The sequence below is a fragment of the Sarcophilus harrisii genome, chromosome 1 (assembly GCF_902635505.1).
Source record: "Sarcophilus harrisii chromosome 1, mSarHar1.11, whole genome shotgun sequence".
In the NCBI taxonomy this organism is placed as follows: Eukaryota; Metazoa; Chordata; class Mammalia; order Dasyuromorphia; family Dasyuridae; genus Sarcophilus; species Sarcophilus harrisii.
This window is the reverse complement of record NC_045426.1, coordinates 646,625,951-646,733,490: the sequence shown is the minus strand read 5'-3', so window position 1 is coordinate 646,733,490 and position 107,540 is coordinate 646,625,951. Positions and strand designations below refer to the sequence as shown.

At 43.4% G+C, this 107,540-nt stretch overlaps 3 protein-coding genes across 3 annotated transcripts; 1 reads left to right on the top strand and 2 right to left on the bottom strand.

Moving 5' to 3' along the window:
• Positions 1-7,488: 7,488 nt before the first annotated feature.
• On the bottom strand, positions 7,489-31,403 carry LOC100913655 (venom factor-like). Its single transcript, XM_031947490.1, has 41 exons — positions 31,290-31,403; positions 30,690-30,897; positions 29,650-29,812; positions 29,315-29,385; positions 29,092-29,180; positions 28,804-28,886; positions 28,537-28,624; positions 28,165-28,267; positions 27,962-28,079; positions 27,573-27,688; positions 27,132-27,272; positions 26,773-26,985; positions 26,406-26,606; positions 25,825-25,986; positions 25,607-25,736; positions 25,068-25,151; positions 24,654-24,851; positions 24,454-24,577; positions 24,050-24,135; positions 23,768-23,907; positions 22,488-22,694; positions 20,738-20,789; positions 19,966-20,052; positions 19,641-19,844; positions 18,167-18,242; positions 17,388-17,556; positions 16,250-16,345; positions 15,769-15,922; positions 14,963-15,132; positions 14,729-14,887; positions 14,531-14,590; positions 13,982-14,066; positions 13,697-13,739; positions 13,274-13,361; positions 12,391-12,477; positions 11,324-11,429; positions 10,676-10,765; positions 9,635-9,721; positions 9,370-9,453; positions 8,021-8,156; positions 7,489-7,730 (listed from the first exon to the last, which is right to left on the bottom strand). The coding sequence occupies exons 1-41, from the start codon at positions 31,364-31,366 to the stop codon at positions 7,598-7,600; spliced, it is 4,968 nt and encodes a 1,655-aa protein (XP_031803350.1). The 5' UTR covers positions 31,367-31,403; the 3' UTR covers positions 7,489-7,597.
• Positions 31,404-38,558: 7,155 nt separating this feature from the next.
• Positions 38,559-43,998, bottom strand: RDH8 (retinol dehydrogenase 8). The gene is made up of 6 exons (XM_003760469.4): positions 43,537-43,998; positions 41,948-42,109; positions 40,616-40,795; positions 40,193-40,286; positions 39,533-39,716; positions 38,559-39,273 (listed from the first exon to the last, which is right to left on the bottom strand). The coding sequence occupies exons 1-6, from the start codon at positions 43,643-43,645 to the stop codon at positions 39,049-39,051; spliced, it is 954 nt and encodes a 317-aa protein (XP_003760517.1). The 5' UTR covers positions 43,646-43,998; the 3' UTR covers positions 38,559-39,048.
• A 1,363-nt stretch (positions 43,999-45,361) lies between these two features.
• COL5A3 (collagen type V alpha 3 chain) lies at positions 45,362-80,899 on the top strand. The gene is made up of 67 exons (XM_023496595.2): positions 45,362-45,709; positions 49,623-49,784; positions 49,881-50,076; positions 50,188-50,350; positions 52,099-52,338; positions 52,838-52,987; positions 53,874-54,008; positions 54,160-54,309; positions 54,842-54,889; positions 55,010-55,051; positions 56,172-56,234; positions 56,611-56,685; positions 58,058-58,141; positions 58,549-58,605; positions 58,885-58,938; positions 59,156-59,209; positions 59,515-59,568; positions 59,655-59,708; positions 59,793-59,846; positions 60,184-60,228; positions 60,518-60,571; positions 60,681-60,725; positions 60,866-60,919; positions 61,088-61,132; positions 61,953-62,006; positions 62,218-62,262; positions 62,446-62,499; positions 63,202-63,246; positions 63,369-63,422; positions 63,520-63,627; positions 63,804-63,857; positions 65,609-65,662; positions 65,846-65,890; positions 66,393-66,446; positions 66,656-66,700; positions 66,869-66,922; positions 67,034-67,087; positions 67,880-67,933; positions 68,176-68,283; positions 68,469-68,558; positions 69,114-69,167; positions 69,268-69,375; positions 69,647-69,754; positions 69,862-69,915; positions 70,118-70,171; positions 70,335-70,442; positions 70,551-70,604; positions 70,793-70,846; positions 71,022-71,075; positions 71,330-71,383; positions 71,690-71,797; positions 72,478-72,531; positions 72,779-72,832; positions 74,240-74,293; positions 74,703-74,756; positions 75,001-75,108; positions 75,435-75,488; positions 75,792-75,845; positions 76,185-76,292; positions 76,615-76,668; positions 76,772-76,807; positions 77,030-77,083; positions 77,574-77,799; positions 77,966-78,078; positions 78,874-78,942; positions 79,194-79,430; positions 79,843-80,899. The coding sequence occupies exons 1-67, from the start codon at positions 45,607-45,609 to the stop codon at positions 79,987-79,989; spliced, it is 5,439 nt and encodes a 1,812-aa protein (XP_023352363.2). The 5' UTR covers positions 45,362-45,606; the 3' UTR covers positions 79,990-80,899.
• The last annotated feature ends 26,641 nt before the right edge of the window (positions 80,900-107,540 follow it).

The window sequence follows — 107,540 nt, the reverse complement described above, 5'->3', positions numbered from 1 at the left end:
GAACAGTAGATAGAGTGTTGGAAACAGAAGAATCCTTAAATGGGCTTGGATCTGCCCATGGCACTTACTACTGTGTAACAATGGACAAATAACTTAAATTAATTTTTCTCTTGGGGTAGCCAGATGGTGCTGCAGTGGAGAAACTGCCAAGTATGCAATTAGGAATTCTCATTGTCTTGAGTTCAAATGCAACCTCAGACATTTACTGTCTATGTGTTCCTGTTCTTATATATTTGTCAAGAAAACCCCAAATGGAATCATGAAAAGTCAGACATAACTGAAATGACTGAATAATTTTCCTTATGGCAAAATGAAACTAATGATATCTGTTATACTCATCTCACAGAGTTCAGAGAATCATAGGATAATGGATTTAGAGCTGGAAGGAATCTTGGAGACTGTCTATCCTGACCTCATTTTATAAAGAAGGAAGCCAAGACCAAAGGCATTAATTGACTTTGCCCAAAGTCAGTAAGAATACAGACAATAAGAACTAGAAATAGGATTAAAACCCAGGTCTTCTGGCTCCCAATCTAATACACGGTCCCTATTCCATGTTATTTTATGAGACTCAAATGAAATAATGTATATAAAGTTTTTTTCCAAAACTTCAAGTTAATAGTCATTATTGATGTTAATAATTTTATCATTATCTTATAGGTGAGATAAAATAAAACCACTTAAAAAAATTTGTCAATATATCTAACCAAGAAAGGGTATTCTAAGGGTAGACAAGAATGAAAATGGAAGAAAGATGATAGAGAAGAGACAAATGGAAAACATTTCTGAAAGTTACTTTAACAGACTGTTTTCTCCATCAAAGACAGTAGAACTATCTTATAGAGATCTTAATCTAGCATAAAATTCTAGGTATACTTACGGAGTTAGAAATAACATTAAACAGAACAAAGAGGGGAAAAGCAGCTAGATTAGAGTAATTGTATAGAAAAGAGACCTCTGTTATAGGTGATATAGTTGGGAAATTATTGAAGGACTGACTTACAAGGGATCTGGATGAAAGGAAGAGATAAAATGTGTAAAAAAATTCAATCTTATTAACACCTAAAAAAGGAAACAGAGAGAACGTTAATAACTACCCCTGTGAGCTTTCTCTCCCATCTAATACAAAATATTCAAGAAAGTCATCTCTACATGAATTGAGGACATTCTCAAAATGGGTAATTAGGAAGCAACAAGCAGTCTTTTTTATATGAGAATTGTATATGCCAGTGAAATCACAGGGCTAGTTCCCATTTCTATCTTTATCATTATTATTATTATTATTATTATTATTATACTTTGGGTAATAGACATTCTTATTCCATTTGGCTTTTCCATCATGGATAATTAGCCTGAACTCTTTTGAGTCCTTATGGATCTTGCTTAGGAGGCTATGCATTGCTCTAAAACTTGATACAAGTTGCACGATCTCATCTGCATATAGGACTACATGGAAAACATAATTATGTAACTGCAATCACTTTTTCATTTGTAATCTATACTGATCATATTGATCATACTCCATGGCGGTGGCAAACACCTTTGATAAGCCTAGAAGGTCATGGAACAAAATTATCTCTTTAGTTTTATCTTTCAAAGACTCTTATGTAATGTTGAGATATGCATATAAAAAAATTCATAATGGCTTGCTTGCAAGGACTCTGGATAATGGACGAGGCTCTTGCACTTTTCTAATCACCCATGGAATGAAGCAGGGCTGTGTGCTTGCTCCTATACTTTTTAAAAAAGAAATATGTTTTCAGCAATATTATCTGACCCTCAACAAGGATGAAAATGGCATCAAAGTCAACTATTGCACTGATGGTAATTATTTAATTCGAAAAAGCTACGAGGCAGGACTAAAGTGGAGGTGTACAAATTTTTTGCTCACAGATAATTGTGCACTCCTTTTGAGGCCGAGATACAGTAAAATATTGATAGGTTCTCTGTTGCTTGTGCTAATTTTGGTGTGACAACACCAAGAAAACAGGTTTTTTACCAGCTGGTACCATGCCATCCATATGTGGAATCATTGATTATAGCAAATAGAGGAATTTTGAATGCTGTGAGTAAGTTCATTTACGTTGGCAACATGTTTTCTGGGGATGTACACATAGCTGATGAGTTAACTCAGTACTTGGGAGGCCCCGAAGGAATATGTGGGAGAAAAAAGGTATCAGGCTGCCTACCACAGTGAAAGTCTACAGAACCATTGTACTTACTTCATTGCCGTACGCCTGTGAAACTCGGACCATAGAGCAGTGCGATGTCAGGAAATGGAATTGTTTTCATTTAAATTGTCTTAGGGAGATTCTTAAGATCTCCTGGTAAGATAAGATATTAGACAGTGAAGTCCTTTCTTGGACTAAACTATCAAGCCTTTCAAATCCTGTGCAGAGAATACAATTCCAAAAGACTAGTCACATTGTTTGAATGCCAAATGTACATTTGCCTAAAAGGCTGAACAAAATAAAATGGCAGTAGCTCAGAAAAAAATGAAATGCCCAAATTTAGAAACACCTTCCTTGCAAACGGTCCTATGGACTATTTCTCTCCAAACATGTGAAAGAGCCCTCCAAGTTGGTATTGATGTGATTAGCCATATCACACACAATGTACATCATGATGTCATTGTGATCCCCTTTGAGCATGAAGGACAAACAACAACAATAAATTGACAAGTTGGTGGTCTGACTATTCAGACATTTAATTCTGAACTTGTAGCTTATTAATCATTTCCTGTCTTTTAAAATATACTTATATGGGTAACTAGATGGTGCAGAGGATAAAGCATCAGCTTGAAGACAGAAGGACCTGAATTCAAATTCTACCTCAGATACTTAACACTTCCTGGCTGTGTGACCCTGGGCAAGTCACTTAACCCCAATTGCATCACCAAAAATATTTTAAAAATAAAATAAAGTTATGATTTTTTTTGAGACAGTGATGGTTTGGTTTGTGTTACTTCCTTTAAACACACAAGGAGACAACTGTTACATGACTTAAGATCCAACTAAGATTTTGTAATAATAATTCTGTGTTCAACCTCTGAGTCAGCTACTAGGTGGAACTTAGTCTTCATGATCTGGTCCTCCCTCCATCCAACTTTCTGGTTTTCTTACACCTAATTTGCACTTCCTTACTCTCCTTACCCACCCCTATCATGTCTGCTTCAGTCCAGTAACTAGCCTCCTGAGGGTTCCTTGAAATAAGACATTCTATTTCTTGACTCCAGGGATTTACTCTGACTGTCTCTCATATTTGGAACTCTCTCTCTCCTCATCTTCATCTTCATTTTCATCTCCCATCTTTCAAGTCCCAACTAAAACTTCACCTTCTACAGATAACCTTTCCAATCTCGCTTAATTAAGTGCCTTGTCTCTGTTGATCATTTCCAATTTATCCTATATTTAGCTTGTTTATATAAAAGTATTGGTGTATTATCTAGAGTTACTTAAAGATAAGATCTGTTTTTGCCTTTTTTGGGGGAGTTCCTCAGTGGTTAGCACAGTGTCTGGCCCACAGTTGGCATTTAATGAGACTTCCAACCTTACAGGAGGTTGCAGTAACATTTATGTCCATGAGAGGGTGCTCAGAGCCTGAGTTGTTCCCTTTTAATGGCTGCCTGCTTTTTCCCTTTCATTTTCAGTAATTAAAAAAGGCTTTTCATCTTTGTATGAGCTTCTGTTTCTTTAGTTCTAAAATAAGAGAGATGAAGATATATTTTTTAAAATGTTAAAACAGCAAATACTACAGTTATTCTCTTTTTGACATTCTCCAATTTGCTAATAAGATGTGCAAAAACATTTCCTCTCCTCACTCCACCTTCTTTCCAAAATATCATCCCTTGAAATTAGATGAATAATAATTTTAAAAACATAAGAAAGCATATGGCATGGGTATAGGTAATACAAGGACATGAAAGACTAAGACTGTATTCATTGTCCCCATTATGTAAAAGCATAGTAGGAGGAATGGGCAGAGTATAATTTAGTTGTGTTGTCACCCTGCAACCCACTCTTTACCCCCACCCCACTATATTATTCTGGGATGTGCAACTGGACTGTTCCAATAGGGAGGTACTCTAGGGCCAGCTTTTAGTGACCCACCCATCCTTCTCGCTCTTCCCCTCTCTGCATAGACTGCCTTGACCTCAGGGGAAGGTATAGGACTTTCAAACAAATGGATTGTATTATCCAGCATGTGGCTAGGCCTATTGACCCATAACTTAATTAATAAGCATTTTAATGCACTATGTGCCAAACACTGGGGAGAGAGCAAAATAAATCATATGGGTTGTAATAAATATTAAAAGGCATTTAAGTGGTAAAGTAGATAGAGTGTCTGGGCTCAAGTCTGGAAGGCTCATCTGAGTTCTCAGACAATTACTAGCTGGCCAAGTGAACGTGGGCAAGTCACTTAACCCTATTTGCCTCAGTTTCCTCATCTATAAAATGAGCTGGAGTAGGAAAGGCAAACCATTCCTTTATCTCTGCCAAGAAAACCCCAAATGGGGTCTTAGAGAGTTGGAAATAACTGAACAATAGCAAGAAATATTCTATATTTGATACAATACATTGTATCAATTGTAATATTGATACAATAAATCTCTCAAGAAGCAATGGCTGGGGAATGGCAGGGGCCTAAGAGCATATATTAGTGTATATGTAATAAACACAAAGAGTGTAACTATAAGAGCTGGATTAAAAAGAGAAAAAACTATGATAACCCCACCTGAAGGTCCAGGTTTCTATAGAGGTAAGCTATATATTAACTTTTCTCATCCTTAATGAAATGACATCCAATTAGCCATCAACTCCATCTCAAATAAATCTCATCAGACCACCAAAGCTATAAATGTTTTTGTATATATAGTTTCTTTTTCTCCTTCTTTGATAATCTTGGGCATATTCTCCCCCCACCCCTTCCTTCCCCCCCCCCCTCTGTCTCTCTCTGTCTATCTGTCTGTCTCGCTCTCTCTCTGTCTCTCTGTCTCGGTCTCTCTTTCTCTCCTTTTTTCCCTTCCTCCCTCCTTCTTTCCTACCTTCCCTCCCTCCCTGCTTTCATATCTCTCTCTCTCTCTCTCTCTCTCTCTCTCTCTCTCTCTCCTGTTCTTACCCTCTCTGTGGGAACCACATAGAAATCCCTATGTCTAGAGGTATCTGGAGCTTCTTGCTAAATTCACCCTAAGCCTTTGTCTATGATATACCTGTCCTTTATTTGAGAGTCAACCTGTCAACCTGTTTCAAACTTTTTTTCCAAAGACCACTGATAGTGGTGGTGGAGATGGTAGAATCCGTATTCCCCACTGCCCTTCCATCATGACCAGTCACCTTAAATCACTGGGAAGTCAAGGTAGAGGACGTGTGTAGGTAGATGCTTGGACGTGGATGACTCCATGTAGGAGCCCTTCTTCACTTTCATTTTTGCTATATTTAATAGCTTTCAAGATTATAATATGTGCTTACCTGTTTCCTATGAATTGTGGTGGAAAGGTAATGACTGATAGTGAAGATACCAGATGTAAGATAAGGACTTCTGAGTCATATATTCTAAATTTTGATCCTTTAGCCAATATCATCTCTTGGCTAAAATTTGAAATTAGTCAGTGTGGTTTTTTAACTCCTCAGGCATATACAATCAAGGTAGAAGGTAAGGGCAGTCTATACGTTTGTAGGGTGACCCTGCGGAGCCTAAAGTGGATAGACATTCACACACATGTGCCAGAGAGGCTCTGAAGAGACTCTTGAGTGATCAGTTGAGAAGAGTACTCCCCATTTATCAACTCAGATATTACGTTCCTCCTCTGAATCAGCAACATAATGATGTCCAGAAAGCTTAATAGAGGCCAAAACACAAGTTGATTTGGATTACTTGTACTGCTTTCTTGTTAATGCAGTGCCTCAAGGGTCATATGTTATATACACAATGTTACAGAAGAAATCTATGTGGTCATTTCCTGTATTTCTATACTACTATATATGAACCTGTAACTAGGGTCTCTGCCCAGGGCTGATCTTCCTGCTCCCTAAAGGTGTGCTCTGTTTTCAGGGGCCCTGCCAGGTCCTTTAGTCCTGCTTCTGCCATGCCAGGATTTATTTTATTTTATTTTTTTTTTGAAATTAACAAGTACCAAGTAAAATAAGTATTTCCATGAAATATCATTATAAAAAGAGAATTGTAGACAGAGCTGTGATTTTTCTATTATCTGCATCTTGCTTTTCTTTTTAAAATATATAACAAATTCAACATGTACCTTTCAAAGCTTGTCCTGTTTGTGTTTCCCTATGTTCTCTTCTGTGCATTAAAAAAAAAGCTTCAATGACCTATTTTCCTTTCTTTCCTTTCTCTTTTTTTGGCAACCCTATCACTATACTTTTATTTCCTCCCCCCAAACAAAAATCGAAAAAAGGAAAAGAATAAAAATCCCTTGCAACAAATATGCATATTCAAGCAAAACGAATTCCTACATGCCTGTGTCCAAAAATGAACCTTATTCTCTATATTGATTGCATTACCTCTCTCAGGAAATGGATTATTGCTTCATCACTGGCCCTTTGGAACTGAGGCCAGTCATTACATTGTTTAGAGTTCTTAAGTCTTTCAAAATCGTTTTTCCTTACAATTCTCTTTTTATTGTGTAAATCATTCTCTTATTTCTGTTTACTTTATCAGTTCATATAAGTCTTCCCAGGTATTTTTGAAATCATCCCTTTTGTTTTTTTTATAGTATAATAATATTCTCTTAATTCATACGCTATCATTTGTCCACCCATTCCCCAAGTAAAAGGTAGCTCCTTAGTTTGCAGTTCTTTGCCACCATAAAAAGAAATGCTATAAATGTTTTTGTATATATAGTTCCTTTTTCTCTTTCTTTGATAATCTTGGGCATATTCTCCCCCACTTCCTTCCCTCCTTCTCTCTCTCTCTCTCTCTCTCTCTCTCTCTCTCTCTCTCTCTCTCTCTCTCTCTGTTTCTCTTTGTCTCTCTGTCTCTCTCTCTGTCTTTGTCTCTGTCTCTGTGTATCCCTCCCTCCCTCTCTCTCTGTCTCTGTCTCTCTGTCTCTCTCTCCCTCCCTCCCTCCCTCCCTCCTGTTCTTACCTTCTCTGTGGGAACCACACAGCAGCCCCTATATCTAGAGGTATCTGGAGCCTCTTGCTAAATTCACCTTAAGCCTTTGTCTATGACATACTTGTCCTTTATTTGGGACTTAACCTGTTCCAAACCTCTGAAAATGCTGATACCAAAGTACCTGGGTCAGATATTCATAATCCTTAGGTTACTAAAAATGATGGTTCTTTTGGCTAGAGCCCCTGGATCATTAGGAAGGAATAGCCTGGATACCACTTGTATTTTAAATCCTCAAATTTTTATTGATGCTTTTTCTCTTTTTAAAAATATCATCATTTTCCAATGAGTCCCTGTTCCCAAATAGAACAAATATAAAAAATGAGATCAAGAAAAACAAATTAATACAATAGCTACGTCTGAAATTGTATGTCGCATTCTGTGCCTCTACCAGCTCTCTGCTGAGTGATAGGAGGCATTCATATTCTTTATTATCACTCCTCTGAGGGCACAGCTGGATGCTGACCAGCTAATTTTCACAGCCATGATTAGTTAGAAATTCTGAAAACTTTTCTAGTTCATTTCGAAATTCCAAAAAATCAACATCAGATATTTCTGGCCACTTGATGATGAAGGTATCTGTGCTTAAAGCATAGCTGTAGCTGTTAAAACAAGAAGAAAGAGGAAAAGAGGAGATTAAGTTTCTTCATCTTGTCCGATGGGAGAGACTAGTGCATTGCAGAGCTGAAGTTTAACTTGTTGGCTAGAGAGGCTTGGAGGTTGAGACTTGTGTTCTAAAACCTGCCTTAATGCCAGCTCTGTCTCACATCCTTAGTCCCACTGTTCTTTACATAGAGAGTTCTGTTATTAGAGGTAGGACAGGATCCTTGCCATGGGCTAAGGAACTCTCCAAACCCCACACCCAACAAGCAAGACCACCCTTGCAACTTACTTATCTCTCATCTTCCACAGATCTGATGACTGGCCCATGATTAAATATGTCTCATTGGCCTTCAGCCCAAGGGCATGGAAACACATTATGTGGGAGATAAATTTTTTGTTTTTGTTGAGAACTCCAATGTCTGTACCTGTAGGGCAGAGAAATGAGGAAGGTTCCTTAGCTTCTATAAGGAAGTTTAAGAATGTCAGAATTAGAGTCAGGTTAAGAGCTGAAGAAGTGGATGAACCTTCTTCTGAGAAGGGAACTTGCAACTAGAGGAACTGAGGCTGAGGAAGGAGAATCTACCCAACTACAACCCCTCTCAAGTACTTTGGAATTAGACACCATACAGGCTATCAAGACTGGGAGGAGGAGGAGGAAGGAAAATCATCAGATTTTGGAGGCAGAAAAGCTGGATCTTTTACTTAACATCACTGAGACAACTCTAAAGTTTCTGACTCTTTTTCTTTGACTGTAAAATTCAATAAACTTCAATGGCCCCCTAGTGTATGAAGAATAAAATAGAGAATCTTCTACTAGCTTTTCAAATTCATCCTAACCTGTCTCCACATCATTTTGGTTTTCTTATACCTTTTCCCTGTCCATAGAATCTGCTCCAGAATCTGCCTCTTGGTTGTTCCTTTTCCAAGACATCCCATCTTCCAAATTTGAGCTTGGCAGTAGCTGTTCCCCATGCCTGGAACTCTCTTCCTCTACATCTCTATCCTTTGGTATTCCTGATTTCCTTCAAGTCTTTTTTTGTTGTTGTTATTAAGGCAATTGGGGTTAAGTGACTTTCTCAGGGTCACACAATTATAAAGTGTTAAGTGTCTGAGGTCCAATTTGAACCCAAGTCCTCCCCGCTTCTACAAGAAGTCTTGTCTAGTCCTTCTTACTCTTAATGCTTTCCCTCCACAATCACCCCCAATTTAAACCACTTATAGCTAGTTTGGAAATGTTTGTTTGTGTGTCTCCCCCACCCCCTTCCATGAGAGTAGGGAATGTTTATTTCCTTTTTTTGTCTTCCCAGAATTTAGCACAGTACTTGGCACATAGAAGGTGCTTAATAAATGTTTGTTGACTAAGTAAAATGAAGGGATTGGGCTAGGTAATCTGTAAGGTCTCTCCAGCTATACATTCCATGATTCTAAAATGAAGAGGGGTTAATGGCACTTTGGATGTGGGTGATATAAAAGTCTCATGGATGTGATTCTTCTGCCTGTTGCAGATAAACAGTTCCCTTTCTAATTGGACCAGTTTCACCATTGTTTCTGAACATGCAGTAAGCCCAGACTGTTTCCCTCTAAACTGTTATTCCTCTGCCCTCCCCAGACCTGTGCAATTGGATATAGTGCACTCACCACTTTTGATGACTTCCAGGATTTTCATAGTGTAGTAGACATAGGTGTCAATCTGCTCCAGTTCTGTCAAGTGGGCCTTATAAACTGATTGGAAAATGAGGTCATCTAGCTCCGATGTGTAGGAACCCACTCCCAGCTCTCGCCCACCCTTAACCCATATGGGTTCATGGATTCATTTGAGCCCTATTTATCAAAGGTGTCCGTCTCTGAGGACATAAGAACCTTGGACCCCATTGTAAACTATGGGAGGGACTTTGGCACTCACCGAAATCAACACTTGGCTGACAAGCTGTGATCTGGAGTTCCTTCTGGTTGATATTATTGTAGCTACTGGTTAGGGATGGACACTTTTCTGGTTTCATTAGAGAGAATGGAGCCCAAAGAAAGAAAAACAGATAGATAGATGGAAGGACAGAGAATTGAGCACATGGATGGAGAGGCAGCTTCAATCAAAAGCTTCTAGACTCTTCACTCCTTTGCTCCAGACTATTCTTTAGTCCCCCCGCCCATAAAAAAATAAAAATTGAAACCCTCCAGCTTTGTCATTCTCTGTCTTCCCTGACTTCTTCAGTAATAATAGCTTTCATATAGCATTTTAAAGTTTGAAAAACACTTTAAAATGTCTCATTTTGTTCAAAGTAATAATGGGAGGTAGGTGTTATTATTGTTTGACTTTTATAGATGAGGACCCTGAGGCAGACAGAAAGGGGGAAAGGGGAGGGAAGGGAATGGAAGGGAAGAGAAGGGAAAGAAAAGGAAGGGAAAAGAAGGAAAAAAAGGGAAAGGGAGATAAAAAAAAAAGGAAAGGGAAGGGAAGGGAAGAAAATGAAGGGAAAAGAAGGAAAGAAAAGGGAAAGGGAGATTTTAAAAAAGGGAAGGGAAGGGAAGAAAATGAAGGGAAAGGGAAGGAAGGAATGGAAAGGGAAGGGAAGCTACCAAGTGTCTGAGGCTTGAGATTTGAACTCAGGTCTTTCTGCCTGCATGTTCAATCATCTAACTATCAGTGCCTCCAAATTATTGTCTCCCAGATTCCTTCCCAGCATTATGGTTTCTAGAGCCCTTTAAAGGTTGCAAAATTGGTCTGTCTCTGATTCCATGTATCCTTGCAATAAATTGTGCCTAGGAGAGAGCATTTCCCAAAGTTAATTCTTATGCTCTTTAAAAAAATTTTCCCCCTAAAATTAATTCTTTTATCTCTAGAGGCCCCTGTGGGCCTCTTATATTGACCAGGGTAGAAACAGCTCTTCCTGCCTATCCAGCTCTTCTCCATGCCCCATGCCCCAGATGGGCCAGAGCCCCAGCTCACCTTCAGCACACCGGCACACGTCTTTATGGCAGATCCTTCTCATTAGTGCAGCATCTCCCGGCACATTGTAGAAGACCCTGCATCTCTCCTCTGACATTCCCCCATGGGTTAGCAAAGAAACAAGGGGCTTAAAACCAAGGAACCTTCAGGGTCCTGCAGCTTTCCTAGTATCAAAGACCTCTACTGGCCTGAATTGATTTGAGTGATAGCAGGCAGAATGATGGAGCAGATCATTTGTGGTGCTTTGCACCATAATCCAAACCCCCTGAGTCTCCTGCACCAGTTTCTGGTGTCCAGAAAATATCTAAGTTCTTCAGTTTCTCCCCCTTTACAGTGTGCATTCCTAACCTTCTCATTCCAAAGGTGATTACTTGATCTCCATTCTGTAGCCTGTGACATTCCTGTTCCTCATGTCTCAGGGATAGAGACTGTAGCTCTGTCCTGAGCTCCTAGAATTCCCAGTTCCTACTTAAATACTATCTGAAGGACCAGGGGGTGTTCTGTTCTTCCTTTGGCTTTTCCCCTTCCGGATGGTTTCTCCTTAGCTCTCCTCTGTATACTTTTATAGCCTTCTAGATATGGCTCATCTCCTTTTCCCTTACTCTTGAAGTTATAGCCACAATTCCATTCACTCTGATCCCTACTCACCAGGCTCATAGTAGTTGATGATGGTGACAGGAGCAGCTTGCAAGAGTTCTGTATTAAGTAGCCGATGAATTCGGAAGCTAAGCACAGTGTTCATTTGGTTGGAGAGCTGAGAGAGAGGGCAGACAGGGTCCTGTCTAGGTACTGACTATGGCAGACATTCCCCCATGGGAAGTGCTGACCGTGGGACATAATGACCGTGAAGAACTCTGATTGCAGGGATGTTACTTTGAGGTACACTGACTATAGAGATGCTAACCAGGGAAGCACTAATCAAGGAACATTGAACACTGAAATTATTTGTGGGAAGGGACCAGTAGGCCCAGAGATGTTAATCATGAAGCATTTGGGGAAGAAGACCTGCCTGGGAAGGGGTGGACTCCATAAATCTGTGTCTAGGACCAAAAGGGGTGCCTAATGCTCTAGCTAGAGAAATAACCATTGCCCTCACATATTCTAATATGTCAGTGGGCACAGGTTACAGAAAGATATATATCTCTGTGCCAATTCACTGTGTGCTAATGGGTATGGGACAGAGGTAGTTGCAAGTGTCAGCTCCCCATACACCAATGGGGAAGCTAGAGAAGAGGGATATTTGGGGTGTCTGTTCCTGAGCGTCTTCCCTCTGAGATTACTCCTAATTTATCATTTACATATCTTGTTTGTACATAGGTGTGTTTTTTTATATGTTACCTCCCCCATTATATTGTGAGCTCCTTGAAAGCAATAACTGTTGTTATCCTCCTGTCCCCAGCACTTTTGACTTAATATTGTGCCAAGGATACATTTAATGAATGCTGCTTGACTGATTTCACTTTTTAATGGTCACGAACCAGAGGGAACTATGTATTAATGGACATAAGTCTGAGAAAATTGGGTAACTGAGTATTTGTTTCCTGTATGTACTAATGAGTCATATATTGGGGCAGTTCCTGAACATCTTAATGAATGTGGTCCAAAGAGTATTGTATTTTGAGGGTCAACTCCTTGATGTGCCTTCAGAATGCCAGGAAGTACATCCTTATGTTTGGGGCTGATTTCCCAGGTGACCTGGACAGTTCTGGTCTCACCTTTTCCAGATAGAGAATGACAGAGCTGTTACTGGAGCTGGTCTTGGTCTCATACTGGAAAGCATACATCTCAATGTTGCTTGTGAGCTGAAATAGAGGGATGGGGACATCCAAGACTTGTAATATCTAGACTCAGGAACATTGGGCACTAAGATGACAGGCCTCTTGGATATCACAAATAAGAGACTTGGGAATTTAGAGCATATCAGAAGTTTAGAATGTTGGTGATTTGGAAACAATGGCTGATTTGGCAGGACAGGGATATTTAGTACTAGAAACTTAGGAGTGTCAGGAGCTCGGGGCCTCTGAGACATTAGGAATTTGAGAAATTGGAAATTCAGGGAGTAGGAGATATAGGAGATATTGAGGGTGTCAAGGATTTAGATGCTGGGAACTCAAAAACTTGAGGGACTCAGGAAAGTTGGGGTTCTAAGCCCTAAAGGAAATGGCATTAATGCTCATCAAGATTGAGGAGAAGTACCTATTCACTTGTAAAACTTGGGAAACTTGAGGCCAAATTTCTTACATCTGAACAGAGAAACCCTCTTTGGAAGTGTTATTGTTCAGTGGGAATGGGTCCAGGAGAGATAAGTCAGGAGCCCTGGGGCCCAGGCTTGGTCCTGCCACCAAGTTGCTATGTGACATTGGGCGAATGATACTCATTCTCTTAGATTTCTTTTTCTGTAGAATTGGGGCTATGTACTACTTGGTTTGTTGTTTCCCTCTTTGGCAACTACTAGGAGATACCAGGAGAACAAAGCTTTAGGCACAAACCTTTCTGGAGGGTGTAAAGAAATAATGGAGACAATTTCTGATTAGTCACCAACTGTAGCTATCATTCCAAATACAACTAAGGACCCCTCCTCTCCTTTCTCTGAATCACCTGCTTTAAGTCACCCTCATCAGGATAGAAACCAGTCAACAGCGACACTTCCAGGATGGTCATTGTGGCATCTTGGGGACCCAAGTACCTGAAGGTAGAGTGCTATTTCAGTGAAGCAGGGGGCTCAGGCAGGTTGGGAGTATCCAGGAGGGTGGGGATTTGATGTCTGAAGGGATTCCTGCCAAGTCTGTGGACCTGATATTGTGGAACAACCATCCACAGACAAGCCACGCGGCATCACAGGGTGTGATAGTTCCTAGCACAGAATGTAATGGTTAAGTCCAGCTTACATAGTCTATAAGATTCGGAGCTACAGGGCCTCCAGTGCCAAGGGACTTGAGCACTATGGTGGGGCAGGATAGATCATGTCCTGAGGGACAGGAAATCAGGGTACCTCATAGAAGTAGATAGAAATGGGAGTACCTTGCCTCAATCCTCAAATGATAGGTCTCTTCTTCTCTTCTCTCTGTGGAAATACCCATAAGAGAAAGCCTGCGGAGGAGCTGAGACTCCAGGGGTTTTTCTGTGCTCACCCTTAGAACCAGTGAGGGAGACTTTCAGACAAGTTGCTACTTTTCACAAGAAAAGGTTGGAAGTCTGCTGCTCCCCTCAGGGGTGGGGTGGGGGGAGAATATCAGGCTTATCAAGGACATAGGGATGGCTCCCTTCTTCAGGAAGGCCCCGGAAGTGTTAGTGAAGGGGACTCACCATCAGGATGCAGGGTTACGTTCAGATGATAAGGGTGGCAAGAGCTCTTTTGGCTGTCTGGAAGCTTGTGGTAAATGGTCAAGACCTGGACCAAGAGAAGATGAAAGAGGGGAGAATAAGAGGGGTCAGAGCATCCGGTTCAATAGTCAATTTTCCTATTGCATTCCTATTGGGTTTCTCCAGGGCAGGGCAATGATAGTAGGGGGAAGAATATATTTCTACTTTCCATTTCGAGGATTGCAGTGGAGATCTCCCTATGAAAATGACTGGCCCCACCTATCTACCCATGTGCTAATTGGCAAGAGAAGGGAGCTCCTGAGAACAGAGAAAGACTCTAATTGAAAGAGAAAGAAAATCAGAAGGGTCTCAGGCATGCAAGTGAGTGGGAGAAAAATCCTCCTTAGGTTTTTCCTGGCTGAGGCTAGGTGACAGATTTCTTGGGACTCAGGCCAGGAGGGATGGGGGACTCCTGAGGAGCAGGAACATCCTAGCTTGTCTTCCCATACAACATCTTGACCTAGAGCCCAGAGGAAGAAAATTCAGACTCACAGAGAGGGTACCTTTCCCAGTACCACTAGCTTTGATGATGAGGTCATCCTGTGCCGAGAACTGAGGGCAAAATAATAGAGCGCCAGAGTTATGGAGGAACCTTAGACGTTCCCTTAGGGCAGACCTCGCTAGTTCTGGATCCAGGCTGCAGGGACAGGGAGGACCTGGCAGCCTGAGCTGGTTTCACATGGGCCATACCTTGTGAGAGCGGAGCTGGTAGGTACTAGTCTGGTCAAGGGTCCACTTCACAGTGAACTCCCGTGTGGGGACGGCGATCTGGACCTGGATGGCCGAGTTCCCGCCAGCGGGGATGGCCTGTCGGTACCGGGTCAGGGCCTCAAGTGCCACCACTGTGGTCTGTGCAGGAAAGAAAGGCGTGATAGTTTCCTATGGCCCGGCCAGCTGCGTCTGTGGGGCCCCCGCCTTAGTCACCTGGGTGCTCTGGAAGCCACCGCCAAGCTCCCTCCGCTCAATGAGCCACTTGCTGATGGCGTGTGTGTCTCCAGGTCGACCGAGCTGCAGCTTCTGCAGGAGAGCGTACGCCGTGGCCTCCACCGTGGAGAGCGACTTCTTGTCATTTTTTACCCGCCAGTGACTCTTATCTAAGAAAGAGGCTTAATTTGTTACTCCCCAGCCTCTGTGGTCTCTGGGCCAGCTCAAGAATCAGGGAGTCGGAGGCTCAGGCGAGGGATTTGAATCCTCTGTAACGTTTACTGTCTGGACAAGAGAGCTGACTTCTGCTGTCTACTGTTCCTATTAAGTCGTAGTCCAGGGCAGAATCTTAGTGAGAATGTCATCCTCTAAGAGATGGAGGAAGTAACCAAGGAAACTGTTCCTATAGATTGGATTCCGACCAACATGAAGAAAGTTGTTGCTGAATAGAAAAAATAGGAGCCTGGCTTGGGGGAGGGCAGAGAAGGGAGAGACAGGTGGCTGACAGGTGATAGACAGAAGAAAGGAAGCAAGACCTGTACCTGGATTATTTGTAGAGTAGATTCTAAAGGGTTCAGAGAAAGAATATTGGTTTAATCCAGTTGGCTTAATATTTTGCAGGAGAAATTAGCCCAAGAGGCATGAGAAGATCTCAGAATGAAATTCTCAAAATATATGTAAATATAAGGAGGAAAAAGGGAAGCTGGCCAAAGAGATCAACTCAATAATAGCTTGGAGGCTCACATTATCTTGATACAAGTAGATGCTAACATACAGCCATTATCCCATAGGATGTCCAGACTCACCCGGTGATGCGAAATCATCCAGACGGTCATCAGCCCGGGGGCTGTCTGCAAGGGCCAGGGCATAAGAGGCAACGGCCACACTGAATACTGTTTTCAGACTTGGTAGCTGCTGCTCAAGGAAGGCGGCAGCCTTCTGGATGCTGGCACTCACATTCTATGAGGCATGGTGGTCAGAAGGGCCTGTCATTTGTCCTGGTAAGCCAGCACTGCTCCCAGCCCTGCTACCTCCCAGTGGGCCAGCCCCAGTGCCTCCCAAAAGGGCCAGTCCCAGTGCCTGCCAACGGGGCCAGCCCTGCTACCTCCCAATGGGCCAGCCCCAGTACCTCCCAGTGGGCCAGCCCCAGTGCCTCTCAACAGGGCCAACCCCAGTGCTTCCCATCAGAGCTGGGACCCCATGACCACAGGCACAGAAAAGACCACAGACTTCTGTGTCTCCCCAGACTCCCCTGTGTTTCCCTGTGTCAGTGACAGTGCTTCCTACCAGGTCCTCAGAGGTACATAGAATCTTGCCTTCCTCCAGGGAAATCAGCACCAGAGCAGTCAGAGAAACTTTGGCCTCTGAACCCCAATATCCGCCCTGGAGATGTGGGAGGTACCACAAAGCTGGAGATCGTTGGGCTCAGTTTGGGACCCGTCCTTTTCTAGGAAGGCTTCCCAAATTGTTGGTATGATCTCCTAAGTCAAGTTGGGCAATGGGAAGAAAAGGAAAAAACCCAGACCACGCTCTCTTAGAAGGTTAGGGTCTGATTGGAGACATGGCGTTGGGTTCCTAAATTTCATATTCAGAGTCACAGAATAGTTAAGGGCTCTGGTGCAATGTTCTCATTTTACATGCGGGGAAACTGAGTCCCAAAGAAGAGAAAGGACTTGCTCATTATCATACAGCAAATTGGTCGCTAGACTCTAAGCCAGGATTCCCAGTTCTCAGCCTAAGGCTCTCTCCACTGACTTAGGCTGCCTTCTCTCAGGTGTTATTCTTTGTCCCATTTCTGAGTCCTAAGAGTGCCAAATTTCAAGTGAGAGGATTCAAGTTTGAATCTTGGCTCCTTAATTTTTGGCCCGTGGGTCCTTGAGCAAGTCACTTCATCTTGGTGCCATTATATGAGAAATAAGGGAGTTGGACTCGATAATCCCTAAGTCTTGTCAGTTATACCACCAAATCTCCTGGGATCCCTGATGACCACAAGCGCCAAGGGCCCAAGGACCTTTTCCAGCTCACAGTAGAGGGCTTCCCATCTCTTCCCTGACCCCAGCTTTGCTTAGGGCTTGCCCTGTTTTCCTGTGTATAACTTGATTTGTATTTTCTCACATATTGATTCCTCCCATTGGACTACAAGCTCCTCAAGGGCAGGGATTCTTTATGTCTTAACATCAGTAGCACTTGGTACAGTGCCTGGCACATAGTAGGCCCTTAATAAATATTTATTGGATTGGATTGAATTGAATTGAACTGTACCATTGTCCAAAACTGACTTTCAAGACTCTGGGGCAGGGGGCCTGGCTAAGTTTAGGAGGAAAGGAGGATGCCTTAATGGGCAGTGGGCCCAGAGAAGCCATTATCTCTCCATCCCCTTTTAACTACTCTCTTGCTCCTTTGTAAGAAGAAGGCAAGTGCTTACCTGCATGGACTTTACAATCACTGGGGCTTTTTCCTGGAAGCTCCCATCCTCTTCTTGTCTCTGGGTAATGAGCCATTTGGCACTGCTGCACAGAATATCTAGCTCTATTTTACTCTTGGTCATTGACTTGAAGGCCATAGCAAAAACCCTGAATGCATAGCTGGTGAGCCTGCAGAATAGAGGAAGTGTGCACAGATGTTAGATGGCCATAGAGTACACAGGAAATATGGCACAGGGGTTTTATCCCTTTAGCTTTCCTCTGAGGTTAGGGTCTACTTCTCTTCCCCCACCCCCCAAAGTGAATGAGCTCCAGCAGTATGTTAATTAATATTTCTAATTGTCATATTCAATCACACTTTGAGCTTTCCAAAAAAGATATTATTGTCTTCATTTTACAGATGGGCAAACTGAGGCTTCATACAATGAGTTAACCCAACAAAGTTGGCAGTGGAACCCGTATCTCCTGATTCCCAGACTTGGACTCTTCTGCTAGTTGTGGGGGCAGCAACATCCACACCTGGATCTCATCTATAATACACCAAGCTTTTGCACTTTGGGGATGAGAAAAGGGGATTCCTGCCCTGTCTCCAGAAAAATGTGCTTTTCCGGTTCCCTGACCACAGCACCCAGCCTGTGGTTAGATGGCCTGGATTCAGCACTGGGGGCAATTCTAGGACCCGGCAGGGTAAGATAAGGATATTGCAGTACTTCAAGAATGAGGTGTATGTGAAATGATGGAGGAGAGCCTTGGCCCAGGGCAGTGACAACAGCTTCCTCACCATGTGCTCCCAGGGCTTTCCTGGTGGATGTGGTAGGTACCCTCTGAATTCCGGTGAGCCAGCATCCGAGCATAACCTGTCAGGAAGATGGCAGAGGATCAGCCCAGGTATTGGACCCCAGGGAAACCTCAGGGGGTATCAGTGTCCAAGTGCAACAGAACCGGGAGGCTCAGTGTCTCTGACTGTAACTGAACCCTGTGGCCAGGGATGGAGCTTCAATACCTGCAGCCTGATAGAACATGGAGGAAAGGTGTCCGAGACTGATTGTAACTTAGGACAGTATCGATGTTTAAGTGAATCTCAGAGGTTCACCACACCCAAAGGAAACATGGGGAAGGTGTCAGTGTCTGAATGTAACTTCCCATTGTAGTGTAATTTGGGGCATGTTCCATCCTAGCAGGACTAGGGTGTCACACCTAACAAAAGGCATATTACAAGGTAGATATGGAAGAGTTTCATTGTCTGAGTATCAATTGATTATTCTGGTTTCTTTTTGAGTGGTAATTGGGGTTAAGTAACTTGCTCAGGGTCACACAGCTAGGAAATGGTAAGTGTCTGGGGCCACCTATGAACTCAGGTTCTCCTGACTCCAAGACCTGTGCTCTGTCCATTGCATGCACCATTTAGCTGCCCTGTCTGGCTGTAAATTGGGAAGAATAGTCATCGATATGTAATTTGTGATTGGGAGTCAGTGTCCCTTTTTTGCTGGATGTATCTTGCACATACAACCAGGAGAACATTGTGCAAGTGACAGTATCATTGTATGATGATCAGCAAAGATTGATTTAGCTCTTCTCAGCAATTTGGTGATCCAGGATAATCCCCAAAGACTCATGATGGAAAATGTTATCCACATCCAGGATTATAGAATTTGAATTCAGATCAAAGCAAACTGTTTTCACTTTGGGGGGAGTAGCTTTCCCCTTTTGTTCTGTTTTTTTTTTACAACATGATTAATGTGGAATTATGTTTAATATGATTGCACATGTATAACCTATATTAGATTGCTTGCTATCTTGGGGGAGAGGAAGAAGAAGAGAGAAAATTTGGAACTTAAAATCTTACAAAAATATTTTTACATGTAATTGGTGAAAAAGTAAAATACTACTTAAAGAAATGAATATAGGCTCCTTGAGAGCATGGCTTTAGCACTTTAATCCTTGTCAACTGACAAAAAAATTCAGTCAGATGATGTGTGTGTGTGTGTGTGTGTGTGTGTGGGCACAAGTGGCTGTGTGTGAATGTTCAATTTTAACTTGGGGAAATGGTCAGTGTCTGGGTGCAGAGGGAGGAGGACCGTCAGTATGTAAGTGAGGAAATGCCAATCCTGGGAATACTTGTGCAAGGCAGGGATTCTGATATAACTTGGGCACTTTGGAGTTGATGTTTGTGGGTTAGAGTGGAATGACCAGGGGAAACATGTACCCACATTGGGAAGAGCTAACAGCCTCCTCCACTTCACACAGACACTTACCAGAAACAATGTTGTCCATCACCTGGTTTCTTCGCTCCACTCCAACTTGACCCCACTGCCCTGTGGCATCCAAGTATTGGGTCAGGATGACCAAAGGGGCCAAAGAGCTCAGGGTCTGCTCAGGGCAGCCTGTTGGCACTGTTAGCAGCTTGTGCAATTCAGATGGTGTCAGGGCTCCAAGGATGGGCTCACCAAGAATATCTCCTGGAAAGAAAGAGATGAGAGGCCATCATTCTGAGAGTAACCCTCCTCGGGCTAAGGAAAGGATGGGTCCCCCCTGCAGCCCAGCAGTCTCACTTCTATGGGGATGACTTGCTCTCATTACCTTGTACACTGACAAACACTTCTGCATTTGTGCCAGGCACCATGTTTTCAAAGGCACTTCTCTGCACAATTTCTTGCTGGGTAAGACCTAGGTAGAAATGAATTTCCCATAGTTTCCTAGTTCCAGGAACCCTTCAAGATGTTCCTGGAGAGTGAAGTCAAGGGATGCAAAAAGATTGACCTGCCAATTCCAATGGACTTGTGATGGAAAGAGCCATCCCCAAACAGAGAGAAGTCTATGGAGATTGAATGTGAATCACAGCATAGCATTTTCACCTTTTTGTTGTTGTGTGCTTGGTTTTTTTATATTGTTTTTTCCCCCTTTTGATCTAATTTTTCTTGCACAGTATGGTATATGTGGAAATATGTTTAGATGAATTGTACATGTGTAACCTATATTGGATTACTTGCTGTCTAGAGGGGGTGAGAAAGGAGGGAAAAAAATTTGGAACACAAGATTTTGCAAGGATGGATGTTGAAAATGATTTTTGTATATATTTGTATAAATTATGCACTGTATATTTGCATATATTATGTATTGTATATATTTGAAAAATAAAAAAAACTATTATTATTTTTAAAAAGACTAAACTGTGACAGAGGCAACTGGAGCTGGTGGAATTTAGCCTCATGGACTAGCTAGATTATTTTAGGAGCAAGGCTTCTGAGTTTCTCCCCAGTGCTCCAACTTGGTGGCTTTCATACCTCCAGGAATACCCCCACACCTGTGCCATGTGCTTTCCCATTCCTCCTAGACCAGTGTTCTCACAAACCTTTGGGGTCCAACAGCACGCTATAAGAGAGTCTCTCTATCTGTCCTTCTGCCTGTAGTCAAAAGAATTTCAAAACGGAAGACGGAACTTAGAGATCATGATCATGTAGTTCAATCCCTCCGCCCATTTTAGAATTGGGAGAGGTTAAGACCAAACAGGTAAAGGGACCTAACACGGTATAATGGTTATTTGTTGGCTATAGAATTGGATGAACTGAATTCAAATCCCTGGTGCTACCATTTACTACTTGTGTGATTTCAAGCAAGTCATTTACTTCTTTTTGGTCTCATTTTCCTGATGATAATGTTAATAATAATAATATTTACATTGCTCTTGCAACATGCTTTATATATATATTATTGCATTTGATCTGTCTATACAGATCCTGAGAGGGAGGTGCTCTGATAATCTTCATATTATAGATAAGGGAATTGAGGTTAAGAAATATTAAGTGATGCTCCCAGAGTCACACAACCAGCTAGTAAGTTTCAAGGTACAATTTGAATTCAGATCTTCCTGACTCTTGTCCAATACTCTCTTGACTATGTCATGTTTCCTCCTATCTATAAACCAAGATTCCTTCCATGTTGAAAGCTATGATGCTATTATTGTTGATGTTGTTCATCCTTTGCTCTCAAAGAGGACCAATGACCCCAGGAGGATGATGTCTGGACTTGCAGGAAAATCGAATTTGAGGGAGGAAGAGATGTGCAAAATCATCAGCTTCACTCTCTCCTTCACTGGTGTCCATTAGCAAGACAAAGATCAGGATGACTGGTGTTGATCTCCTATGATGCTACAATTTATCCAAGTTCACACAGTTAAAAAATAATGCAGCTGGCTTTTCAGAGGAGGCCTTTTAGCTCCAAGCCTAATGATTTCTCCACCGCACCATACCTTGTGGGGAAAAATTTTATCATTTGAAAAGATAAAACTACTTCTTGAAATGTGAAGTCAAAGGGGCTTTAATAATAATGAACAGAGAAAAAAAAAGTATTTTGCTATGGCTTAACTTCCTTATGTCCTTTCTTCCTGTATGTGAGCACTCCCCTTTGGGGAGGCCTGTTCTGCCCCCAGCTGTGTCCACTCAACTTTGGCCAGCACCCCTGGTCTGGTCATTCTGGTGAGCTGACCCAGAGCAGGAGTGGCCTGAGAAGAAAATTCCGATTCAAAAGCCCTGAGTTCAAATTCTAGTCAAATGCTCTAGTTTATTATAGGACAGAGACTTATCTATTCTGATAAATTCTTTGCTTCCTCAGTATAAACAACTTAGCCTGACAATTTGTCCTCCAATCTTTCCCGCCAGGAAAAAATGTGTCCATCAAAGGCACAGGATCAACTCTGGTTTCTGGTGACAAACACCCCCTCCACTTCCATTAGGTATTCTCTGTAAATTTGTGGTCTAGTAGAAAGGACGTGGGCTTTGGGGGATCAAGTCCTGGCTCCCCTACTTATACAGGGAGCGATTTGTAAAATGGAGATTATTTTATTTATTTTCCCCTTCTGGGGATATTGTGAGCAAAGCGGGGAAATAGGAGTATTCTGAGGGGATACATCTTATGAGGGCCAAAGATCAGCTCTAAAACCTCCCTATGAAGATTATCAAAGTGATCCAAGCAAAAAAAGACTTTGGGATGTTTAAGACAACATCTATGGTGATATGAGGGACCAACAGCCACACTACAATATCTCTGTCTATCCCCAACACCCCATCTTCCTATCTGGTCTCAACTTTAAGAGATTTAGTTACCTGAACAAAGAGTGTTTTCTTCACTTGGTCCCAGACACCAAATCCCTCAACTTTGACTTCCACATCAACTTTGCCCTGCTCTACAGGAAGCACAATGAAGTACACCACCCTGGAGGAGGCAGGAGGCACAGATACTCTCTGGAAGAAGGACTGGGTCTTGCTGGCCTTACTACACAGCGCCTTCTTGTAGGGAAATTCTACACGAACCTGGGTTGGAAAGGAATAAGAACAGACACTATCATCACAACCAAGAGGACCCTGATAGCTGTTCATGGGGAGCCACTAATAATTTTATTTCCTCAACAGGAGAAGGAGGGAAAACCTAGAATTTGCCCTCACAACTCAGCCTAATAGGGACTGGAAAGAGAGAGAGGGACAGCCCACGTAAAAGCAACATAGTAAGCAGGTCCTAGATTCATAGAATATTAGCAATGGAGGGCACATGGGGACTTTCAAACTACTCATTTTACACATGTAAATATATACAAAATATCAGCGAAGTAAATACGAAGGGATTGGAAAGAGGAGGAAGGGAGGCATTGTCAGTTAGGAGGATCAGGAAATGATTTGTGTAGGAGATGGCAACCGAATTAAGAAATTAGAAATTAGAAAGAAATTAGAGATTCTCAGAGGCAGAGGAGGAGAAGCAGGAGAGATTCTCAGAGGCAGAGGAGGGGAAGCAGTGGATTCTAGACTTAGAGGACATCCTGGGTAAAGGACAGTTTGTCTGTACCAGAGTCCATGGAAGGGAGTAATTTGAAATAAGTCCACAAAGGTAAGTTGAGGCCAGATCATTAAGAGACTTAAATGATATAGAGAGGAGTTTGTAGTTTATTTATCTTTTGAAATCAGATCTTCCAGATTCTAAGCCTAGCACTCTACCCAATGAGACACTTAGCTGTGATTTTATTGATAGAGAGAACTGGAAATCTATGGTGTGACCTAGTTTTCTGCTATCCTGGTTGTTAATTGTCTTCCATGAACCCAGAGAACTGAGTGCTTTCTCAGCATTCCCCTGTACTTTGGGGACCAAGCCAAGTACATCCCATGGGGTTGATCTAGAAATGTCTGGTTGATTGATGGTCAATGCATGGGAATGCAGGCCCATTGTAAAGAGCGGTCACGACGCTATCCAGCTGACTCATGGCCTGTTCACTGCTCACGGATCCCACAGAGCTCACTCATGTCCCTCACATATGCATCCCTCATGGTCCCTTTAGAACTTGCTCCTGTCTCACTCAGGATTCCCTTATGGCTCAAAGCTCCCACTGATTCCTCACCCGGGCAGTTCTTTTCAGGTAGCTATGCAGCACGGCTTGGATTTGGACCTGCTCATTCCTGACCACAGAGAAAGGCAGCTTCAGGTCCATGAAGAAAGCCTTCTTGACCACCAGCTCTAGAGGCTCTGAGATGCAAACACCTGACACAAGGAAAGACAGAGGAAGGGTAGAAGTTTATGCAAAGGGAGATTTGGGACTGTTGGAACAAGTAGGTCTGGCAGTGCTTACCTGCCCGGCAGGACAATCACTGGGACTTTAGTATGTGGGGCAGGGAAGACTCACCTTTGCCCTTCCGGAGGCTCACAGCCATGATTTGCCAAGTGGTGATGGAATCAGGCAGGGTCACAGGGATGGTCATAGATGCAAGTCTAGGGGGTGAGGCGGGGGTGGGGACATTTCCATTTTAACCAGTCACCACTGCATTAAGGCAGTCAATTGTTCAAGGACTGTTGTTACTGTCTTGGGATTAAAGTCTGGCACAATCCCTATTGTGGGGTTATGGTCACTCTCCCACAACCAAACCCCATAGTTTTTACCTTTGTATTTCAGTTTTAATATCATTTTTTTTTTGCTTCTCAGACCCAGCCACTGTTTTGTATTAATAGTTGTTATTGCTGAGGTCACACTCTCTCTGGTTTTGGTCCTAAGACATTGGGGGAAGGAACCCTAGGGAGTCTCGGTCTTACCTCAAACCCCGGGCAGGGTCCTTTGGCAAAGTGACCTTTCTCCAGAGCCAAGTCTCAGGGAAGACTGTGCGTACTGGCAAGTTCTCTTCCAGGATCCAAAAGTCTGGGTCCTCATCTTCACCAGCTGCAGGACATGTGTGTGGGGTGCCTGCCCCCTGGTTTGCCCTCTCCTGCCTCCTCCTCCTTGTCCCCATCCTTACCAGTCCCCAGCAACAGCCTCTCCGCCTCGGCCTCTTGATCCAGCATTGCCCCATGGTGACAGCACTGTAGAAAGGCAGCCTTGCAAGCGGGGCCGTGGCGTACCCAGGGCACCCGGTCCTCGCATGAGAGTCCGACAGGCCCCTCCCGAAAGCCCGCCTCACAACAGCGTCGCTCCAGCTGGACCCTGAATTCATTCACTGCATAAGGAGGGAATTGAGGGGAAGGTCCTCAGCTCACATGGACCAAGAACACAGAAGCTCTTCTTTTCTATCCCCTAGTCTTTGCCTTCCCCCTTTCTCAAATAGTTCTTCAAAGTTGAGGGGTTCAGGGTTTGGAAATGAGAGATTTTGGGGGTACTAAGATTTGGGATTCATGGATTTAAGGAGCAGCCACCACAAAGGTATGATACTAACCTTTTTGTCTTTTTTTTTCCAGAATCTTCAGGGACCTGCTTTTGCGTGAGGAGGAGGAGGAGGAACTCCGTGGGCATTGCCAGTCTAGAAGGCGAGGAAGACCCTCTGAGTTGTGCACCAGGACATCTGGTCATTTCAAATTGTACTTTCTATCCCCAAGAATGAGTGCAGCTCACTGGCTGGGGATGGGTAGCTAGATTTTTTTTGCCCCTAATCTACGTCCCTACCCCCATTATGGCCAAAGACCCTGTTGGTGGTAAAACTCCCTTTCCAACTCCTTCACCTAGCTCCCTCCATGTTGTCTCCTTCACAGCCACCTTCCTGATCACCTTGAATCAGAAGAATTTTAGCAACTACCTAGCACCACTCTATTTTACAGCTGGGAAAACTGAGCCTCAGACTGGAGAAAGGGACTTTTCCAAGTTGACTGTGGCAGATTTAAGATCCTGCTTTTCTATATCTAGTGTTCTTTATACTATATCACTCAACTCCCTGGCAGGCCCCTCTCCCCTTGGCATCCCAAGGTCTCTCTCCCTCACCTTCACTAGCCACTGTGTTTATCCCAGCACTGGTTGTGAGGTCCAGACCAGCATCCGTAAAAACACCCAGGTTGTCTCTCCCACTTCCTGCAGTGCAGCCAATGTCTCGAGTCTCCACCACATCCCAAACCTGTGGACCATCAAGGAAGAACTTAAGCCGGGTTGTCCCAAGCTAAGCCCAGTAGCAACTGGATCTGGAGTTCCTTGGATGACCTCACCTTCTTCTGGGAAATCTTGTGCTTGCTGTTTAGGGCGTAGACGGCTTTGTCCACGGCAACTAGACCCACCAGGGCATGAGGGTCACCAGTCAGCAGTAGGTTCACAAGGATACTGGGTTCATATACTCCATCATCAGTTGAATCCTTCAGGCCTACCTGAAGCTGAATGGGCATGGGTAGGTAAAGCTAAGTTGAGGCACAGAAAGGTGTGGGAATGGGGTTCCCCAGCTTCTTCCCTGGGTCTGTGTGGGATTTAGCTGTTCCTACCTGTCTTCCCCAGCCTTCTCAGCCCAGTTTCCTTACCAGCACCCAGTGCTCCCCCTGAGAACTTGCTCTTAAAGACTCATGACTGCATAATCTATCTCACTGCTCTCTGCCCCTCTGATCCTACTATCTTCAGTCTCATCTTCTCCCAGAAGCCTTTTTCAATCATTCCAATCCAGATTGAGCTTTTCTATCTCTGACCTCGGGGGTTTTATGGCTTGGACCCTACATTAGCATCCTAGGAAGAACAGAGAAGGCACTGGAGACAGGGACATTGGGGGACAGGTATGGAGGAAGGAAGGCAGCTCATGGCTCACCGTGCCCATGCATGTGTCCTTCACATCAATCCAGATGGAGTCGGCCACAAGCTCTGGACTGGAGCCTGGGAGGATGTAATAGGCCAGGATACGGAAGGATGGCAGTAGTTCTGGCCTCACAAGGACCATGGAAGATGTTACAATACCCCCGACTCTCCTGGGCTCGATCTGGACATGTGTGATCTGCCCTTTGCTCAGTAACTTAGCAAAGGGGAGAAAAGGAAGGGGAAGCACAATGATGAACAATTCTGGAAGGGCTGGCAGACCTGAAAGTCAGGTACTACATTCCTCTCTAAGGTCCCCCTTCTCGTCCTTGGGTAGTAACTACTGAGCATATGCCAGAGTGCTTGGGACCCCCTCTCCTCACCAAGATGGTGAAGTGTGTGATTCTTTCTTTGATGTCCTGATTCTTGTGCCTTGTATTGAGGCTTAATTGAAGGCTTTTTCCAACCTCAGTCTCCAAAGTGTTGACCTCAATGTGTAGGAAGTTTCCAGAGTCTTCCTGAGTCTTATAGGCCTGGATTGTCAACTCAGCAGAGGCCTGTTCCTGGGGCTGAAGAAACTCATCCTTTGTTTCTACCTAGGGAGAGGTGGGGATTAAATCTGGGAATGAAGTCACCCCTTTCAGCAACAGCCCTTTCCCAGGTTCTGTATTCCTTCTGGGTTTCCTTATTCTTTCCACTCCATCTTTAATTAACTCCAGGGGATTGGGTTTTGTGTCCTTACTCGAATGGACAGTTTCTCCAAATTGGTTGCAGTGTTAAGGGTCAAGGAACCAAGCCCTTCAGCTGAAGTCTGGACCCTGTTGCCTTCACATTGCACAGGAACCTCAGATGCTGGAGACCCATCATGATAGGTGACTGAGACCTGTGAATAGGGTTGGTGGGGGAAGGATATATACTGTTGTTTAGTCCAAATATCAGGTAGCATCTGGGGTCATTTCTGTCTAGGAAGTGGGGAGAGTCTCATGTCTTTGTGCTGGTGGACAGTCTGTTTTGGGAGGAAATGAGTATCCTAGAAAAGAGAGGGGTTTCTATCCTAGGAGTGGGGGGGAAGGGTCTGGAATGTGGGGGGAGTATCTTTGTCCTTGGGGAAGGAGTCTCTATCTTGGGGGGTGGAGAAGAAAGTAAAGGATGGGCACATCTGCACCCTTTGGTGACTTCTCACCCCAAAGTGGAAGGGCATTCCAGGCTTGAAATAATGAGGTGTTCTGGTGAATTTGATATTATAGGGACTCTGGACTATCTTCACCCCTGAGTGCTCAGCCTGAACCATTTCACTCGCTGTGTAAATAAAGAAGCCTTTGAGGAGAGCAGGCCTCAGGAGACTAGGTAACTTCTGATCTCCCCCCGCCCCCCCAATCCATGGAGAGGATTTTAAGCCTTTTGACCCATTTTACAGATGAGAAAAGTGAGATTCTAAAAAAAAAAAGAATTATTTGTTATGCCCAAATAAGTCCCCTCCTCATTCCCTTCCTCCCATTTTTTCTTCCAACCCAGTTTAGGAGAACAACAAGAAGAGGTACAGTAGTGTAGAAAGGTAAGAGGGTCACCCACCAGAGGAGAATACAGTAACATTGACAAAAATTGAAACCCCCAGGAGATCGTTGAGATCCTGGAACTGTGTGGTCAGGGTGTCCTTGCTGAGGGAAGCATGTCCCTTGCCTTCAGAAATCTGGCTCAGGAAAAAAGAGAAGAAAAACTGAGAAGAGTAAGGGGAACCTCAGAAGATGGTGGGATTAGAGAGGATCAGCGCTAACCTTTACTCTCTGCAGTGAGTCCTGGATGGCGATCCAACTAGAGTCCAGTTTTATCCCAAAAATGGCCACGGCATGTCCATCGACAGGCTTGTTGAAAACATATCTAGAGACCCAGAGAAAATTGTCTTGCTGGTTCTGAAGTACCTTCACACAACCTCACAGAGCTCCTAGGACCCCAGTTCTCACTTTCCCCAAATGCTTCAGAAGCCAAATATCTGCGATTTCTCCCAGTTTTCATTACAGAAGAGGCTGGGGAATACTTGGTCCCAGACCCAAGTGCCTCTCTATCTCCCTTTCTGACCCTTTATACTTCCTTAATCCATGTAAGGCATTTCTCTCCTCTGTCTGAATATGAGGGATGGCAGTGCTCACCTGGCCTCGATATCAATCCCCAAAGTCATGTCATTAAGGTAGAAGAAGGTCTTATTGGGAACCAACTGGACCTCAAAGGATGGGAGCACTAAGCAGGGAGAAAGTTTGGAGATGATGAAGGGGTGAGCTTCAAAGGAGAGGAGAACTTGGAGTCTAGAGTCCAGAGCCCCAGGCCAGAAACCCAGAATCCCAGTTCTCCAAATCCAGCAGCTAGAACTCCAGAATCCTAGACCACATGTCCAACGTTGTAGTCCCAAGGTTGCTTACCATATTCTTTCACTTCAAAGGACACGCTGTATGGATTCTGGGGCCCACTCTGATAATGAGCCTCAATAGTCCAGGTTCCAAAACTGAAGCAGGAAGGTCACAGTCTAGAACCAATGGTTAGTCAACCCCCTCCTCCAGACTTCCCTCCCTCTGGCCCCACTTTGGGAAGGCCTGGTGTAAATGGGAGAAGGAGGAGGAAGGAAGGGAGGAAGAGAAGCAGGAGGAAGGGGAGGAAGGAGAGGTATCAGAGGGAGGAGATTTGGGGGTAGGGAGCAGAGAAGGGAATACCTGACCAATTCAGGGAGATGGAAGGAACCCACAAAGAAACCACTCTCCTCCCCTCGGTTCTGTCTGATGACCGAGATGCCTTGAGGATTCTGGGGGGAGGGGGAAGAAGAGGAGAGTCAGGAGATACTGAAGCCCACCCCCACTCCTAGTTTACATTTCCCAGGGTCTCCCTAGTTCTGTTGAGTTGCCTAGGACCCAGTTCTCAAGACCCATAAGAAACAACCTTTATGTTGATGGTGAATGGTCTCAGCACTGGGTCTAATCCATGGTTCACTGTGAACACCCTGTATTGAACTGGGAGGGAAACAAAGGTATGTTGTTATCCAGAGCCCAGATATTTTGACCCTAGAAGTCAGAGCGGAGAAATCCTAGACAGTGAAGAAAACTAGAGCCTGAAAATTCTGGTCATTAATTAAGAGCCCCAGCCCTTAAGCAGTCTGGGAAACCTGGAGCCCAGAGATTTTGGATGATGGAGAGAGAAAGGGGAGCCTTCTGGGTAATGCCAAAAGCTACGAGTCAGCCTTCCCTCCTCTTTCCCTCCCAGGCATTGGGACCCACTCCATTGCTCAGGGGTATAGATGGTCTTGTCCGTCTGGATGAAGATGTAGCCAGCATGTGGAGCAACCAGGATGGTTTTCATCAGAGAGAAGTTCTTAGAGGAGGCTTTGAGGACCACGTACTGCTTCCCCGGACGTGGAGGGAAGACTACGCTTTCAGGGATCTGGGAAGAACATGCCTCCAAGTCAGTACCTTTCCTTCAAACCTGCTCCTCCCACTGACTTCCTTGGTTCTGTCTGGGGCATCTCCATTTAGCCAACATCCCATGTTCTTAACTTCGAGCTTATCTTTTGCTTCTTCCCTTTCTTTCTCTCAACTCTAAGATCCAATCAGTTATCAAGTCCTGCTCTTCCCATTCTGTTAACATCATTCACAAATGTTTCTGCTTCTCCCATTTTTGTCACCCTGCACATTAGAAAATGTGAGTGATATAAAAACAAATGTTAATTGGGTTTTCTTAAATGAAGGGGTTGGAAGATGACCTTTCTTTAAGGTTCCTTTGTGGTCCTTTCAGATTCTAGCTCTGATTGGATCCATATGGAGCACATTTGCAGAGAGCAACTGTATTAGGAAATGTCTAATTTTTCTTTCAGACTTCAATCTCTTTGGTTTATACATTCCTTGTTAAAATTTACTATTTTATATTTTTATAAATAACTACATACATATCTGTGCTTCTTATGCACGAAGGTAGTCATGGCAATCCCCTGCTTAAAAAATTTCCCTGTTGTCTTTCAAATAAAGTTCCAACTCTTCTGCCTGACAGCTCCTCCTGGACTCCTGGACAGTCTTGGAAAGTCAGAAGTCATAGAGTCCAGTCCCTTGCCTCTGGACTTTAAGGCTTCCAAGAACCATGGACTAGAGTCCATGATTCAAACCTCACTCTTAGGAAGTTCCTTTTAGGGTCTGACCAAACCAACATTAATCCCGAGACCAGGTATTCCAGAGTTGCCTCGAAGTGAAGAGGCATTGGAGGATCTGTCATGGAGTCTCTACCAAACCCAACCTCACAACATGGCACGCCAAACTACACCACATACCGTCACAGGAGCCAAGGCCATATAGTTGTTTTCTAGGTTGAGTGTGAGTGATAGGTTATACAACAACTTCCTCTCTAGGGGAAAGTCCCAAATGGTGAGAAGCACTTCAAGAGTCTCGACCAGAGGTTTCTCAGGGTCCGAATGCACCTGAAGCATAATGTTCTCTGGGCTCCCCACCCATAGAACTCGAGGGGTCACCAGGAGGTACCTGTACCAGGAGATACACAAAGGATAACAAGCTGAGGGGAGCCCAGGCCAAAAGGCTGTCCAGGGACACACAGTGTGAAAAAGGCCAAGAATATCACATGGAGTTATGCAGGGGGAAAAACGCCAGGGATTATACTAAAATATGCCAAGGAGACCCCTTCCAGGAGCTAGACCAGAAGAAAACCCTCTAAGAAAACGTAATAGAAGTCGTAGGATCTCAGAGCTGGAAGAGTGATTAACTGGGAGGTATACAGAGGGAAAGAAACACAATGATGGGAATACACCAACATGTAGAAGGAATCGATCACAAGAAGAGACACTTGGAGACGTGTTAATAGAAAAAGAGACAGATGTGGCCAGAGGAAGATACATCCCGTCCCCTCCCCTACTCACAGAGGGTCTCCATAGGCAAGAGGGAGACCCAGAAGGAGAAGCAGTTGTGACAGACCCAGGATCTTGGGGGCCTCCATGGCAGAGGCTAGCAAGGTAATAGTGGAAGAAGTGGGCTGATATATCTGGGGCAGCTGCTCTCTGGTTATTTGTTTTGGCTTTACCTTCAGACCAAGTTAATTACCAACTGAACTGAGAAGGCTTCCCATAAATCCCATGGGATAGTGGGCTGCTTCTTTCAGTCCCAGTCCCAGTAGCAGCTCTGTTCCCAGGTTCTCCCCTATCAGCTGATTGTTGCTCCCAAGATGATTTTCTTGGGTCTGGAAAGGGCTAGATTGTGACTCCCTTCCCCCTAAGAGGAATTCCCCCTGTCCCATTGAAGGGGAAGGGCCTTTCTAGTGGTCAAGACCTCAAAGGTCAATGTGCAATGTCCAGCTCAGGCAACTGTCCCTTCTCTGTCCTGTGTAAAATAACAGAAACTTCCTGGAACCATGAGATAAAGAGTTAGAATTATCCTTAGACATTATTTAATGAACTGCTTCATTTTATAGGTGGGAAAATTTGAGACCTAAAGGGAAGATCTCTTACACTAGATAATACAGATAGAGGACTGTAAGAATTAAAGTTATATAAGGGGCCTCAAAGAACATATGATCCAACCTCCTGAAAGTTCTAAAAGACATGAAATTCATTTGCCCACAGTTACATAGGAAGAAACGGGAAGAGATGAGAGATAAAATCAACTACTTCCTGGTTACCAGTTCAGTAATTACAATATACCCCATGCAAAAAAAAAAAAACAACAAAAAAAAAACCCTACAGATTTTCTGGGGGTGCTTCTATATAAAGACTTTATAGTCCCTTCAGTCCCACCTCCCAGACCTAGCAGAAACACCTTTCCTAATCATACAGGAATGTCTTTCTCTCCTTTCCTCTTTATTATTATTATTCTGCTCTCTTTGTCTTCTGCCTCTTTCTCTGAGCTCTCTTGATCCTGGAAAATTATAGTCCTCTCTGTCTTCTTGCTGCTTCCTGTATTTTTATAAAACCATATGAGATTAAATAGAACAAGTAAAGAGAAGCTTGGCTTTAGTCACGAAAACTTGACTTTGTCTGTTCTCAGATATTAACTATGTGATCTTGCATGAGTCCCTTATCCTTTCTATATCTCTGTTTCTTCATCCATACAATGAGAGTGTTAGAGGTCCCTCAACCCCACCTTCTAATTTCTATTTTAGTTTTTAGCCACTCTACCTAAAGTTACCGTCATCATCACATCTTTTCCTATCTTTGAAACCTAGGGTCTTTCTTTTTTTTTTTAATTATTTTTAAAAATTCTAAAATAAAACATTTTAAAATAAAACAAATAAAATAAAAACATTTTAAAATAAATTTAAAGCAATTTAAAATAAAATAATTTTAAAAACAATTAAAATAATAAAAAAACATTAAAAATAAAATGTGCATTTCCATAAACAAAGAAGAGAAAGAGGTTTGTGCATGGAACTGTGAGTTCCCATACCACTTATTTTTCCTTTTAAATATATAATAAATCCAATGTTAACTTTCAAAAACTGTCCTACTTGTCTTTGTTTCCTTCTGTTCTGTTCTGTACTTGAAAAAACCTTCAAAATGCCTTTTTTCCCTTTTCTGTTCTTTTTGACAACTGTCTATTTTTATCAACATCCTTTTCCCTGTTAATTGTCATTGATGTTTTTCATTCATTTCTGTCGTGTCCAACTCTTCATGACTCCTTTTTGGAGTTCTCTTGACAAAGATATTGGAGTACTTTGCCATTTCTTTCTCTAGCCCAATTTATAGATGAGGAACTGAGGTAAACAGCATTAAGTGATTTGCTCAGAATCACATAACTAATAAATTTCTGAGGCCAGATTTGAACTCAGGAAGAGGAGCCTTCCTGACTCCAGGCTTGGTATTGTATCTACTGCACCATTTAGCTGCCCCATAGCTAACAATTCTGTCTTCCATTAGAAAAAAGAAAAAATCCTTGTAACAAGAATGAGTCATTAAGCTAAACAAATTGCCACATGGGCTATGTCTGAAAACATATGTTTCTGAAAAACATATGAACATAAATGTCTGAAGACATACATCTCATTCCTGACTTGGGTCCCTCACCTCTCTGGCAGGGGAAACACTTTTCTAATATCTTTCCCCAATAGCAACATCTACCTGCACAGCCCCGACACACTCCTGAGAGAACCCAATGCCCTCATCCTCAAAGCCTTTTCTCCTTTTCTGAGCTATAGCTTATTCACACTTCTCACCAGCCAGATGAACAACTCATACATCTCACTGGCTTCTGCCAAATCCTTGTCAGCCAATCTCCTTGTCTCACACCAAGAGCCTATGTAAGAAAGAACTAGACAAGTGGTATTTGTAGAAGGGCAAATAGATGCTGGGGTAGGGAAATAGGTATAGCTGTGATGGAATGTGGACAGTGTAGACTTCTTAACTCTGAGGGAGACCTAGATATGGTCAAGGTCCTCCTGCAGGGGACATGCTATATGTCATCTGAAGAAATCAGGATTTAGAATCAGAAGGGACTTTAAAGATATTATAAGCCAACCCATTTATTGAGGGCTTTCTAAGTGGTGCAGTGGATAGAGCACTGGGCTTAGAATCTAGAAGACTCATCTTCATGAGTTCAAATCCAACCAGATACTTACTAGCTATGAGACCCTGGGCAAGTCACTTAATCCTGTTTACCTCAGTTCCTCATCTGAAAAAAATGAGAAGGAAATACATAACTTCTCTAGTATCTTTGCCAAGAAAACCCCCAACCAAAAATGATGAAGTCCAAAAAGTTATGATGAGGTACAACACATCATGAAGGTGGGAATGAATTCACAGAGTCAAACCATCTCCAAGTCAAGGGGCAAAGCTTTATTATAATGCTTAGCAAGTGGGCAAAATTCCTAATGAACTCACAATTAACAAGGGAGAAAGTGGGATCTTTTACGGGAAAAGATCCTAAATAAGGTGTGCTACCTATGCTAATGGTGTACATCAGTAAATCAACTGATGGTCATACTATTTATACAAGATAGCCTGGGGAGTTGATGTCTATAGCTTAATTCCAAATTGCATAAGGTAATGGGGTGTCAGTAAAGAATAGTTCCATCTGTATAAGATAATGTCAGTGCAAAATAATTCTACAGGGTCAGTTTGCTCCTCACTGGGACCCACTTAGACAACAGATTGCCACCAGGGACATGGGCTTTCCTGGAGACCATTCACCCCATCAGTGACCAATTTAGAAATTAAATTCTCTTCTGGGACAATTACTGTAGGCTTAAGGAAAGTAGTATGAAAGGGGCTTTGGGCTACAATTCTGCAGTATCCCCACTTGTCACATATGTCTCCCAGATATACATAAACACTAATTGTGGGTATTCTCCACACACACTTTGCTTCTTTTCTCTTTTATTTCACTTGGTGATCTTATCACCTTTTCTCTGTCTATGCTATTTTACTTGGTGATCTTATTAGCTCCTATGGGTTTAATTCTTATCTCTATGCAGAGGATTATCAGACATAGCCCTCCTGAGTTCTGCAACCACATTACCAACTGCCTTTTGACAACATATCAAACTGGATGTTCCATCAAACTCAACATGGATGAAGCAGAACTCATTAGCTTTCTCTCCCCCTCCCCCCAGCTCTCTTTTCTTCTCAACTTCCATTTTGCTTTAGAGGATACCATCATTCTCTCAGGCACCAGGTCCCCAACCTCAGTTTCATTCTTCCTCAATCTATCCAGTCCATTGATAAACCCTTGGCATTTGCCCATCTACCACCTATAGTTTGAAGGATCTAAGTTTAAATCCAGCCTCAAGCACTTACTAGCTATTGAACCCTGGCTCAGTTTGCTCATCTATAAAATGGGTATAATAATGGCACTTATATTCCAGGATTGTTTTGAGGATCCAATGAGATAATAATTGTTAAGCACTAAGCTCAGGATCTGATGCATAATAAGGCCTATATAAATGATAACTAATAACTGTTACTATTATTGACTAACTGCCTGAAGGACATATATTCTTCCTTATTCCTTTATTTCTGCAACTGAGAGTGAATCTGGTCACAGGCATGAAAGGCAACTGATTGATACAGCAAACACCTCAGCAGTGATCCTGGCTGTTACTCTCCCTGAGGAATGGGAGCTGAGGATTGTGGTAGCTGGTATGCTCATCACTGACTCTGTCCCCTGAGATGCTCCTTGACCCTAGAAATTCAAGCCTTTTCTGGAAGAGAATAGCCCTGATCCTGAGCCCAGACCTATGGGATGTCCTAGTCAAGAACCCATAGGGGTGAGGTGCCCCCTTTTGTGCTTTTGGAAGGAAGTGGGGAGCCTTTGCTTACTCCCACATCCAAGGATGGGGAAATGGAGAGGGGAGAGGAATCTGCCTTGGCCAGGGTTAGGAGAAGGGTGGGATGGCACTAAACTGGCAAGAGGGAGGAAGAGAAAGTTAAACTTGGATTAGAGGAGACAACATTAGACTGAGTCTTGTTGAGGGAGAGTGGCCAGGAAGAGAGGAAGCTCAGTCAAGGTGTGTATTTGGGAGACCAAGAAACAGATATAGATTTTTCTAGTGATGGAAAAAGGCTATATAGGGAGACTTATGGTCCAGGAACCTCTGAAGATATACAATAATCATAATCATAATCATAAAGCATTTATATAAGGCTATGAGATTTGCAAACTATTTCCCATGTTACTTTATTTGAGGCTTACAAAAACCCTGGGAGGTAGGTGCTATTAAAAATTATTCCTCTTTGATAAATAAGGAAACCCAGACCAAGAAAAATAAAGTGACTTTCTCAGTGTCTAATGGCTAGTTAGGCCGGGTTCAAATTCAGGACTTCTGTGACTCCAAGTCCAGAGCTCCAGCCACTATCGCTCTTGGCTGTATACCTAAACCAAAACAGATTGGACTCAATTGACTCTACTGTATTCCCTTTATTCTTATACAGTCACCCCAGGGGGTTTTTGCACCTGTAACAAATACTACCAACTGTATTGGGATCAATGGAGTGAAGCCATTTCTCAAATGAGCTAGGCAGTGCAGCTTCCTGACCTAGAGTGGAGTGATAAAGATGCTAGGATACCAGATGGAGTCTGATGATGAGAAAATCACTATGTAGGGGTGTGTGTGTGTGTATGTGTGTGTGTGTATGAAATTATGAAATTTCTGGGAAAACCCATCAGAAGATGCAATATAAATAGGCAGTGAGATTGCAGTGTGAATTTCTAGGGATCCAAGCAATAATGGAATATCTTGAACACTTTAGAGGGACCCCCATGGTGACTATCAGACCTCAGGTTTCACCTGATAATTGACTAGGAAATAAGCACTGCCCTTGTAGGCATTGGGGTAGAACTCACCATCTAGCACATGGGAAGACTGGTTTATTTTAGTCTCTTAGATAGTAGAGTTGCTTGACATTCAGCCTCTAGGAGCATATGTACCCCTGGAGAGGCAAAGCTAAGAGTCAGATCTTTTTTAATTTAAATTTTCAATAGCATTTTATTTTCCATGTAAAGATAGTTTGCAATATTAATTTTTGTAAGACTGTTCCAAACTTTTCTCCCTCTCTTCCTTATCTTCCCCCTCTCCAAAACATCAAGCAATCTGATATGTTAAATATGTGCAATTAAGAACTCATATCTTAAGAGAAGTAATCCAGCTCACTAGGAAATTGAGAATACAGACCCAGATAGAAGCAACGTGTTGCCAGTCATTCCAATACAATTATACTTTAAAAAATTAATTAAATTAAAATTTTAATTCCATTTAATAAATGCTTTACTTTATGATGGGAAGGTGACCTTTCAGGGCACTTAAATTGGGAAGGAGATAAGGAACCTGAGGAGATGGGGGTTAAGACATTTTGATAAACTTCTGAATTACCTCTGATAATTTTCAAACATTCTGTTCTAGCTGCTAAGAAATACCAATTCAGAAGCTGGGATTCAAGGAGAACCCAGCTCATTCTGTTATTATTTGTGCAGAGAACGAGGCAGGCAGACTGAAAATCTTTATTCACTGATATACTTGTATGTTTGACAGGGGTTGGGAAACTCAAGCTCAGTTTTGGTGGCATATACATAGCTTTCAAACTCTCAGATGAGGATTCCTGCCCCTCTGTCTATTTCTCTACTCTTCTACTCACATAGAATAGCTCTACCTTAAAGCTGATAATGTTAGAATTTCAGATCTGGCATCAAAAGAACAAGGCAGCTTACTAGACCTTTCACATGAATTCTTCAAAATAAATCTTCCCACAAAAGCATCTGGATCGTTTATTTTGTGAAAGCACAACTGTTTGAGTAAGTTGTAAAGTCCTGAAGTCTTTTCCCACTATGTATCTGAGGATTTTTTTCCACCTGCTGTGTTGAAATCTAAACACAGAAATAAGCTTGAAAACTCAGTGTTCTAAGGTTGAAATCTTCCCCTAACTCTGTCAGACTTTCAATTTCTAAAGCTGCAAAAAGAAATCTCAGTCGTCTCATTGATTTACTCAGTATGACAGATGAGCAGACATGTCCTATAAACAGAATAACTAATTTGTCTCCTACATATATGGATTAATATGTGTTCTATTGTGTGTAGATGCTGGCACAATCAATAAGCTACAAATTCAGGCTATAATTTGACCCAGCAATATGACTTATTAGGTTTGTCTCCCAATAACTCATTTGTCTCCTACATATATGTATTAATATGTGTTCTTGTGTGTAGATGCTGGCATAATCAATAGAATAAAAATTCAGACTATAATTTGACTCAGCAACATCACTTTTAGGTCTGTATCCCAAAGAGATGAAAAATGAAAAGGAAAAAGATCAACATATACACAAATATTTTTTGTACATGTACAACAATTTTAGTGTGGCAAAGAATAAGAAATTGAGGGGATGCGTATCAATTTGGGGAATGGCTGAATAAGTTCTGATTGTGATGGAAATGATAAGCAGAATGCTCTCAGAAAAATCTGAAGAGACTTATATGAACTGATGCAAAATGAAATGAGCAGAAACAGGAGAATATTGTATATAGTAACAGCAATATGTATAACTGTGAATGACTTAGCTACTGTCAGCAATATAATGATCCAAGAAAATTTTGAAGAACTCATGATGAAAAATACTCTCCATTTCCAGAGAAAGAACTGATAGACTGAATACAGATTAAAATATATTTTTTAAAACTTTATTTTATTTTTTCTATTTTTCTTTACCACATGACTAAAATAGAAATGTACTTTGCATAACCTATATAAAATTGCTTGCTTTATTAATGAGGGGAGAACAGGAAGGAGGAACTTGGAACTCAAAAAAATGTTTTAATGAATGTTTTAAATGAATGTTGCTTTTACAGGTAATTGAGAAAAAATAAAATATTAAATTAAAAGTGCCAATAAAATAAAATACAGATTCACTTGCAAAGTGTTACTAAATTCACAGTGAAGTGTGTAGATGAGGGTGGGAGGGAGAAGGCTGAAGTACAAGACTGGTACTTAGGCCAGAGTCCAGGAATAAACTCCCACCAATGGAAGGGATTATAAATTTAGGATTTCGAGCATCATTTCTTGAAAAGACTGAAAAGAGAGCCTCTGACTGATATTCATTCCTATCTCTGACTACACATGACTTCTTTACATGGACATGAACTTCCTCATACATACTGTCCCTTTCACATGGCTCTGAGCCCCCAACAGGTGTGAGATCCCCTCACATGGGTGTGATTCTGGGCCGGAGGCAGTTCCCTGTAAGGCATCGCAGGCAACAGAGACTGAATCGGAAAAAGGGCTGGCAGCGGAAGAGGAGACGGTAGAAAGTGCGGACGGAGAGGTCTCCGGAAGGGTCAGCATACTTCAGGGCAGTCAGGGGCGTATACAGAGCATTGGTCTGATAACGAAGGGATGGACGTGTTGAGCCAATCACCTGGACGATGGCCTGGAAAGAGTAGGCTCCTGACTCTTAGGCTCACATTTCCCGAGCCTCCAAAGAGACAATAATAATGGAAACAGAAGCCCAAGGGAGGCAAGAAAGGAGGGAAGTGGAGGTCAGGAGTCTAGTTAGGGTCAGAGGAAGTCATGGAAGGTATGGGCAGTCCCATCCCAAGAGATGCCCTGCTCCATGGCTTTGCTGGTGAAATGGGGGAGGAAGAGAGAGTTGGGAGGAATAAAGATTTCCATCCCCTATACCCCCTTACCTGGACAACATCGTCGGGGCTCTGGCCCAGTGTCTGGAAAATCTCCTTTGATGCCGGGAGGTAAATATTGAGAAAGTAGCTCAAGGTGTCAGGGTCAGTGCCAGGGAAATTATCCTTGGAAATCTGGGCCATTAACTTGGCTTCAAACTCTGTGTTCACCGGCCCTGGTTCCACTAAGGACACACTAGGGAGAGATGAAAGCCTAAGACTTCTTTGGACTCCCATAAAGTCTTTCTCCAATGACTGACTATCCTCACAATGCATTTTGGGAGTTATCAATTCAGTGAAGTGGAATTCCCCAGGAAGGCACTACAATCAAGGACACCCTCCAACAGCAAAATCCTTTCAGGGACTCTTCTCACCTCAGACCCCAGCCCCTTAGAATCTAGGCTTTCTCCCACTCAGCATCTAGGACCCACTCCTCCCTCAGGACACCCTCTCAGACCTTAGGTCTCTTTCTCTTCTATCAATCCCTGGCTTCTAAGGCTCAGACCTTCCTATCCCCTCATACCCTTTAAGACCCCTTCCCTCACTGGCCCTTTTCAGGGCCTACCTCCTCTCCTCCTCAGGGTACAGATCTTCCCTCTCTCTCTCCTCAGCTCTTCCACTCAGAGTTCAGATCCCCAAAATATTCCACCCCGAGTTCCATCCCCATCTCACAAGATATTGAACTGCAGAAGCTGCACAGCCAGACTCTCACAGAATCCCTCTATTGCAAACTTAGAGGCCGAGTAGATGTCATTGAATATGATACCTAGAAAGACAATTTTCCAGGATAGGAATGTATTCAGGTTCAGTGGATGCCCAGGGGAGCCCATACGCCAATTCTGCCTCCTATTCTAGGAATATCTAAGTGGACCTCAATTTCTTCCTTCAGAAGTTGGGACCATTAGGTAGACAAGGTTCCTGGGTGGGATTGGGATGGAGATGAAGCAGGGGAGGAGGGTGTCCTGAGTAAGGCCATATCTTCCCTTTCAGTAAGGAAGCCCATATATCAAGTGAATGGATCTGAGTGGGGTTATCTTCTTATTCAGAAATAGGACTCAATATGGAAGATCCCAGGGATTGGGAAAGGAGTCTTACCCTGCATTCCCATGACACTGCTGATCACCACGATGTGGCCCCTACGTCTCTGCTTCATGCTAGGCAGCACAGCCTTGATCAGTTGGACTACCCCAAAGAAGTTGGTTTCAAAGACCTTCTTGATGTCTGTCATATTGAGGCTCTCCAGGGGCCCAACAAGTCCCAAACCTGCGTTGTTCACTGGAGGGAGTAGGAAAAAGATCTCTGAAGATGGGCCCTGGCCACTCCCTATCCCTAGACAGATCTATTTCCTGCCCCCATACCTACCACTCCATCCCCATCTGGAACTGAAGAAGAGAGCCAGATTATTTTAGTCTAAGTGGGAAGGATTGAGCTCCAATCTGGGAAAGGAGTTCTTGCTGCTGGGGAGTGGCAGTCAGGGTCATAGAGGAGCCATAGGAAAGAGCTGAGATCAACTAAGCCAGGACAGGAAAATGAGACCAAGAGAAGGAAAGTTACTCGCCCAAGATCATACAACTTGTCAGTGGCTAGAACACAGCCTTCTGTCTCCTTGACTATGGCTCTAAGAAGATGGTAGGATAGCATAAACTTGCAACTAGAAACCTCATTGTCCGTTTTGATCAGAGTTTCGTCCCTTTTTTTTGATGTCACAGAACCCTTAAGCAATTAGTTTGATGAAACCCAAGAATCATGGGTTTTCAGAATCATGATTTTTAAATACATAGGATTACCAAAAAAAAAAAAAAAACCCAAAACCCAAAACCCAAAACCCAACAACTATTATATTGAAAAAAGATGTCATTTTTTTTTCCTGATCCAAGTTCCTGGACCCTCAGAAATCTGTCCACAGACCTCTTGGATCCCAAGTTAAGATCCCTCAATCTACAACATAATGCTATTAAACAGTTCCAGAGGATTCATGGCAAAACATACTATTTCTAAATAGAAAGGTGATGGATTTGGAGTAAAGATTGAAGTATGCATATTTTTATATGAATAATGTGGGAATTTGTTTTGCTTGACTATACACATTTGTAAAGGGTTTTGTTTTTCTTGCTTTCCCAATGGGCAGAAAAGTGGAAGGGAGAAAATTCAGAACTAAAAATAAAATATAATTGAATTTTAAAAAAAGAACCCTTGATCTAATTTAACATCCTCATTTTATAGATAGAGGAACAAGCCAAAAGAGAGATGGCTTGCCCCAGATCTCACATGTGGTGAATAATAGCCAGACATGCCAAGAGCTCAGGCTCAAATCCAACCATCTTTCCACTGTAGAGGGTGAGGGAAAGAATCTCCCACCCTTTGTTTGGGCTGGAGGTGGACTCGCTGACTCCTTAGAAGGATCAGGCTGAAGAAGGTCTGCCTCACCTAGCACATCCAGAGACCCTCCCTTAATGGAGCTTAGGCAGGCAGACACGGAGTCCTCACTGCAGACATCCATTTGTGCCACGGTCAACGTCCGCCCTAGAGACTCTCCAGCTGCAGCCTCCAGTTTCTCTTTCTTCCCCAGGTCCCGCATGGTGGCGATCACTACAGTGACCAAGAACATTGTATTGTTGTAAGGGAGCAGCACAATCTCCCGGGGCCCCACCTCCTCCAGCTCCTATGAGACAATTGCCTCTGGTTCCTATGGTTTAGTGTGTGTATATCCATGAATCAGTATGTACATAATTGGAGCTTAATCATGGTTGAATCACACACATGTTGCATGGACTGCAGATCTATGAACACATAGAAGTAGGATCAGAGAATGGAAGATACATACATGAAAGGAAAACAGATTTTAGCTCAGATAAGGAAAATCTTATAGTTAGAGCTATTCAAAAAAGAAATGGGGTGTCTTGGGAGGTGGTGAGTTTTCATTAATAACTGTCTTCAAAGTTAAGACCAGGTAGACACTTTCTGGGTCTGTTTTGGAGGAGATTACATTTCACATGGGGATTAGACTTATAGACATATCTTTTTGACTATCATGCCAGTGCCCTATCCACTACATTAATCTGCCTCTAGTCTGAGTGTCTGTGTGTCTGCTGCATAAGGGTAACTGGCACAGGAGGAGAGGGAAGGAGGCTCTATCCAGTTTGACAGAAATCCAACTGGGTCCTCAAGTTCTAGCCTCCCCCCACTCACCCAAAGTCCTAGTGTCTCCCCCTCCCTCCCCCCTGACACATTCACTACTTCGCTTGAGTAATAGCTCTTTTGCTCATAACAACATTGATCCCTCTGGGTCCTAATGATTTGTGTGTAGGGAGGAAGAAGGTGACCAGTCTGGGGAGCCAGGGATTATTGTATTATTTATGGGATCACCTGATCTAATGGAAGTAATGAGAGGACTACCTAGAAAGGGGGATGCAAGGGCCTCCCAAATCCTCCCTCTGTACACATGTGAAGGACGTACATATGTCCAAGATTACACTTATGTAAGAGGCTTAGTCCTGAAGGTGTAATCCTATAAGGAAGGAGGAAGATGGGAAAGCAGGAAAGAAGACAACTGAAAATGGGGTAAGGAATAGAGAAAGGGGTATCTTCAAGCCTGGGGTGAGGAAAGGTCCCCATGATGCATTCTTCCTCAATCCTTGGAAAATTTAGACGAAACGGATGGGAAAGAAGTAATGGCAAAGGAGGACAGAGGGGCTGTGCATATGGTTTTGTCAATGTGTCTATCTTGTGTGAATGAATCTCTGTCAAAATGTTTACAATTGTATCACTAAAAGTTGAATTGAATTGCATTCCTATACCTACATGGCTGCTTTTGTGGTTATGCCTATTTCTGTATGTCTGCCTCTTTGTTAACATTTGTATATACATATGGAAACATATGTATATATGTAACATGTTAATATGTAACACACACACATATATATCTGTCTCAGTCTTCCACCCCTATTAAAACTGGGGCCGCCCATTTTCCAGTGAAAGGGGTCCCAGATCCATCCCCATCCTTTTTCCCTGCTCACCATGGTATCTCTGTTGAGGGTCTTGAGCCAATTTTACAGCCAGATGCAGACCAATCCCTGAAGAGCAGCCGGTAATCAGGACAGTCCTGGGGTCCTCAGCTCTTGCCATTTCTGACCCCTCTGAGTCATGTGGTCATCCTTGCTTATATGATCAGGCCTGGAAATCTCCCCTCCCCTTTCCTTCCAAGATCACCTGATCCCTGTGCAGTTGTATAACGTAGGGATAATGAACCAATGGCTTAAGAGTAAATAAGAAAGAGGTCAGGAAGGGAGATAGAGAAGATAGGAAGGGGAATAACTAACCATACTTCCTCCAACCACTAAACACAAGGAGCTCTTTCACCTAATGGAGAAATTAGGGAACAATTTGAAGTATACATTAGCATCAGAAGGCTCTGCTGTTTGCTATGAGTGTGATCATGGGCAGATCTTTTAATATTTCTGGACCTCAGTTTCTCCTGTTTGTAAAATTAAATGGTAAGATCAGATGGCTCCTAATGTCAGTTTTCTATCTTAATGCTCTTTACATCTCCTTTTAGGCTACTATCTCAAGAACTGAGAGCTTTGGGAACCATTCCCACCCCATTTTCTTTACATCATAGATTTTAGGGAGTCAAACAGAAATCTGTGTTTTTAGGACCCCTGATCCACTGGAAAGAGTGACACAAGACTTTGGGCTGGGAAAGGCTGAAGTACAGGGATTGGGCATGACAGAGAGAAAGAGAGTCACATAGAAACAGATACTGAGATAGAGAGACAAAGAGAGAGAGATAGGGAGAGAAAGGGGGTTGGGAGAGAGAAGAACTGAGATGATAAGCCCACTTATGGGGAGATACAAGAAGTTATAGACTTGGTATGATTTCCTAAGGGCAGCTGGGTGGCCAAGTGGATAGAATGCTGGGATTGAAGTAAGGAAGAGTTCAAATCTGGCTTCAGACACTAGCTGTGTGACTTTGGACAAGTCATTCAACTGTATTGGCCTAAGTTTCCTCAACCATAAAATGAGCTGGAGAAGGAAGTGGCAAACTACTCCCAGTAACTTTGCCAAGAAACCCCTAACAGGATCAGGATTCTGGAAACATTTTTTCCTACACACTCAGAAGCTACCTAGAGGTCTCATCAGTATTATTACTGGTGGTGAGTAGTGATGAGCAGGAGTAGGGATATTTGAGTCCCACCATCCTCTACACCCCGATTTCAGGCCAGACTCAGTCTTCCACTCTGCTCACAAAAATGCTTTGTTTTTGAAGAGAGGGCCAATAAGAATGGGGTCAAGCCCTTCTTCAAGGTCGGGGCTTCTTTTGCCTCTGGAGACAGAGCAGGGATTCCCCACTCCAGCAGTCTCTTTCCTCTAGGTGTCTGTCCTCCTCCCCTCCCAGGTCTTTTCGTTCCTCCCCAGAAAAACTTATATATGGGCTTAAGTTCAGAGCATAACCAGATTCAGGGAATCCCCCAAACCCAGACTCAAGAATTCTGGAGCCACTTAAAAGCACGGATGTGCACGCAAGCACGCACGTGTACAGAGAAACAGACATAGACACAGACACACATGTGCTGAGACCTGCCTTAGGTTGGGATAGGGCCGCAGAAGGCTCAAATTACTCTGGAGTCCCCCATCATAAACTCTTAAGCCTGGAGGGGGAGACTGGATTGGAATAATTTTGCCCCGGCTCCCAGCCCTCAGTGAGAGTCTGTGAGAGACGCTCCATAGAATCGGCCAATTAGGTCTCTGGACAAAATTTTCCCAACTCCGGCTTCCCTCCAGGGAGAGTTCCAAGTGAGCACGCCCCCGCCCCGCCTCGCCCGGCCCCGCCCTGCCCGGCCCGGCCCAGGCTGGGCCGGAGCGCCCGGGTGGGGTAGGGACGGGACAGAACCAGAGGGGGCGGGGGCTCCGACAAGTTTCTGCTCAGAAGTCTGGAGAAGTTGCTTTAAGTTTGAAGTGGGAGCCCAGTTGAGAGGATCCCCTCCCCCCACCTCTCCCACCTGTAGCAAAGAGGCTTCCCCTGTGCCCTTCAGCGGGTGATCGCGGCACACTGCTGCGACCCGGGCCGGGGCCGGCTGGAAGTGAGGATGAGGGATGGGACCGGTAGCCGAGAACGGGGCTGGTCCAGATCCTGGGCAGATTTTTTCCTGTTCCTCACTTCCCTGATGCAACTGCCCCAAGGGGGAATTGGTAAGTGGGGATCGGGGGTGTCTGGATTTCCCAAGTAAAAATACCGTCCCCCCCCCCCACCCCAGTCCTGAAGAGTGAAAGGAAGGGGAATCCCAGAATTTTTCTCGGTGCTTTGGGTGGGGCTGGGGGGAATGAGGGTGTGATTGCGTGAGACACAATAAATTGTAGTGTGTCGTTCCGTGCCTATAGTCTGCAATTATGTGTTAAGTCATCGCGATTATCAGTTTGAGTGATTTGCATGTGATTGTGACTGTGTTTGAAGTGGAATAGGGACTGGGTGATCGTGTCAGTGTATATGTGTGACTATCACTGCGTTATGGTACTAGTTGTGATTTGTCGGTCTGTATTGCATGTAAGGTAGTGATAGAATCGTGTGATTCTGGTCGTGGATCCTTGTACTATTGTGTCTGTGGTTGTGATTGTCACACACAGCACCGTGTGCATTGTAGCATTGTGTAGCCTTGGGGGAATGCTCAAGTATCTGTGAGCATGATTGCATGTTTATGTGTATTGTCTGAATAGTCGGTGTAAATTATTCTGTGTGCGCTCTGGCAGTTGAACGCTAGTATGTCTCAGAGAATGATTTAATGTTTATGAGTGTGATAAAAGTATGTTTGTGTGTTTTGTTTGAGTAGTGAGTGTGAATTATTCTGTGGGCGCTCTGACAATTGAAAGCTAGTTGTCTCAGCGAATGATTTAAATGATTATGAGTGTGATAACAGGATGTCTGTATCGGGACACTAAGTGTATTGGGAGTCTGTGAGACATAACGGTTGTGCAGCAGTGGCTGTATTAGCTAATTAAAACCTGTGTTCAAATCTGACCTCACACACCAGCTGTGTGATCCTAGACAAGTCACTGAACCTTGTTTGCTTCAGTTTCCTCATCTCTAAAGTGAGCTGGAAAAGGAATTAACAAGTCACTCCAGTATCTTTGCCAAGATGGGGTCACATAAAATCAAATTGGACTGAAACAATTGGGGAACAATAATATTCATATGAGTGACATTGTGTATTTCTCGATTTGTCATGCGAAATTATGCTTAATTGTGTTGCATAAATCTGTTATTTTATTGTATCATTGTGTGCCATGATAGTGATGATATGAGAATAATATTTGTGGGAATTTATCCGAGAGAATATTTATCTCATTAACTTCTGCCCATCCCTTAGCTTTGGGGGAGGAAAGCAAAATCGGGAGGTGATGGCGCCCCCTGGAGGTCTGAACTGCCTCCCAGGTCATCCTTCCTACCCGCGAGTGATTTTGCCCATATCTCCCTCTTTTTCTCCAAACTCCAATCCCATTTACTTCATTTGACTATGGATATGCTGCAGGCTAACGGGAGTCCCTATCTTGGGCAGCCTCCTCCTGCTTCCTACGGCACAAGAGCCCTGGGCGGTCCCTAAGGCCGCTCGGCTCAGCACCATGGACAGGGCCCAGGGAGAAGGGGAGGGGCAGGGCTGGGTTCAGGGGCTGGGTTGAAGGGGGCAAATATCCTCTCCTCCCCCACCAGCTGCGACCCAGTTTAATAGTGTTTTTCCTCTGTAATTTCTCACCATCCCCCGGGGTGGCCCTAGGCCTGGGCTGAGTGAGTCATCAGTCACTGTGACGCATACCCAGCTGTGCATATTTGGCAGAGGGGGGGTCTCACCATCCCCTGGGGAAGGACCCCCATTCCCTCCCCTAGAAGAGGCATTCCTCAGAGGGAGGTGACTCTGAAGTACTCTGTCCCGATTGCTTCTGGGAAGGCTACAACCCTTCTCCCACATCTGGGATTGGACGTCCCTTTGCTCCCCACAGCTAACCCATATTAATGTTTCAATGTCCTTAAAGAAGACCTTGAGCTCTGTAATTGCCCCAGACCCTTTCATTCTTTCCTTAGCTTGGCAGAGAGTTAGAATGGGGGAGAAGGGAAAGGTTGCTCGTGCCAACTCCGCCCCCATCCTCTAGGACTAAAGGCCTCTTGTCTTTGGTCACTCTGGCCTGGGGAAAAGGCAAGGAATGAGCTAACTCCAACACTAGAGAGAGAACCAGATCCGGCTGTAAGTTTTAGAAAAGTCATCTGAGGAAGAAAGGGGAAGAATCTGAAATGGAAGCAGGGAGGATTTAGGTTAGAATTTACAAATGCCAGGAATTGTAAGAATGAGCAATTCAGAAGTATTTGCTCCCTTCACACTCCCACCCCAAAGATTGGAGGGGGAGTCTTAGATAGAATGATTGTGGGAAGGCTGGTGGGGGAGAGTGGCCAGATCATCACTTATATATCTTCCCTTAGGATGGGGCAGTATTGTCGTCGTTGTTGTTTGTCCTTGGCTTTCTTGGAGAGGACCATGACATCAGGGAGATGATGCTATGACATGCAAATGAGTTGTATTTAAGTGAGGGTGGGCTGTTATCAAGTGGCCAGCCTCACTTTTTCTTTCAGAGCCATCTGGGGCCAGTAGCAAGATATAAATCAGGATGACTGGAGGTGACCCTCTATGGGCTAGTGACTACCCATGTGATATCTTGTGATCAGCAGGGAGCCGGAGTCCTAGTCCCTGCCTCAACCCTTACTCCCTAAGGGAGTCCTGATGTTAAGCCTTCCCCCCTTTCTCTCCAAATCCTTCTCACATGTACTCAAGGGGAAGAATCAGGACAGGAGTCAGGACTGCCCTTTTAGTCCAGTTATATGCCAGCCTATGAAATTTAGAATCAGCTAAAAAAAAAGAAAAAGGCAGAAGTAAAAACAAACACACAGAGAAAATTGATGAGACAAGTTTATGAATCCCAAGAAGGGGGAAGAGAAGATTGTCCTATGTGGAACCTTACCAAAGAAAGATCTATAATGGGAGGGGGAACTCTGAAGGTCCAAGGGAAACCCCTCCTTCACTTAATCTTCCCCCTTCCTGGGGGGGGAGGAGTAGAATCTGCCTCCCCTTTTATGAAGTCAGCAGGACTGGGAGATTAGAGTGAGATCATGGCAGATTCTGTGGAAATCTTGATCCTGCCAAGAATCTGAGGTCAGAAGGTCAGTAGGACAGGAGGTTGGGTGGGTGGGGGCCCAGGGGAAGCCCCCTACTCCCCCTCAGTTCTGCTCTGCAGCAAAGGGAGGGGCCCATCTGGATTCACTTAGTCTGCGCTTGGACTACTTTAGTTTTTCCCAGGGTGGGGGCTGCTTTACATACGGCTCCCATAATTGTATCTCCCCCTTACCTGTCCCCTGCCCTCCCTCCTGTTCTTGGGTAGCTGGGGAGGAGTACTCATTAAACACCCTCAATATATACTCCCTAATGGGGGGTGGTTTTGTGGACATTGAGTGAGGGGATCATTTGCTTCACATCTGGTCTCTTCCTGCTGCCAGTTTGCCTCTGTGTGTATATGTAGGGGGGACACTTCAATGAGAACAAACCTTCTAGAACGTACATTCTCTGAATATGTGTTTTCCCTTTTGTCCCCTTGCCCTTGTTTCTCAGGAAAAGATCAGGAGTCAGAGGGAGGAAGAGGGGTAAGGATCCCAGGGAGAGAGGAGAGGGAAGAGCTGAAGTTTCAGCCTGACTAGGAACAGGGGTGAGAGCTGTAAGGGCCCAGGGGCCCTGGGCTGGGACTAGGGGAGTAAAGAGAAAGTCAGGCACTGGGGCTCAGGCCAGGAACTTTTGATTCATCCTAAAAGTAGGTCAGATTTTTTCTCACTAAAGACCAAGTAAAAAAGATTGAAGCCAAAGGCCTAACAAAATGGAACAGCTGGGTGTGGGGGTGGTAAGAGCAGAGAAGAGGGTGTCCCAGGCCCAGGTCCTGCCTCCCAAATTCCTAATCTTGGCTTCTCCCTTCCCAAGCATCAGCTCCCCAACACAAGACCAATATGTGGGCAGAGTTAGGCGTCTCAGCCCCTGTCCCACCTTAGCACCCACAACTTTATGGTTTGGTCCTTCAGCTGATCCTGTAGATGTGCTTCAAGAATTGGGAATCAAGGAAGGCAAAGCCCAGGTCCCCGAAGTGCCTGGCTTCTGCCCTCAGAGGTTCCCAGAAGGAGATCGAGCATTCTGGGTGGGGAACTCCAGCCAACTCAGTGTTCCTGTGGCGAAGCTTTGGCCAGGTAAGACCTGAAAGGGGAAACTGGGAGGATGTTGGGGGAGGTAGTCCAGGCCGCTGGGGAGGTCCCATTCTCAGTTGTCTTCTCCCATTGTCCCAGCTGGTCACTTTCCAGAGAACTTTTCACTGCTGATCACCCTGAGGGGCTATTCTTCCGCTCAGGCAGTCCTCCTGTCCATTTATGATGAAAGGGGAGTGAGGCAACTGGGACTAGGAGTGGGGCGGCCAACCCAGCTCCTGTCTGACCCACCCAGCCCCAGCCTGCTTCCTTCAGCAGTTGACCTCATGGATGGCAGGTGAGTGTCTCTGACCAGTTAACCTCAGGTTGATAGACTGGGGATTTGAGAAAAGAGGGAGCAGCAGCATTTTCCACCCCCGCGTCAAGATTGAATTCCTTCTCCCTCCAGGTGGCACCGTGTGGCGGTCAGTGTGGACAGCTGGACAGTGACTCTGGTGGTTGACTGTGAGCCACAGCCCCCAGTGAGCTGGGGCCGGCAGAGATTGACCCCTATCAGCATAGCTGGGTTCATTATGCTGGGGACACAGGACTCTGGAGAAGAGACCTTTCAGGTAGGAGGCAGAACCTTTGGAGGGAAGAAGACCCAGGGAGCAGTGATGGTCTGTAAATGGAGAAGACTGGAAGGGGAAGGATGTTCAGGGTGCAGACAGACTAAGGGAGATCCTGACCCCCTGAACCCCAAATCCACCCAATGTTAGAGCAAAACAGAAAACCAGGCTGGAGAACCGAAGGCACCCTTCTTCTACAGGAAAGCTTGGGGCTCCTTTCTTCTTGGCTTCTCCCAGATCTCAGCCCCACCTCTCCATCCCCACCCCCATCCTTGCTCCAGGCCTCCAAACTGGGGAACTAAACGTTCAGATTAAAGAAATGGGTGGGGTTGTGCAGCTCAGGCCTGCTGTGAGCCGAGAATGGTGTGAGATTGTATTGGGGTGTGTTTAACACTATTAATGGGGAGGGGGTCAGGGTGGATTCCAGATTGTGAGGCTTTGAAAGTGACCCCCCTCCCTGTGGTGTTTGTAATCTCTCCACTAGCTCCCCCTCCCTCTCTCCTTTGATTCTGGGATCTTAGGGCTACTAAGGAATACTCTGGAAACTCTCTAGAAAAGTCTTAAATGAGAGTCTCCAGAAAAAGTCTAATAAGAATCTTTTTTTGGGGGGGGGAAGGGGAAGGCAATCAGGGTTAAGTGACTCGCCTAGGGTCATACAACCAATAGGTATCTGGTTTGAACTCAGATTTATGACTCCAGGGTAGTCCTTAGCTGCCCCTCTAGTGAGAATCTAGATTTTTTTTTCCTGGAAAAACACTGATGGAACTCTGAGTGAATCTCCGATCATTCAGAGGATTCTGGGGATTTCCTAGAGGGTTTTTAAGGGATTTCTGGAGGGGATGGGGAATCCCTGGAGGGATCTAAAGGAATAATTTTGGTTTGGGTGGGGTCTTTGTGTAAGGGTAAGGAAATGACCTGAGCAGGGGTTAGTTTATGAAGCTTGGGAAGGGAGGGGTGGAAATCTCTAGAGAATATTGTAGAGGATTGTGGGTTTTTAAAGTACTTGGTCTGAAAGAGTTTCTTGAAGGAAGGTCTCTGGGAAGAAGAACTTCTCCGAAGTTTCAGAGGCGTGGAACTGGAGAATATTTCATTCTAAGGTCCCATGGGGGAACCTTGAATTCCTAAGAATGTTGGGGACTACATATCTCTGAAGGCCTGATGTAGATGATGGGCACAGCCCTTGTGTTGGAACAGAAATATCAGTGAAACCCCTTTACCCCTGAAAACACTTGGTGAAGATGGAAAGAGGGTGTTGGAAGAGAGGCATCTAGAGCCTGGGAGAAGTATGAGCTTTTCCTTAAGGCTGGGTCCAAATTGAATATATGGAGGGAGAAGGGAGCAAGGACTGTGCCCTTCCACAGGGGCCCCCAGTTCCCACAACTTCATGGAATGGGATGAGATGGGTCAGATTACTCATCTTATTCCTACTCTCCCTGCCCCAATCTTCTTCCCCTACCCCCAGCACACACTCTCAGCCTGAGGGGGCCTGGGAGTAGTAGATAGAGTCTTAGTCAGTCCCAGCTGTTCTAGAGTTGTTTCCAGGAGCTTACACCCCCACTCCTTTCTACTTTAGGACAGGAGACCTGATATTACCTTTTCTAAGCCTTTTCCTACATGAGCTAGAATCAGGAATAGTCCTGAGGTGAAGGTAGCAGGTGCTATCAAAGGGCTGGGGGAGAGCAAGGATGATCCCAGTTCCTGATTCCTCAGACTCTCTCCTCACTCCCCTCTCTTGCCTTTTCTCTCTGCAGGGGGATGTCCAGGACCTTATGATCCTGCAAGATGCTCAGGCTGCCTTCAGGGCCTGTGAAAACTTGCTGCCAGGGTGTGATACGCCCACTACCTCAGCTACCCCATCTACCCCAGCCATCCCAGCTACCCCAGCTACCTCAGCTACCCCAGCTGTCCCGTCTATCCCAGCTACCCCAGCTACCTCAGCTACTCCAGCCACTGCAGCTATCCCAGCCATTCTGGCTACCCCAGCCATGGAGGTAAGCAAAACTTTGCATTTGTCACAAAAATTACTTAGAGGCCACTAGATGGCAGTGTGGATAGAATGCTGGACTTGGAATCAGAAGGACCTGAGTTTGAATCCTACCTGAGATACTAACCACCTCAACAATTAAGCTCTTTAAGGACAAATGACTTAATTTCTCTTGGCTTCAGTTTTCTCCCTTGCAAAATAAAAGGGTTGGACTTGACTTATAAAGTTCCTTCCAACTTTAAAATCTATGAACCTATAGCTCTATATGCCCCGGTACGGGGTAAATAATTCTCCTCGTATGGAGTAGGTGACTCCTGACTTGTTAGCATGGGATGGCTCCTGCCCTTGGGCAAGTGACATTAGATCACTCACCTTGGGACAGGTGATCCTTAATAACTAGCTCACAGTCCAGGATCCTATGGACCTAGAATGCCTGGGTTCCCAAAGCAGAGGGATGCTTGCTGGGGGCATCTTCTGGGGCCCTGAGCAGAATGCCTTCTATTCAGGTTGAGCCAGATACCTCTCCTCCCCAAAGGAAAGGGAAGGGGAGAGGGAAGGGAAAGGGCCGGAAAGGCCGAAAGGGCAAGGGCAAGAAGAAGAAGAAAAACAAGGAGTCTGAGAAACCAGAAGTGCCTCCAATTTCACCAGAGGGCCAGGTAAGGTCTCCCCTCCATCCCTTCTACCTTCCCCAAGAAGACCAGCCACACCCATCTTTAATTTTCATTAATGATGACTAGTGGTCATTTAAAAGAAATCAGGGGTGGGTGAGAGATACAGCTAGTCACTGTCACATGCCCCCAGGATGTAGGAATAACAAGTCTTTCTTGGACCTTCCCAGACTCCTTCAGTTCTCCTCCCTACCCTCCTTAGTTCTGACCTTTTTGCCTAGGAACTGTCTTCTTATCTCTCCCCCTTTCCTTTCCCTTGACCCAATTCTTCCCACAGCTGCCCTGGCCCCCAGGGAATTGTGGGGAAATAAGTCTGATCCTGGTCCCCCACCTCCACCCCCTTGTTCTAGCCAGGCTGAGCAGGATTGACCATTGAGTGTTATTCTAAGGCCAGGGGAAATATACTGCTTCGAGCTTCCAGACACCTGGCCCTTAGGGCTGATACTGACGCTATTGTTGACCAGTCTCACTGTCCTCAGGACTACCATCTAAAACTCTTAATCTGGCACCTACATTTTCCAGTATGATCCTAATACCTCCCAAAGCTTCCCTCCTATTCCTTCGGACTAACTTTCCTTTGTTCATGTTGTTGCCTATTTTATGATTCTTTATCTTCCCCCCCCTTATATAAATACATCACTCCCCCAATCTATGACCCAGATTTCACTGAAGTCCATCTTTCCCCATAAGCACAGCCCACTAGGCTCACTCTGAGCTCCTGTACATCCGAGCTCCACACCTTCCCCTCCCTGTGTCTAATTGTGCTCAATTATTTCCTGGCCTGTGTTATATCATATGTGGATCTGGCTGCCCTCTGCCCAGATCCTGCAACTTCAGGTCTCCCAGAGATGCTGATCTGTTTTCTCTTTCTCAGACCATCACTCACATTGCTGAGAGAGAGACTCTAACTCTCCTCCCTGAGTCAGAGCCTGTGGCCCCAACTGTCCCCTCAAATGTCACAGTCATCGCATCCACAGTGGCCATCGATCTCAATGTCACCACTTATAAGGTAAGATCAGGGTCTGGGGAGGGAGATTTGGGGGGCTGATAGGAATTGTGGGGCAGGAGTGGAGAGAGGAAGAGGAGTAGAAGGTGATTATTTGGGCTCAGCAGGATGAATGATGTGCCTGCTTCTCCTAACCCTTGTGGCTTCTTCCCAGGACCCTGGAATTGAGTCAGTGTCTTTTGAAGATACACAGGAGCTCCCTGAGCCAAGGGAGGGAAGAGATGAAGAGAGGGGAAACTACACTATGAACTCCATCTATGGACCGGCTGAGCGTGGACCAGAGTCCCAGATCTATATATTTCCTGTGAGTTTGGGGAAGTCTGTGGGCAATAAGGGACTTGGGGAAGATACAGGGCTCTAGGAAAATAGGCTCTGAGGGATAGGAGACTCGGGGGTGGGGGATGATAGATGCTGGGAGATAGCCTCTGAGTAGCATAAGAGGTCTGAGGAGATGATATTTCTGAAGGATGAAATGCCTCCTGAGGAATCGGAAACTATGGAAGAATTGGGAATTTGGGGGAAATGAAGGGCTCTAGGAGTATTTGGAACTCTGGGGAGGTTTTCCAAAAATGGAAAACTTTAGAGGACTGAAAAATTCTAAGTGATGAGTCTTTGGGGGACATCTAGTGTCTGGAGGAGAGGCAATTCTATAGGAACAATTTCCCAAGATGCTCTGGAAAGGTTGAGGGCCTAGGATACAGGATCCCTAACTGGAGAGCAGTGTGATAGTACCACAGGGTTGATACTTTATTTAAAGTGGAAGAAGGGCTGATTGAGATTTGGAAGGGATTCTGATTTTCTGTATTACCTTCTCTTTCCTTTCCACTGCATCCTAGAATGCTGGTGAAAAAGGTCAGAAAGGAGAGCCAGCAGTGATTGAAGTGGTGAGTGGAGGATAATAAACACCAAATGTGTTTGGAGTGTTGGATGAGCCCTTCCCTGTAGGGATGTGCGGGAGGGATGCTGTGACTAGCTGGGGGGTCACATTTGTGTTTCTCTGGCAGGGCCAGCAGTTTGAAGGGTACCCAGGACTTCCAGGGCCTTTGGTGAGCATTAATAACCCAACTTTTTCCTCTCTCCCTTTCCTTTTGGTTATCCCATCTTCCCAGAATGCGCTTTAGTAAACCCCCTCACATTGATTTTTCATTCCTCTCAACAGAACCACATAGCCACAGAGGAGGCTAGAGACGAAGTGTGTGTGTGTGTGTGGGGGGGGGGTGTGTCTTTGAATTGGAAGCCAGTAGAGTTGAGTGGGGAGAATGATAGAAGACTGTAGGAAATCATTGAAGTTCAGTGGGGGGCAGGACTTGAAAGGGAGACATTGATCATTGTAGAAATAGCTGGTGAAGAGTTACTGAAGGGGGACAGTTATGGGGCTCAAATAAGGGGAGGAAGTAGGGAAGGGTCTAAAAGGGTTCAGAAGAAAAAAGATTTTGTCTGACTTAAATATGTGCGATGGGTTTCTTATTTTTTTTCCTTTTCAATGATAGGGGAAGGTATGTCAGAAGGGAGAGAATGTCAAAAATAGAAATATTTTTAAAAATTAATCAATTTATTTATTATTAAAGCTTTTTATTCTCAAAACACATGGATAGATAATTTTCAACATTCACTCTTGCAAAACCTTGTGTTCCAAAATTTTTTCTCTTCCTTCCTCCTACCCCTTTCCCTAGATGGCAAGTAATCCAATATAGGTTAAACATGCAATTCTTCTATACATATTTCCACAAATATCATGCTGCCCAAGGAAAATCAAATCAAAAAGGAAAAAATGAGAAAGAAAACAAAAAACAAGCAACCAAAAATTTAAAAAGTGAAAATACTATGTTGTGATCCATACTGAGTCCCCACAGTCCTCTCTCTGGACTGTGCAGGTGGCTCTCTCTATCACAAGACCATTGGAACTGGCCTGAATCACCTCATTGTTGAAAAGAGTCACGTCTATCAGAATTGATCATCATATAATCTTGCGGTTGCTGTGTACTATGTTCTCCTGGCTCTACTCACTTCACTTAGCATAGATAGAAATATATATATTTAAAAAGGGGTCAGTGATGAAAGTCAGTGAGGGATATCAGTGTAAGGAGGTCATTATAGAAACCACTGGAATCAGTCCCAACCCCAAACATCTCTTCCATTTTGACTCCTGCTTTTCTTTTCCCACAGGGAATAGTTGGTCCTTCAGGTCCTCCTGGTCCACCTGGCTTCCCTGGAGACCCAGGGGAAAGGGTAAGGAGTCCAAGAATGGAGGGAAAGATGAAGTTTGGGGGGATTGGGGGAGATTGGGGGAGGTGGAAATTTGGAATCCTCACATCAAAGGGGAATGAATCTGGGAAGAAGTCCTGACTCAGGGAATTAGAAGGCTTCAATCTGTGTGATCTTGGACAAGTCATTTGTTTATTAAACCCCATTTTTCTCATCTTTAAAATGAAGAGGCTGAACTAGGTGATCTCTAAGCTCTCTTCAGTGTTATTCTTAGTTTCTGTTTGATCCTTTTCTCTTTTTATGGTCCCCAACCCATTCTATCTGGAGCTCCCTGTATGTCCCTGACTCTGTGTGAATCTTTTTGAACAGACATGGCTTTTCATCTCCTCTCCTTTGCCAGGGTCCTGCTGGTCGTCCTGGTCTCCCTGGAGTGGATGGTATCCGAGGCCTCCCAGGGACTGTAATAATGATGCCTGTGAGTTTGGAAGGGGAATGGGATAAGAAGGGGCTCTGATAGTAGAGGGGGTGTCTTTTGAAAATACACAGGAGCTCCCTAATATATGTGGGTGTGGAAAGGAATCTCAAGCTATAGAGGAGAAGTTGTGCAATTCTTCCTTTCTCCCTACTGGATGTGTGGGCTCTGATCTATTTTAGGTGAGGAATATTCCTCCATGGTTCTACTTAGCTTTCTCCCATTCTGTGCCTGGAGGACCTTAGCCTTCCATAGCCCCTCTATTCCTTTCTTCTGAAATGTATGTACAGAAGAAGAGAATCCTGATCTTTGATAGATTGTCTCTCCACCCGCCAGTTTCACTCTATTCTCTCTTTTTAAAATCATAGATTTTTATTTTCAAAATACATTCAAAGATAGTTTTTAACATTCAACCTAGCAAAACCTTGTGTTCCAAATTTTTCTCATGCCCTTCCCTGGACAGCAAGTAATCCAATTCTTCTAAACATAGCTCTACATTTATTATGCTGCACAAGAAAAATCAGATCAAAAAGGAAAAAATTGAGACAGAAAAAAGTAAGAAAACAACAACAAAAAAGTGAAAATATATTGTGATCCACATTCAGTCCCTACACTGGATGCAGATGGCTCTCTCTATCACAAGTCTTTGGAATTGGCCTGAATAACCTCACTATTGAAAAGAGTCGAGTCCATTGCAGCTGATCATCACATATCTTGCACAATGTTTTCTGGTTTCTACTTGCTTCACTTAGCAGCACTTCATGCAAGTCTCTCCAGGCCTTCCTGAAACCGTCCTGCTGATTGTTTCTGATAGAACAATAATATTCCATTATATTCATATAGCATAACTTATCTAGCCATTCCCCAGTTAATGGGCATCCACTCAGTTTCCATTCCTTGCCAAAAGTCCAAAAAGGGCTGCTATAAACATTTTTGTACATGTGGGTACTTTTCCCTTTTTTTTAATGATCTCTTTGGGATACAGATCCAGTAAAGACACTGCTGGATCAAAAGGAATGAACAGTTTTATAACCCTTTGGGCATACTTCCAAATTGCTCTTCAGAATGGTTGGATCAATTCACAACTCCACCAACAATATATTAATGTCCTAGTTTTCCTACATCCCCTCCAATATTTCTCTTTATCTTTTCCCATCATCTTAGCCAGTCTGAGAGATGTGTTTCACTCTTTTCTCAAACACTGATATATGGTCATGAGGAGATCTATGAGTAGGTTGTCCTTCCTTGGGCTTCCTTATTTCCTCTCCCCTTATCCCCTCCATATATGTGTTTATAAGTGGGCTTTAACCTATGGATTTGGAGGACAGCTGTCTCTTTTTGGTCCCTTTCTTACTCACCATTTCTATCTCCCCAGTTCCACTTTGGGGGTGAGTCCCTCAAGGGTCCCCCAAGCTCCTTCCAACAGGCACAGGCACAGGCAGTGCTACAGCAAACCCAGGTGAGAGCCTACATGGGTAATGAGACTTATGGGAGGAATAAGGACTCAAGAGCTTCCATAAGAGATTAAATGAATTAAATGAGTAGCCTTAAAATTGAATTAACTAATTTAGTTTAATTGAGTGGCAAGGGGAAGTTATAGGTAAATAATTAGGCATTCATAGGAGTTATAGGTAGGATGTGACTGGAGAAAGTGGTGGGATGACATGGTGATGGAAAGGCTATTGGGTCTATCATGGTCTAATGGAGATATGTCTCTTCTGTATCTCCTTCTGTCCTTGGGTGGGAAGGCTCAGGAGGGATTTTGGATGGTATTTCTCTCTACTCTCTGGGGAAGAGTGACCTGATGTCTGAAGGATCATGAAAAGAATCTTGGGAATGTATTAATAGCTCTCTCCAATTTTCCAGCTCTCCATGCAAGGCCCTCCTGGCCCTATCGGGCTTACAGGTCGAGCTGGACCCTTGGTGAGTTGGAGGCAGTACCTGTAATTCGGGATGGGGAGAGGTATTGAGGGTGTGGAGGAGGGTTACAGAGGAGAGAAGGAAATGAATGAGGAGGATTAGTTCCTGGGTCACTCTTAGGTGTGTCAGTTCTTTTTGTTCAATGACATTATTATTATTATTATTATTATAGCTTTTTATTTACAAGTTATATGCATGGGTAATTTTACAGCATTGACAATTGCCAAATCTTTTGTTCCAATTTTTTGTTCAATGATTCTTTTAACTTTTCTACCTGTCCAGGGTCTCCCTGGGTATCCAGGTCTGAAAGGAGAACCAGGGATAGCAGGACCACAGGTGAGTTTTTGTGGGGTGTTGGTATCTGATCAATGATGATCAGGTTGAGAGGGATTTTTTCCATGGGTCAGGACACAGGACTGAGATAATTTGGAGGAAGGACTGAAGGAAGTGACTCTGTTTATGAACCTCCTTCTTCATTCTTCCAGGGATTAGGGTCAAAGCTGAGACACCATAGGATTTTCTTACTTTTATTTTCATTCTGTTATTCCCACAGGGTCCTAGAGGTCTACAGGGTTTACCTGGGCCCTCTGGAAAAGAAGGAAAACAGGTAAATGACTTAGAACTTCCATTGACCTTCTAATGAGATTGCCATTCTTTTGTGGAAATGTAATATGACAAAAAGAAAGATCGGGGACCTGCAGTTCTGCACTCCAAGAATCTCCTGCTTCATCTTTATCTGGTCATAGCAGTGAGATGGAAGCAGAGCAGTTCTGGTTGAGAAGCAGTCCTCTGCAGCCATTCCTCCCTCTTGCTCCACAAATTCCCCAGTGTGACAGGAAGGTAGCTAAGGGTATGAGGAGGAGAACCATGTCTTCTCACCTTTCTGTCCCCTCTCTCCATCCTGGACTATAGGGTCGCTCTGGAGCAGATGGACCAAGGGGTCTCCCAGGGGATACTGGACCTAAGGTGGGTGATGGGAATTTGGCAGCCAAAGAGACATGGCAGTGTGGAGTGTCCCAGAGTTCAAAGCTCAATTCATATCTCTCTGACAGGGTGACCGGGGTTTCGATGGCCTGCCCGGGCTGCCAGGAGAGAAAGGCCAAAGGGTGAGTGTCTCCAAACTCCTTTCCCCTGGAAAATTATTTTCCTTTCGATATGCTTCCTATACTCACTCTCTCTTCCTTCTCCAGGGAGATGTTGGCCATGTTGGGCAGCCAGGGCCCCCTGGCGAGGATGGTAAGAAGGTAAGATGGGGGAGAGAGGTTGGGAGCTACATATGTGGGGTGCATCCAGGTGAGATGGCTTGATTGAGGGCAGGATGGAAGGGATGATTTATTGTTAGTCAGACAAGACTCATGACTTGGAGTTATAACCTGTGTGCGAGGAGTGGGATTCTATATATATAGAAGGGAAAGTTTTCCTCCAGATACCACTTCCCATCTTCATAGGTTTATTTATTATTTATTTATGCATTCATTCATCTATTCATCCTTCCATTCATTTTACTTGCTATTTACCTTCTTATTTGCTTATTTATTCATTTATTCATCTATTTATTGATTTTTACAAAATTACTTCTAGGGCTCAGAGGGGCCTCCAGGGCCCAGGGGCCAAGCTGGGGAACCAGTAAGTATACTGTACCCTGAAACATATTGCCCCATACCCATTGTACTGGGACTGAATAATTGCTAAGGTCTTTTCAGGCTCCAAAACCGTGACTCTATGATCTTAGCTTTCTAGAGCAATGTCAGGATTCTCAATCCCCACCTCAATCTCTCTCTGCTGTCTTCTGCCATTGACTGCCGTGTGTGTGTGTGTGTGTGTGTGTGTGTGTGTGTGTGTTGCACTTGATCTAAGTGGAGATGATCATAACTGAGCTAACAGGAATGGTGAGAGCACCTTCTGTCTCTTCCAGGGACCCCGGGGGCTTATTGGCGCAAGAGGCTCCCCAGGTGCCCCAGGACAACCAGTAAGAAGTCTCCCTGTCTTTTTTTTTTTTTTTACTCTCTCTGAAATTCTGTATCTCTGTCTTTGTGTGACTATATCTGTGTCTCACTTTTCCATCCCTTTCTCCTCAGGGTGTGGTGGGGATAGATGGACCTCCGGGTGCCAAAGGAAATGTGGTAAGAATTTATTTCTCCCTCAGAGCCTCCCCAGACCTTCTCACTGACCCTCATCCTCTCTGACCTCCAACCTCACTGACCCTACTCATTTTAATGATTCCATCATCTTCTTTAGTCTTCTCCTGCCCCTTTCTCCCCAGGGCATCCCAGGAGAGCCAGGTCCTCCAGGTCAGCAAGGAAACCCAGGGTCCCAGGTATGTGGCGGGATTGAGATGGGATGGAGAGAAGGAATAGGTTGTTACCCAAACTCTCCAGAGTCTTTGCTCTGCCAGAGTCCGCCAGGTTCCAAGCTTATGAATTTTCCTCTGGCTCTTTTCCTCTTCCTTCTCCCTCTTCTCACACTTTCTACCTGTCTCTTTCAGGGTCTCCCTGGACCACAGGGACCAATTGGGGAACCAGGGGACAAGGTGAGTAAACTATTCTCTCTTCTTCCTATGCTCGGGATTGGGGCAGCACACCCTGGTTAAACGCTTTCTTCCCATCCTCAGACCTCCCTTGCATCTTCCTTATGGCAGGACAGGCCTGTTTGAGAGTAGCACCTGGCTCTACACCAGTGGTGTATGGTATACAAAGAGTATACCATCAGATGCCAGATGTTGTTATTGCAGACAAAAGAATATTTATAAATAATTTTCTTTTGGATAAATCTCATTCCTCTGGCACACAAGCTATAGGAAGCATTTGTGAATGAAACAAAACTTGTCAGTTACCTATACATACTCCCATCAGCTCCCTTGAAATCACAAAGCACTCAAATAGCTGTTCATATGGAAGGGAAAATGTCTGGGTACAAGTGCAGATCCCAGAGTCGCTAAATGAGATACTCAGTGTGTCTCAATTCTTCATGGCCACAAATATTGTGCCATGAGCAAAAAGAGTGTGAAAAATCAGGAAAGGGTTAAAAACATGGCCTTAGATACTTACTAGCAGTGTGACCTTAGGCAAGGCTTTTCACTCTCTGTTTTCCTCAGTTTCTTCATCTGTAAAATGGGTATAATAATAACACCTACCTCTGGGTTGTGAGGAACAAAGATCATATTTGTAAAGCGCTTAGCTCAATGGCTGACACACAGTGGACACTTAATAAATGTTCATTCGTACCTCTGAACCTCAGTAAATGTGGATTGCCATTCATGTACTATTCTTCCAAGAGCAGTGTTACTGGGCTGGGAAATTCCCCAGATTTCAAACTCTGTGATTTCTCCTCTCCTCATCCTCTCCCTCTAGGGGCCCCCAGGAAAGCCAGGAATTCCAGGTCTTCCAGGAGCTGAAGGCCCACCGGTGAGCACTATAGTCATGGGGAAGGGGAATGTATATAGGAATGAGAGAGTGCTCCAGTGATGGGGAAGGGGTGGTACTATGGGATTACTAGAAAGACCTCTGGTGTTTGGGAATAAGGGTTAAAATTTGGGATTGGGAAGGAATCTGGGGAACTTCTAGGCTTTGGATAGCTGGCTGACTCCTGACCTTCCCAGGTGTGTGCCCCCCACAGGGTCACCCCGGCCATGAGGGCCCCACAGGCGAGAAAGGGGCCCAGGTGAGTATGCTGAGAAGGGGGGTTAACCTCTAGGATTGGGGAGGCTTGGGACTAGGGAGTCATGGATTGGGGAGTTGGGGGTGGTAGGCCCGGAAGACCATTGAGCAGAGAAACTTGGAGGTCTGGGGGTTTGGGGAGGTACAGAAGGATTAATTTGAATGCTGACCTTGGTCCAATCCCCAGGGTCCAGAAGGGTCCATAGGCCCAACAGGGTATCCCGGGCAGCGAGGAGTAAAGGTATGTAATACACAAGATCTGCAGGCAAAGTGGGCAGGACCCTTATGTGGGAAATCCATAGAAACTGTGTTCTCGGGACGCCCAACGACAGAACGATTCCGTGTGGACCCTTGGTGTTCGGGGAGAAGGTCAAGGCCTGGCTGGTCAGGGTGTGGACTGCAAGCTGGGGCACAAAGTCATATTGTAGCCCAGCACAGAGTCACATTGTGGCCAGAGTACAGAGTCACATATTGTGTGACCCAAGAATGTTCCAGGGGCTTCCTAAGGGAGACAAAGGGCTGGCATGGAATGTTAGGCTCCCGGGAGGGAGGGAGGAACTGAGCCTTTCTCCAAAAGGGCAGAAGGGGCCTAGAGGCAGACTGTCTGAGTACCACCAGTCAACTGCCCCCTGCCCCACAAACCCACGTGGCTCTAGGGCCCAGACTTAGCCATTCAGAGCCAAAAAGGCTCTCAGTCCCACAGTCCCCTTCCGGGTTGCCTCTATCTAGTATTGGTTTTAATCTGCATTTTACTACCTATGGATGGGCACAGGGATTAAGTAGGAAGGGATATCTATTAATACTCGTTAGGGACTAACAATCTGGTTAAGATCCCAGTGGGTAGTGGAGCTTTCTCCAAAGCAAAGATAGAATAGATTGTGAGACCCCCAGCCCATGTATTTGTCCTAAGGAGGGTATCTAAGCACAGGCTTTATCTCTACAGGGCACATCTGGAAACCGAGGCCTAAAGGGGGAGAAAGGCGAGAAGGTAAGAGAGAAAATAGGGTACCAACGTTTTTCCCTCAGTCAGCTGAGGCCCTTTCTGTGCCTATCCCCCAAATCTTTTTCTTAACTTTTTTTTTAAAACTTTTGTGCTCTCCCTCAATCTAGGGAGAAGATGGCTTCCCAGGCTTTAAGGGTGACGCAGGTCTAAAAGGAGATCGAGTAAGACTAAGGGGTGAGGGGCAAATAGAGAAGGGTGGTGAGAGTGAGGAAAAGGAAGCAAAAAGAACTGAGTTAACAAGGGGATTCTCTGTTCCAGGGTGACCCTGGACCTCTGGGCCCAAGGGGAGAGGATGGGCCCGAGGGGCTGAAGGGTCAGGCAGGATTGCTGGGTGAAGAGGGACCCCCAGGTCCAGCTGGGGAGAAGGTATGAAAAGACAGTGCCCTCTCCAAGTTCCTCCTTAGCATTGCTTTGTCCTTTTGTATGTCTGTGGTATTGATCCCCAGCCCTCTCACCCCTGACCATACCTAGCTGCTGCCTGACCTCTGGCCTGGTCTCTAAAGGCTGATTTCTCTAACCTTTGCTATCTTTTCTCTCGGCAGGGCAAGCTTGGTATCCCAGGCCTCCCAGGTTATCCAGGCCGTCAGGGTCCTAAGGTAAGGGGATGGAGGAGGGCAGGAGGCCCAAGAATCCTATTATTATAAATAAATGAGTTTATTTAGTTTCTTTGGAGACTAAATACCAAGGGCTGCTGAGAGTGCTAAGCTTCCTGGCGATATAAGGGTTAGACATTCTGTGCCCTCAAAGATATTAGTGAGCCAGAGGACAGCCAAGATAAGCCAAGATGATAAAGGTTTGACCTGGGGGAAAAAAGACTTGGGAGAATCCAAGCATTCTCTTCAAGTATTTAGAGGAGTTAACTAGATTCAGCTTGACCGCAGAGCTACCCACCGGGAGCAGGAGGTGGAAGCTGCAGAGAGCTCAGCTTAATGTAAGGAAAAGCTTCTTGACAATTAGAACTATTCTGAAGTGTGATGGGCTGCGTGGGGTAATTGATGGGAAATTGGGGACTGGGAATAGGTAGTGATCTGCCTATCACTGAAGGTAATCATATGGAAACTGGTTGGAGGTTATTTTTGAATGTCTTCTTTTTTGATTTTTAAAAAAAGGCTTCTTGACAATTAGAACTATTCTGAAATGTGATGGGCTACCTGGGGTAGTTGATGGAGAATTAGGGACTGGGAGTAGGTAGTGATCTGCCTATCACTGAAAGTAATCATATGGAAGCTGGTTGAAGGTATTTTTAGTCTTCTTTTTTGATTGAAAAATTATTAGTTTTTGACATTTACTTTTATAAGATTTTGATTTGTTTTTTCTCCCTTCCTCCTCTCACCTCTCCCCAAGATGACATTTTAGAAAAATTTTCAATAGTATTTTATTTTACAGATACATGTAGTTTTTTTCCCTCTCTCCTTTAGCCCCTCCCCAAAATAGCAAACAATCTAAGTTAAATAAGTACAATTCTTTTAAACATATTTTATATTTGTCATGTTGTGCAAGAAAAATCAGACCACCAAAAAGGGGGGAGGCACAAGAAAAAAAGCAAACAAAAAAAGGAAAATACTAAGCTTTGATCCACATTCAGTCTTTCTAGTTCTCTCTTTGAATTCAGATGACATTTTCCTTCCTGAGTCTATTAGAATTGGACGGCAATCAATTTGATATAGATTATCCATGTGCCATCATAGTAAACCTATTTCTACATTAGTCATGTTGTGAAAGAAGAATCAGAACAAAAGAGAAAAACCATGAGAAAGAAAAAAATAAAAAAGTGAAAATAGTATACTTCAATCTGCATTTAGACGCCATAGTTCTTTCTCTAGATGTGGATAGTATTTTTCATCAGGAGTTAAAGTCCTCATTTACCTTTTTATTTTACATCCCTCTCATTTAGATATTTATATAGTATGTGCACTTATTCTCTCCCCATCCCATAGTGAGTCTTACCTTGTAATAGAGAAAAAAACAACCACCACCAAGAACAGATTAGGAAATACACCTGACAATACTGGCTGACAATTTGGGGAAGATATAGCCGGGGGTAATTCTCAGTGTGATATGAATTAGACTAGATAGTCTCTGAGGTTACTTCCAGCTGCGAGTCCCTGGGCCATTATAAGCACAAGGCATATGGCCTTTCAGAGGAGGGAGGAATGCCAATGAGCCACAGGGGAACATGGAGGAGGTGGTGAAACTAGGCCTTGGAGAGGGAAGAATGAGCAGAGAGGACAGGGAAGGACATTCCCTAGCAATAAAAAAGTAAATGTTGGCAGCGCCTCCCTCCTACCCTCAGCTCCCTGCTGCCCCATCCCCAGCCCGCATTTCTCCTCTGCTTCCCCCCATTCAGGGATCCATTGGATTTCCTGGGCCACTGGGTCTGCCTGGAGAGAAAGGGAAACGGGTAAGCAAACAGCAGGAAGAGAGAGGGTGATTGAGTGCATCGGGGTGGGAAAGTGTGTGCAGCTGAGAGGTGGGGACTGGGACCTTCTCCCCACCACTCCTTTCACTCCATCTGTCGGAGTTGCGCTTCTCTTGTCCTGCTGTGCTGATGTGACCTTGATTTTGCTGTTTCTCTGTCTCTCAGGGGAAGGCTGGTCAGCCAGGACAGGAAGGCGAACGGGGACCACCAGTGAGTAGTTATTTCTTCTCCTTCCCATCACTAACATAGGATGGCCCAGTGTAGCGTGCCTGCAGAGAGTGTGGCGTGCCCGCAGAGAATGTGGTGTGCCCACAGAGAGCGTGGCGTGCTCTGTGAGCAAAGCAGAATTGAATGAGCACAAAGGAAACGTGAAATGGTCAAAATTAGAGAAGCCACCCCTAATGTTCATATAGATTATTTGTGTCCAACTTGTGGCATTCTGATGCTCATGTTGGTCTGATCAGTCACAGTCAGACACATTGTAACTTGACTATAACATAGTAATGTCATTTTGGTGCTCTTTGAAAACGAAGAATAACAACCACCAATCCATCACCCAGACTCTTGCTTCTTCCCTTGAGTGGGATTTGTGAGTGGGAAGAATGGGTGAGAAGTGGACAAGTAGAGAGAAGAATGGAAGGGAAAGGATTTAGACTGCTTATCTTGGTATTTCTCCCTCCTACTTCTCTATCTCATTGCTTTCTCTTTTTAGGGAGCCCGTGGAGAGAGGGGACAGAATGGTCCCACAGGAAAACCAGGCCCCAAGGTATGAGAGAAGGCAGAAAGAGCCCCCTCCATCAAGACCCTCCCTTTCCCCTTCCTTACAACCCCTGCCTGCTAGTGAAATCCTCCTAAACCTCCTGATGGGAGTGGGTGCATGTCTTGAGTCCAAGTCCTCATCCAGTACCCATCCAGATCCTCCCAGCATCCCCACCTCAGTCACTTTCTGAGTTGAGCTTCTTTTTTCTGTCCTAGGGAGATGTGGGCCATGATGGTTCTGCAGGGTTTCCTGGAGAAAAGGTCAGTGGTAGGGACATAGGGAAGAAGCTGGGGGTGTTCTGGGCAGGTTCTGGAGTTGTAGACTTCTGGGAATGGAGGCTGGGGAAAGCTAAGTCCTGGGTGGAAATGCATTAGAGAGTGTCCAGGCAGAGAAAGGAGGGTCTACTTAACTACTCTCTTCTATTCCAGGGATTGCCGGGTCTAAAGGGAGCCCTTGGATTTCCTGGGCCAAAAGGACCCCCCGTAAGTTTCTCTGTTCTGGGAAGTGGAGGAGGAGGGGTAAGGGTTGGGGGAGGGACAGACGCATAGTGTTGCATGTCTCCTCTCCTTATTACCTTGAAAATCTTTCTCCAGGGCCCTGCAGGGAAGGAAGGAAGACCTGGTCACCCTGGGCAGCGGGGAGAGTTGGTAAGAATTGCCAGACCTGTCCATGTCCTCTCTCTCTCTCTCCTTCCTCATGTTACCTCCAACTCTTCTTCCTCAGACTCCTTCAGGACTTGTTTTTTTTTTTTTTTTTCCCATTTCCTAAACCCTCTTCCGTCTCATTTATGTCTTCTCCACTCCCCTGTGTTTCTACCCAACTCTTTCTCAATGTCCTCCCAAACCCTTTCCCCAGAATCCTCCCCCATTCTTTTCCATGTCCTTTCTCCCTCCCCCATCTCCTTTCCTCCAAATTCTGCCCATATTTTCCCAAGGCCACCTTTTCCCATGCCTACTCTTCCACTAGTTCTTCCCCATGGCATCCTCAAGTCGTTTTTTCCTAGTTCCTCTAGCTAAGTGTAGTGGAAAAAGACACTGAATTTGGAGGCAGGAAACTTGGGTTCCATCCTCACTTCTGCTGCTGATTCATTTTACAACCTGGCACAACTCATTGTTTCTAAGTTCCAGTTTCCTCATTTGTAAAGGAAAAATAATAATACTTGTACTACCTCCTTCCCAGTCTCAATTTTCCCACCTGTTAAATGGGAATTACAATAGCACCTATCTCCCAAGATCATTTTGAGGATCAAATGATAATATTTGTAAAGTACTTTGCAAACCTTAAAGGATTATAGAAATGCTAGCTATCATTATTGTTGCTGATATTATTATTACCTCTTTCTGTGACTGGCTGGGAGGAAATCAGTTTATTGTTGTTATTGTTATAATTATTCACTCCATTAGAACTATATCTTATGTTTATTCTTCTTTCCTCCCCAGGGTTTCCAAGGACAGACAGGTCCCCCAGGACCAGCTGGTGTCATTGGCCCACAGGTCAGACTGATCCCAAAAAATTTCATGAAGCTTTGGGAGGCTCTGGATACATGGACTAGGGAAAGGGTCAGATGTGATTGGGGCAGATTTTTGGGGGTCCAAGGTTGCTAACCCTCCCCTGACCCTCAGCTCCTACTGATATGTCAGAATGCCAATTCTGCATGGCTCATGTCTGAGGTCACCTTTCTCCCATTTCCTACTCTCCAGGCTCTCAAATAGGTCCTCCCCATTTTTTTCCTTAGGGGAAGACTGGTGAAACAGGGCCACTCGGTGAAAGGGGCCATCCAGGCCCTCCTGGGCCCCCTGGAGAACAAGGGCTTCCAGGACTTCTGGGAAGAGAAGGAGCTCAGGTAAGACATCCCCAGAGGCCCAGAATCCCCTCTTGAATCCCTCGGGGGTAAATCTCAATCCCTCAATCGTTGGGGAGGGGAGTTTAGCATAGATCATAGCCCTCATTGTGGGGAAAGTGTGGGTATATGGGCCACAGTCCCTCTCAGCAGCTGGGATATAATGTTTCCACCCTGTGCTGTGACAGGGGGACCCTGGACCAGCTGGTCTCCCTGGGAAGGATGGCCCCCCTGGTCCCCGAGGCTTCCCAGGCCCTCGTGGAGCCCCTGGAGATACAGTGAGTATCAGCATCCTTCCTTCATCCTGTCACCTGTGTGCCAAGAGCCTCGCTCAGAGAACTCGGTGTGGGGGGGAAACAGAAGAAGCAGATTTATGAGCTGCCCTCCGGGAGTTTATAGTCTGGAGAAGACACACCCAGGCCCTGCCCTCAGTGTCTGGGATTGGAGGGTAGCAGAAAAGAAGCAGACTTAGATTCTTCCCCTCAGGGAGCTCACGTTCTTAGAGAAACAGAAGGCACAGACTCCGCACTTGTCCTCAGGGTGCTGTGGGAAGAGGGATTTGGAGAAAGGGGATCATTCATTTGAAAAGAGAGCAAAAGATCACATGGGATCAAAGCCTACCAAGGGCTGAAGGTTCCAAGTGCTTTGAGGCCTTGGCAAGAGACATCTCAGCAGAACATAGGAAAAATATAATAAGGATGAAGCTTCAGCTGAATTTTGATTTGCTAAATTGGTATAGAAGAGAAGGAAGGTATGGGAGGGAATACATCAAATGAAGAATGACTGGAGAAATCTTACTTTGAATAATCTCAAATCTCCTTTCTTCTCCCAAGGGAACAACTGGCCTGAAGGGGTCCCAGGGCCCCCCTGGCCCTATTGGTGCCAATGTAAGTATAGCTTTGGTCTGGGTACTCTTGAGGGTCGGAGTTGGAGGATTGGGAAACTAACCCGAACTGGACGTCTCTGCCCCTCTCCCATCTTCTGCAGGGTCCCCCCGGAGAACGAGGTCCTGTGGGCCCTGCTGGGGGCATTGGGTTGCCTGGTCAAGGGGGTGGACAAGGGCCTCTTGGTCCTGCTGGAGAGACAGGAGCAGCAGTAAGTAATGAAAACAATAATCCCAATAACCTAGACCTCCCCTGGCCTTTGAGGCCTTCAATACCATATAAGCTTTCATAGACAACTAACCCTTTAAACTTTCCATTCATTCTTCCCCAAATCCCTCCTCCTTTATTTGTCTGCTTTAATTTCCTCATGGTTTCTCCATATTCTGAGGATTTGAGGTCATTTCTTTCTCAACCTATTATATCATTGGGAAGCAGGGGGCATGTGGCTCACTCAGAGCCCTGGTGATATCCTCTCTTCTTAGGGGGAGCGTGGACCCCCTGGTCCCACAGGGAAAGATGGAATTCCAGGGCTTCCAGGCCCCTTGGGACCAGCTGGAGCTACAGGGCCGGCTGGGGAAGATGGAGACAAGGTGAGGAGGAAGAAGAGGAAAAAAGAAAGGGCATTAGAGGGGAGGAAAAGATGAGCTGGTAGGCTGGGCTGGGGGTAGGATTCCATTTCAGAATTTCTTTTTTCTAGGGGGAAATGGGTGCCCCAGGCCACAAGGGAAGCAAAGGTGACAAAGGGGAGCCGGTGAGTTGGGCTGGGGAGACTTTATGTGATGACAGGGTCTAGGGAGGTGGTGAATGGGAGAGGGGAAATGAGAGGGAGGATATTGATCCAGAGGATCCCAGGTGGGAGAGATAGAAGAATTTCCTTGCTCTGGGCCCCATATCCTGAATCTGTGATAAGGTTCTTCCTACCTCCATACATTTCTGATTCTTTGTCTCCTCAGGGTCCCCCTGGGCCAACAGGGATCCAAGGTCCTGCTGGACACCCAGGACTTCCAGTGAGTGTCTTCCTGTCCCATCCCAGCTGCAGGGTTTGAGCAGGGAGAATCATGTGCCTCAACTCTATTGTCACCCCCTTCCTAACTCTGATTAATGCTTTCTGAATTCTAACCCCCAATTCTGACTCCTGACTGTCAACTCTGGATCCGGATTCCCTCGTAGGGTGCGGATGGGGAACGAGGCCGTCGGGGTCCACCAGGCCTCTTTGGGCAGAAAGGAGATGATGGTGTGAGGGGCTTCCCAGGAGGCATTGGTCCCCCTGGCCTACAGGTGGGTGTACTTGCACAGCAGGGAGTGGGTTCCATCCATTCCATAGGGATTTTCTCCTTTTGGTTGAAGTTCTCTTCTCACCCCAGCTGTAATGTCTTCCTTTGCCAGGGGATGCCAGGACCACCTGGAGAGAAGGGAGAGGTCGGAGATGTGGGCTCCATGGTATGTATGCTACCAAAGCACGAGCCATTCATTTGTACTATTCCATCCCTAATATGAGGAGTCAGTGAATCACAAGGATTATTTGGGATTCTGGGTTACTTGGGGAGTGATTTAGAAATCACTGTAGTACCTTGGAGATATTCTTCTCTGGGGCTCTTTGATTGTCCCCACTCCCCATTTCTTTGTAGGGTCCTCATGGTGCTCCAGGTCCCCGAGGACCTCAGGGCCCTAGTGGGTCAGAGGTAAGTGAATTTGTGCCTGTAGACTCCACAGACTGGGAGAAGGAATGGGTGATCTCTGAAGTAGGGGGGAACATCATTTAAAAAGACAAAGCCTCACAGCTCCTATATATTCCTAGTTTGTGGGAAATATTTCTAAAAGCCAGATTTCTTTCTATCTCTCCCCCATTCCCTCTAGGGATCTCCAGGGCTGCCTGGAGGCATTGGTCAACCAGGGGCTGTTGGAGAAAAAGTAAGTGAAAAGGGAAGAGGCTGGCAGGTGTGGAAACAAGGCCTTGGATAAGATCTTATTTCAATTCTTCCCTGGGGAAGTGGATTGTTTTTAGGTCTTTACAACCCTTACTGTCCCATTCCCCTTTCCCTTTTTGTCTCTTATATTCATCTTTTCTTCAAAGGAAACCTGGGGAAGTAAGGGACCCTGGTTACAACCCATACTGTTTCCCATTCTCCTTTCCCTTTTTGTCTCATACTCATTTTTTTCTTCAGGGGGAACCTGGGGAAGTGGGGGATCCTGGTCCCCCAGGCAAGCCTGGCCCAGTGGTAAGTGTCTTAGCTTCTTACCTTTAGTTTCTTCCATTCCTATTCCCCCAATACTTGGGCCCAATATGGTAAACCCAGTTCCCAGAGAGTTTAATCTTTGTTTAATCTTTTTAATCTGTTTAATCTTTGACTACTTGGAGTCCCAGGCCATGCTGACTCCTGACCCTTAGGCCATGGTGACCACTTCTTTGTGATATCAAGTCATACAAATATCCCTGATACCTTGAATATTCTCAATTACCAATGATCCCTGATGCTCTTGGTAGTCCCAAATCACATTAACCCCTGATCACTATCTCTATAAAGGGACCCAAGGGAGAGTTTGGTGAAAAGGGTGACTCAGGACCAACAGGGGCTGCCGGGCCTCCAGGGAAGAAAGGACCTCCTGGTGAAGATGGAGCCAAAGGGAGTCTGGTGAGTTTGGGGGCTGCTGGGCAAGTGTAAGGGAGGGCTAATTGGAAGATCTCTCTCAGGACCCATATCCCACCTCGAAACACAACCCTGCTACTATTGAAGCTTTGTTCTTCATCATTTTCAGTAACTCTTCCCCCATATAAGGAGCCCCCTAGACTAATCCCCTCAAGGACAGTCAAGGTTTATATATCTTCAGCTTCCATCAGTACAGGCTTGAACACTTAGGAGGTATCTGGGTGTGAAATGAATGAGCAAAACACTTAATGAGTAAATGCATGAAAGAATGAATGAAAGGAGTGAGTGAATGCATGAATGAGTATGGACAGTGAATGAGTAAATGAGTGAATAGATGGGTAAGTGAATGAATGGATGAATGAATAAATGTGTGAGTGAATGAAAAAACTGCTTGAATTGAATGAGAAAATGAGTGAAAGGGCAGGAGCTCTGGTTCTAATGCCCAATAGACACCTGTGTTTGGAAGAGGGGTTTCTGATGCAGAATGTTTATGGGGACTTAGTCACCTTCAGGTCTTGGTCCCGGTGACCCTCATACTCTTAGAGTTCCAGACCCCCCTGCTAAGTCTCCCCAAAATACACCCTCAGGAAAGACAAGTATTTAGTTCTCAGTAATATGCCAGGAGGAAGTGGAGAGTCTGTGATCTCCTATTCTTGGGATTACAGGGTCCCACAGGATTCCCCGGAGACCCTGGTCCCCCTGGAGACCCTGGTGTTGCTGTGAGTATGACCCTCACCCCTCTTCCTGGTCCTTCTGCTCAGATTCTCCTCCTATGTTTTCCTTGCTCTTCCTCCTCAGACTTAACTGGGTTGGAATCTGTACGTCTCTCTACACTACCTGAATCCAACAACCCTCCTAACTTTCTTCATCCAGTTCCCCCTCGTTGTCAGTGTTAGAGTCTACTTATGAATACACTAGCTTTTATCTGTCATCACAGCCTCCTACTCTGTCTGTATCCTTCCCCAGGGCAAAGAAGGTGTCCAGGGAGTGAAAGGGGACCACGGGGATGTCGGGGCTCCGGTGAGTGAGAGGCTAAGCCTGGGAGTGGGAATGATGGGAAGAAAGTTGGGGAGATTTAGATAAACCTGGGGAGAATCCATGTGCTGCAAGAGATTGAAAGTCAGAGGTTGAAGGATACTAGGGATTGATGAATGAGGGTAGGGATTGAGACCTTGGGAAATGAAGGAGGTGAGGAGCCAGTGAGTAGGGAGGATAGAGCAGGTCTGAGAGGGAGGGAAGAACAATATGGCAGGGTTCATAAGAGGAAGCCTACAAATCCTGGAACAGGAGGTGTTTCTGAGACAAGGGTGGAACCAGTTCCCCACAATTCAGTCATGGGGGGTGGAACAGTATGGTATGGTGGGAAGAGCCCTGGATTGGAGACATTGATTGTAGTCTCACTTCTACCACTTCTATGTGATGCTGAGCAAGTTATTGAATCTCAATTTCTTCATCGGTAAAATAAGAATTGGACTAAGTGACCTCTGTGATCCTTCCCAGTTCTAAATCATGATCCTAGGACTCAGTGCAATTCAGTATATAAATATTAAGCAGGATAAATATGTATGTAACTATATACATACATTAAGCAGGATATATAGAAATATACATATAAATATACACATTAAGCAGGATATATAGATACTTACATATAAATATATACACGTGTTAAGCAGGATATATAGAAATATGCATATAAATATACACATTAAGCAGAATATATAGAAATATATGTATACATATTAAGCAGGATATATAGATACATGCATATAAATGTATACACATATTAAGCAGGATATATAGAAATATGCATATATACGTATTAAGCAGAATATATAAATAAATGCATGCAAATATACATACATATTTTATTACATATATTAAGCAAGATATAGAGATATATTCATATCTATATGCATATAACTATATACATGTATACAAATACATATGTGTATATATTTGCCAAGCACTGTGCTAAGAACTGGGAATGCAAAAAGTGGCAAAAGATAATCTCTGCCCTCAAGGAGTTTACAGTATAAAGGGGGAGACAACACACAAACAAATATATACAAAGTGAGCTACATATATATATATATATATATATATATATATATGTATATGTATATATAGACAGACAGAGACAGAGAGAGTGCAAGAGAGTAAATATGGAATGATTAAAAGAGGGAAAGCATTTGAATTAAAGGTGTTAGGGAAGGCCTACTGTGGAGGGAGGTCAGTGGTCAGAATGGAGGTGAGAGAACATCTCAGGCATAGGGAATTAATAGTAGGAGAAAATGCCTGAAGATGGGCATTGCTGGGGGGCAGAGGAGCACACATTGTTGATGGATCCTCAGGTGTGGAGAAAGGGAAGTAGCTGGGGAAGGAATTGGATATGGAGAATTCTCCTGACTAGAGATCTCTCTGCAGGGCCCTCCTGGTGCCTCTGGAGAACCTGGGCCTCCAGGGCCTCCTGGGAAAAGGGTAAGTGACCCCCTATAATTGCCTTTGGCCTAAGGCTGTCCCTGTACCAGTCTGCCTCCCATGCCCCACTGCAGAGCCAACACTAAATCATTCAGCGTCAAAGATTATTGTAGGTTCCTCCAAGCTGACCCTTCTCTGAACAGAAATCTCCCCTTCAGTCTCCCTAATAAGTAGTTATCATCAGAGAAGTGATGAATTCAAGATGCAAAATGAAAGACACATTTGTACATGGTAGTGTGGGAATTTGCTTTGCTATATTTTGCATTCTTGTTATGATAGTTTTCTTTTCTAATTAGTTCAGTTGGGGGTGGGAGGAGTGGGAAGGAGAGAAAATTAATACTTTTTTCATTGAAAAAAAATATATATTTAGAAATAGTTACTCAGCCTCCCACATTGTTTCTTTCTCTAGGGGCCTGTTGGCCGGATAGGTCAAGAGGGCAGAGAAGGAGAGAAGGGGGCCAAGGTAAGTCCCTCCCAATCTCTGTCAGTTCCCCCCTCAAAAAGTCCTTCCTTAACACCCTGAATCCTTGGAATCATGCACTGATTATAGTCATCCTTTAGGCTCTCAGACTAGAGGCCCTGCCTCCGGAGTCCCCTGGTAGAAGGAACCAAAGTCACTTCTTTATGCAGTGTTTGGAAGATAGGAACAATTAACAATTAATAAATGTATGACTGACTGATTGATCCTGTGAATTCCCTCCTCCTAGGGTCAGCCTGGTCCTGATGGCCCCCCTGGAAGGACAGGCCCAGTGGGTCCAAGGGGCCCTCCTGGCCGACTTGGGGCTGAGGGCCTCCCAGGGATTCCTGGACCCTCGGTGAGTCTGGGGAAAGGGGCTATGGGAGGACAGAGAGACTGCAGTTCCCATTGGTAGGGGTGGGGGTAGGAATGGGGAGGCTCTCGTTCCTTTCTTTGTATGGGCCTGGGGGTGGAATGGCTGGTTGAGCACTTAAAGGGGATGGTTAAGAAAGCTCCTACATTAGGGGTTTGGGTCTTCCTTTATTGGACAAAGATGATGTCCCCAAGTGGGAGAGGAAGGAAAGGATTCCACATTGGTAAGTTAGACAGAGACCAGCACCCCATACACACACTCCTTACTCCTTATTCAGAGGCTCATACTTTGTACCACTTTTGGATTTTTAGGGTGAGCCAGGTCTTCTTGGCCCTCCTGGACAACTGGGTCCACCTGGGCCCCTGGTAAGCCACTGTTTTTTCATCCTATCCTATCCCTGCTAATCCCATTGACACTCATGGCCTCTGCCAGCCAGTTATATTGATTGATCATGTACATAGAGTGTCATACTGACTGTCCTCAGTAATGGGATTTGGGACCACAAGAGTGCTGAGGAGGGGTGTCTGAACTCCTCCCTTTCTGGGCAGCCCTGGAGGGTCCACCCTCATCTCACCCCTTACCCCATCCTAGCTCTGGCTCAAGATACAAGCATGCTTTTGCCTAAAAGAATGTTATCACAGGACACTGACCCACCTTTCTCTCTACAGGGACCCAGTGGTCTCCCTGGCCTTAAAGGAGATTCTGGCATCAAGGGGGAGAAGGTAATAGTACCAATAGTCCCCCTCAGTGCCCTCCACTAATCTTTCCTCCCTCTCTCCTCTTTCTCTCACTCTCTCTCTCTCTCTCTCTGTCTCTCCCTGTCTCTGTCTCTCTCTGTCTCTCTCTCTCTCTCCCTTCCCCCCCTTTTGTTCTTTCTCTGTCTTTCTCAGCTCTTGGGAGGAGAAGGACCAATCTCTTTCATCCCCCATCCACTGCCCTCTCTCACTCAGGCCCTGGTGAAAGTGTCTCCTCTTTCCCCCAGGAGTCTCACCTTGGGTCTCTGGGAGAAGCTTCCTTTCTTTCCTGGCCCTTAGATTCACTCATGATCTTCTTCTCTCTAGGGTCATATTGGGTTAATTGGCCTCATTGGTCCCCCTGGAGAGCCTGGTGAGAAGGGAGACCAAGGAGTCCCAGGGGTACAAGGCACTCCAGGCCCTAAAGGAGAACCTGTGAGTGTCCCTGTTGAGTCAGCACCTTTGGGTGGGGGAGGGACTGTCTCTGGGTTTGGGGGAAAAGGGTAAAAGGTATTTGTTTAAGGTGGTTGGGAAAAGATCTGTTCTGAGGAGTGGGGATGGGCATGGAGGAGGGTCCGTCCCTAAGAATTATGAGAATACAGGGAAGATTGTGTCTGAAGGATCCATAAGGGAGCAGGGGCCCTGTTTTCTGGTAGAGAATAGTGAAATGGGGTAAGAGAAGGGGGAAGCCATAGATAATTTTCAAAAATAGAACCTTCATCATTAACTCTGATGTTCTCAATCACTCTCCCATAAGGGTCTCCGAGGCCCTATAGGCCCTCTAGGACCCCGTGGGTCCCCAGGATTGGCGGTAAGTATGGGGAGAAATATGCGGGGATATTTGAAAGTGGGGATAACACTTAGATTAAGTTTGGCTGGAGACAATCCTTCATCTCTCTTCCCTTCTCTCACAGGGTCCGTTGGGGCAGAAAGGATCAAAAGGGTCACCAGTAAGTATTAGCATCCCCCATTCATCATAAGCCCCTTAACTTCAGAGAGCAGTCCATACTTAGAAGACAGCCAGAGTCCCCAGGAGACTCCAGCAATGTAGAGGAAGCCCTTTTCCCGAGACAGGAGCCTGCTCTTCCCCTCAAATGGGAAGTAGAAAGATGGGGGAGGATTCAATCACTGGAAGCAGTCCCTCTTAGCTCCTGAGCCACTCTTCTCCACAGGGATCCATTGGCCCCCGGGGAGACACAGGAGCCCCAGGACCGCCCGGACCCCCGGTGAGTCACCTTTACAAAGTAGGTTGAAGGGATGAGGGCTCAGATCTGAGGTTGGGAACCTGAGATATGGAAGTGAATTGGAGGCTCCCATATTGCCAAGGATCCTGGCTTACTTTCTCCACCCCCACCCCACGTCCTTTGGTGGGGAGGGGGCACCTGACCCAGGCCTATTGAAGGAAGAGAAAGGAACCCCTGAGTTCCACAAATCCTCCAAGTCAACACGGTGTCTACCTGTGTGTCTGAGTCCAGGATCTTACTATCCTTGTTCCTAAATCTCCCTCACCCCTCCTTTTTTCTCCATCTTGATCAGCGTGTTTCTGTACCTGTCTCTTTTCCATTTGTCATGTTCTCTCTAAATTCATTTCTCTACTTGTTCCTTCCTCTGTCTCTACTCTTGAGTTTCTGCAGAGTCTTTCTCAGTCTTCCTCCCCATTTGTCTCTTCAGTCTCAATTTCTCTCCATTTTGCCATCTCTGTCTCCAACCTCTTAGGGCTCCCCAGCAGAGGCGGGGGAACTCCTGCCCCTGGAGGGGTCCCGGCAGCGGCGCTCAGCTGAGGGAGTCCCTGGGCCTAGTGAGAGTGGCCTGGAGGAGGTATACGCCTCCCTCAGCTCCCTGAAGAGCGAAATAGATCAGCTGAGAAGTCCTCGGGGGACCCAGGAGAGCCCCGGCCTGGTGTGTAAGGAGCTTGGCCGGAGCCATCCCCACTTGCCTGATGGTAAGAAGACCCGGAGGGTTTTCAGCTTGATGTTCAATGCCAAAGGGAAAGGAGCAGAGTGCCAGGAGCTGGGAGGACCCAGCCTACCCTGAAGGATGGCAGTGGGTGGTGGACACCAGTGACTGGCACCTCAAAGGCCTGACTCTTGCTCTGGTTTCTCTTTCAGGGGAATATTGGATTGATCCCAACCAGGGATGCTCAAGAGATGCTTTTAGAGTTTTCTGTAACTTCACAGCAGGAGGAGAGACGTGCATCTTTCCTGATAAGAAGTTTGAAGCAGTAAGTGGAAGTCTTGGGATGCTCCTTCCCCCTCTTCTCCCCTCCCCTCTTTTCCCTTCTCTGCCCCTCTTTTCTCTTTCTCTTCCCCCCCTTTCCCTCTTCTCCATTCTGTTATTCTTGCCTTCCCTGTCCTTCCCTCCCTTCTCTTCTTCTATCTCTGCTTTCCTTCCTTCCCTTTTCCTCTTCTCTTCCTTCCCTTCACCTCTCCTCACCTATCTTCCTTTTTTTTCCATCTTTGCTTTCCTCTCTCTTCTCTTTTTTATTCACTTTTTTATTCCTTCACTCTCTCTCCTTCCTCTCCTTTCATTCCCCTTCCTCAACTCATAGGCTTTGGAAAACTATTTTGTTGGTCCTAATTCTCAAGGCCATGTTTCCTCTCTGACTTGGTTTGATGTGATAAATGCTGACAAAGGGCTCCTACTGGCTCTACTTGACCATACTAGCTCCTTAGAATTTCTTGGGGAAAAAAGTAGGCTATTCTCTAGGAACCTTGACCCAAGTCAATGACTTCAGGAGTTCCTAGTTAGTGGGAGCTCAGGTGTTCAGACTACCCTAGTCACTGGTTATTCAAAATCTCCAGGCATGGGGATCTCAAACTCTAATGGTAACTCATGGGGATCTAAGGATTGTTGACAGGGATGATAGAAGAGGTTTATGGCTTTCGCCACACTCCCCTCCCTATGCCATCAGTCCTTCCAGGTTCCTTCGTGGATCAGACTACAGGGAACTTGGAGGGCAGGGGTAATGGAAAAGGATTGCACGTGACCTTCCTCAATCATCTCACTTTGACCTTAGGTAAAGCTGGCTGCCTGGTCTAGGGAGAAGCCGGGGAACTGGTATAGCACATTTAAAAGAGGGAAGAAGGTAAGGAAGAAAGAAGGGGGAAGGTCCAGGCTGGGGATGGGCAGAGAGGCCTGGCGTGGAGGTAGGGAATAAGTTTGGGTGCATAGGATAGAGCTGGGCATGGAGACCAGACTGGGAAAAAGAAGGGAGTTAAATTAAAGCTGAGGATGGGGGATTTGGGAAGGGAGTCCCAGCTGTGCAGCCAGATGTGGATTAGCGAAAAGCAGGACCAGGGGATTCCAATGAATGACATTTGATGCCCTGGCCCCCAGTTCTCCTATGTGGACTCAGATGGCAACGCAGTCCGTGTTGTGCAGCTGACCTTCTTGAAACTATTGAGTGCTAGTGCTCGACAGAGCTTCACCTACATCTGCCAGAATTCTGTGGCGTGGCTAGATGAGAGAGAGGGTGACTACAGTCGCTCCCTCCGATTCCTGGGGGCTGATGGGGAAGAACTGTCCCACAACCGTACCTCAGATGTCATCCGGGCTCACCACGATGGATGCAGGGTGAGGGATGGAGAGGCAGGGCTCTTGGGAGGGGGTCTGGAGAGAGAGGGATGAGGATTCCATAGGGGAGAGGAGGGAAGAATGAGGGACTGGGGACAAAGCACCATGGTTTATGGGGCTAGAGAAGGGTGAGGGAATGATGAACTCATATACACACAGACAAACATACACACTCCTTCCCTTCAGTGGGGGTGGGAATGATGGTGATCCATGAGATCCTTTCTACATGTCTCTTGGATTTCCATCCAATGTATACATTTCCCCAATTCAGTTAAGAGTTTTTGTGTACATACAGTCAGAGGACTTGGGTTCAAAACCCAGTTCTGTCCCTTACTAGTTACAGGACTTTGGGACTTTGGGCAGGGCCTCTCAGGTCACTTCCAGCTCTAACTCTCTGATCCCTGTCCCACAGCTCCGGAAGGGCCACTCTCAGACAGTCCTGGAGCTCCGGTCGTCCAAGGTGGGCCAGCTGCCCCTCAAAGACGTGGCTGCGTCAGACTTCGGGCAGACAAACCAAAAGTTTGGATTTGAGCTGGGCCCTGTCTGCTTCAGCAGTTGAACTTAAAGGGGGCAAGGAAAGCAGAGCCATCCCTGGATACAGATGTTGGGGGGGGCAAAGCAGACACTAGGGGAGAGCAAGCCAGAGCCATCCCCAGAAGAGATGGACGGATGGATGGACAGACATCATGGTGCTGTGACTGAGAAAACTATTTATCTTCCATGCCTGTGGCTGTGGAAGCCAGTGATTCACTGATGTAGTTTGTCAACTAACGCAAGCTTAACCTCCTGGTGTCTGGGTCCCTCTATCCCAAGGGCCCCGGCTCCTCCCTCCTCGCTTGGCACAGAAAAGGTCATGGTTTCCTCAATGGCTCCGGCTCCCCAGTTCCCACTTCTCCTTCACTGTGGGTTCCAGGGATTACAGCTCCTCCTGTCCAGGTGTGGGTGGGTCCTGAGCTACTCAGTAATGAACTTTTTACAGGGTTAAAAAAAAACAACCCTCCAGACCTTTGGTGCTATGACCCTAACTTTAGTGAAGCACTGGGCCCTTCAGATGGCCTCTCACTGCCCAGGGTGGGTCAGTGGTAAGGGCAGGCCAGCCCCTGGACAGATTAATAGGCGGGGATTGGGAATGATGGTGATCCAAGAGCCCCATCTCCTACTCAGTCCTCCCTGACTCCCAGTTCACTCATCCATTTCCTCCTCCCCAACTCAGGTCTGGCCTAGTAGGAACTGGCCTTCAGGAGGGTCTACTGTGGGTCTAAGGGAGAGATTCTCCAGATGGGTAGGAGGAAGGGCTCACGTAACTCAAAGGCCCAGACCCAGCCTCTACCCACAAAGCACCCCTCACTCCAGCTCTCCTCTGGCCTTTGGTGTCCTTGGTGCTGTTGGGGGTATGGGGGCAGCTGTGCAGGTGCCCCCAATGGTGCTGCCTCCTTCCCTTGTTAATACAAATGTGTATTAAAAGGAAACATTGGAGTTTTATTTTGCCAATTTTCAGTCACCGCCCCAACTCCTTCCCTTTCCAGCTGGTTGCTAAGCAACACCTTTAGAGCTGGGATGCCAGCCTCCCCAGGCAAAGGCAGGCAGGATGTAGAAGGGACCAGCACCCAAGTAGTCCTGTTGACATGCTTTGTCCTCAACCCCAGCTGCAGCAATAACTCCAACCCACCAGTATCAGCCTGGCTTGAGGAAGTAAGATCTGTGCAGTCTAGAAATAAATCAGGAAAGCTGGGAACTAGGTCAGGAAGATTTGCTCTCTTAGAGCTCAGGGCTAGGGCAGAGACCCAAGGAAACAGCTGCCTCCTTTCCAATAAAAAAAATTAACCTACCTACTGGGACTGCAGATAGGGGCTAGTGTTGAAGAGGAGTGTTGGAACACTGCCCTCTTCCCTAGCTTCATCTTTATCATTCTTTCGATCTCTATTTTTGGCCCTAACCCTGTCACTCGTTCTCCAAGTTCCCACACTATTCAATCTCTTTGTCTCTGTCCCTTCCTCTATCCCCATCTCAGTCCCTCACTCTTACCCCCCCTTTTCCCATTTTAATAGCTTTTTATTTTATTATATACATGCAAAGATAGTTTTCAACATTCACTTTTGCAAAACCTTTTGTTCCAATTTTTTTTTCTCCCTCTCCCCACTCCTCTTCCCTAGACAGCAAGTAATCCAATATAGGTGAAATAAAAATCTGATCAAAAGGTGAGAAAAAAAAATGTGCAAACAAACAACAAATATAAGGTGAAAATTCTATATTTACTCTCCACAATTCTCTCTGTGAACGCAAATGGCATTTCCATCACAAATCTATTGGAATTGCCTTGGATTGCCTCATTGCTGAAAAGAGCCAAGTCTGTCACAGATGATCATCACACAATCTTGTTGCTGTGTACAATGTTCTCTTGGTTCTACTCACTTCACTTAGCAGTAGTTCATGTAAATCTTTGTAGGCTTTTTTGAAATCGGCCTGTTCATCATTTCTTACAGAACAATAATATTCCATTACATTCATATTCCACAACTTATTTAGCCATTCCCCCTTTTGGGCACATCTCTTCCAATAATGGGCATCCACTCAGGTTCCAGTTCCTTGCCACGACAAAAAGGGCTGCTACAAACATTTTTGCCCATGTGGGTCCTTTTCTCTTTTTAATAATCTCTTTGAGATACAGACCCAGTAGAAATACTGCTGGATCAAAGGGTATGCACAGCTTGATAGCTCTTTGGACTTCACTCTTACCCTTTAAAAGTGTTTTAATATTTTTTCCCAATTACATGTAAAGATCATTTTCAATATTCATTTTTTTATTTTCCCCCAGTTACATGTAAAACAATTTTTTAAAAATTGTTTTTAAAACTTTGAGTTCCAGATTCTCTACATTCCTCTCTACCCTCCTTCTTTGAGAAGGCACATGTGAAGCCTCACTCTTACTCTTGTCTCTGTTTCTGTCCTCCCCCCTACTCACCATGGCACCTCCCATCCCCATCCCTTCTCTATCTTTCTGTCCTCAATTCTGTTATTGTCACCTTTATCCCTTTCTCTTCACCATGTCTTTATCTTTTAGGCCCTAGTTCAATTTCTCTCTAGTCTCTGAGCAAGTTAAGACAACCTTAAAAGAGAAACCAGAGTTTAGAGTTCTTGGAGTTTAGATTTTATCCTAGGAACAATCAAGTACCAAAAAGTTCTTGAGTAAGAGAGTGCTATTTCCAACCTGTGTCTTGTAAAGATTATTTGGGAACTCCATGGGAGTGACTGGAAAAAAGAAAGATGGAAAGCAGAGTAAAGAATGATTAAGCCAATGTTATAATAGCCTTGAGTTAATAAAAGGGGACAAATGCAAGATACGTTTTGGAGGTAGAATGGATAGGATGACAACTGAATGGATACTGGGAGTACAGGAGAATGAAAAGTTGAAAGTTGCCCTTTGAGTACAAACTTGGGTAATTGGAATGGTGATGGCCCCTTTAGCAAAAAAAGGAAATTTGGAAGTAGGGGCAGGTTTGGGGGGTGAGGATAACAAAGTAAATGAGCTCTGTCTTGGATATATTGAGTTTGAGATATGTGTGGGACACATTCAGAGGGAAATGCCCAGCAGAAACCTGATGACATAAGAATTGAGCTCTAAACAAAGTTAGGGTCTGATATATGAATTATCTGTGTCATGTATCTAGAGATAATAAATTCATGGCAACTGGTGAGGTCACTGAGAAAGTATAGGGAAACAAAGAGGTCTCATGACAGAGCTTTGAATTATACTCATGCAAGGGCACAAATCATAGATAGATAACAATGGGTTAGCAAAAGATACTGAGGAATTACCAGGCAGATGAAGGGAAGGCAGAGAAAAAACTGTCCTGAAAATCAAGGGAGGAGAGAGAATCTAGGAGGACTGGATGATCAATATTGTTGAAAGTTGCAGAGAGGTCAAAAAAGATGAAGCTCAAAAACAAAGTCCCCAAATATAGCAATTATGAGAGTATTGCTAAGTCTGGAGGGAGCTGTGTCAACTAAGTGGTGAGGTTGGAAACTAGATTAGGAGGGGATGAGAAGTGAGTGGGAGGTGATGAAGTGAAAGCAACAAATATACATAGCCTTTCTAGGAGACTGGCTGTGAAAGGGAGGAAAATAGGATGATAGTTTGAGGGGGTGGTAGGGTCAAGTGAAGATTTCTGAAGGATGGGACAGATGTAGATATGTTTGGACATGGCTAGGAAAAAGCCACATGAGAATGAGGAATGAAAGATCAGAGAGAGAGATGGAGACAGGCAGACAGAAACAGAGAGAGATGGATGGAGGGCTGTTCAAAGTAGCAGCTCTCCAGGAGAGAGAATGGAGTACAAGGAGAGGGTTTAGCCTTGCCAAGGAAAAGGACCTCCCCTTTGTCAGAGAAAGACGAGAAAATAGAGGTTGCTGACATGATTTAGAGATGGAGAATGAGGAGAAGGGGAAATTTAGAAAGATGACTTCTATTTTTTCAATAAAGTAAGAGGCAAGATGCTATTATATTGAGGTCTGAGATTTAGGAAACTTCAGAAGAAAAGAGTCACGTAGGGAGTGAAAGTCTGGGAAGAATAAAATGATTGCTATTCAAAAGTAAGATTAGATAACAAATTTCCAATAGTCACAGTTAGGGCCTTCTCCAGCAGCATTCAGTGAGGATAGGCACATATATCACATCACATACAGGTGATGATGAAATCAAGAGTATGAGTGTCCCTGGGTGTGACTGATGGAGTCCAAAGAGTCTCACCTTATGAAAGTAGAGGAAGTTGATAACCTGGGAAATCAGGATGTTTGAAGTCACATTAACAGTCACACTGAAGCCCCCCAAATATGAGGACAAAGGTTGAGGTGGGGCCAAGTATTGAATTCTTAGAGAAAAGAGAATTACAAAAAACCAAAATACATGATCTAGATTCTGGAGTTGTTTAGTGCTCTTCTTCACAACCCCATTTGGCAGAGATACTGGATACTTGGCAGAGATCCTTCTCCAACTTGTTTTATAGATGAGGAAACTGAGGCAAACATGATTAATTTACTCAGGATCACACAGCTAGTAAGTGTCTAAAGCAGAATTTGAACTCAGGAAGATGTAGCCCATCACTCTACCCACTGGGCCACTCTACCCACTGCCCTAGCTACCAAGTTCTGGTAAATACCTGAAGCAAAGGTCTGGATGAAATAGTATAGGGGTATGGCAGACTTTAGCCAACTTTCTTCTCCTCTATCAATCAGTAAGTCAATTAGCAAGCATTTACTAATGGTTTACCATGTACCAGACCATCACAAGTTCTAAGATGAAGTAAAGACTTCACCTTCCAAGGTTATTCTCGAACTTCAAAAACCGGTTCTTCAAAGTAGAAAAAATTGTTGAATAATGGTGGTAGAAGGAAGGACTGACAATGAGGAATAAGAAAAAGAGAATCTCTGTCTCTTTTTCTCCTCCTCCTCCTTCCTCTCTTTTATCCACTCTTCTCTTCCCCCTCTACCTCCCTTTCTCTCTCAACTTGCCTCTCTCCTCTTTGAGCACTGTACTTGGCACATGTGTGCTTAATAAATGCTCATTTGATTAATTAGATTCATGGCCCTGTAAGTGTTGAGTGGTGGGGAAAGTGACCTCCCAACACCACATCCAGCACCAGACTGAGGGTCTTCAAGGATGTGGGCTTTTCTGGGGGAAAGATATATTATACTGATAGGAAAGACAAAGGGGGAGTTGTCTCAGGAGACCGCTGTGGCCACATAAGAAATCACTGCCTAGAGGCAGCTAGATAAGCAGTGGATAGAGCATAGGCCCTGGAGTCAGGAAGATCTGAGTTCAAATATGGCCTCAGACATTTGACACTTTCTTAGCTGCATGACTCTGGGCAAGTCACTTAACCTCATCTGCCTCACAAAAAAATCCAAAACAAACAAAAAAAGAAATCACTAACCAACGTAGATTTTCAAAACACATACACAGAAGCTGGAAGAAAGGTCAGGTGTCTAGGATTGATACAAAAATATATCCCTTTTTCTTTTACAAATAATGTCAGGAGCTCTAAAGCAAAAAGGAGTTAAAATTGTTTAGAAATAAGAATAAGTTGTGTTAACTATACTGTTAGTTTTAAAATACTGAGTCCTTTGGCTAGTTGGTAATACTAAACACTTCAGTGGAAGTTCATGAGCTATGGTTTGAATAAGTGCTGACCCATCAAGTGCCTCTGTGTGAGTGATATTGAAGATAGGAAAATGCCATATAATCATCAATGAAAACATCTGAGAATTTTTAGTTTGACAAGATGACTTATGGAGGACACAATTGTTGTCTTCAAGGTTTTGAAGGGCTGTCATGTGTAAAAGGGATTAGATTGCTTCTGGTTGGCTCCAGGAATAAGGGGTACAAGTTAAGGAAATACCAATTTAGGCCCAGGTTAAATTCAGTCAAGGTTATCCAGAAGTGGTATTTTCCCACAGGTCACAGTAGGTCCCTCTTTTAGAGATCTTAAAGCAATGACTAGATAACTATTTGTTGGTAATGTTGGTGAGGGAATTCCCAAACAATGGTAAGACAAGGTCCTTTTCAATTGAGTTTCTATCCATCTCCATATTTCTTTGATTTGGTGAGGTTGTGAACTTGTGAGGCTAAAAATTGATATAGGTTATGCTAGAAAAGAAGGAGTAGAAGATGATGCTGAAGTTTGAGCCTGAATTGCTGGGAGGTTAATGATACTAACCTGAACTGTGACTCACATGCATCCCTATCCCCAATATATTATATTAGGTACTCAATAGATCACTACCCATTTAAACCATAGCTCATGAGCCTTTACTGATGAGTTTAATATTACCAACTAGTTGAAGGGCACAATAGTTCAAAATAAAAAGCAAAGACAATAAGATAATAAAAAAAGATTTTCTCTATCCACAGTCCATAGACAGAGGTTTAACTGTGCTATATAGGACACACAACTTTGTGAGTTGAGAGTGTCAGGTTGTCTGTACACACGAAGAGAATATGTAATCAGGCAACATACATGGAGGATATATGCAAAGGAAAACATTCAGGGAAAAACTAATTAATTTTAAAGGCACTTATTAAATACTCACTATATTTCCAAACAACTATGTTAAACATTTAGGGTACATATAGTAAAGTAAGACAGTTTTTGCTTACAAGGAGTTCCCCTTTTAATGGTAGAAACAAAACATATGGGATATGAACTGATATCTATGCCTAGTACCCAATTATCTATTCTTATATCATCAAGCTATTCTCTGCTGCTTTCTGATGGCTCAAGACTCATCCTGATCAGTACTCTGCTCCTGGTCTTCAGTATATACGTATGTACATGCATATATGCATGAAAAGTTTGTAAATAACTCCTATTACACATTATGGTAAAAATTCACACTCCCAGTGATCTCAATCATCCAGGGAAGTGAGGGGCAAGTTGGGGTTACAAGATGAATTGGGAAGACCTATGGAGTATATCAGTTGCTAGCAACCCTTATGTTTTAAAGACTGATAGGGACAGAGAAATTAAAGGTAAAGATGGACAGGAGAACAATATTCTCAATAGATGACTCTCAACTCAGTCTATTGTTTGCCAACCCTCAATTAAGAGACAGCACCAACTAGAAGTTCCTGTGAGCAAGAGAGAAATCAGACATGCTGTTCCTCCTACCTCCTGCCCACCACTTCCTAAACTCTTCTTTAAATACCCAGGAGTTATCTTGCCTACTTCATAATGATCTCTAATCCTGGGAAAAGGGAAAAGCTGGAAAGGAACTGAGATCGTAATCCTTTTCACTCCTTTTACAGACATACATTTTATAACCTCTCTCTCCCTCAAAGCTCTAGGCTTACAAGGACTGGAGTTGATCTTAAGGGACCTTCTTCAAAATAGTAATATTCTCTTTGGATCATTGGTCCCATCAAGTGTTTGCTGCAAGAAAATCTCTAAATATAGGTCATGTCTGGGTTTCCCAAAATATAAGTAAAAAAAGTCCCCAGGTACTGTATAAGCACTCAAGATAAATATTGGATATCAGTCATAGGATATTTATTTTACCCCACAAATAATACAAAGGATTCATAGGAACTCATAAACAAGTGTAGAAAACCACTTAAAACGCTCATAGCACTGCCCCCTGAAGGAATTGAACTCAAAGGTGCCAGCAGGGAAATACTCCACATTTTGCTGAAATCCTAGTATTCTAACAGTTTCTTACAGAGTTCCCTCTAAATTTGTTCTTCCCCTCTATGGATATGAATTCTCTCCATAAAGTAAAAGACACTTTGGAGCTGCTAAACAAACAGCCCCAACCACTTTCCTGTTGGACCTATGTTAATCAAATATCACCTTCATTGATTAAATATTTCATTGTTATTGTGGTGAATTAATGACAACATCTAGATCTTTCTCTCTAAAAAGTGTGATAGTCAAGAAATCCCATTCTTTTTCTAGAACTTTTATCCCTAAACTCTAGAAGTTGAGCTTCTCATAATGTAGCCAACATTTCCAAGAATTTTTTTCTCTGAAAAAAAGCTAGATTCAAAGATCAAGTTGTTTAGGAAATCAAAATCATCTACATAAAAGGTTGGGGTTCAAGAATGTTGTCCCCTTTTAGGCCAAGTAGATAAGAATATATCTACTTTTGCCATGTGCTTCTGCAAAGACTACAAGACACATTGCCCTAGCTGTCGCCATCTCTTGAGTTGAAATCTACTCTCAGGTTTACAATCTTAGGCTTGTTTTCAGAAACAAACAGAAAAAGAGAAAGAGACCAGGACCTTGAGATGGAGGGGCTCCCTTCTAAAACCATGTTGGCAACTACATCCAGCTTGCCATGTGCTTCTGCTGCAAGTTGCTATAAACTGTTCCTGATTGGGGATATGAAGAAAGGACTTTGGAATAAAGACACAGAAAAGTCAAAATAAACAAAAGCAATGTATAATCCATCCTCCCAAGGCCTATCCAACTCAATCATCCTAAGGGCATCCCAAGGTACTGAAAACCAATCAAGAGTGGTCTTTGATCTCTTTAACAAGATGCCAATGAAATTGTCTATACTAGGAAAGAGATATGCTCATCAGATTGGGTTTGGGTGAATTTCCCATGATTAACTTCTCTTTGCACAAATGAAAATATTGATCCCCAGAGAGGTTAAGAGAATATTTGAAAGTCATAAGAAAACAAATAACAGATCTCGTACACCACAATGACAGTCAGGGCTGATGACTAGCTTAGGGAAGATGGATAGGAAAAATACAAACAAATCGTGTGAGGTAGAGGGAGAGAGAGAGGAGGAGGAGGCCCAGACCACAAGTCTGTGTCAGAGGAAAGGGTTCCCAGTGGAAAGCTTTTGAGCTATTCTAAGATTCAGGGAATCTTATTCTCATACCCTCACTTCCCCTCCCCCCCCCCATACATACATTAGTGGTTTGGTTTCTGGGAGTTGGAGGAGGGCTGGAATATCCAAGTCAGGTAACATGTCCTGTTTTATCTTTTATAGGAGGAGAGAAAGAAGGACTGAAAAGAATCTCTGTGTGGGCAAGGGAAGTGTAAGGAAGGATGCCTGGGCCTAGAGAAGGGCAACGGAAGTTTTATCTCATGAAGGAGGGAAAAGAGATATGGGAGTTTATGGAGATTAATGAATATTTTAACAAGAAAACTTTAATTAGCAAAAAAGCCCTTGAAAGAATTTTTTAATGCCCTTAATAAATTAAAAGGCTAATTGTTTGAGGTGTGAGGAGGGAGCTCTCCAGCCTCTGAGAGCTCTGGGTATTTACTTCCCTAATTGCCAACACCAACTCAGCTAATGAGAAAAACCTCAGCTGATCTGCATATGCCATGCCATAATTAATTACTCCACATATGGATCAGGAGAGCAATTACCAAACCGGCTGCTCCAGGCCACTTGGGGAGGGGGCTGTAGGATCGGCCCAGGAGGCTGGGGAGGGACCTGGCTCAGCACAGACACAACACACTCACTCACATTCAGTGTCTCACTGTGCACAGATAAGCAAACACGTATCTCTACTCTGTATCTCATACACATAGAGATTCAGACACAGACACTGATACATAGTTTTTCACCCAAAGACATTGTTGCAAAAATACACCCTCTGCTTCCAGATTTGGAGCCACAAACACTCCTAGATATTCAGGCATTTCTGATGTCACACACCTATATTCCAACAGCTATTCAGTTAGCATGAATCCCCACAGATATTCAAACACGTATCTAACGTAATGTCACAAATACATACAATGTGACGATACAAACACAGGTACATCCAATGTTATGAACGTTCAGCTATCTGGATACATGTACACACAGATACACACACCCACTTGTGCATGAGCACTCTCATGTGCACGTGCCGCACCTCCCCTCCCCCAATTATTCTTGAACTTCTAGGCTCCTTGACAAGGGTAGGAGAAACCTTTGTGGGGAAAGGCAAAGGAAAGAAGGGGGAGTGTGAGCAGACAGATGGAAGCTAGGAGCCAGGCTTCTGTTGATCACAAAGTCTCCGTGTCAGCATTTGGAAGGTCATTCAGTCCCCCTCCCCCCATTTCTAAGTAGGGTCAACTTCATTCTCACAAGATTCAAGGCTCATCGAGACTGGAAAGTCAGATGCTGTCCAGGCCCTGGTGCGACCCAACCCAGCCTTGTCAGCCCACATCCTGTCTCTGTCCCTAGGCTCCCAGGCACTTAATGGAAACCACATGTCTTTGGCCTTATTGAAATCTCTGAGTCCACAGTGTCCTGTCAATACTGCACCCCCCAGCCTCACCACAACTTCCGTTCTCACAAACTTATTCCCAGCCTCTTTTGGTCTCTGTGTGTATAGACATGTACACAAGGGTGTGGATGTGTGACCGTGTGTGACTGTGTATACCCAGTCTGTATAGCGGATGCATCTGTGTTTGTATGTGGAGGGGTATAGCTAAGTAATGTGGCCAGAAGAAGGCAGGGAAATAAAACAGAAACAGAACCGAGCTTGCATTTGAAAGAACTGGAGTCAAGATCTGGCCCTGTTGCATATCTGCTATGTGTGTTCAGTTTTAGCCTCTTCATCTATAAAATGGTCAAGATATTTGCAGTCTGAGATCTCACCAGCTTATTGTGAAGCTCAGATAAAATATGGACACAAAGTGCTTTGTAAGCTTTAAAATACTAGAGCTAACTAGCACTTATATAGTGCTTTAAGGTTTGTGAAGCACTCTCTACATGTGTTACCTCATTCAAAATAACCCTGATGAGAAAACTGAGACTGGCCAAAGTTAAATGTCTGGTAAATGTCTGAAGTTGTTTTTAAACTCAGATCTCCCTGATTCGAGGCTTAGCACTTTATATACTAATATCTATCTAGCTCTACCAATATAATGTTGTGCTGTAAGCTATTATTGTATTAATATGAGCCATTCTTATTATGTGTATATACAGAGTTGTAGTGAAACCCTACTATAATATAGAGGAAACAATGTTGAAGTGAATTAAAAGACTAGGCTTAAAATTCTAGCTCTGCCATTAGAAATTCCCTTTCTCTACCCTGCCCCCTTAGGCTCAGTTTCCTCTTCTGCAAAATGGGAATATTATTTCTACTGCCTCACAAGTCTCTTATAAGGATCAGTGAAATAATAGATGGAAGTAACATGTTCTGCATACACATAAGTCATCCTTGCTGATATAGACAAATACATATGCAGGGAAATCACCAGCAGGATTTCCATGAAACAGAAGTTGTTTTTTGTTTTTTTGTTTTTTTGGTAAATAAACTTTGTTGAAATCTTTTGCTTTTACATCAAAAGCAAATTTCCCCTGTACCTTTCCATTACATTCTAGTATATCCTGTTCTACTCTATAAGTACCTACTGTATTTATAACTTTGTTCTGGATGCTAAGGAAAGAGATGGTAACAAGCATTTATTAAGGGTCTACTGTGTGCTAAGTGCTTTACAAGTAGTATCTCATTTGATTCTCACAAAAATCTTGGGAGGTCAGTGTTATTGTTATTCCCATTTTACAGCTGAAGAAACTGAAGCAGATAGAGGTCAAGTGACTTGCCCACATTCATACAATTGGGAAGAACCTAAAACTGGATTTGAATTCAGGTGTTCCTGACTCCAGGTCTAGCTCTCTATCTACTATATTATATCATCTAAAAATGAAAGAAAGACATAAAGAACTGTAAAGAAACCAATAGCACCCCAAATTTATGAGATACCATCCTCTTAGTTCATTATCTTTGCTTCCTGCCATCTGACTTCCTTGGTTCCTGAAAGTTAGGGATTGGGAGAGCAGAGAGACAAAGTCACTATGATACCGTGGGATCACTACAAAGGTTAAAATCCCTTTTTTTGGAGGATAAGGGTATTTTCTACTGCAACTCAAAGGAAGGAAAGGCACACCAGTAATGACCTCCCTATGGGTTTCCTTTCTTTGCTTCAGACCCTTGTGGGGATCCTGAACTACATCCATAGTGAGATTATGTTGTTGTATTTTACGTGAAATAAAAAAATACTCCAGAGCAGAGATTCCCCCCCTTATGTGTTCATCTCTGAATTACCAATGTGGTATGAGGAAAAGATCCTGGTAAAAAAGCCAGAGAAGTTTCAGTCAGGAGAAAAATGAAGTCTCCCAGTGCAATCATCCTGACATCTACTACTCATATCCATTTTCCAAAATGCAATTTATTAAACATCTGCCATGTACATGGTCTTGTGCTCAGCACTGGGAATAGAAAGAGGAAAAGTAATAACTTTTCCCCTAAAAACACTGAGGTCTTCTAATGGAAATTATAAGTGAACCAATAAATATGATACAAAGTAGAATGGAATGGGGAAAGGAAAGAACCAGCTGGGCTCCAGGGAAATGTGCAGAGAGACAAAAAGCACTTTCATCTGAGGGGATCAGCAAAGGCTTCATGGAGGAAGCAACAGCTTAGTCTTGAAGGAAGAGGATTTTTGTTGGGTAGATATAAAGGGGGTATGAGTTCTAGATGTGAGAAATGGGCTGAACCAATGCAAAAAAGTTGGAGATGGTATAAGTTTTGAAAAACAATAATCCCACTTGACTAGGATATAGATGTATGAAAGAAAAGTTCTATGAATTATGTATGGAAAAAAGATTGTGGAGGGTTTTAAATGGCAGATTAAGAAGGAAGGAAACCTGAAGGTTTCCGAAGATGAATCTTCAGTACTCTGAGAGGCTGTGCCTTAGGAACAAGACAATACACAAATAAGTAATTTCTTATGAGTCAGCACATTGTAGTAGATAGAGCACTAGATTTGGAGTGAGGAAGACCCAGATTTAAATCCTACCTCAGATATTTACTAGCTGTGGCAAGTAACCCAACCCCTCTAGGTCTTAGTTTCCTCATCTGTAAGATGAAGGAGATGGACTCAATGACTTCTAAAATCCCTTCCAACTAGAAGATCCTATGATTCAATAGCTCTCCTGCCAATGTCCATCCTTAAGTTCTTGCAGTTGGACCCCAAAAGGGAAAGAGTCTCTGGGGCACATTTGAGAGAGTGGAAAATTATTTCAGCCTGAATAGGGAGACTGTCTGTCTGGAAATAGGTCATGATGGATGCATATAAGGGCTCTCAGCCCTCTGCTCCTGCCTGGGACATCAGGATTCCTTGGACCTGAATGAAAAGGCAGCTAGCAAGAGCAGCAATGCTTTCCACAGGGGCAGGAATCCAAGATACTCCAAGATGATTCACCCACAGCAGCTAATGACTTTGACCTGGCAGGCTGTCTGGATTCTGAGAGAGCCTCCATTCTCAGTGATTATAGAGCCCCAGCTGCTCTCCCTTGGCCAGGTGGGTAGGGTTGTTTAGTTCTGGGTATTTGATATATATCATACACACACACACACACACACACACACACACACACACACAATTTGGCCCCCTAAGAGGTTCCCTCCCACAAAGAGATTCTACTTTGAACACATAAGGAGTCCAAATTTATAGGAGTATAGGTTAGGGCAGGGGAAGAGAGATGAACTTAAAGAAAAGAGTTAGACTTTTCCTCCCACTCTTTGACTCATAATGCCCCACCCTAGAGTAGAACTCTAGGGAAAATCTCCAAAGGTTGGGTATGGCTCATATCTGTGGTTTCCCCAAAAGAGATTAACAAAATCCCTTCTAGTAAAGGCATTCAATGTATAAAATATATAGGACAACTATTTAATTCTTTCACTAGAAAAATAAATGCTTAAAACACAAATGAATAAATACTTCCTAACAAATGCTTAAAATATAAAATCTATCACCGTCATTATAATTGTCTTGACAGTTAAAGATACTTTGTGAACTTGCTGAATAGATACTTCTTTTTATTCTTAGACCAATACCATTCATGCAACCCATGTTGTTGTGGAGATAATCCACTTCCAGACAACCTGCATCTGACTCAGGAACCTTCCATTTCTTGGATTCATGATGTCACTGATAAAGCTGGAAGCCTGTTTTGATCAAGATTGAATTCAATGATCTACTACTTTGGAAAGAAAACACAAAGAAAAGGAAAGCAGCCATTGAGTTGAGGTCTGATCTCATGCTCACTTAGGCAAAAACATGTTCTCCTTGTCATGTTCTTAAGCTAAGGCCTTTCATTGCTGCTGGGAAGAAAGAGAAAGGAATTCTTTCTTCCGTTCTAGTAGTCCAAGAAAGAGAGAATATTGATGAAAGGAATCTTTCTCCTTCTTCTTGTTATAACTTATCAAGGAGGTGACTCTTCCTGGCTCACTCATCCATCACCTTCCATATTGACTACAAATCTCAGTCAGATAGAACAGAGAATCACTCAGGACACATTCTTTCTCAAGGAGTCAGAGCAAATATTCCATAGAAAGTATTCATGGGACATGCTCAGCAACATAAGAAGTATTCCAGTTTTCCCCGCCCCCACCACTACATTTTTATAACCTTTCCAAAATCCCACTCCCTTCTTGCCACATACCCTCTTTTGTAATAGGAAAAAATAGTTAAGTATAACCAACCAATACAGTAACTACACCTTTCTATCAAGAGGAGAAAAATCTGTTTCTATCAAGAGGTTAAGATCAGTCATTATGGTTGATCTCTCTGAGACTCTCTCACTAGACTTTGCACAGATTTTTCTTTGTTACAAAGTCTGTGCCTCACTATGCTCAATGCAGAATATCTACTGTGATTTTAGCTTGCCTACCTGACTATATACAGTGATAGTGGGCTACCTCATGAAATTGGGTTATCCCTTCTCTCAGACCCAAGGACAAAACAAAACTGCCAGAGTCAAAGAAAAGAAGAAAACTAAGAGGATTTTATTCCAAACCAGCACACACCTCTCTCTTGCAGATTACACCCCTCAGCAATGACTTATGGAGTTGTGACTAAGATAGTATTCCGTAAGTTTTAATTGGAGGGACTGGGACGGTTTATTTTAGAAAAGAGAAGTCTTAGATATCTTCAAATAGTTGAAAAGATGTTTTATGAAAAAGAGATTATTCAAATACTCAAAGGGATTGGTGATTTCATTAATTTGGGAGTTCCTGGCAATGTTGTGGATCATAACTAAGCCACCCATCCCTGCCTAGTCATAAATTTACCACAAGGGAAGCTACCCACTGTGCTAGAGACCTTCTTCATTTTCTGTTGACATCACAGGGATACAACTGGAGCCCTCTTGCTGTCCAACTGGCAGTCTTCCCTTGCCATGTGGCCAATCCATCTTCCCTTCCTACCATCCATCTCTCCAATTATATCTTTTACTTTTGTTCATTTTGAGGGGAGTTCCTCACTGGCTGTATAGCCTGTTCACAAATTTCATGTGCTTTTCCATTTCTTTCTGTATGATATTTACTTATAAGTCTTTGGTGACTACTGTCTCTATGTCTCAATATAGAGACATCCAGAAACTCTGGCAAAATCTTTGTATTTTTAAATTTTTTAAGTATTTAAAAATTTTTGTATTTTTAAATATATTTTTAAAAAGATGGAATGCTATTTCTGTAAGAAGTTTGGGGTCACTAAAGTAGAACTGAAATTTTTTGAAGACAGTCCAGCCCTCTGTAATCCTTCTGTTCAATTCTAGATCCAACTCACTGATCATTTGGTTTTATATGTTCCAGATATACTCCATGATAAATTAGCTCTATAGGCTGTTCCTTCAATTCTATGAGAGTATGGACAACAGACATTTTTCATGCAATTAATCTTTCCTTTGTGGGTCATCAAACCAAATTCTTTGAGAGCTTCCAGATTATTTTCTTTCTCTTTCTTTCTTTCCTTTTCTTCCTTCCTTCCTTTCTTCCTTCCTTCCTTCCTTCCTTCCTTCCTTCCTTCCTTCCTTCCTTTCTTCCTTCCTTCCTTCCTTCCTTCCTTCCTGCCTTCCTTCCTGCCTGCCTTCCTGCCTTCCTGCCTTCCTGCCTTCCTGCCTTCCTGCCTTCCTTCCTGCCTTCCTCTGAGGCAATTGGGTTTAAGTGATTTGTCCAGGGTCACACAGCTAAGAAGTATTAAATGTCTGAGGACAGATTTGAACTGAGGTCCTCCTGATTTCAGGGATGGTGCTCTATCCACTTCAATACCTAGCTGCTCCCCAGATCTCTTTCAATAGCTTCTTCAAGGTTTTTGGTTTGATGCTACCTACACAATATTATCCACAAACAGAAACATCCAAAGGACTCCAATCTCCATTGAAAGTTTATTTTCAACTTGAAATCTGTGCTGGATTACTTCTATAATAACAATGAACATATTTGGCAAATCTATATCTCCTTATTTTATTTCCTATCTGATGTTTGTTATCTGAAATCATTAAACAAGGTATTTCTGTTATGTCTTTCAATAAATCTTGAATGTTTTGATGTATGAATGGGATAATCCTGTCATGGGTAGTACTCTTGATATGATATTGCATTTGTAATGAGTGTGAATGTCTTAAGCATAAAAGAATATAAGTATTTGATTGTATAGGTCAATAACCACATGCTTATGATAAACATAAATGATCATTTATACTTCTCAGAATAGTTTTTTTTATCATAAGCTATTTACCAAATTCTTGACAATCACCTTGATATGTGTTATTTAAAAAAAGTGATACAACAACCTAGGCCACCCTTTCAACCATCTAAAAACTGATTGGGCAAGTTTTTCTTCAAAGTGGAATACACTCATCCAGGTTGCCATTTCTGATCTCAATTGAATATTTTGGTGCTGAGGTAGAGAATGGTCAAGAAAAGCAGAACCAGGAAAGCCCTTATTGGTAATGATTTGATATTTAAGAAGAAATCATATCATGAGCCTCTGGCTTTCTGGAGCTTAGTGATACCTGATTGTAGTCTCATCAGAGATTAGGCAGAGTCTATCACCCAGGCATAACTGCCTTTATCTATCAGATCTGTTTGCTGACATTCCACTTCCCCAGTCCTTTAGTTGCCAGACAGGTAGGTGGCAAAGTGGATAGAGCACATTGGGCAGAGTCAGGAAGAACTGTGTTCATATCTGACCTCAAACACACATTAACTGTGTGACTCTGGGCAAGTCATTTAACCTTTGTCTGCCTCAATTTGCCCAACTGTAAAATAGAGAATAAAAATGGGACTTATCTCTCAGGTTGTTGTAAAGATCATATGAAATAATATGTGGAACACACTTAGCACAGTTCCTGGTACATAGGAGGTTCTTAATAAATGCTTGATTCCTTCCTCCATCCCCAGATGTCCAATTCCCCATCATTATTGCTGCTTTCCTGGAGATAGTAAGATTGTATTGGGTAATTTAAATGGGATGTTGGGTTAGATATTCTTTATTATACAACTTATAGAACTTACATGATTCCATTGTGTGATGCAAGAATCTGAGAGGGCTTTTCCTCTCTAATAAATAATTGAGTAATTCTGCAAATGAATAAAGTAACTAAGAGTGTACATATTGATTGAAATAAATAAAAGCAATTGGTTATATTAATCACTGAATATTTTGCCTTCCCTTAGTTTTATTGCTTTTTTTTAGATAATATCTTCATTACTTGTAGCATTCAAAAACGAGCTCTACATAATCTCAGAAGAGACAGATAGATAGTTTATTGGCAAAAAACCTTTAGTGTGGCATTCTGTTCTACTCAATCAAAAATAATTTTTTTTGGTAATAAACAAACATTAGGTAGAATGGGCTCTTATGTTTGTCATATCTTTTAGTCGCTTGTGAAATGGTGCAGATGTAGCCCACTGTTAAATAGTCCTGGTGAAAGCTTTCTTAATCTCTGCTATCCTCTATTGCCCTCATTGAGGATGCTCTTAATTCTGATATAGACAATGGGACTATAGGCAGATTGGTCAATAGTTGACATTTTCTTAGTTGCCTTTTCTCTCTGTCTCTCTTTACATTAACAAAGTCCTATATTTTTCTCATTCCTCTGTGAGCTTCCCCTTCATTAGGCACTTTGAATATAATTTCTCAGTTCCTCCATGATTATATCTCTTCCAACATAGATCTCCTCTCACCAGAAAAGAGATTAAATTTTTATTCTATTTGATACCAGAGAAAAGAATCTGAACAATGGGTGAAAGTTAGATAAGGTAAAATCACCAAAGGCAAATTTCAGTTCAATCTAAGGAAAAACTTGCTAACAATTACAATTATTTCAAAATGAAAAAGCAGTGGTGGTAGATTCCCTATTGCCCATTACCAGAGATCTTTGAGTAGAGACTGACCAACTACAGGAGACATTTTAGAAAGAAATTCTACTTTAGTATGGGCTACACTAGATGACCTCTGAAAAGCCTTCCCATTCTGAATTCTTGGATTGTGTGAAATCTTTAAATCCAGATGATTTATAAACTAGAGTATTGAAAGAACTTTTACATGTGTTTTGCAGAATTTCTGTTGATTTTTTGAGGAATCTTGGGAAATGGAAGAGATGAGAGATTACTACTATAGATGAATAAATATCCTGATTTTCAAAAAAACAGAAAAAGTACATTTTAGTGAATGATACTACCACCTTCATATGTGAAAGCTTTCTAAAGGGGGCAGAAAAAGAACATTTGTGAAAGGAAAAAATTTATAAAATCCATTTATGGAGAAATAAAATCTCTCAGATAAAATGTGGAAGAAAACACACAGACTTGTTCCCCAAATGAAAACAGGATGGAAGGCCCTATGAAGGCAAAACAATAGCTAGTCACATTTCCTCAAGAACCCATGCTCCTGGGGTCCCTCTTTCCCTGCCTTTCTCTGAAGAGAGTATAGAGTGAACTTTGGAAAATTTCTCCCAGATTCTCTATTTGAGAAGGATGCTCAAGGTGACTCTCTCTCATAATTTCCCACCCAACTAGTTTCCTTTAGGCTTAAGTCCCTCAACCAAGTACCTTGCCTCACCTTCTCTTACTTCCTTTCTGGCTTCTTTTTATGTATTATCTTTCCCCAAAGGATAGTGAGTTCCTTGAGAGCAGTGACTATCTTTTACATTTTGTGTACCCCAATGCTTAACATCTAAAACACATCACAAGTATTTAATAAAAATTTATTGACTAAGAATATCAATCAACAGGGCGATATGGTCTATCATTTCATTCTCATGTGAATTTTTTTAAGTTTTGAAGCTTGTAACTAATAAAATTATAACTCAAATAATTATTTGGGGACTAAGAAAAGATTATATTAGGATTGTTAGGTTCAAATCTGATAAAAAATGGGTTTATCTCAGAGTTTTATCTCTGTAGCCCACAACTAAAAGTCTATTTGCATGAAGACTTGTTATGGGCCAGAACTCTGAACTTGAAAAAAAGGATTCTTACAAGGTACTAATCAGTGGAATTGATAGAAACAGTAGTTATCTAATTTAGCATGGTTCAGTATGATTGATTTAATTCTACAAGGAGATGTTATGGGCCAGAACTTGAAACAAGGTACTAAGTGGAATTGAGGAGACAATGGTTAAATTTAGTTTAGCATTGGTTTAATCCTACAACAAATAATGGTTTCCTAGTGATATTATGATTGGTTTATATAAGCTAAGAGCCTCAGCCAGGATTCAGTCAGGAAGATTCAGAAGCCAGAGAAGGCAGGAGGGAGCTCAAACTCTTGAAACCAAGGAGAGAGATAAGCTTCCAGAAAAATTAGCCGAGCCCCAAGTGAAGGAGATAAGACTTTGAAGGAGACAATAAAAGATTTGGACTTTAACAACTGACTGTACTTGTGGTGATTACTGAACTGAACCGAAGGCTGCCTCCAGAGACCCTAAGAAAACCTCAACAGAGAACATACATTTTAGAGGGAATATTACAAAGATTCTCTTCATTGTGAAGATGGATTACTCAGTGCTCTAATCAGACTTGGGAAGAGCTTGGGAGAAGAGAGATCTTGTTCTGGCTTTCATTTTTTAGAGAGATGATATATTCTAGATTCTTTTCTGGTCATAAAGGAAGAGAAAGACTCTGAGAAAAATCTCAATTGAGCTGAAATATCTTGTTTCCAATGAAAAAAAAATATTCACTCTGTGTATTGTTTGGTATATTCTCATTTGTATACCTTTTCTACTTTCTATTTGCTACTACATGGGCTTATTTGTTATTTGCTACTTGTGTCCTTTGTGAAACTAGCATTTGCAAAGGGAAGATATCTTGGTACTGACGGGAATCAATTAACAAAGACAAGTAGAAGAGACTTTATCTCCATGAGTCTCCCTGTGAGTCACATCTAGATCCATATGGACACACATAATTCTATGTGGGCAAAACACAGTACATATCCCTAAAGGCGAATCACTGACCATTGGAAGTCTTTAATTTGAAGCATTAGAATTAAGAAGCCAGAAGGAAAAGACTCTTTAGGTATAATCTATAGAGGAAAACATGTTTCCAACTGATTTAGCTGATACTTTCACAAACTTTTCTGGGAACCCAAGGACTCCAAAAAAAGGAAAAACAACCGATTTGTACAAAAATATTTATTGTGGCCCTTTTTGTAGTGGCTTAGAAATCAAAGGAATGGCTGTCATTTGGAGAATGGTTAAACAAACTGTGGTATGAGTATAATGGAGTATTATTGTGCTATAAGAAATGATATGCAGGATAATTTCAGAAAAACCTGGAAAGATTTACACAAACTAATGCACAGTGAAGTGAACAGAACCAGGATAATGTACACAGTAACAGTAATTTTGTTTAATGAAGAATGGTGAACTTATGGTTAATGGTTAACTTATCTCAGCAATACACTAATCCAAGACAATTCCAAAAGAGTAATGATAAAGCATATTATCTGCCTGCAGAGAAAGAACTGATATTGATTGAATTCTGATTGAAGCATATTATTTTTCACTTTTTTTCAAGTCTTTCTGTACAAAATTACTAATATGGAAATATTTTACATAATTGAAAAAAAAGAAAAAAAGTTCATTGTCTGAGAGCTTAATTCTGCAACTGTGGGAAGTTATTGGGGTTATTGCTCTCTAGTGCCATCTACAGATGTAAGAAAGGAAACCTCTCAGAATTTTGCTCTCTACTGCCTACTCTGGTTTGAGAGAGAAACAGGAGAGGGATAGATAGATGGACTTTGCAAATCTTGTGCTAGAAATCTGGCTTTGCTGGGATAAGAGGCTTGGATATAACTAGAAAAAAAGCCAATTCCTTTACTCTTTGAAAGAATTTGGTAGTTCCCAAGCTTAAGGGAACTGCTTGTTACTGTAAGAGGTCAACACTTTTCCCAGCACCCCATGGAGGATAACTGAGTTAAAAGAGCTTATCATTGTTTCATTGGTTTAGGAGTAGAAGAAAAGCAGCTTTACTCAGCAGGAAAGCAGTAAGGACTAAAAGGAAAAGAGTTAGCAGTGGTTTTATATAGTATAGATTGACCCTGAAGGCACCAAGGACATCAAGTCCTGCACTATGACTGGCTCAAGGTATATTTATCTCCCCACTCATCCTAGGTTTTTGTAAGTGTATGTGTATGCTACTCTATTGACACTGCATATTGTTGGAAGAACATGACCTAGTTTTGTGGGTAGATTGCTCTGGCCTTCTATTGAGTAAATGTTATGATTATTGCTCTTTTATATTCTATTAAATAAATGTTATACTTCTGTTTTTGTCCACTGATGAGTATATGTTTTGCTTATTCCTGATTTTGTCGTTTGTAAAGTAAATTTTATGATTATTTCTGCTTCTGCATACTGATAAATATTTTTTCTTACCATTGAGGAAATGTTTTGTATTTCAGTTAATGATGTCATAGGCATGATTTTGAATAAACAGGAAGCACATTGATGAAGTCTTGGAGTTATAGTGACAAGTAATAGAAATATTTTTCATACATACAACAGGATTTTCTCAACAGGTTTGAAAGAAAAAGTTTGGGTTGGAGCAAAATGCTTATCCCTGGACACCCCAGATTTGCCAGTAGGAATGCTGATTGGGATGAGTGAAGTAGTTCAGAAAGTGAGAATCAGTGGTTATGCCATACAGTTTATATTAGAAATCACATTATAATCCTGGTATCAATCCTTAGAAAAATTCTAAAATTAAGTATTAAGTAGCTGGTTTAAAGCAGTTAGAAGATAATGCCATAATTACTATCTGCCCAAAACAGGTCCAAAAAGTCATTTCAAGCTGACTTCATCTACTTTAGTGATGTAGTTATTAGACCAATTTAGTGAAGAAATGTCATAGACATGGATCATCTGAATTTCAACAAAGCATCTAACATATTCTCTTGATATCTTCTTTTTTTTGAGGCAACTGGGGTTGTGACTTGCCCAGGATCATACAGCTAGTATGTGTTAAGTTTCTGAAGACAGATTTGAACTTCAGGGCCAGGATTGTGTCTACTTCACCAACTAGCTACACTTGTTATCTTTTTTAAACTGATTTTTTTCAATTATCAAATATTTATTTTTCTCTCCCATACCTATCCTCTGGAAAAGAAAAAGAAAGATAAAATGCCTTATAACAAATAAGCATGGTTAGGCAAAACAAATTCCCATGCTGGCCATGTCCAAAAAACATGTCCCATACTGCTGATCACCTCCCCAACAATGAATAGGTAGCCCAAAGAAGAAATGATTCAACCATTTTGGAGAGTAATCAGAATTATGTCCAAAAAGTTATTAAACTGCCAAATCCTTTGAACCGGCAATACTAAAATTAGGACTATTTCAAAAGATGATGAAGAGAAAAGAAAAAAATCTATATATTCTAAAATATTCATAGCAGCTCTCTTTGTCATGGCAAAATACTGGAAAATATAGAGATGCCTGTCAAATAGGAAATGGCTGAATAAGTTGTGGTATATGATTGTGATTAAATACAACTTGCCATAAGAAGTGATGAGCCTGTTCATTTTTGAAAAAACATGGATGAACTTGAATGAAATAATGAAAAGCAAAATGAGCATAATCAACAGCAATAGCAATATTGTTTTAGAAACAACTTTGAGCAACTTTTGACTATTTTGACTATTATAAATACCTAAATTAACTACAAAGGACATATGAAGTAAAAAAATCTGTATCCAGAAAAAGAACTGAAAATAGAAGTATATATGGAAGGATTTTACATATACATATATATTTGTGTCCTATGATAGCCATCTCTTTGGTAGGGTGGGAGTAGGGCAGAAAAAAAGAAATTTACATAACTTTATTATATATTTATAAGGAATAGCAAGTTGTACCTAATAAATATGCAATTTCATGAGTAATCTTATTTTTATACTGTTATGAAAATTATATTATTTTTTATTCTATCAAATAAATAAAAATTTAAAAGAAAGAAAGTAGGTAAGCTTTTTCATCCTCATTTTTCTAGAATCAGGGCTGATCATTGTTGATCTTGTGATCTTTTTTGACAAAGACAGAAATGTGGACTAGATAATAGTGCTTATGTGCAGATTTGGGGCCAATTGAATAATGTTACCCCCCAAAAAAGTTCTGAGTAATAGGAGAGTTGGTGCATGACATTTTTGTTTGCAGATGATTGTGCACTCAATGTAGCCCCTGAGGTCAAGATGCAACAAAGTATGGATCAATTCTCTGCCAATTATTCTAATTTTGGTCTAATAATCAACACCAAGAAAACACAGGTTCTCAACCAGTCAGCACCCTAACATCCATAAATGGAAACATGCTACAACAAATGGAGAAATACTGAACGCTGTGGATAAGTTCCCTTACTTTGGCAGTCTATTTTCCAGGATTTCCATCACATAGATTATAAGGTTGATGCACACTTTACCAGAGCTAATTCAGTGTTTGGTAGGCTGCAAAGGAAAGTGTGGGAGAAAAGATGTATCAGACTTGCCTAGCAAACTGATATGTTTAGAGCTATTGTGTTGGATTTCATTATTGTATGCCTGTGAAAGCTGAACAGTATACCAGTACCATGACAGGAAATTGAATCTCTTCCATTTGAATTGTCTTAGGAAGATGCTGAAGATCACCTCACAAAATAAGATACTGAGGTCTCCTCTAGAGCTAAACTGCCAAGCATTCAAAGTCTTATTGCAGAGAGTGAAACTCTGATGGACTGGCCACATTGCTCCAATGCCAAAGCATACCAGCCTAAAGACTATTTTACAAAGAACTTATGCATGGAAGGTGCTCATATGATAGTCAGAAGAAGATGCTTCAAGGCCTCTCTGAAAAATTTTGGAATCAATTGCATGACATGGGAGATGCTGGCAAAAGACCATGCATGGCATGGTGGAATCAAAGAAGATGCTGTGCTTGATGAGTGAAGCAGAATTGTAGTAGCTCAAAAGAAACATGAGATGGGCAAATTTAGAAACATCTCGACTCCTAATGTTCATATGCACTATTTGTTCTGATCTGTGGCAGAACTTTCTGAAACAGTATTATTCTGATCACTCATAAGTCAGACACACTGTATCTTGACTCTAACATAATGATAATATTTTAGCCCTCTTCAAGAATGAAAGACAAGCAGACCCCCACCCCAAAAGTGTTGATTAGATACCTTTTATAAATCTGGTTAGAAGCTTTTAACTGTTGCCCACGAGATCTCCTCTATTGCTTTGTCCTTATTCAAGGTTTTTATCAGCAACTTATATGAAGATGTAGAAAGCAACCTCATAAAATCTGTGAATAGCTAGCATCCTTAGAGTGCTTTGAAGTGTGCAAAGCATTTTACAACTATTAAGTCAGTTTATCCTCACAACAACTCTGGGAAGAATTAATATTCCTATTTTATAGATGAAGAAATTGAGATAGAAACTAAGTGACTAGGCTCACATAGTCATTTAAGTGTCTGGGACCAAATTTTAACTCCTCTTCCTGACTTCCAGTCCAGTATTATACCCATGTGCTACCTGGCTAAATACCATGAAGCTGAAAGGAATAGTATGCTGGTTAACAGAATCACATTTAGGGCGAGTTTGTTAATGTCTACTAAAAATGACTCCATAAGACTAAGGCAAATGATTCATAATTAGTAGAAATAAAATTGAACTGAGCTCAGAACCACTACATGCTAGCAGGAGAATAATAATGAAATAGTGATGTTTATATTTTGCTTTAGAAGCCTTTAATATCACAATTTCATTTGTTCCTTACAATAGCCCAGGTAAGGTAAGTTCTATGGTTATCCTTATGCCCAGTTTATAGATGAAGAAATTGAGATTTTTAACCTCACTTTTAACCTCTTTTAAAACCACTAAACATGTTCATTTGCTTGTTTTTTTTTTTTAATACTAATAGTGTCAGATTCAAATGGAAATAGGGGCCACTAATCCATACAGAAGGATTCTTGTTAACATATTGACTTAATTTTAAAATGTAACGTCATCTGTTTTATTGTATTTTTATTTATTTTGTTAACTATTTCCCAATTGCAATTTAATCTGATTCAGCTTCTCCAATGTGTGGCCAGCAGTATGTTCTACACTTGTGGTTTATGCCATACCTCAGGTGTAGTGAAAGGTGGTAGGAATTGGACCAGAAGTTTTTCTCTGGGTCATAATGCTGGGAGTGAAGGGTTAATATCTCTGAAGAAGGAAGTGGTGAACAAGGGCCATCAGAGACTTCTTCTCAGTAGAGACTTGACAGAAGGTGCTAATGTCATTCTGACATTCCCACTAATTTCTCTTCCTTTAAAATGCATGAGACTAGGGGCAGTTAGGTGGCTCAGTGGTTAAAGCACCAACCCTGAAGTCAGGAGGACCTGAGTTCAAATCTGGTCTCAGACACTTAACACTTCCTAGCTGTGAGACCCTGGGCAAGTCACTTAAACCTAAGTGCCTCAGCAAAAAAACCAACCAAACTAAAAAAAAAGAAAAACCCACAATAAAATGCATGAGACTGAAAGTGACATATAGAGAGCCGCAGATGGGGGAACTCTGGGTAAGGAATAAAAACCCTTTAGCCCAGAAGAAATCTGCTGACAATATCTGGTTTGGCTCCCGGTTTCCCTCTAGTGCTCACATCATTTCCTGAAAAGTCAGGGAGGGCGGTGACCACCTGTGTTCTACTTAGCAACATTAAATAAAATTAGCATTTTCATATGTGTATTAGAACAGAACAGGAATTGTACATAAAACTGGGAATATTTATTATACACAGTTTGTTTTTCTTTTAAAGTATCTAAATTCAACATATAACTTTCAAAATTGTCCTACTTATCTATAATTATTTCTGGCCTTCCATTCCCTTCTGTGCAATAAACATGTTTTCATGAAACTTTTTCCTTTGTCTTCTTCTTTTTTTTTTTTTTAAGAAGTATAGGCAGATCTACCTTTTGGCTGTTTTCCTTCTCCTCCTATTCTGTTCCTAAATTGGAAAAATAAATTTATAGTCAAACAAAAACAAATCTCCACATTAGCCATGTCCAAAACTTGAGAGCTGTTCGTGAGTAGGATCCTCCCCAGAGTTCCTTTAGTAACCTACAGGGAAGAAAAGGGAGAAGAGACCCCCATAAGACTTTTTTAGTTGGGGTAATTAAATGGGCCAACACATCAAAGGGCCAAGGCAGGAGACTGATGAGAAACTTGTGAAAAATGCCTGTTCTGACCTCTCTCCTCTTCCCACTTGCCTCCAATTTATTTCATTCCCAATCCACAAGGAACATCTGTGAAGGCTGCTTTGCAACTCCTTCAAGTGTTATGATCCACAGCTGTGGAGGCTCTCGGAGAATTGACCTGCCCCTTCACCTAGGCATGGTCCTTAACAATGACAGATAATTCTGTCTTCATCAAGAACCAGGATTAAGTCTACACAACTCACATTTAACTTGAGAATAAAGAGCTACCCAAAGGATCAGAAGTTAATGTCGATTTAAGTCTAAAGTCCCTTTGAGTGCTGACCCTCCATGACCATATGAAAAGTAGTGCTACCCCTACCCCCACTTAGACAGAAGAAGAGTGGTTTTCTGACCCTAGAGGAAGAAAAGAGGTGACAGGGGAAAGGATATTGTAATCACATCTGACATCTGTGTTCCAGAACTAGCTCTTCTCTGTGATCTTGGGCAAAGTCATTTTTCCTCCTCTGGGCCTCAGTCTTTACTCTATAAAAGGGGAGGAGCCAGGCAATCTCAAAGGCTCCTCCCTGGTCTCTGACATTGTAGGCACCCCCACTAATTTCCATGGGCATGGATTCATGCCTCCTTCTGGCCGAGGTGAGTATGGATCAGGCACTTGAAAGCACAAGGTACCTAAGATTTAAAAAGCAGAATCTCAGGCTTAAGACAATTATTCCAACCTGTACCTGAATGCCTTCTGCAGAATCCCTGACTTGGAATTCCTTTAGACTCTGAAGACCCTCAGTGATGGGGAACTCATGACCCCTCCATTTCACTTTTAGATGGCTCTAATAAGAAAGATTTCATTATATAGAGCTTGGGATTCAATGGTGATTTCCTACTTAGGATAAGGTAGAGGTAAAAGAAAACAACAGTGTACAATTTACAAAAGCCCAATAACTATTTTGGACTATTTTAGATCACAAGATTTAATGCTAGAAGAAACCTTAGAAATTAGTTAATTCTGATATAAAAAACCATTACTGGACTTAAGAAGCTAGGCAGGCACCTCCCCCCCAGCCCTAAAATGTCCTTAACTCAAGATCCATATATCTTATCTAGATTGAGTTCAGTCCTGGGAGAGCCCAGACTGCAATGCT

What these genes read in the sequence shown, in the direction of transcription:
- LOC100913655 (XM_031947490.1), bottom strand. Translation starts at nt 31,366, where the DNA reads ATGGAGGCCCCCAAGATCCTGGGTCTGTCACAACTGCTTCTCCTTCTG. An exon ending in CTTGCCTATGGAGACCCTCT is followed by an intron (nt 30,898 to 31,289) that starts GTGAGTAGGGGA and finishes CTCCTGGTACAG; the next exon opens with GTACCTCCTGGTGACCCCTC. An exon ending in CATTCACCATCAACATAAAG is followed by an intron (nt 29,181 to 29,314) that starts GTTGTTTCTTAT and finishes CCCTCCCCCCAG; the next exon opens with AATCCTCAAGGCATCTCGGT.
- RDH8 (XM_003760469.4), bottom strand. Translation starts at nt 43,645, where the DNA reads ATGGCAAGAGCTGAGGACCCCAGGACTGTCCTGATTACCGGCTGCTCT. An exon ending in CCCTCAACAGAGATACCATG is followed by an intron (nt 42,110 to 43,536) that starts GTGAGCAGGGAA and finishes TGGTCACTGTAG; the next exon opens with TGATCGCCACCATGCGGGAC. An exon ending in CTTCTGCAGTTCAATATCTT is followed by an intron (nt 39,717 to 40,192) that starts GTGAGATGGGGA and finishes ATCTCTCCCTAG; the next exon opens with TGTGTCCTTAGTGGAACCAG.
- COL5A3 (XM_023496595.2), top strand. Translation starts at nt 45,607, where the DNA reads ATGAGGGATGGGACCGGTAGCCGAGAACGGGGCTGGTCCAGATCCTGG. An exon ending in CTGGCCCTATTGGTGCCAAT is followed by an intron (nt 69,168 to 69,267) that starts GTAAGTATAGCT and finishes CATCTTCTGCAG; the next exon opens with GGTCCCCCCGGAGAACGAGG. An exon ending in TCGGAGATGTGGGCTCCATG is followed by an intron (nt 70,605 to 70,792) that starts GTATGTATGCTA and finishes ATTTCTTTGTAG; the next exon opens with GGTCCTCATGGTGCTCCAGG.